We start from the raw sequence: 121896 nt of genomic DNA on the forward strand, positions 1-121896 counted from the left end.
TGGGAGAAGAAATTAAGATTTTAATGAAGCGCTATCTGGCAATTGTTTTTATTACTTGTGCTTTTTTTGTGTCCTAAGAAATCTCTGCCTACTCCTAGACCACCAAGGTTTTTTCTCGCTTTCTTCTAGAAGTTTGTTTGTTTTAGAGATAGAGTCTCACTTTGTCACCTAGGCTGGAGTACAGTGGTGCAACCATAACTCACTGCAGTCTTGAACTCCTGGGCTCAAGCAATCTTCCTGCTTTAGTCTCTTAAGTAACTGGGACTATAGGTGCACACCACCACATCTGGCTAATTAAATTCTTTTCTTTTTTTTTTTTTTTGGTAGAGACAAGGTTTCACTATGTTGCTCAGGCTGGTCTTGAACTCCTGGGCTCAAGTGATCCTCCTGCCTCAGCCTCCCAAAGCAATGGAATTACAGGCATGAGCCACTGAGCCTGGTCTTCTAGAAGTTTTGTAGGTTTAGTTTTTCCATTTAGGTCTCTGATTCATTTTAAGTTAAATTTTTGCTTATGATGTGAGGTAGGGGTCATGATTCATTTGTTCCTTCCATACAGATATGTTTCAGTCCCAGCTTCCTTTCCTCATTGAATCACCCTGGCACCTTTGTCAAAAATTAATTGATGGTATGTATGTGGATCTATTTTTGAGCTCTCTATTCTGTTTAATGATATACAGCATCATTATGCTACTTCCCACACTGTCTTGATGAATGCAGATTTACAATTCTTCTTGAAATCAACTTGCTCCAACTTTGTTCTGTTTTTCAAAATTGTTTTGGCTACTCTATAATACCTACAGCTAATATATTTAATGCTGAAAGTCTAAACACTTAAACACTTTTCTCCCTAAGGTTGGGAACAAGGCAAGAATATATGCTCTCACTACTTCTATATATTAATAACGTTGTACTGGAGGTCCTAGCCAGGACAATAAGGCAAGAAAAAGAGTGGGACAAGGCAAAGTTAAATTGTCTTTATTTGCAAATGACATGATTATGCATGTAGAAAATCCTAAGGCATTTACAATACAGCAAAACTATTAGAACCAATAATTTTATTTAGCAAGGTCAAAGGATACAAGGTCAATATATAAAAATGTATTTCTCTACACTAGCAATGAACAATTGGGAAATTAAATGTATAGAAACGTTTATGATAGCATCAAAAAATGTGAAATACTTAGGGATACGACCAGGTACAGTGGCTCACGCCTGTAATCCCAACACTTTGGGAGGTTGAGGTGGGAGGATCGCTTGAGCCCAGGGGTTCAAGACCAGCTTGGGCAGCATAGTGAGACCCCATCTCTAAAATAAAAAAAAAATACCAACAGGCTTTTTTTTTTGTAGAAATTATCAAATAGATTCTAAATTGTATATGAAAATGCAAACAAACTATTAATATTTTGAAGCAGCCTTTAACAAGTTGAGGAAGTTTCCTTCTATTCTAAACTCTTGTTAGAGTTTGTTTTTGTTTTTAACCCACGAATAGGTGTTAATTTTAATTTTTTGTTTTGAGATGGACTCTCGCTCTGTCGCCCAGGCTGGAGTGCAATGGCGCGATCTCAGCTTACTGCAACCTCCGCCTCTCGGGTTCAAGCGATTCTCCTGCCTCAGCCTCCTGAGTAGCTGAGATTACAGATGCACACCACCACACCCAGCTAATTTTGTATTTTTAGTAGGATGGGGTTTCACCATATCGGCCAGGCTGGTCTCGAACTCCTGACCTCGTGATCCACCTGCCTTGGCCTCCCAAAGTGCTGGGATTACAGGTGTGAGCCACTGCGCCTCGAGAGAAGGTGTTAATTTTATCAAGTGTTTTTTCTCATTGATTGACATGATCATGGAGTGAACCCAGATATATATTCTTTTTTTTTTCTGTGCCTATGTTTACTCAGTTAACCCAGATGTATTCTTTTTTAAAAAAAGAAACCTGAGACAAGATTCACATAACATACAATTATTTAAAAATGAACAGCCAGGCGTGGTGGCTCACGCCTGTAATCTAATCCCAGCACCTTGGGAGGCTGAGGCAGGGGGATCACTTGAGGTCAGGAGTTCGAGACCAGCCTGACTAACATGGTGAAACCCCATCTCCACTAAAAATACAAAAATTAGCCAAGAGTGGTGGTGTGCACCTGTAGTCTCAGCTACTCGGGAGGCTGAGGCAGGAAGATCGTTTGAACCTGGGAGGTGGGGGTTGCAGTGAGCTGAGATTGTACCACTGCACTCTGGTCTGGGCAATAGAGCAAGACTCCGTCTCTAAATAAATAAATATATAAATAAAATAAAAGTGAATGATTCAGCAAACACCACCTCTACCTAGTTCAAAAACATCTTTATCACCCCAAAGGAAACCTCACACACATTAAACAGTCACTCCCCATTTCTCTCTCCTCCCAGCCTCTGGCAACCTCTAATCTGCATTCTGTCTCTATGGATTTGCCTATTCTGGACTCCTCATATAAATGGGATAATTTCATATGTGGCCTTTCGTGTCTGGCTTCTTTCATTTAGCATCATGTTTTTGAGGGTCATCTGTGTTGTAGCATGTGTCAACACTTAGTTCATTTTCTTTCTTTCTTTTTTTTTTTTTTTGAGATGGAGTCTTACTCTGGCACCCATGCTGGAGTGTAGTGGTGCGATCTCAGCTCACTGCAACCTCTGCCTCCTGGGTTCAAGAGATTCTCCTGCCTCAGCCTCCTGAGTAGCTGGGATTACAGGTGTGTGTCACCATGTCTGGCTAATTTTTGTATTTTTAGTAGAGACACGGTTTCACCATGTTGGCTAGGCTGGTCTTGAACTCCTGACCTCAAGTGATCTACCCACCTTGGCCTCCCAAAGTGCTGGGATTACGGGTGTGAGCCACTGTGGCTGGGCTACTTAGTTCATTTTCATGGCTGAATACTATTCCATCACTGTAGGGGTATACCTGGTGATATGGTTTGGCTGTGTCCCCACCCAAATCTCATCTCGAAGTGTAATCCCCACATGTAGAGGGAGGGTCCTGGCGGGAGGTGATTGGATCACAGGGATGGTTCCCCCCATGCTGTTCTTGTGAGAGTGGGTGAATTCTCATGCGATCTGTTTTATTTTATTTTATTTTTTTTAATTTTTGAGGCAAGGTCTCGCTTTGTCATCCAGGTTGGAGGACAGTGGTGTGATCTCAGCTCACTGCAGCCTCAACCTGCTGGGCTCAAGCAATCCTCCTGCCTCAGCCTCACAAGTAGCTGGGACTACAGGCACACACCACCATGCCCGGTAATTTTTTTGTATTTTTTGAAGAGACAGGGTCTTGCCATGTTGCCCAGGCTGGTCTCAAACTCATGGGCTCAAGCAATCCTCTCACCCTTCCCTCAGCCTCCCAAAGTGCTGGGATTACAGGCACGAGCCACCATGCCTGGCAGAGATCTGGTTGTTTGATAAGTGTCTGGTGCTTCCCTCTTCTTGCCCTCTCTAGCCTGCCGCCATGTAAGACATGCCTTGCTTCCACTTCACCTCCCGCCATGATTGCAAGTTTCCTGAGGCCTCCCCAGCCATAGTGGAACTGTGAGTCAATGAAACCTCTTTTCTTTATAAATTACCCAGTCCCAGGTAGTATCTTTATAGCAGTGCAAGAACAGATTAATACACCAGGCTAGAGTGCGGTGGCATAGACACAGTTCACTGCAGCCTTGACCTCCTGGGCTCAAGCGATCCTCCTGCCTCAGCCTCCTGAGTAGCTGGGACTACAAGCAAATGTCACCATGCCCAGCTAATTTGTTTTAATTTTTTTGTACAGATGGTGTTTCACTATGTTGCCTAGGTTAGTCTTGAACTTCTGGGCTCAAATGATCCTCTTGCCTCAGCCTCTCAAAGTATTGGGATTACAGGCGTGAGCCCCCTCGCTCAGCCCTAGGTATATTCTTAACCACTATTCTGTGCTGTCTCCCTATATGCCAGGTGCTGTGTTTAGTTCTGCACATACAGTGGAGAAGAACAGAGAACTGGTTTTGCTCAAACTGAACCCAAGTCTCTTCTGGAACTTAGTACTCTCTGTGGCGATTACGTATGTCCATCTCAGATCACACGGGGTCTTGTGAGGTCCTGCTCATTCATCTCCATAGCTCCAGTGTCTAGCCCAGTGCTGTTAGCTGAATAGATGAGTTTAATCTGAGAAGGCTTCATGGAGGAAGCAGCTTTGAGTAGCACCTCAGAGCTAGAGGAGTTGAGCAGTTTCCTTCAGCCCACAATGATTACTAACAACAGCCACCATATATCAAGCACCTTCCTGTGCCACACGGTACGATGGGCATGTTAACCTCCCAGGGGCGTCCAGCCAGTGAGGGGCAGAGGACAACCTGAATTTGAACCCAGATCCACAGCCCTAATGACTACCTTATACTACCCCTCCAAGCCTGGTTCCAAATTAGGGGTTGGGTCTTGCTACTCTGTATTCTTAATCACCTGTTTCTCTTTTGCTAGGGACATTTGGATGGGACTAGAGAGTGACAAAATGATGGTCAATGTAGCAAAGCCCGGACTTGGGACACCTTGATGTCTTGGGAAAGACTTTTCACTGCCTCCCCTGCCAGGTGCTTCAGACTCTGGGGGACAGTGCCTTCCTCCCTGTCCTTCGAATCCTCCTTTCCTCCTTCAGCCCCCTCTTCCCCCTCCTCCTTCCTTAGCCCCTCTAGTGCATCGGGCTGTGCCGGAATCTGTGGGGAAAGGAGCAGGATTTCAGCTAAATATAAACCAGGCTGTTCCAGTTTCCAAATAGAACAAAGGAGCAGGGTGTTAAGTTGATTTTTATAAATAAAGAGAGAGGGAGTGAGAGAATATTTTTTCGAGATGTTTAATAAAATCGCCTTGGGAGAGGCAGGAAAATCACTGGGCTGCGGTGGGAGGGTTTGCAGGAGGAAGGGGAGGGGGAGGGGGAGGAGGGAGAGTGGGGGATGCTTCCTTCTTTCTGCAGGGATTCTTTTCCTTGGACCAGGGAGAGAAGGTGGTGCAGAGAGGGGTGGAGGAGAACGGGGAGGGGCATGAGTGTCCCTGGGAGGAAGAGGAGGAGGACAGGGAAGGCTTGTCATCATAATAGTTACTGCGCATTATAGAATAGTTCCTGCATATTGAGCACTTACTGTATGCCAAGTTTTATGCCAGATTACTGCATCATCTCACCAAATGCGGTCAGGATTCTCGTCACTTGGAGTTCTGTGATCTAGCACCTGCCTACCTCTCTGACCTCATCTCCTCCCTCTCTCTCCCTAGCTCACTCTACTCCCACTACTGAGGCTCCACACACCAAACTCATCCCTTCCTCAAGGTCTGTGTACCCCCTAGGTCTCACAGTCAGCTCTTTGTCATCATTCAGGTCTCAGAATAAATGTCACTTCCTTCCTGACCACCTTATGGAAAAGAGAGCCCACACCCAGGCCAGTCAGGATTACATTCCCTTGTTTCATTTTCTTCATTAAGATATCATTTCCAAAACTATTCGCTTGCTTTGTTATGTCTCCCCGCTTCCCCCGCCAAAATGAAAGCCCTGCGAAAGCAGAGACTTTGGCTGGATGTGGCGGCTCATGCCTGTGGTCCCAGCTCCTTAGCATCGCTTGAGCCCAGGAGGTTGAGGCTGCAGTGAGCTGTGATCACACCACTGTACTCCAGCCTGGGTGACAGAGCAAGACGTTGTCTCAAAAAACAAACAAACAAACCCAGAGACTTTGTCTCTCTCCTTCACTGCGGTAAGGCCAGGACCTAGGCCAGTCAGTACCTGGCACATGGTAGATACTGCTTAGTATGTATTTGCTAGACGAATGGATAAGTGAATGAAGCTCAGAGAGGTGAAGGGACTTGCCTAAGGTCACATAACTAGGAAATGACAGAATTCAGGAGGAAGCCCAAATTTGTCTGATCTCCAAATGCATGCTTTTTTTTTTTTTCTATTTTGTAAGGCTTCCGGCATGATGGAGGAGAGGATTGAAGGGGATCACTATTGAACCTTGGAATTTTGGGGGATGATCAGGCACAACCCCGGTAGTGGGTCAGTGAAGCCAAATGTTACCATCACCCTCATCCTTAAGCAATGTGTGTATCATATAAAAATGGTTCCACAGACAGATCTCCTTTGTGGGGGCTATTCCATAGTGAGAGTTTTACCCAGTGCTACTCAAGGGAGAGCTAGTCTAGGTTTTGGGGAGGTGGCAGAGGGCTTCTCACCTTAGGGACTGGAAGGGATGGCTGGAGGAAGCACATATTGTACACCTCTACCTGCCCCGCCTTGCCACTCCTTGAATCTTTACTCTTTTACCTCTGCACATAGTGGTGAGTCAGGAGTGTGTTGGGCTAAGTGGCTGCACAGGTCTCTGGGGCACCCAGTGATGTGAGTATGTCTTCCTGCTGACACCAGGTGCTGCCTCACCAGGGATATCCAAGGCATAACCTTGGACAAGTCATGTGGCTCCCTCGGTGTCTCATTGTCTTCCTGTGTAAGACAGGGCTGTTGAAGCTTGCTTGGCTATGAAGATTAGAAATGCTGTATTAGGCCAGGCATGGTGGCTCACACCTGTAATCCCAGCACTTTGGGAGGACTGCTCAAGGCCAGGGGTTTGAGACCCAGTCTGGGTATCACAGTGAGACCCTGTCTCTACAAAAATTTTTTAAAAATTAGCCGTGCATGGTAGTGCGTGCCTGTAGTTCCATCTACTTGGGAGGCTGAGGCAGGAGGATCACTTGAGCCCAGGGGTTTGAGGCGGCAGTGAGTTATGATTACACTATTGCATTCCAGCCTGGGTGATGGAGTGAGACTTAGTCTCAAAAAAAGAAAAAAAAAAAAAATTGGGAACTCAAAAAACTTCCAAGCACATGACACGGTAGATGCTCAGCAGAACAGATGGAAACTGTTCTTCTCTTACTTATTATCACCTCTCTTTGGATTATAATCTAATTGAGCACAGGGACCATCACTCCATTAATTGAGCAGCTACTGTATGCCAAGCTCTAGGCTATGCATTTTATGTGAGTTATCTCATTGAATCCTCATACTAATTCCATGAAGTAGGTACTATTATTATTGTTATCCCCATTTTATGAATGAGGAAAATTGAGCTCTCAGGGGTGAAGTATCTGGCCCAAGGTCACACAGCCAAGATGCAACAGAACTGGGCCTGAAATCCAGGCAAACCCAACTGCAGATCCTGTGCTTTCAAATATTATCCAATCCTGGCTGGGTGCAGTGGCTCATGCCTGTAATCCCAGCACTTTGGGAGGCCTGGGTGGACGGATCACTTGAGGTCAGGAGTTTCAGACCAGCCTGGCCAACATGGCGAAACCCCGTCTCTACCAAAAATACAAAGAAGCCAGGCATGGTGGCACACACCTGTAGTCCCAGCTACTTGGGAGACTGAGGCACGAGAATCTCTTGAACTCAGGAGACAGAGGCTGCAGTGAGCTGAGATCACGCCACTGCACTCCAGCCTAGGCGACAGAACAGCTACTTGGGAGACTGAGGCAGGAGAATCTCTTGAACTCAGGAGACAGAGGCTGCAGTGAGCTGAGATCACGCCACTGCACTCCAGCCTAGGCCACAGAGCGAGACTCCATCTCAAAATATATATATATATAATCCAATCCTGTGTCTCAGAACTAAGGAAGTAGTGGGGCTGTCTGGTGCTTCAGGAGTTAGAGCCTGGCATAAGCGGGGAGTAAAGAGGTCAGAAAGGGTAATGGTGACAAGAGAAGTGGAGGCCTGGCTTTGGTGAAGAGGACAAAGAGGGAGCCCAAGGTGGGGTGGGGGAGGGATGCTGCAATTCGGGGGGCTGTGGCTCTGCGCCTCTGACTCATTCGGACAGAGCAGCTTGATTCCCTGCAGCAGGAGAGGCTATTTATAACCTGCAGGTTCTAGCATCCTGTTGAGCACAGAGCCCTGCAGCTACCTGGGGCCCTTCTTCCTGGACTGTAGGGCAAGGGGAGTAAGGAGCAGGATGTCGGGGTGGAGGGTGTCTGGCGGCCAAGGACCGTGGCTGACTCTCCTTTCTCTTTGCTGTGGACTCTCCAGTGAGCACAAAATGCACATCAAGGGCCCTGTGGGTCATTCTGGGGCTGTCTAGCTTGTCATCAGCAGAGCGTCTGGCACCTAAGAGGAATGAATGAATGAATGAATGAATGAATGAATGAATGAATGAATAGAAGTAGCTTTATCTGGTCAGATCATGTCATGTCTCTGCCCCAAGCTCTTCAATGCTTCCCCATCTCCCCATCTCATTTGGAGTAAAAGTCAAAGCTCTTACAGTGACCTATGAGGCTCCTATATGACCTGGTTCCTGTTGCTCCTTTTTTGTGTGTGTGAGACAGAGCCTCACTCTATCACCCAGGCTGGAGTGCAGTGGCACTATCTCGGCTCACTGCAAACCTCACTTCCCAGGTTCAAGCGATTCTCCTGCCTCAGAATCCCGAGAAGTTGGCATTATATATGTGCGCCACCACACCGGCTACTTTTTGTATTTTTAGTAGAGACAGGGTTTCACCATGTTGGCCAGGCTGGTCTTGAACTCCTGACCTCACGTGATCCGCCCACCTCGGCCTCCTAAAGTGCTTGGGATAACAGGCGTGAGCCACTGTGCCTGGTCCCTGCCCCTTTCTTCATCCTATCTTCCTGCTCACCCACTTCACTCCCGCAGTCTCCTTGCTGTCCCTGGGAACGCACTGGGTCCATTCCTGCCTTGTGGCTCTGCTCTGCTTTCTTCTCCTGGGACACTCTTCCCCCAGATACTGGCAAGTTTTCGTCCCTCACCTCCTTCAGGTCTTTGCTCAAATGCTAACTTCTCAGGGAGGCCTTCCCTGACCACCCTACTTAAAATCACACCCATGCAATATACACTCCTTATTCCCTTTTCCAGCTTCATTTTTCTCCGTCGCATTTATTGTCATCCAGCATACTATGTATCTTACTAACTCATCTTTTTATTGTCTGGTTCCTTCTACCAGAACGTGAGCTCCAAGAGGATAGGAGTTTTTGTCTGTTTTGACTCTGCTCTCTCCATAAGGTCTAGAATAGTGCCCGGTGCATAGCTGGCACTCAAAAAAATAGGTGTTGGCTCCATGAATTCGCTGGGATTTTCACGGCCTTGCTGTGTGGCCCTGGGTAGTGAATCTCACCTCTCTGGGCCTCAGTCTGTTGAACTCACTGGCCTTCCAGTTTAGACATCCTGGGGCTCTGTCCCTTCATCCTGGCACTCAAGGGTTTTTGTTTATTTGTTTTGTTTCTCCCCACAATATCTGCTAAAAGGAGAACTGGCCAAGGCCTGGCTTGATATTTTTCTCCTAGGCTAGACTTTGAGCCAGGCACATGCCAGCACTCTTGTATCTGAGTAAGGGGCTTTGACAAGATGCATTTGTGTGACCGAACTTCTAAATGTGTTTGAGAACCTGGGTGAGACGGGACATTCTGGCAAAATGTCAGCATAGGCCCAAATTCTGTCTTTCTGTTTCTTTTTGTTTGCAGTGGAGCAAAAAGTAGAAATCTCCAAGGGCACCGCGGACCTTTTTCTAATGAATCAATGGAAACGCCCACTGATCTGGAGATGTAAGGGACGAGCCTGCTGGCTGTGATTCCCCACACCTGTAACAGGCTGTTTCCACTTCCTTAGGAGCCAGCTGTGAGAAACCCACAGCAGAACTGCCCACCTTCCAACAAGGGAAGCCTGCAGGAGAACTGCAGGCTTCAATGGGGATGCCAAGCCCATTTTTAGATCTCATCTGTTCTTAATGAGAAATGGGTCCAACCTTGCCCAGATTTCTAGAACAATCCCTGACAGGGCTTTGGAGTTTATTAGCATGTTCACACGCTATCTGGCTTAATTGCCAGATGATCTCTTGTTTTCTCTTCTTTTTATGGTGCACTCCCTGGGACTAGCATACTACCTAGCTCTGGTAGGGATCACTAGATTTTTGTTGGAAGAGTTAGTTTTCATAAGTCATGAGAGACAGGCAATATTGTCATCATTTTTTTTTTTCTTTTGAGACAGAGTCTCGCTCTGTCACCAGGCTGCAGTGCAGTGGCGCGATCTCGGCTCACTGCAAGCTCCGCCTCCTGGGTACAAGCAATTCTCCTGCCTCAGCCTCCCGAGTAGCTGGGGCCACAGGTGCACGCAACCACGCCCAGCTAATTTTTGTATTTTTAGTAGAGACGGGGTTTCACCATGTTAGCCAGGATGGTTTTGATCTCCTGACCTTGTGATCCACCCGCCTTGGCCTCCCAAAGTGCTGGGATTACAGGCATGAGCCACCGTGCCCAGCCCATTTTTTTTTTTTAAGAGGTGGGGCCTCACTCTGTCGCCCAGGCTGGAGTGCTGTGGTGTGATCATAGCTCACTGCAGCCTTGAATTCCTGGGGTCAAGAGATCTCCCACCTCAGCCTTCCAAGTAGCTGGGACTACAGGCGTGTGCCACAGTGTTTGACTATGTCATCAATTTTTTTTGGGGGACGGAGTCTCGCTCTGTTGCCCAGGCTGGAGTGCAGTGGCGTGATCTTGGCTCACTGCAACCTCCGCCTCTCTGGTTCAAGCGATTCTCCTGCCTCAGCCTCCTGAGTAGCTGGGACTACAGGCCCATGCCACCACGCCTGGCTAAATTTTTGTATTTTTTAGTAGAGACGGGGTTTCGCCGTGTTAGCCAGGATGGTCTCGATCTCCTAACCTCGTGATCCGCCCGCCTCGGCCTCCCAGAGTGCTGGGTTTACAGGCGTGAGCCACCGCGTCGGGCTTACATCATCATTTTACAGATGATGAAACTCAGGCTCAGTGATGATATGACTTGGCCCAAGGTCACACAGCCAGGACATAAATCTATGCAGGCAGCTGGCTTCGGGTTACCAGAAAAGAAGAGAAGGAACTCCGTCCCAGTGGTGGCTACAATTTGGGAAAACAAACTTTACTTGTGAATATGGGAGGACTTAAGAGAGCTTGCGCCTTTGGAATCCCAGTACTGCACTTGTGCACTTGGACAAGTTCTAAAGACAACAGGGGCCAGGCGCGGTGGCTCATGACTGCAATCCCAACACTTTGGGAGGCCAAGGCGGTTGGATCACCTGAGGTCAGGAGTTCGAGACCAGCCTGGCCAAAATGGTGAAACATCATCTGTACTAAAAATACACAAAAATTAGCTGGGCGTGGTGGCACGTGCCTGTAATTCCATCTACTTGGGAGGCTGAGGCAGGAGAATAGCTTGCAACTGGGAGGCGGAGGTTGCAGTGACCCGACATCGCGCCATTGCACTCCAGCCTGGGCGATAAGAGCGCAACTCTGTCTCAAACAAACAAACAAAAAAGACAATGGGGCCTCAGTTTTTCTATCTGTAAAATGGACACACCAATGTGTGCGTCCCTCTTACACAGAGCCTGTGGGAGTTACAGTGAGAAAATGCAGTTCAATGCCTGCCACCGGGTGGTGCTCAATACACTCCCACCCCACATTGACCTTTCAGGTGATATCTGGAACCCCCCCCCCAACCGCCGACCAGCCCCACTGCTGCACCGTTGCCTGCCCTCGCAACTTCGGGGCGGGACTGGAGAGAGCCTGCTGAATAATCGCCCTGCGCATGCGCAGCCGCCATAAGTCACGTGGCCTGACGCCACCCAAGTCGTCAAGGGCGAGGCCTCAGGAACTTTCTGTCGTCAGTGGGGACCCTTGAGACAGCTTTGTTCTCACCTCGGCTGGAGCTTGGGGTCCTTGGAACACCTGAGTGTGCACTTGAAGGGCTGAGAGAGAAGGCAAAGACCTTCCAGAACCTCAAATGAGGGTTCTTTCGACCTTCGTATGTTTTCTGTTTTGAGACAGGGTCTAGCTCTGTTGCCCAGGCTGGAGTGCAGTGGTGCGATCACAGCTCACTGCAACCTCTGCCTCCCAGGTCAAGGGATCCTCTTGCTTCAGCCTCCTGAGTAGCTGGGACCACAGGTTCGCACAATCACCCAAGCTATTTTTTTTTTTTGAGACCTAGTCTCATTTTGTCTCCCAGACTGGAGTGCAGTGACGCGATCCTGTCTCACTGCAACCTCCATCCTCCGGGTTCAAGCGATTCTCTTGCCTCAGCCTCCCTAGTAGCTGGGATTACAGGCGGCTGCCACCACGCCTGGCTAATTTTTGTATTTTGGTAGAGATGGGGTTTCACCGTGTTGCCCAGGCTGGTCTCGGGAACTCCTGAGCTCGGGCAATCCGCCTGCCTCGGCCTCCCAAAGTGCTGGGATTACAGGCATGAGCCAACACGCCCAGCCCCCCCAAGTTATTTTTAAAATTTTTTTGTAGAGAGGGGCTCTCACTTTGTTGCCCAAGCTGGTCTGGAATCCTGGCTTCAAGCGACCTGCCCGCTGTGGTCGCCCAAAGTGTTGGGATTACAGGAGGTGCTCCCAGTCACCCTTTCCATGTTTGAGGGAGGCTTTCCCAGGCCCCTGGGACCAAAGGAAACCAACCAGGGAAATGGCTGGCCTGAGGCAGGGCAGCCTTTCTGGGCAGCCCTTCCTCATCCGTTCACCCAGGTAACAAATGAGCCCTTTCCTGGTGTTCAGCACTAAAGATACCGTGACAAGGACCCAGCTGGGGAGATAGACTTTCCCTGGGAAATGGAAACTGAGTGGAAACTGAAGGGATGCATCCGAGTTAATCTGGGGGAGCTGGGAGAGAAAGAGGTTGCAGACGGACCAGGGACATTGAGGAGGGTAAAAGCTTTCAAGGGGGAATGAGCCTGGATGGTCTCGAGAACTGATGGGCGTGGGAGCAGTGGCCTTGGGAAGAATTTTGGACTTGATCCTAAGAGCAGCAGGAAGCCACTGAAGTTGGGGGATAATGTAATCTTTAGAGTCCTGCACTGAATCATTTTGCTTTTCTTTCTCATTCAGAAAAATGGATTTTGAATTCCACACCTGCCATGCTAATTTTTAAAATTTTATTTTCAGAAATAGAAAATAAGAGAACGATGGACTATGTGTTTCTTCTCAGGGTTAAATATGCTAAAAGATGCAAATTGCCTGGCATTCTATATGTGGTCTATAAATGGTAATTCCCTATCTCTCCTCTAAATTCCATTCCCCAATTTCCACCATTCCAGGAGCATTGAAGGAGATCAATCCTCCCTACAGACTAAAGAGAAATTTCATTTGAAGTACCTGGATGGATGAAAAATTTGATTGGTTCAAAAGATTAAAGGGTAATTATTTTACAAATTATTATTCAAATAGTATGCTCCCCATGAGCATACAACATATTATTTGATTTATGGAATTGCAATTTACATTCAGCTTTTTAGGAGCACATTTATTTATTTACTTAAAAAAATCGTTTTGCGACAGAGTCTTGCTCTTTCATTCAGGCTGGAGTGTAGTGACATGATCATAGCTCACGCAGCTTTGATCTCCCAGGCTCAAGCAATCCTCCCACCTCAGCCTCCCTAGTAGCTGGGACCATAGGCATGCACTACCATACCTGGATGATTTTTTATTTTTAGTAGAAATGAGGTCTCATTATGTTGTCTGAGCTGATCTCGAACTCCTGGGCCTGAGCAATCCTCCCACCTCAGCACCCCCAAAGTGCTAGGATTATAGGTGTGAGCCACTGAGCCCAGCCTAGAAGCATATTTATTTTAGAAAACAAGACTAAGTTTCAAAAAGGCAGGGGCCACGTCCATGTTTTTCCCCCACTATAAGATCACCACCTTGCTGGACATATAGTAGACTTTCAAATATCTGTTAGATAGATTTAAATACTGAAATATATTTTCTGCTACATTGAAAGTCAGGGGCCTCAATTCTAGGGTTTTCTCTTTATAGTTGTTAACATGAATTTTGATGGCATGAGAATGCTTGTTCTCTGAATTATATTTAGCTCATACAAACTCTACTGCACAATTATGTTGTAAAGGGGAATTAAGTTTTATCTTTAAGTTGTTATTATAGCCTTGGGAAAAGGTGAACATTGAGAATAACTATATGAAGTGGTAGCATATTGTATTGTTAATTTTGCTACTTTTCTTTTTCTGTCTTTTTTATTTTTTTGAGACAGAGACTCGCCCTGTTGCCCAAGCTGGAGTACAATGGCACAGTCTTGGCTCACTGCAACCTCCGCCTCCTGGGTTCAAACAATTCTCTTGCCTCAGCCTCCCGAGTAGCTGGGATTACAGACACCCGCCACCATGCCCAGCTAATGTTTGTATTTTTAGTAGAGACGGGGTTTCACCATGTTGGCCAGGCTGGTCTCGAGTTCCTGACCTCGTGATCCGCCTGCCTCAGCTTCCCAAAGTGCTGGGATTACAGACATGAGCCACTGCACCCAGCCCTACTTTTTCTTTTTAACATGGGGTAGGGCCTAGAATAGACTGTCACGTGTGAAAGGTATGTCAGGCAGGGTCTGTATAAGAAACAGATGGCACATTCAAATTAGATCATTAGAAGAATATTTAATAAATGGACTATTTACAAGGTTGAAGCAGGAAGTGGAGAAGCTATAAGGGATAGTGCGGTAGCCATGGGGCCTTTACCACTCTTAGATCTGAAGGTTGAGGGGAGGGAGAAATGACAGAACCCAGAAAGAGAGAGTTGTGTAGAGCAGGCTGCCTTGAGAAAGAGGGGTGACCTTTTATCAAAAGGCACAACCAACCTAAGGCCATCTGGCAGGAGGGAAGTGGGGAAAGAAACACTTCACCCATGCTGTCCTCCTGCCCTCCCATCTCCTGCTGCCGCTCCCATTGGCTGTACCCGCCTGGAAGCTAGAGGGCAGGAGAGTGAGCTGCTGCAGTCCATGTAGGTCAGCCCGCCAGGGCCAAGGGCAGCACGGAGAAGGGTGGAAGAGTGGATCTGGAGGGCAAATGGAAACTATCTGGTATAGGAGACTTCATTTGCATCCTGGATAAAGACTTGATATTTAAATCCTGGTATCTTAGGGAGGCTGTGAAACCTTAAGGGATGGAACTATGGCAGCAGGTTCAGGGTTCTCATTTGTTCATTCCTCAGATCTCCTGAGGATACTAGAAAAAGTATTGTGCTGGGCATTTGAGAGAAGCCCAGCAATGGCAAAGCACTCTGAGAAATCAATGCATTTTCCTTCCTGATGCATATATATATATATATTTTTTTTTTTCTGATGCATATATTTTTAAGAACACACCCCTCCTCTATCAAGAGCACTTGTTTAGAGCTCTGAATAGTGAATACAATCCCACTGGTCTCAGAACGAGACACTGCGTCCCCAGAAGCAAGAAAGTTCAGGCAAAACTCACAGGTTCTGATTTTTTATTTTTATTTTTTTGAGACAGCGTCTCATTCTGTCGCCCAGGCTGGAGTGCGGTGGTGTGATCTTGGCTCACTGCAACCTCTGCCTCTTGGGCTCAAGTGATTCTCAGGCATTGGCCTCCTAAGTAGCTGGGGTTACAGGTGTGTGCCACCACGCCCAGGTAATTTTTGTATTTTTAGTAGAGACGAGGTTTCACCGTGTTGGCCAGGCTGTCTTGAACTTCTGACCTCACATGATCCACCCACCTCGGCCTCCCAAAGTGCTGGGATTACCAGCATAAGCCATGACGCCTGGCCTCCGGCTCTGAATCTTATGGCTAGCAGCTGACAATTGTGTTCCTCACCAGGTCAGTACCCTTTAGGTTGTAGCTGGATAGACATTTTTTCAGGCCCGGGGACCAGAATAGAATGTGTGAGTGTGACTCTGGAAAGTGGACTTGCTCTTATGAATGGAGTGGATTGTGGTCTCACATTTTCTGAATCTGTGAAATCATTCCACTCTTTAATGAGGTCCTCTTAGAAGGGGAGGGAATAGATCTCCTTTAGTGACATGACTTTGACAAGCAAATCAATTCAGTCCATTTGTTTCCTCTTTGAAAACAGCAATCCTCGAGCGTTACATAATCTAATCTTCATGCCTCACTGGTTTGTTCTGTCCTCCTGAGGAATTGGCAGATGGTGCCAATGCGGAGACCCGCGCACACGCCTCGCAAGCCTCATGGTAACAGGAGAGTTGCTCACAGTGTCTGTCTCTTTGCTGTGGGGTCCCTCGCTGGCATTTGTTTCCCTGGATCGGTTGGCTCTTTAGCATCCCTCAGGCACCGCTGGCTTCTTGCCCTCGGCTCTCATTCCAAGATTAATTGGAAATGCTGAAAGCAGATAAAAAGAGAACAGAAAGTGAAGTTGAAAGGGCAGAGAATTTGCTGGATTTTTTTCTAAAAGCCCTCCTCCGTTAAAGGCCAAGCATCTTTGGAGATTTTTAGCTTCAGAATGGTGACTCCCTCCTTCAGCCTGGTCCCTGTGTACATCTTTGTTGCTGGGTTACACACAGCACAGGGACAGGGCTGGCTGTGTCAGAGCTGGGAGAGTAGAGATCTGCTTGATAAGGTCTCTGAATTTCTCCAACAGCGAGTCACATATCTGCAGAAATGATTGTTCCCCAGATAGGGCAGTTACCTGGAGTCCACCTTCAGGTCGGTGATGTCACTTATGAAGGGAAAATTATCTCAGAACTCTGTAAGGTGAGGAGCCTCCTGGCAAGGCCCTGTCAGTCAGAACCACAATGCTGAGATGTCCTAGTAAAGGTACTGCCTATACATCTTGTTTAAAAATCTGGAAGTGGCAGCGTCCAAAGGAAAGGAGTGGTGGGCAGAGTTCTAATATTTAGGACTGGAAAGTGGCTGATGTGCTCTGGTATTGCTTTTCAATTGTTAAAATATTGAAATACTTCCATACTACTGGGTAAAGAGTTGGATCTTTGAATTCCCCATGCTCCCGTCCCTCTGCTAATACTTAAAGTCTGTTGAGAGAGTCTTATTTTATTCAATTTCATGAGGAGCTCTACCTTTCCATGCAGCAATGGGAGCTTCCTTTGCTGAACCCAGTTTGCTTTCACCGTGCAGTACCAGTAGGTCTTCTTGGTGCAGGGCCAGGCACCACTCCCAGTGCCACAGATGTAACCGCGCTGCTCACAGACTGCACTGTTGGCTGACTGCTTTTGGATGGAACCTCCAGGCAATTAAAACATAGAACCCTCCTGCATGTGGCGAAAACATGCCTGGTCCTTAAAGGTCACATACACCTTTATGCTTGCTGTCACTCAGGATCCAGGTTGTATTTGCACGCAGCAGAAATGAGCTGTCTGAAGGAGAACCACAGCCCCTGCAGCATCTTCTTTTATGGCCACCCTCCCCCATGCACTGGGTCCAGGCATAGAGGACTCATTTCTATAAAAGCAATAATGGGCAGGTGTGGTGGCTCACACCTGTAATCCCAGCACTTTGGGAGGCCTAGGTGGGTGGATCACCTGAGGTCAGGAGTTCGAGACCAGCCTGGTCAACATGGCAAAACCCCGTCTCTACTACAAATATAAAAATTAGCCACCTGTGGTGGTGCGTGCCTGTGATCCCAGCTACTTGGGAGGCTGAGGCAGGAGAATTGCTTGAACCTGGGAGGCAGAGGTTGCAGTGAGCCGAGATTGTACCACTGCACTCTAGCCTGGGTGACAGAGCAAGACTCCATCACAAAACAAACAAACAAACAAAAAGAAATAATGGTTTTCTTTTTAAAAATTTGTTATTCATTCACTAAATAATATCGTGTGAGCACCTATCATGCTACTATGTTTTGGTCACTGTGCTAAGTACAGGATGTATATAAATCAGAGCTTGTCTCTGCTTTCATGGAACATATAGTTTAATGGGATGTGGGAAGACAGACCATAAAGGAGGCCATGGTGGCTGGAATGTGGTGAGGTCATCTGAACATGGGTTGCATTTCGCCTCATGGAAACTGCATAGATGTCATGGGTGGCTTCTGGTGTGTGGTCAACTTATCGAATGTATCTACCCTGTTAGAGCACTGGGGTGCATGGCACCAGTATTAAAGGTGCAAAGCATAGGGGGTGACCACCTGTTAGAGCACTGGGGTGCATGGCACCAGTATTAAAGGTGCAAAGCATAGGGGGTGACCACTTCCTGCATCCATTGAGGATCTCCGAGAGGTTGGGAACTGCTCTGGATTAGGCAAAGATAGAGGGGAATATTCTGAATGAGGAATGATGGAGATGATAGGTTCTAACATTTGGAGGTCAGGCGTGCTATTTATTTATGTATTTATGTATTTATTTATTTATTTATGACAGAGTCTCGCTCTATCGCCCAGGCTGGAATGCAGTGACAGGATATCAGCTCACTGCAACCTCTGCCTCCCGGGTTCAAGCGGTTCTTGTGCCTCAGCCTCCCGAGTAGCTGGGATTAGAGGCTCCTGCCACCACGTGTGGCAAATTTTTGTATTTTTAGTAGACATGGGTTTCACCATGTTGGTCAGGCTGGTCTCAAACTCCTGACCTCAAGTGATCCACCCACCTTGGCCTCCCAAAGTGCTGGGATTACAGGCATGAGCCACTGTGCCTGGCCAAGTGTGCTGCTGGAGTGCAATGGCGCGATCTTGGCTCTTAGCAACCTCCGCCTCCTGGGTTCAAACAATTCTCCTCCCTCAGCTTCCTGAGTAGCTGGGATTACAGGCATGCGCCACCATGCCCGGCTAATTTTGTATTTTTAGCAGAGATGGGGTTTCTCCATGTTGGTCAGGCTGGTCCCGAACTCCCGATCTCAGGTGATCTGCCCGCCTCAGCCTCCCAAAGTGCTGGGATTACAGGCGTGAACCTCCATGCCCGGCCCCAAGTGTACTGTTTTTAAAAGACGGTAACTTCTGACCCATCAGTCATCTGTAAGGGACAGGATTTCCTTCATCAATGCTTATCCCCTCCTTTGCCTCAGTAACCAAGTGAGTTCAGTCACAAAAATCATAATTCATGCCCCTAAGAAGGTCCAGTCGACCGTTGTACTTGTCAGTATTAATTATTTTTGCTCTATCTGTCCTGATGGTTTGATTTTTCTTTTTATTGAGTTATTATTTATATGCAGTGAGATGTACAGTCTTGAGTGTATAGTTCAGTTTTGACCCATACATGTATTCTTGCAACCCATATACCTTTTCATTTTTATGTTAAAAATGGAGGCCGGGTACAGTAGCTCATGACTGTAATCTCTGCACTTTGGGAGGCCGAGGTAGGAGGATCTTTTAAGCTAAGGAGTTTGAGACCAGCCTGGGCAACTGAGCGAGACCTCATCTCTACCACAAATAAAAAAAAAATTAGGCCAGGCACGGTGGCTCATGCCTGTAATCCCAGCACTTTGGGAGGCCAAGTCAGGCAGATAATGAGGTCAAGAGATCCAGACCATCCTGGCCAACATGGTGAAACCCTGTCTCTACTAAAAATACAAAAATTAGTTGGGCATGGTGGCATGTGCCTGTAGTCCCAGCTACTTGGGAGGCTGAGGCAGGAGAGTCGCTTGAATCCAGGAGGCAGAGGTTGCAGTGAGCCGAGATCGAGCCACCGCACTCCAGCCTGGCAGCAGAGTGAGACTCTGTCTCAAAAAAAAAAAAAAAAAATTTTGGTCCAGTCAACCGTTGTACTTGTCAGTATTAATTATTTTTGCTCTATCTGTCCTGATGGTTTGATTTTTCTTTTTATTGAATTATTATTTATACACAGTAAGATGTACAGTCTTAAGTGTACAGTTCAGTTTTGATCCAGGCTTTTTTTTTTTTTTTGAGACTGAGTCTTGCTGTGTCACCCAGGCTGGAGTGCAATGACACAATCTCCACTCACTGCAACCTCTGCCTCCTGGGTTCAAGTGATTCTCCTGACTCAGCCTCCCAAGTAGCTGGGACTATAGGCATGTGCCACCACACCCAGCTAATTTTTGTATTTTTAGTAGAGCCAGGATTTCACCATGTTGGCCAGGCTGGTCTCGAACTCCTGACTCAAGTGATCCACCCGCCTTGGCCTCCCAAAGTGCTGGGATTACAGGCATGGGCTGCTGCGCCTAGTCCCAGGCATAAATTCTTGTAACCCATAAAAACCCTTTTCATTTTTATTTTAAAAATCTTGGAGGCTGGACGTGGTGGCTCACACCTGTTATCCCAGCACTTTGGGAGGCTGAGGTGGGAGGACTGCTTGAGCTCAGGAGTTTGAGACCAACCTGGGCAACTGAGTGAGACTTCATCTCTACTACAAATAAAAAAATTAGGTGGGCATGCTGGCATGTACCTATAGTCCCAGCTGCTTGGGAGGCTGAGGTGGGAGGAATGCTTGAGCCTGGGAGGTCAAGTCTCCAGTGAGCTATGATGGCACCACTGCACTCCAGCCTGGGCAACTGAGTGAGATTTTGTCTTGAAAAATAAAAATCTTGACATCCTCTGAAGTGATGAACATTTGGGTCCAAGGGCAGATTACTGGAAAAGAATCCTCTATGTAGTCCACTGACCCATTACCCCCACCCTCTAAAATCTCATCCAATCCTTTCCTGAGTTTCCCAATCACACAGAGGACTTAAAACTCTAAGAACATTTTGTAATCCCAGCTTTCTGAAACATAACAGAGATATTGTCATCTGAAAACAAGGGGAGATTAAGTGCAAAATTTGATTCTGACAATAGCAGAAAGGAACAAGTTAGACAAAGAACGTCACAGAGAATGAATTCAAGCACCACCGAGTAAATGCTCCACAACCTTTTTCAAGACTCTAAACATGATATACAGTCTTGGTGAGGAAACAACAATGTTTAAAGGAGTTTGCTACAGGGACATGGCATCATCAAACTGCGATCTGTTAAATGAAAGATCCAGGTACATTTTAGGAGTTTTGCTCTTACTCTTTCTGGATGGATTCTCTTAGAAATGAGGCATAAAGACAGCTAAACACACTGTTCTCTCTGCACTGATGCAGTCCTCCCAAACCCACCTTTTCTGTTTCACTGCCCTTGTATGCTGAGATGCCTTTCCAGTGCTGCAAAACAGCTCTTTTTCTGCCTAGTTTTCACCAATGATTATACAGTCAAATAATATAACAACAGGTAATTATTTAATAATTACAATTTGTGTAACACCTAAAGGCAAATGAGAGGCTTTATGTGAAAGAGCTTTTTTTTTTTTTTTTTTTTTTGAGCTGGAGTTTCACACTATCGCCCTGGCTGGAGTGCAATGGCAAGATTTCGGCTTACTGCAACTTCCGCCTCCCAAGTTCAAGCGATTTTCCTGCCTCAGCCTCCAGAGTAGCTGGGATTACAGGCACCCGCCACCACACCCAGCTAATTTTTGTAGTTTTAGTAGAGACGGGATTTCACCATGTTTGCCAGGCTGGTCCCGAACTCCTGACCTCAGGTGATCCTCCCGCCTTGGCATCCCAAAGTGCTGGGATTACAGGCTCGAGCCACCGTGCCTGGCCATGAAAGTGCTTTTAAAGCTGTAAAGGTATATACAATCCAAAAAGATTCTTTTAAAATCGTTTTTACATGGCAGGATACTTTGAAGCAACTGGATTTCCGCTGTATCTCACAATCAGTGAGGCAAGCCATTCTCATTTTCCACATTCAGGATTTTCCATGTCTTAGTGATGGCATTTCTGGAATATTCCTGGATCTGACCCAGCCTCTGAAATTAGTCCTCATGTTCTCCCCACCAGATTTAAAGTCCATGAAGAAAGTTATAATATTCACTTGTTAACTATTCTATTCCTGAGGCCTAGCCCTTGGTGGGCATTCAGTAATTTCTGTTAAGCGAATGAACCTCATTGGTCTTGCCTTCAGTCTCCTTCCAGCCCACCTGACAATGTATTTTTTGCATTGCATTTTTGAAGCATCATTTCAAAAACACAGTTCTGGGCCAGGCGCGGTGGCTCACGCCTGTCATCCCAGCACTTTGGGAGGCCAAGGTGGGCGGATCACTTGAGGTCAGGAGATTTGAGACCAGCCTGGCCAACCTGGTGAAACACTGTCTCTACTAAAAATACAAAAAAAAAAAAAAAAAAATTAGCTGGGCTTGGTGGCGGGCACCTGTAATCCCAGCTACTCGGGAGGCTGAGGCAGGAGAATTGCTTGAACCTGGGAGGCAGAGGTTGGACCACTTCACTCCAGCCTAGGTGACAGAGTGAGACTCCATCTCAAAAACAAAAAGCAAAAACCAAAAAAAACCACAGTTCTGCTTGCATTTTGCATTGCATTTTGAAGCATCATTTCAAAAACACAGTTCTGCTTGCATCCTACACAAACTCACAAAACCTTCAAGCATTCTCCATTGCCAATAAAATAAAGTACAAACTGCTGAATGTCACACTCAAGATCTTTCATGGTCTAGTTCCAAACCACCTTTCTAGGCCCATTTCCCAGCCCTCATTTTCCCTCCCCCTTCAATCGCCAAATGATTCCCAAGCACGCCATGCAGGTTCACACTCCCAACCCTGACTTAATCTATGTCCCCTGCCTGGCATGACCTTCCTTTGGCCCTCCTTATTCATCTGATGGAATTTCACTTATTCTTCAAAAAGCAGCTCAAATGTGACATCCTCTAATGCTTTCTCTAGCTCCCCTTAGGGTTCTCCCATATAACTTAGCTCATAATCCCCTTATTACACGTTTCCCATTATAGTTTAGTTGGTTTTCTCCCCTGACCCTCTGCCTTTTTTTTTTTTGAGACAGGGTTTGGCTCTTTTGCCCAGGCTGGAGTGCAGTGGTGGGATCTTGGCTCACTGCAATCTGTGGCTCCAGGGCCCAAGCCATCTTCCCACCTGAGACTCCCAAGTAGCTGGGACTACAGGTTCATGCCAACAAGCCCGGCTAATTTTTGTATATATTTCTTTGGTAGAGATGAGGTTGCACCATGTTGCCTAGGCTAGTCTTGAACTCTTAACATCAGGCGATTCCTCCTGCCTTGGCCTCCCAAAGTGCTGGGGTTACAGGCATGAGCCATTGTGCCTGGCCCCAGTGGTGCTTTAATAATGTCAACTATCATATGCCACCCACTGCTGCAAACCCACCAGTGGCTTCCCTTCACACTTAGAGGAAACCCAAAGCCTTGACATTTTTGGCCCCTGCTTTCCTCTCCAGTTTCTGTTTTTTTTTTTTTTTTTTGAGACGGAGTTTCGCTCTGTCGCCCAGGCTGCTGGAGTGCAGTGGCGCGATCTCGGCTCACTGCAAGCTCCGCCCCCTGGGTTCACGCCATTCTCCTGCCTCAGCCTCCCGAGTATCTGGGACTATAGGCGCCCACCACAACGCCCGGCAATTTTTTTTTTTGTATATTTAGTGGAGACGGGGTTTCACCATGTTAGCCAGGATGGTCTCGATCTCCTGACCTCATGATCCACCCGCCTCGGCCTCCCAAAGTGCTGGGATTACAGGCTTGAGCCACCGTGCCCGGCCTCCTCTCCAGTTTCATCTCTCCTACTTTCCCCCTCGCTCACTCCAGCCTCCTTTATCTCCGCTTCTCCTGGAACATGCCAAGCTATTCCCTCCTCAGGGCTTTTGAACAGCCTCCCTCTGCCAGGGAAGCTCTTCTCCCAGATATATACATGACTTCCTCCTTTACTTCATTTGAGTTTCTACTCAGATATTCCCTCTGCAGAGAGGCCTTCCCTAATCACTCTCTAAAAGAGCATCCTCAGTCGGGCACAGTGGTTCATGCCTGTAATCCCAGCATTTTAGGAGGCCGAGGTGGGAAGATTGCTTGATGTCAGGAGTTTAAGACCAACCTGGCCAACATAGCAAGACCCTGTCTCTATGTAAAAATATTAAATAAATAAATAAAATAGCACCACCCGTTAAACCCTAGTCTCTTACCTGCTTTATTTCTCCCCATGGCAGAAACACCACCAGTTTGTCACCATTACTTTTCCATGCATTTATGTATTTGTTTATTTGTTGCTGAGGATAGAGACCATTTTGTTTGCTATCATATCCCTGGTACCTAGAACACTGCCTGGCAGATAACAGGCACTCAATTATTTGCTGTATGAATGGATCAATCTTTGTATCCAAGATGACTACTGCAGTGCCTGGTTGGATACATATTTGTCAAATAAGTGACCAAATTAATACATTTTACAAATGAAATGGAATCCTGGCATACATCCAGGATTATCTGGGATATGAGTGAAGGTGTTTCATCCATTTGCTTCATGGACATAATTTTTATTTATTTACTCTAGTAATCATAGGTAACATAATCAGATTCTTCAGTTTTTCAAAAACTAGTTGGTGACCGAGGTCTTGCCCAAAAATATTTAGGGCATTTCAGAAAGGTTACCAACAGTGGCACAGCAGGGATTTAGAATACCCAGCAGTCCTCTGCCTCTCATTGGCTCCTGAGGGTTTCTGATAAGGTTCTTTATCTCCTGTGATTTATATTGAATGTGCCTTTGTTTTTAATCCTGCCAAACACTGATTATTCTGAGGGCTGGAGCAGGTAAGACATTGACTGACCTCGAACTCAAAGGGTGGACTCATTACACCCTGCATATCCCACAGGACCCTGCAATGAACCGTCAGGGCTGCAACGCCCCAGGCTGCTTCAGGATTTGGGCTTTAGGAACCCGAGTGGCTTTGATATGGCAATTCAGTCCCTTAAGCGTAGCTGATCTGGGGAACAATTTGCCACACTTTCCTAGTTTACTTTAGCCTCTGGGCAGTTGCTTTCCCAGCCCATCCATTTTCCTTAATTCCTTGCCTATGGATAAGTAAAAGAGGCACACAGGGCCCAGCGCGGTGGCTCACGCCTGTAATCCCAGCATTTTGGGAGGCCAAGGCGGGCAGATCATGAGGTCAGGAGATCGAGACCATCCTGGCTAACATGGTGAGACCCCCATCTCTACTAAAAATACAAAAAATTAGCTGGGTGTGGTGGCGGGTGCCTGTAATCCCAGCTACTCGGGAGGCTGAGGCAGGAGAATCGCTTGAACCCGGGGGGCAGAGGTTGCAGTGAGCTGAGATCGTGCCACTGCACTCCAGCCTGGTGACAGAGCAAGACTCTGTAAAGAAGCAGACAGTGCAGAGAAGGATGAACTCTTGGCATGAGTGAAGTGTAATATCGGCAATCTGTTTGTGTACCCTTTTTTTTTTTTTTGAGACAGGGTCTCACTCTGTTGCCCAGGCTGGAGTGTAGTGACCCAATCTCGGCTCACTGCAACTTTCACTTCCCGGGTTCAGGTTATTCTCATGCCTACAAGTGGCTGGGATTACAGGCGCCCACCACCACGCCTGGCTAATTTTTGTATTTTTAGTAGAGACAGGGTTTCACCATGTTGGCCAGGCTGGTCTCAAACTCCTGACCTCAAGTGATACGCCGGTCTTGGCCTCCCAAAGTGCTGGGATTACAGGTGCGAGCCACTGTGACCGGCCTCGTGTATCCTTTTAATGAGGCCGAGCGGTGACCAGACTGTGGATGGCATTGGGGCCAGGGACCAGAACAGGGAGAGCCTGGGAGGAACCCCTCCAGCCCCCCGCAAAGCTCAAGCACCGGATACTAAAGAAGAATGGTAGATGGGGCCTCATGATGTGCAGGGGGAAGGGAACTGGCTTAACTGGATGGTCCCCTGTCCGAGCACTGGGCTAGGCCTTTTGTGTGCATAGTATCGTCTGCTGTTACCAAGAAATTAGTTATGCTTATCATCTGCATTTTAGAGAAGAGGAGAACAAAGCTCAGAGAGGTTGATGACACCTGCCCAAGTTACCCAGATGGTAGGTGGCAGAGCTGGGATTTGAGATTCAGATCAGGCCTGGGAGGCTCCCTGGCTGCCCACCGAGAGCAGGAATTTCTGTAGCATCTAGAAAGGCAGGAAGGTGAAAGAGGGGACAAGAGCTGGAGGGGCAGCAAATGGGTCCTACCTGAGACTTACCATCATCAGGTGCTGCCAGACCTGGCTTCTCTTCTATTCTGAGAACTGATATCCTGTGGCTGACTTACCAGGGTCGTCCTAGTCCCCCGCACTGTATTGGGAGTGGAGGCAGCCCCACACGGAGGCGCTGGGAGCCTTTCCTCCCAGCAGTCTCCTGTCACTGCATTCCGGCCCCTGCGTTTGTAGGCAGTGGTGTCACAGAGTGCCTTCATGCTCCTCGGGTCTCCGGTTCTCCCCGGACCTCTGTAGTCCTCATTGCCAAAGTTGTACCCCCTGGGGAGTGCACCCTGCCTGCATTTCTGGAGGTTCGGGCGGTTCCGGGGCTCTGCAGGAGCCTCCAGGCGTGATAAAGAGCGCTGCCGGCACTCCCGGGGTCTCGGCTTCTTTGGGGCCCATTGCCAAGCCCCTTCCCTCCTCGTGCTCCCGCTCCGCGTTGCAGCGTCCCCTTCGCCGCCAGGGGCCGCCCGGAAGCGGGGCTCCCCCAGGGCGGGGCGGGGCAAGGGGCGGGGCGCGGCGGTACCTGGGCCGCCAGGGAGCCGGGGGTGGGCTCTCCGGGGACAGCCGGCAGCGCCCCCAGATCTGCACCGCCAGCCGCCGGGAGCTCCGGGCTCCGGGCGTAGAGGCTGCGCTGTCACATGGGCGGCGGCGACGGGGCCGCATTTAAGCGGCCGGGGGACGGCGCCCGCCTCCAGCGCGTCCTCGGGCTTGGCTCCCGCCGGGAGCCCCGTTCTCTGCCCGCCGGGGGCCCCGCGCCGCGCCGCACCGCGCCGCCCCCGCCGGGCCATGCGAGCGCGGGCCCCGCCGCGATGAGCTCGCACATCGCCAAAAGCGAGTCCAAGACGTCGCTGCTGAAGGCGGCGGCGGCGGCGGCGAGCGGGGGCAGCCGGGCTCCCCGCCACGGCCCTGCCCGGGACCCGGGGCTGCCTAGCCGCCGGCTACCCGGCTCCTGCCCGGCGACACCGCAGTCGTCCGGGGACCCCAGTTCGCGGAGGCCCCTGTGCCGGCCGGCGCCGCGAGAGGAGGGCGCGCGGGGGAGCCAGCGTGGGCTCCCCCAGGCGCACTGCAGGCCCCGGGAGGCGCTGCTGGCCGCGGCGTCCCGACCTTCGCCGTCGTCGCCGCTGCCGCCGGCCCGCAGGCGGGATGGGGAGGAACGGGGACTGTCCCCGGCGCTCGGCCTCCGGGGCTCTCTGCGAGCCCCGGGCCGCGGGGACTCCGTTCCAGCCGCCGCGTCCGAGGCGGACCCGTTCCTCCACCGGCTGCGCCCCATGCTCAGCTCCGCCTTTGGCCAGGTAAGGGCCGCGCCTCCCGTCAGCGCTCCCGGGAAAGGCGCTCGGGACGCTGCCGGCCGCGGCTGCGCGTCCACAGCCTCCTCCCGCGGCCCGTGGTCCCCCACGGGTCACGCCTCGGCTCACCTCGTCCTCCCCGGGCCGGCGCCCTTGCCGGCACTCCTCCTCCCCGTGCCTGATTCAGCACCCCGTGCGCTGTCCACGCTCCGGGCCTCTTGGGGCAAGGCCCTCCCCGCTAGCCTCCCTCACACCCGCCGGAACCTGCCAGTCCTGGAAGAGAGCGACCTCTACGACCGTCCTGGAGATTTGCGGGGGTCAAGGAGGGGCGCTCCGAGCGGGTGGCGCCAAACCCACTCCTCTGGCCTCTGGCCAGTACCGCCAGGGAGCGACTCAGGAGAGCAAGCGGTTTGGAGTCTGGGGGTCAAGAGAGGTGACCTCAGAGAACACAGAATTACTTGAGGGCGAGGGACACTGGCCACTGCCTATCATGTCCCTGAAGGCCTGAGAAAAGTTAGGAGATCCAAAAATATGAGGAAAGAGAAGAGGTGTCTGAGTAGGCATGGAGGGGCATGCAGAGCTGTGGCTCAAACTGGAACTTTGGGGTGGTTTAAGGAGGCTGTCACTCTAGGGATGCCATTGGAAGGGTGAGAAAGGCCACGAAGAGGTCATCAGTGGTTCCCTCAGGCCTTTCCCTCAAGAGTCCCAGGCACCTGGGAGCCTGCCCTTTAAAAGCAGCTCCGTAGTCACAATCCAGGTCTACAGTTTGAGGCTGTGCTGCTGGGGAAACAGGCTCAGTAGAAGGAAACCTCTGAACTCCTGAGCAAAAAAGCCAGGGTTTCCCCTAGTTCGGAGTCTGTAATCAAGTCAAACTCATTGGCACAGCTTTGAGACAGTTCTGTGGCAGCCTCCGAGAGGTGTCATGCAGAGGTCTGATTAGAGCGTTTGCGTGGTTTGTAGGGAAACAGGGAGGGTTGTGCCTTTCTGTGCTGAGATCTAGCATAAAGAAGCTGTTTCAAGCTCCTGGCTTGCCACGCCGGATCAGAATTCCAAGGAGGCCCTGTGTGTTTTGCTTCAGATCTGCACATTTCTTTTCAAAATACTACTCGGCAGTGGCTGATGCTGGTGGAGGTCTGACATGAAGGCAGCCGCACATGGATTTGGGTTGCGTGGGGCTGCTGTGGTGGGGCCATAGGGCAGTGGTGTGTGGCTTTGTTCCTGCAGGGAGCCCTCGTTAGCCGAGTTAGCTGGAAACAGTTCTCTGGAGTAGAGATGTGGATGCAGAGCCGTGAGAGTTAGTGAGGCGATGTGTCAGGGGAGTTCACTGCAGTGGTTTGTGTTAATGAGGAGGTGTAGGCTGCCAGGGCACGAGTGGTCTTTGGATTGGGGCTGGGTTGCAGCAGGAATGCTGGGTTGTTGAATGGGTGATACCAATTCATTCATTTATCAATTATTTCTTGAGCATTTATTAAGGAAACCTTCAGGGGTTTCCTTAGTTCCTGTGGTTTGTTTGTTCAGACATTTGCTAGACACCAGGAAGACAACAGTGAACCAGATAGCCAGGGCCCTGGCTGTACCTAGCAGTTTGGAAGGGTAGGTCATTGGCCTAGAATCATACACTTTCTGGTTACTCAGTTTGCAGCTGATCTGACTCAGCTCCTGAAAAAAAAAAAAAAAAAAGAGTCCTTTCTTTCCTGTCTTGCAGAATTTGCCTACATGAGCCCTTTCTGAGCTCCAAGCATTGTAGCGACGTGCTTTTGTTTCTCCTTCTAATTTCTCAGTCATTAAGTGAATTCTCCTGCCCAATGTTCTGAAATGTCACCAGGGTCACCTGAGTCAGGAGGAGCTGGAAGTTCCCATCAAATATTTACTACCTCCCTGTGGAAGCTCTTGCCTCTCAGAGCTGCGGGCTTTTACTTTAAAGCCCAGCACATTCAGTTTGGGCTTCCATCTGACACCTCCAAGTCATCTACGTGAGCAACAACAGCAAACCCAGGCTGGGACTTTCGTGTCAGAGCCTCCAGTCTCCTGTGACAGAGAGGAATTAATCTTTTCTTCCCTTTTCTCCGTATTGAGATTTCTGTCCTTAGAGGCAGGGTCAGAACCAAGAGAAGGCAGATGGGGTTCTGAATACAGAAACTTTTAGTTAAGATCTGCTTAGGGAAAAACACAGCCCTGGGGAAGTATATTTTTCATGTCTCCCCAGGTTTCATTTGTTTTTAACTTAAGTGAATTGCTTAACCTCATTAAGTCTATTTCTTTTTTAAAAAATATATTTTATAATAGAGACAGGGTCTCACTATGTTGCCCGGGCAGTCTGGAAATCCTGGGCTCAAGTGATCCACCTGTTTCAGCCTCCCAAAGTGCTGGGATGACAGGCATGAGCCACCGTGCTTGGCCAAGTCTATTTCTTTACCTGCAATGTAGGGATCATCAGGGTGCTTGGGAGATTAGATGAGATACGGAGAGATAGAGCTTGGCCCAGGCCTGGCACGGAGCCCTTGCTAACTCTATCAGTGTTAGTTATTCTTCTTCTTTGTTGTTATTGTTGATTAACTACCAAGGCCTTCTTCCTTTTCATTTGTAATAGTCTCAGAGAGCCAGTGTTCAGAATCACACTGAAGGCACAAAGATGAATTCCTACCTTAAAGGAAACAGGGATGAAAACTCTCCCAGTGACCTCATAGAGCATCCTTATTGCATATGCATGGAGACAGCATGGTTTTGAGGCTAAGGTGTGGAATGGTGGCTTGGGAGATAGCAGAGATGCAAGTTCTAATCCTGGCTCTGTCACTTTCAATCTCTGTGTCCTTGGGCATGTTATTTTCTCTCTCTGGTCTTGGTTTCTTCATCCAGGAATGAGATTGACAAAAACTGCTTTGCAGTTATTAGGAGGCTTACACAAGATTAAGGATATCAAATGCCTGGCTCATAGTGAGTGCTGGATAAAGGGCAGCCTTCATTAATGTTATTGCTATTATTAATAGGGTAATTGAATGAGGGCCTGGGTAAGGTACTTTGAAAGCTGATTCTGAGCCAGGTGAGGATGGCTATTAAGGGAAGGAGCTGAATGTCAAAGGATCTTCCGTACTCCCTCTTTGTGGCCAGCTAAGGACATGCCACCCAGCTGTCTAGAGAAGATGTGATGTCAGAAATTAACTCGGCAGAGGCATGATGACATGGGGCTTTAGGTCTTGGAAGACTATTTTAAGAAACAGGCTTTCTGCTCCTTACCCTGAGCTTGAGAAGAAACATGCCTTGTGGAGGAGGCAAATGTGGATAAAACCCACAGCTCTGTCCCATCCTTCCCATTTTTTCCAGCTGTAGAAACATGTCTCCTAATACAGATAGGCTATCCCTGTTCCCATACTGCTTTGCACATAGCAGGATCACAGTATTTAATGAATGAATGAATGAGTGAATGAATGGTATCACCAGCCTCCGGACTTCAGAGGCTTCCTTAGCTCCTGTGGTTTGTTTGTTTATTTTGAGACACAGTGTCACTCTGTCGCCCAGGCTAGAGTGCAGTGGTATGATCTTGGCTCACTGCAACCTCTGCCTCCAAGATTCAAGCCATTCACGTGCTTCAGCCTCTTGAATAGCTGGAATTACAGGTGCCTGCCACCGCACCTGGCTAATTTTTGTATTGTTAGTAGAGATGGGGTTTCACCACGTTGGCCAGGCTGGTCTCGAACTCCGGACCTCAAGTGATCCACCCGCCTCAACCTCCCAAAGTGCTGGGATTACAGGAGTGAGCTACCACGCCCGGCCAGTTCCTGTGCTTGAGATGGGGAGAGAGGCCATGGTGGTTTGGGTCATGGATTTAATTGCACTAAGCCTAGGTTCCTAAGATAGGGCTGTGTCTATTCCTCACTCCTACTCCAGTCATGTGTCTCCCTCCTTCTCTCTGAGAGGGCTTGGAGCCCCTATAGGCTTTCTCTGGGGCCTGGGGAGAGGGAAAGTGAGGGTCAGCTTGTGGTTAACATCAGCCACAGGTGATAGGAGTGGCTTGGAGTCAGTTCAGTGAGAGCCTCCAGGAGGTCAGCGTTTGCCTCCAGCTGTTTTTGAGAGGCAACAATAGCACTTGAGGCCTCAGTCTAGAGCCCACTGCACAGTGGACAAAGTGTCTTCTTATCTTCACAGCTACCTGTGAAGGTTAGCATCATCAACTCCCCCCAACCCCACCACAACAATTTTAGAAATGAGGAAGGCTTGGCCAGGCATGGTGGCTCACACATGTAATCCCAGCACTTTGGGAGGCCAAGGTGGGTGGATCACTTGAGGTCAGGAGTTTGAGACCAGCCAGGCCAACACAGTGAGACCCGTCTCTACTAAAAATACAAAAATTAGCTGGGTGTGGTGGTGGGCGCCTGTAACCCCAGCTACTCGGGAGGCTGAGGCATGAGAATTGCTTGAACCCAGGAGGTGGAGGTTGCAGTGAGCTGAGATTGTGCCTCTGCACTCCAGCCTGGGTGACGGAGGAAGACTCTGTCTGGAAAAAAAAAAAAAAAAGAAATGAGGAAGGCTCAAGAGAGAGGAAATGACTTGTCCAAAGGTCATATAGTAAGTACATGGCAGGGCCAGGTGTAGTGGTTCACATCTGTAATTGCAGCACTTTGGGAGGCCAAGTCAGGAGGATTGCTTGAGCCCAAGAGTTTGAGGCTGCAGTGAACTATGATTGCACCACTGTACTCTAGCCACAGTGACAGAGTGAGACCCTGTCTCTAAAAATAAGTAAATAAGTAGGTGGCAGGACTGTGCTGAGAATTGTGGTCTGCCTGTCTCCGAAAATACCTGCCTGTTCTGTATGTGCCATGCTGCTTTGGTGGGAGGTCACATAAGTGTGTTCCCTGTTCGTCAGAAGCATCTGCAAAGCACCTCTCACGTTACAGTCCAGCTTTCCCTGAGTGTCTTAGTACCGGGCTGTCATCCAAGTTCAAAGACTGGCGATAGTTCAAATGCTGGTGATAGAATTGACCAGCGCCAAAGGCCAGCCTCCCTTCTAATCAGGAATAATCAGCAATGAGTTTATCCTTCTCATCGCTCTGATCCTATCATTCCATTCCAGCACTCAAAGTAGGGCTTCCGGAGGCCCAAGGGCTGCTGCCACAGTGGATAGAGATGGGAGGTGAGGGCATACAACATGCTTCACTCCTTATAGGAAGCCCCCACCGTTCAGCCTTTTTTGTTTTTTGTTGTGTTTTGAAGAGACAAGGTCTTGCTCTGTCACCCAGGCTGGAGTGCAGGGTACAATCATAGCTCACTGCAGCCTCAAACTCCTGGGCTCAAGTGATCCTCCTGCCCTAGCCTCATGAGTATCTATGACCAGGGGCACAGCTGCCATGCCTAGCTAATTTTAAAATTTTTAATAGAGATGGGGTCTTGCTATGTTGCCCAGGCTGGTCTTGAACTCCTGGCCTCAACTGATCCTCCCACCTCAGCCTCTTGAAGTGCTGGGATTACAGGCATAAGCCGCCATACCCAGCTGTTCAGCCCTTTTAAAATTTCCTACTGAAGGCTGAACCATCTGTCCCTCCTGCCTACCTGCCCGGCTCAAGTTAGCTTAAGTAAGCTTTAAAGCACATCGAAATCCCTGGATCCCTTGCTATCCTCAAACCTCAAGGTAGTATCAGCTCCTGCACCTGCCCCCAAAGCAGGATGGGATTTCTTCAAAGTGTGTGATTTTTCCATAGGGACCTGGTTTTGCCGGCTCCTGTCTCCTGTTTCCAAGGACAGAGGCATATCCCAAGGTCGACAAGTGGGTGCTATGCCCGGACTGGCCTGCAGGGGGCAGGAACCACCAGATTTGACTGAGTTGATGCCCTGCTGAATAAATGGATGCCACGCTTGGCCCTTTAATACCAATGCTGGGCAGGGGAAGACGGCGCTTTCTAGATGCTTGGCACAGTGCCAAGCCCTTTTCATGTATTATCTCATTAGCTCCTCACAAGAGCCCTGTGGGAGGTGCTATTAGAATCCCTATTTTATAAATGAAGAAACTGAAGCCGAGAAAGATCAACATGTCCTCTAGGCCACATGGTTACTGAGCAGCAGACAAGATTTTTTTTTTTTTTAAATAGAGATGAGGTCTCACTATGTTGTCCAGGCTGGTCTCGAACTCCTGGGCTCAATGATCCTCCCGCCTTGGCCTCCAAGGATTACAGGTGTGAGCCACCATGCCCGGCCCAGGACATGATTTGAATCCAAGTCAGCGTGACTCCTCAGTCCAAGCCTTTTTTTTTTTTTTTTTTTTTTTTTTTTGAGACGAAGCCTCACTCTGTCGCTCAGGCTGGAGTGCAATGACGCGATCTCGACTCACTGCAATCTCCGCCTCCCGGGTTCAAGGGATTCTCTTGCCTCAGCCTCTCGAGTAGCAGAGACTGCAGGCACCTGCCACCACGCCCAGCTAACTTTTGTATTTTTTTTTTTTTTTTTTTTTAGTAGAGACAGGGTTTCACCATGTTGGCCAGGCTGGCCTCGAACTCCTGACCTCAGGTGATCCACCTGCCTATGCCTCCCAAAGTGCTGGGATTACAGGCGTGAGCCACCACGCCCCGCCCCAAGCTCTTAGCCTCTACATCAGTGCTTCCCAACACTGGCTGCAGGTTAGAATTACCTGGGAGTACTAAGCAACACCAATGCCCAGTGCCCATTGGAGACAGAATTAAGTTAGAATTTCTGGGGAAGCTCCCCAGTTATGCCAGTCTACAGCCAGCATTGAGAATCTCTGCTTTATGCTGTGCTGTTTTGGCCTTTACGTATATCCACCCATTCATACCTGGACTTTAACCTGAGCTTCCCTCTGGGGTCCCTAGTGAGCACTATTGTTTCAAAGGAACCTACATATGGTCTATTTTCTAGATTTTGCCTGCAAGTCTTTCCTGATCCCCTAGACTCAGACAGATTCCCCTCATTCACATTCCCAGAGTTTTTGTGTTTTCCCTTCATAGCATTTATCTGAAATGTGATCAGATAACTGTGTCCCAGCTCTAATATCTCCTGCCCACCTGCTAGAATGTAAGCGCCCTGAAATCAGGAACTGTGTTTCTCTTATCCCCCAACAACGTTCCCAGAGCCAAGCACGGTGCCTGACATTTCTCCACTGGACAAGTGATACTTCTTTCTTCCATTTAAATAATTACTGATCCAGTAGCTATTCGGTGTCTCACACTTTCTCATGTATGCTATATAAGCAAGCTAGGAAAAGCCCCATTTTCCAGTGGCGGAAACTGAAGTTCAGGAATGGGAGGCAGCCACCCAGTCAGAAGCTGGCAGCGCTGGGCATGGTGTCTCATGTCTGTAATCCCAGCCCTTCGGGAGGCCAAGGCAGGTGGATCACCTGAGGTCAGGAGTTCAAGAGTAGCCTGTTCAACGTGGTGAAACCCCATCTCTACTAAAAATACAAAAATTAGCCAGGCATGAAGGTGTGCGTCTGTAATCCCAGCTACTCGGGAGGCTGAGCCAGGAGAATCGCTTCAACCCAGGAGGCAGAGGTTGCAGTGAGCTGAGATTGCGGCACTGCACTCCAGCCTGGGCAACAGAGCAAGACACTGTCTAAAAAAAAAAAAAAAAGAAGCTGGAAGAGCTAGACTCAACCCCAGACCTCCCCGTCCTTCCCATTCACTGGAGTCCACTGACACCTGCCTGGGCCTGCTTCCTTCATGCTGTTTCCAGGAGATACGCATCATCACCCTCTTTTCTGTTCTTTAGTCATCAATACCCGCCCCCCAGGCTCCTCCTCCTCCATCTCCCCCTCCAGAGGTTTGGCCCAAACAAGGCTGCTGAGTAACTCCCCTGATTAAAGCATTGCGTGGTTGTCAGCAGCAGCACCGGGGAGGTCAAGGAGTTATCCAGGGACCTCCTTCCCAGCTCCCTAGGAGTGAGCACCCTCTGGGCAGCGCCCCCACCCATCTTCCTAACAGGAGTTCTGAGCAGCCACCCCACACGGGAGAAAAGTTCCTGGGAAAGGAGGCTCTCCGGGCTGAAAACTGAGCTAGCGTGCAAGAATCAGCTTCGGAGGAGTTCTGCTTCCAGTCTATCTCTGGTGCCCCCTGCTGGAAAAAGCTGGGTGCAGGAAACAGGGACACTTGCACGCGGGGAATCTGGCTGGGGCTGTAGGTCTCAAACCGGACATCTGAGGCGTGAGATGAATTCATATCAAAGCCGACCCTGGAGGGACGAGGAAGAGTCAGTCATCTACAAAGCTCCAGCTGTGGGACCTCGAAGAGCGCTTCGTAAAGGGCTTCTTCTCTGCCCGGCAACCCAAGGAAGCTGGGGAGAGGTCTTTGCTGTGGATGAGGCAGGGGGCGAGGAGGAGGAGGTTCAGAGACCTTTTGCTCATGCCCTCTCTGCCTGCGCTGCCTCCCTCATGCTCCCCTCGGGGCCATCTCCTGGTTTCCTTTGGATCAGAGAAATTGCACACAGAGCAGAAGGATCTGATCTGACTGTTGGCTCATCTGCACTGCCGGCCCCCGAGCCTCGTCCCATTTCAGTGACAAGGCAAGTGTGAAAAATGGAGCATGATGGAGGCGTCACCAGACCTCCCAGGCTCTCGACTGGAGCCGCAGCTCTCAACGCAGCTGGAATTGCCAGGGGCAGTGAGTGCTTGTCCAGCTCACTGCTCTTTGGAAGGGGCATTCATCTCCCTGAGCGCTTGTGTGTGCATGCATGTGTGTGTGTGTTTGTGCGCGTGTGTGTGCATGCACGTTTGTGTGTGTGTGTGTGCGCGCGCACACACACAAGGCTGGGAGCTGTGCGGCAGGCACCCTGGCTTCGGGAACCCAAACTAGCCAGCTTCCCTTTCTGGGCCTGCTGGCCTAATTCCCAGCCGCAGCTGCCATTCTGGGCCCCCCTCCCTGAGGCCATCTCCCTGCAGATTTGGCAGCGGGGAAAGGAGGGGCCGAGAGAAGGGGAGAGAACCAGAGACAGGACTGAGCGCTAATCTGATGTAGATGATCCGGCAGCCTTCTCCAGCTTGGTTCCCCTCTGCCATCAGCTCTCCAGGTGATTTTCCCTGTGCCCTGCACTCTCCCCTTCTGCTTTCATCTCCTTAAGAAAGTGCCCAGAAAGTTAAACCCACACACAAACACACACACAATCCACCCAAAAAAAAAAAAAAAAAATCGGAGAGCAGGAGCAGGCAGACGAGTAAGAGAGCACGCGCGCAAGAGAGGGCTCACATCCGTCCTGGAGGAAGAACGGCACAGACGGAGGGAGGCTGGGGTTGGCAGAGACTGGGACGGAAGTCCCTCAGTCCCCCAGGAGCCTCCTTCATGGACCCGGGGATCCCAAGAGGGGCTGCCTCAACTTAGGATGGGCAACTGTGTCAAGTCTCCACTGAGAAATCTCTCAAGGAAGGTATGTTTTTGGAGTTTCCAAGATCTGGGGCTGGGGATTGGGGGTATCTCACCATCTGTCTCAGAGGTTGGGCACAGAAAGGGTGGCTGGAGCTTGCTACCCTTCCCAGGGGTCCTGTCCAGGGCTGCCTCCCTGCTTCTACCCCAAACACCCTCCTATTGCCGTTTTCTGTGTCCCAGGCTTTGGGCATGGGGGTCGGGGTGAAACCGTGTTTGGGAATTTGCACAAGGCTTAGGAAAGAAACTGTGTTGCTTTGGGGTTTCTGGGATGTAAAATGAAAAGGGTGGATCCTTAAGATGTCAGTGAACTTGACTGGCACCTCAGTCATTCAAGGGACTGGCCAAGTCCCTTAAAACCGGCAGAATCTGAAGACCCTTCCCAGCAGCAAGGGCAGGGACTCGTTCATATCCTTTGAGGGTCTGTGAGCCTCTCTGATGGCCTCTAAGCCTTCAGAATTGTGGATTTTGAAGTAGATCCCATTGCTACTGAAAGGAACCAAACAATAATTCTTCCCCAATAATTCTTGAGTTAAGTCAGAGTATCTCAAATAGGACCCGAGTGGTTTTAGGGCCCAGGAGTTTTTCCATTAAGAAGTAGGCTGCCCGGGTGATGTGTTGAGCAGGGGTTGCATGTAAGTCACTTTCTGTGGTGGCTTTATCACCATACACTTGGATTTGTTTTTGTTTTTGCAAAAATTCCTTTTAGAAAGAAAATGATCATCTCTAAAGCATCTTTCATGCAAGGCTGGGTTTGCACCTATAGGGTTTTGGGTTAGGTGGGCTCTGCGTATTTTTCTAGCCCTCTGTTGCCAGGCCATAGAAGAGACTCAGATATTATTTAAAGGAAGAGGGAATGATGGGGTTGTTTTCCTCCAATTCTTCCATTTTCCAGACAAGGAACTTGATTGACATTCAGAGGGAGGGGTTAAGTGACTTACCTATGGCCTCGGGTGAGCTATTGGCATCTGTATCCCCAACCCCATCCTATCTTGGTCAGTTTAACAGCCTCTCAATTTAGGACACTTTGGGCTTTTCTGCCTGTCGTCTTCCTCATTTGGCTAAGCTGCTCACATCAAATTCCTTCTAATCTTCGCTGTTCCTTGGATCCTTCCAAGGGCTTGTTGTTTCTTCCATGCACGCCTCCCCCATAATCTGGTATCTTCTTAGGGGAGTCTTCTGCATCGGAAGTGCCCTCCGCGCTGTCCCAGAGAAGCAGAAAGTGATCTGAATTAGTCCTTGTAATAGGTTCCATCCAGAGCTTGAGGAAGTGAGCTTAAGAACAAGGATTATCCTTCTGTCCCACCCATCTTCCCTTACACAACAGCGTGCTTAAGAGTCAGATTACACAGGCCTCCTCTTTCTGGCCATGTGACCTTAGACAAATTACTTAACCTCTCTGTTCCTTGATTCCCTTGTTCATCCATCAATTGGGCATACTAATATCCACCTCTTAAGGTGATTCTGGGAATGAAATAAAGTGCTGTGCACAGTGCCTGGCCTATAGTAGTCAATAAATGTTAGTATTCTTGTCATCATAACCATAATTGTTCCACTCTGGGTTTTAGAGAAGCGGGATGGAGGAGAAACAGGAAATAGGAGAGATTTTCAGTCCACAGAGTAAAAGATAAAAAAAAACTTACTGCAGTCAATTTCATGTTTCTATCATAGTATTAATAATTGCTTTTTTTTTCTAAATATCTGCAACATACCTAATGTCTGTTATCTCATTTTCTCTTTTCCGCTACATAGTTCTTTTGGCTGTTTTATAGAGAAAGAAGCTGGACTCAGAGATAGAGCCTTCCTAAGGTTACACAGTCGATAGGAAGCAGAGCTGGGATTTAAACCCTGGTCTGTGTAAAATCAGAGCTGGCATTTTATTTTTATTTTTTCCTCTATGAGAGGCTGCCTCTCTCTTTCCCCTGCTGTCAGAAATGTTATTCATAGATTTCTGGATCTGACCTTAGAAGTCGTCTAGTCCAAATTCCCGCTCAGCGCATCAGTCCCCTCCCCGCTCACCAGGCACTCCCTCATTCGGCTTCTCCTTGAAGACATTCATTCGGCAAGAGGGAGCTTTGATGTGCATACTCTTGGCCAGCTTGTGTTATTAGAAAGCTGTTAGGTCATGAGGCACACTTGCCCCTCCTGTTGCCGTGCCACACTTAGGAGACGTCGCCTTGGTGCCAGGAGAAATTGTCAGTCCATGGGTTGCTGCCCACTTGGCTTCCTGAGCGGTATCTGGGGAACTGGAAATGGTGAGAGGCAGCCTGCACCAGGCTCAGAGCTGGGCAGGACCAGGCTGTCAGGTGCCATCATTGGCCAGAGAAGAATTGCAGCCTCTGGGTCAACTTGGTGCTAGGCAGTATTATGATCAAGAGATGCAGTGGAAATTCCCCAGCTACCACTCTCCATTCTTCATGGGAGCAAATTCCTCTCCATCCTTCTCATTTCTTTCCTGATTGGCAGATGCTCCCCCACTTCCTCTGCAGCCAGAAGTAAATGCCTTCTGGCACCCAGCATCTCTTAAATTACATCACTGCCACCACCATCATCATCGCCATCATTGCCATCACTATGGCAACTCTATTTATTCACCTCCTCTTGCCATGCCCTAGCCACCATGCAGAGCACTTTATGTGTATAACTCATTACTTGTCGCAGGAATCCTGTGACTAGTCATGATCATCTCCCACAGTATGGAGAAGGAAACTGGAGCACAGAGAGGTGAAATGACCTGCCCAAGGTCACACAGCAAGCAAGTGGCAGAGCCAGAATTTGTCCCTAAGACTGTTTGAGCCCAAAGCCAGCAGGCTAAACTGCCTTTTAAAGTTGTTTTTTTGTTTTGTTTTGTTTTTTGTTTTTTTGTGTTTTTGAGATGGAGCCTCGCTCTGTTACCCAAGCTGGAGTGCAGTGGCGCATCTCGGCTCACTGAAGCTTCTGTCTCCTGGGTTCAGTGATTTTCCTGCCTCAGCTTCCCAAGTAGCTGGGATTATGGGTGCCCGCCACCACACGCGGCTAATTTTTGTATTTTTAGTACAGACGGGGTTTTGCCATGTTGGCAGGCTGGTCTTGAACTCCCAACTTCAGGTCATCCACCCGCCTCGGCCTCCCAAAGTGCTGGGATGACAGGCTTGAGCCACCACGCCCGGCCCGTCTCTTGGAGTTCTGTGCCACCTGCTACCTCCCCGCCTTCCTGGGTTATGCTATCTCTGAGCCAAGTGCAGAAGATTCAGCCAGAAACAAAAACGCTGACTCTCTGCAGACATCTCCTGAGACTGGTTCCTGGGGTTCGGCCAGTCACTGTCATCTCAGGCATGCTTTGATCCACTCTCCCAGATGGGAAGGTCTCTCTTGTTCTGCCTCGCTCTAGTCTTGCCTCACTCTAGTCTAGGTCCCGGAAGTCTGAGTGAATGAAGCCGAGGCTCTGAATCACAACTCTTTGGGATATCAAACCAGGAGAGGCTCTTGGCCTGTCTGACATCCCTCAAGTTTTGGGATCACCTAAAACAGACATTTATTGCACTCATCGAACTTGACCCTGGGACTGAGTTCCTTCACCTCCAGCCTGAGTAGCTGCTTCCGCTTTGAGGAACCAGAATACTGCACCACCCTCTCTAGGCCTGGAAGGGGCTTAGGAAGTTGGAAGGGAGTCTCGGTCTGTAGCTCCACAGGGCTTTGGGGAGAGGAAGCAGGAGAGGACACGGTGGGCAGGGGGTTGTTCTGAGTCTCAACCTGGAAGGACAGGCTGCCCCTGGGTCTTGGGATGTTCTCCTAAGCAGGGCCTTCTTTGCCCTGGAGGAATCTGACTGCAAGTAGAATGCAGTAGGATGGAAGGATAGGGTGCGCAGACCTGCACTTCTCAGACGGAGAGCCCTCAGGGTTTCAGCTCCTGTCGCTCCTTGGGAAGGTCCTACTCTAGCTAAATCCCCCCACATTGAAGGAAGGTATGTAAGCTCCAGGCCGAAGGCAGAGTGCAGGACCTGGATTCTGTAGAGACACTGGGCATCCCGGGAGGCCGGGGAGAACTGAATGTTGTGTCTGGAGGCTGCTGTTGTCCTAAGGGGAAGGTCTGTGGGCAGTGCTGACTTTTTATAGCCGCATGGGAACCTTCAGGGCGGAGGATCGGCTGGTCAGGGCCTGGGAGCACAGCTATATTAGGTAAGCAGAGAAGGCCCCTGCCTTAGCCTCTAGAGGTCCGGCACTCTGGGCCAGGCAGGGAGCCAGGGAAGGCGGGAGGGAGGAAAAGGAGAACTGGTGGATGGCAGAGAGTGTCTAGTCTTGAAATCACAAACTGGGTGGAATCCTACCTACAGATGTGCCTTGTGTGGCCCACCCGGTGCTTTAAATCAGATCTGGTTACACTGGGCTGGAGTTAAGTAGTGCTACCTCTTCAGAGGGGGCACCATCTCAGGCTAGGTGCAGTGGCTCACGCCTGTAATCCCAGCACTTTGGGAGGCTGAGGCAGGAGGATCACCTGAGATCAGGAGTTCAAGACCAGCCTGGCCAACATGGTGAAACCCCATCTCTGCTGAAAATATGGAAAAAAAAATTAGCCGGTGTGGTGGTGGGTGCCTGTAAACCGAGCTACTCGGGAGGCTGAGGCAGGAGAATCACTTGAATCCGGGAGTCAGAGGTTGCAGTGAGCCGAGATCACGCCACTGCACTCCAGCCTGGGTGACAGAGTGCACTAGCCACACACAAAAAAGGAGGGGGCATGTTTCCACTTTGCCCCAGTCCCCACCTCTCACACCCTACCTGCTTCGTTTATGTCAGCAATGGCACCTGCATGTGCAACCTCTGGTCTGGCAGACCAGCCAAGCCTGGTCTCCATGCTGCCAGCTCCGATTGCCCTCACTGCCTTCCAGCGGGGATCTGGCTGGGGTAGGACAAGTCTGTTTGGGAGCTGGGAGGAATGACTTAGCCCTGGAGATTGACTGAACTGGGAGGTTGGGAGCATTTTGGGAAAGGATGTTGTTTCATTAGGCTCTAAGTGAACACTTCCCATTGGTGAGAATAGAAGCCCCCTGCTGCTCCTGTCTCTTCATGCACTTGGGTGTGTGATTCTGTGCATATGTATGTGCCAGTGCGTGTGTGTGTGTGTGTGTGTGTGTGTGCATGTGCCACACAGAGGGCATCACATTCAGCTCTCCCCGGAACCACCATTTCCGTCAAGGATTGGAGACTCTGTCTTTTGGACCGATTTGATGCCTGTGCACGCTCAGGGCTCTCTGAACCCCGCTCCTTGACTCTCAGGGTCCCCTCTTGCGGAAAGCCCCTCCCGGGACCAGGAGCCAGGCTGGGCAGGGAGGTGACACCCTGCCTCTCTTTTGCATTTGCTTGGTGCTGGCTGAAGATGTGCCAGGAGGAACAGACCAGCTACATGGTGGTGCAGACGAGCGAGGAGGGGCTGGCGGCGGATGCCGAGCTCCCGGGACCGCTCCTGATGCTGGCCCAGAACTGCGCAGTCATGCACAACCTGCTGGGCCCTGCCTGCATTTTCCTGCGCAAGGGCTTCGCTGAGAACAGGCAGCCTGTACGTAAGTTGGCCCAGTGGAGCCCGCTGAACTTGGCTTCACAGGGCGTGAGGAGGTGCTGGGATGAAGAAGGGGTCTATACAGAGCTCACACCCCCAACTTATGAATCTGATCCCCAAAGTTTTCCACTCATGGCTACAAAGTGCTGGTGAGTCCATATCCACCAGCAAAATAATGATGATGATGATAATAATAATAATATCAGATACATTGTTTTGAGCACTTACTAGGTGAGCACTGTGCCTAGTGTGTTGGCGGATTGCCTCATTTAAGCCTCAGAGCAGCTCTAAGAGGTAGGTGCTTTTATCATCCCCATTTTACAGATGAGAAAACTGACTTGGGCTGGGCGCAGTGGCTCACGCTTGTAATCCCAGCACTTTGGGAGGCCGAGGTGGGTGGATCACTTGAGGTCAGGAGTTTGAGACCAACCTGGCCAACATGGTGAAACCCCATCTCTACTAAAATACAAAAATTAGCTGGGCGTGGTGGCGGGTGCCTGTAATCCCAGCTACTCGAGAGGCTGAGGCAGGAGAATCGCTTGAACCCAGGAGGCAGCGGTTGCAGTGAGCCAAGGTCGCGCCATGGCACTCCAGCCTGGGTGACGGAGTAAGACTCCAACTCAAAAAAGAAAGAAAGGAAGAAAACTGGCGTGCAGAGGTCACATGCTCGAGGTAACAGCTTGGTGGTGGTAGAGGTAGGATTCACACTTGGATAGTCTGACTCAAGAGTCTCTTGTGCTCCTAATGACAACTCTGTATACGTGGCACTATCCGGTAGAACTTTCTACAATGATGGAAATATTCTAAATTCCGTGCTGTCCGATACAGTAGCCACTAGCCACATGTGGCTATTGACCACTTGAAATGTGGCTAGTGCAACTAAGGAACTGAATTATGGATTTTATGTTATTCTTACTCAAATTTACATAGCCACATGTGGCTAGCGGCTAGTGAATTGGCCAGCTTTCTACAAGTAGCTAAATAGTTCAAAGAGAGGAGAGGACTAATGAGGATGTTATAGAGGTAAACATTTGTAGGTTGCATTTATTGAATGCCACATGCTAAACACTTTAATATCTTGTCTCAGTGAATGCACACTAAGGCCCTGTGAGGTGGGTACTGGTATTAACCCATTTTACAGATGAGGAGACTGTGGCTCAAACAGCAGAGTGACCTGCCTGAGGAAGTAGATCTGAGCTTCATACTCAGGTCTGTCTGCCTCTAGAGCCCAAGTGCGTCTCCCCAGCCACATGTATTGGGGAGAAAGGCGTGTTTCTGCACCCCATTCCACCTGACCCTGAGTTGCTGCACGTGATCTTCCTGGCACATTAGTGGGCATCCCTGGCTCTACTCCAGGGCAGAGAACACACATAGCTACTGCTGTGCACGGGGAGTGTGATCCAAGGACCAGCCATCAGTGCTCAGCAGACCAGCTCTGGTGGTGGGCACACTCCGTGAAGGGGCACCTGGCTTTGCTGCCTCCGGGGCTTTGGGCGTACAGGAGGAACGGAAGGGGCTGCCATGGGGTCAGCAATGCCTGTTCCTCCCGAGTCCTGCAGAACTGGGCCTTGGAGAAGTGGGAGGCTGCTTAAGGCCTGATGCGTGGGAAAGGATTTATTGGGTCTCAGTAGCTGGTCCTAGGGCGTGTGCTCTGCATGTTTGTGTACACACGTGTGCTTACTCACTCGCTTTCACAGACTGCTGGTATGACCCATTGCACAAAACATCCTTTTTGGTCACCCAGAAACATCTACGAACATATGGGTTTGTGTTGGAATGGCTGTGACCTACCCTTGAGCCAGGCACCATCACCAGCTTTTTTTTTTTTTTTTTTTTTTGAGACAGAGTCTCACTCTCTTGTCCAGGTGGAAGTGCAGTGGTGCAATCTTGGCTCACTGCAATCTCTGCCTCCCAGGCTCAAGTGATTCTCCTGCCTCAGCCTCCCGAGTAGCTGGGACTACAGGCGTGCACCACCATGCTTGGCTAACCAAAACAAGGTTTTTTTTTTTTGTAGAGACGAGGTCTCACTGTATCGCCCAGGCTGGTCTCGAACTCCTGGCTTCAAGTGATCCCCTCGCCTTGGCCTCGTAAAGTGCTAGGATTACAGGCGTAGACCACCGTGCCTGGCCCATGGCGAGCTTTTTAGGTGAACGTCCATGCAGTCATCTCAGAGACACGCCTCCCTTCGGGTGACTCCTACCCCCAGCCTGGTGGAGCTGGGAGCTTGCAGCCTGCTCCCTCCAAGCTCACACACACTCTCAACGCTGTCCTGCCACACAGAGCCACCTCTGAGCTCTTGGTCCCATGCACCTGGTTGTCCCATGAGATGTGACTCAGCAGCCCTTCCCTTTCTAGATGATCTGCAGATTTTCTGGTGTTGTCTTTTGTCCTGGGGCCAGTTTGGAGTGGCTGTCTCTACTCATCCTGGCCCCGTTGGCTGGAACGGCCTGCATGCACAGTGGAGGTGCCACACGCTCACTGTGGCATGCCTGCGTGTCTGTGTTCATGGGAGGTATGGCCATACCTGTGTGAGCCTCTTCAGGACGGGCACACCTGCCTGGTGTCCTCCCTGCCCAAAGGCAAAGAGCTGCAACATGCGGGAGGCTGGACGCTGAAGGCCACTTTTGGAGTCTACTAACCAGGTCCAGCTGGGCACCTGTATCCATTTCATGCTAGTCTGTCTCCCTCCTGGGCAGGCCCAGGGCAACTGGCAGCTCACCAACCTGAACTTCCTCCAGGTCTGCTCCTTGGAGATGTCTCTGCCATCTGTTCTGACGCCTAGATTCAGGGTTGCCTTGATTGCCCGGGAGACCTGGGCACTGCTTGAGGCTGGAAACACGTGCTTTTTGGACCCTGGCTGCAGCCAGAAGCACTGGTGGCCCCCGGGGTCCTATGTGGTGTCCTGTGATCCTGTGACAGGGGAACGTACAGGGATGGGGGTCAAATTGGAGAAGGTGGGGCAGTGCCTGCGAAGCAGTCACAGCCCCATTCTGTTGCCACGTCTCCTCCTGACTCCTCCCTGTCCTCCTACCCCCGCTTCAGGATGGCCCTGCCTTCCCTCCCCTCCTGCGCCTCTTCTGTTGTCTTGCAGCCTCTGTCGCCCTGCTCTTCCTGTTTCATTGGGTGGTGCTCTCTTCTCCCTGTTGTGACCTCCCTGGACTCTGTTTTATTTGCAGGTTTTTGCCACCAGGCAAGCTCTGTTCCCTGACTCATTCTTTTTTTGTTTTTTTTTTTTGAGACAGGGTCTCACTCTGTTGCCCAGGGTGACAGAGTGCAATGGCACCATCATAGCTCACTACAGCCTCAAACTCCTGCTGACCCATTCTTGTATCTGGAACAAGGGGCTGGAGGCGCAGAAGTTCTGTGCCCAGGCTGGTGGGGCTGGTGGCTTCTTGGGCATCTCCTGTTAGGGGCCCAGGAGCTTCTATGTCTAAGGGAGATGTGGGGCTTTCTTCTCCCCTCAAGGACCTGATCCAGGCACACCTGTGCTGCATCCTCGTCACCTCCTACCCAGTGCCTGCTGCCACGTGGATGGCCCCCAGGTTAGATATTTTGTGACTTCCAGGTCCCTTGTCGCGGCTAATAGGACATGTTCTTTTGTTTCAGGATAGATCACTGCGACCAGAGGAAATTGAAGGTAAAACTTGGCCCCTTGGGGGAAAGGACTGCCTAGCCCTCTAGGAAGGTGTGGGAAGGGAGGTTGATGGGAAGAGAGGCCCCTGGGAATGGGGCCTGGTGCAACGCGGGGTATCTTCTGTGAAACCAGCTGCTGAAGGTGTGCACAGGAGGCAAGAGAAATGCCCCAGCATCCTGGGAAGCTCCTGGGCCTCTCTTTCTGTGCCAGTGGGCCTTTGGGCTGCCTTTGCCCACAGAGGCTCTGCGGGTCCTACCTCTGACCACATCCACCTTTGCTCACTTCCCCAGAGCTTCGAGAGGCCTTCAGAGAATTCGACAAGGACAAGGATGGCTACATCAACTGCCGGGACCTGGGCAACTGCATGCGCACCATGGGCTACATGCCCACCGAGATGGAGCTCATCGAACTGTCCCAGCAGATCAACATGAACCGTGAGTCCCTCTACCAGGCATCTGCGTCCCTTCCGGTCCTCACCCTTGCCATCCTCTGCAGTCAGACAGGACTGGCTTCAAATTCCGCATCCACCTCTTTCCAGCTCTGTGATCTGGGGCCAACCACTTACCGTCTCTGAGCCTCAGTTTCCTCACCTGTAAAATGAGGGCCGAATTGGAGGAGTGGAGCCCAGAAAGTAGATTAGGGAATATCTGTAAAACAGCCCAATAGCTGGCTCACAGGAAGAACTGAACAGAGGGCTCTTGTTATTATTAAGTTTGTCTCTATCTGATGAGCAGGTCAAGGAGGGGTTGTCCATTCTGTCAGTTGTCTAGTTGGAGACAGGGAATGGGTATATCGGGGATGACCTAGCCCTTTCCTCTTTTTCCAGTGGGTGGCCATGTAGATTTTGATGACTTCGTGGAGCTAATGGGGCCTAAACTCCTGGCAGAGACAGCAGATATGATTGGTGTAAAGGAACTGCGAGATGCTTTCCGAGAGGTAACGGACAGAGGCAGGCAGGCATGGGGCGGCTATTGGAATCCTATCTGCAGTATAAATACTTCAAAAGAAGCCTGAGCCTCAAGTCCCAGATCAGGGGAGGGAGCTTGGACAGAGAAAGGTCTCTGGTAAAGGGGGGCAATGACACTGGAGAAGGAGCTCAACTTTGGGATCTGCTGCTGCCAATCGCCATGCTGGGGCGACCTCTCCTTCCTTCCTGCCTTCTCTAGTTTGACACCAATGGTGATGGGGAAATAAGCACCAGTGAGCTGCGAGAGGCTATGAGGAAGCTCCTGGGTCATCAGGTGGGACACCGAGACATAGAGGAAATTATCCGAGATGTGGACCTCAATGGGGATGGACGAGTGGACTTTGAAGGTAGGTGGGGCTTGAAAGTGGGAGAGAAGCAGCCAGCAGTGGCCATCCATGGAGCCCTCCAATTGCGTATCCATCATGCAACCATCAATCCGCCCTAATTTTCCAACCCCCAGCCCTTTCATCCTCCTATCCCTCCGTCCATGCCCCCATCTAATCCATCTCCCATCCCTTCCCCATGCATCTATTCATGCATCTGTCCATCCATCTATCCATCCTCTACCTTTCCATTCATCTGTCCATTTATCCATCCATTCATCTACCTATCTATCCATCTGTCCATCATCCATCCATCCATTTATCTACCCATCTATCCATCCATCCATCCTCTACCTATCCATCCATCTGTCCATTTATCCATTCATCCATTCATCTACCTATCTATCTATCTGTCCATCATCCATCCATCCATTTATCCATTCATCCATCCATCCATCCATTCGTCTACATATCTATCCATCCATCCATCCATCCATCCACCTATCCATCCATCTGTCCATCCGTTCATCTACCTATTCATCTATCTGTCCATCTTTCCATATCTATCTCTCCATTTTTTCATCTGTTTATCTCCTTATCTGTCCAGATGCCTATTTATCCATTCCTCCATCTCTAAGCAATCATTCCTATAGCAATTTATCCATGCATTTATCTGTCCATTAGTGCATCTATTCATTCTTCTCTACATTCACCCATGAATCTATCTATGTATTCATCTACTCATATAGATCTCTCTATGTGTTCACACTTCTATACTTCCATTCACACATTCATGTCTCTTTGTCTGCATATACTTCTACCCATACTTGCATTGACCTATCCATCTATCTGTTCAGTCATTTCCCCATCTATATCCATCTACTCATCCATTCACCCATCCCCGTGTCCATCTGCACCCATCCTTCTCTATCCATTTATCTGTCTACCCACGCATGCATCCATCCACAGTAGGTGCTTTCTGAACGTTACGTTCGTCAACTTGACACTCAGGCTCCCTAAGATCTGACCACAGCTCACCTCCTCAGCCACAACTCACAGTCCTTCATTCACACTCCACCAAAATACTTGTGATCAGTGAAGCTGCTAGGGTCCCTCTTGAATACACTGATCTTTTTGCCAGGAGGGCTTTTTTGTTGTTGTTTGTTTGTTTGTTTGTTTGTTTGAGACAAAGTCTCACTCTGTTGCCCAGGCTGGAGTGTGGTGGCAGGATCTTGGCTCACTGCAAACTGCGCCTCCCAGATTCAAGCGATTCTCCTGCCTCAGCTTCCCAAGTAGCTGGGATTACAGGCACCCACCACCATGCCCGGCTAATTTTTGTATTTTCAGTTGAGACAGGGTTTCACCATGTTGACCAGGCTAGTCTTGAACTCCTGACCTCAAGTGATCCACCCGCCTCGGCCTCCCAAAGTGCTGGGATTACAGGCGTGAGCCACTGCGCCTGGTCACCAGGAGGGCTTTTATCCTGTTCTTTTTTTTTTTTTTTTTTTTTTTTTTGAGACAAAGTCTCGCTCTTGTACCCCAGGCTGGAGTGCAATGGCACCATCTCAGCTCACTGCAACCTCTGCCTCCTGGATTCAAGCGATTCTCCTGCCTCAGCCTCCCGAATAGCTGGGATTACAGGCGCCTACCACCACGTCCAGCTAATTTTTGTATTTTCAGTAGAGATGGGATTTCACTATGTTGGCCAGGCTGGTCTGGAACTCCTGAACTCAGGTGATCCGCCCGCCTTGGCCTCCCAAAGTGCTGGGATTATAGGTGTGAGCCACTGCACCTGGCCTATCCTGTTTTTTACTTGGGCTAAGTTCTGTTAGCCCAAGGGACATTCTTCATGACTCGACAGTGGGACTCCTTCTTCTAGCACCCTTCCCTGGTTCCTCAAACTGAACTTCCTCTTTTCTGGGTTTTCACAGCACATCAGGCTCACCTGTTCTTCACACTGTCCCCTAACTGCTGGTTAGAGTTGTCTTCCCAGTTGACTCTGAACTTTGAAAGAAGAACTCTATTTTCTTAATCTCTGCATTTCTTGCATAACACAGCTAGTGCTCAGTGAAAGGTTATTTATTTATTTATTTATTTTAAGACAGGGTCTTGCTCTGTCGCCCAGGCTGGAGTGCAGTGGCGTAATCTCGGCTCGCTGCAACCTCCACCTCCCGGGTTCAAGTGATTCTTGTGGCTCAGCCTCCCGAGTAGCTGGGACTATAGGAGTGCGCCACCATGCCTGGCTAATTTTTTGTATTTTTAGTAGAGACAGGGTTTCACCATGTTGGCCAGGCTGATCTCGAACTCCTGGCCTCAAGTGATCCACCCGCCTTTGGCCTCCCAAAGTGCTGGGATTACAGTCGTGAGCCACCGCGCCCAGCCTCAAAGACTTTCTTTTTAAAGAATCAATAGTAATCATAATAGTTATAATTTACTGTACACTTATGTGCAGTCATTGTACTAAGTAGCTTTACACATATTCTTACATTTAATTCTCAGAATGACTCTACGGATTGCATTATTATAACCTCATGTTACAGATGAGGAAACTGAGGCTCAGAGAAGTAATATAACTAGCTCAAGATTGCCTGCCTACTAAGAGGCAGAGCTGGGGCACAGCCCCAGGCCTGAAATCACAGCAGAATGCAGTCTTGTGCATGACGCCATGTGAGGCACTACGGGATACAGGGAAAGGGTAAAATGTTGACTCTGCGCACCAGGAACTTGCATTCTGAGCAGAAAGACAAGATAAGCATGTGCCAGAGACCGTGAGTGTCCAGAACACAAAGGCTGGGAGGTTTTCTCTCAGGAGCAGTCGGCCTTCAAGGCCAGGGAGCGTGGATAGTTGGAGAGAAGGCTTTGTTATCACCAGATCTGGAAATCTCAGGTCTCCCTGTATCCAGGTAGCGCCCACCACAGATGACAGCCTTGCTCTTAAAAGCCTGGCATCCCCCATTCATCCTACGAGGATGCATTGCACATCTGCTGTGTGCTAAGATCTGGTCTCTGTCTCGAAGAGCTCAAGACCAGCAAGAAAACCAGAGAAAACGATAGCATAATCCATGTGTGCTGGGGGAAGCACAGGGGGCTGCTATAGAGGGGGCGCCTGTGCCAAGTTTCAGGGAGGGATTAGGGAAGACTTCCTGGAGGAGGTTATAAATAATTAGAGCCCCCCCAAAATGGGAAGAGCCACCAGGTGAGAGGGAAGGGCAGGTATTTACCCAAATGAGTTGAAAACCTATGTCCACACAAATCTGTACATAGATGCTTATAGCAGCTTTATTCATAATTGTCCAAACTTGAAAACAACCAAGGTGTCCTTTCAGTAAGTGATGGATAAATAAACGGTGGCACATCCAGACAATGGGATATTGCTCAGTGCTAAAAAGAGATGAGCTAGGCCGGGCGCTGTGGCTCATGCCTGTAATCCCAGCACTATGGGAGGCCGAGGTGGGCAGATCACTTGATGCCAGGAGTTTGAGACCAGCCTGATCAACATGGTGAAACCCTGTCTCTATTAAAAATACAAAAAAAATTAGCTGGGTGTGGTGGCGTGCACCTGTAATCCCAGCTACTTGGGAGGCCTGAGACACAGAATCACTTGAACCCGGGAGGCGGAGGTTGTAGTGAGCTGAGATGGTACTGCTGCACTCCAGCCTGGGCAACAGAGCAAGACTCTGCCTCAAAAAGAAAAAAAAAAAAAAAAGAGAGAGAGAGAGATGAGCTATCTAGTCATGAAAAGACATGGTGAAGAGGGGACACAAATGCATATTACTAAGTGAAAAGCCAATCTGAAAACACTGCATACCATATGATTTCATCTATATGACATTCTGGAAAAGGCAAAACTATGGAGACAGTAAAAAGATCAGTGGGTGCAAGGGGTTGGGGGGAGGGAGGGATGAATAGGCAGAGAAGAGAAGATTTTTAGGGCAGTGAAACTATTCTGTATGAGGCCAGGTACAGTGGCTCATGCCTGTAATCCTAGTATTTTGGGAGGCTGAGGCAGGAGGATCACTTGAGGTCAGGAGTTCGAGACCAGCCTGGGCAACATGGCGAAACCCCGTCTCTACTAAAAATACAAAAAAAATTAGCCAGGCTTGGTGGCGCATGCCTGTAGTCCCAGCTACCTGGAGAGCTGAGGTGGGAGGATCGCTTGAGCTCGGGAGGTCAAGGCTGCAGTGAGCCGAGATTGTGCCACTGTACTCCAGCCTGGGTGACAAAGTGAGACCTGTCTCAAAAATAAATAAGTAAAAATAAAAATAAAAATAAACGATTCTGTATGATACAACAGCAGAGGATGCATGTCATTATACATTTGTCCGAACCCATAGAATGTACATCGCCAAGGATGAACCCTGATGTAAACTGTGGTCTCCAGGTGATAACAGTGTGTCGGTGTAGGTTTCTCAGTTACAACAAATGCACCACTCTGTGTGGAATGTGGTTGGTGTGGGAGGCTATGCATATGCGGGGACAGGGGTTGCAGAAAAAAATCTCCATACTTTCTAATCCGTTTTGCCATAAACCTAAAATTGCCGTTAAAAAAAAAGAGAGAGAGGCCCGGCGCGGTGGCTCACGCCTGTAATCCCGGCACTTTGGGAAGCCGAGGTGGGCGGATCACAAGGTCAGGAGATCGAGACCATCCTGGCTAACACGGTGAAACCCCATCTCTATAAAAATATGAAAAATTAGTTGGACGTGGTGGCAGGCTCCTGGTCCCAGCTACTCGGGAGGCTGAGGCAGGAGAATGGCGTGAACCCGGGAGGCAGAGCTTGCAGTGAGCCAAGATCACGCCACTGCACTCCAGCCTAGGCGACAGAGCGAGACTCCGTCTCAAAAAAAAAAAGAAAAAAGAGAGAGAGAGAAGGGGCTGGGCACGGTGGCCACACCTGTAATCCCAGCACTTTGGGAGGCCAAGGCAGGAGGATTGCTAGAGCCCAGGAGTTTGACCTTACAGTGAGCTATAATCATGCCACTGCACTTCAGCCTGGGCAACAGAGGGAGACTCTGTCTCTACATTAAAAAAAAAAAAAAAAAAAAAAAAAAAAAAAAAGGAAGAAGAAGAAGGGAGGGGGGATACAGGTTGCTTTCAGAAAAGCTGAGAGGAGACCAGCCTGGCCAACATGGTGAAACCCCGTCTCTACTAAAAGTACAAAAATTAGCCAAGCGTGGTAGTGCACACCTGTAATCCCAGCTACTAGGGAGGCTGAGGCAGGAGAATCGCTTGAACCCAGGAGGTGGAGGCTTCAGTGAGCTGAGATCGCATCACCGCACTCCAGCCTGGGTGACAGAGCAAGACTCCATCTCAAAAAAAAAAAAAAAAAAAAAAAATGCTGAGAGGTGAGAGAGGGAGTGCGCCAGCTGCACTTGAGGGGCTGAAAAGATCTGTGTAGTTGGAGCACAGAGGTTGGGAGTTAGCCCGAGAGATATGGCTGGAGATGTCAGCTGGGGCCAGATCAGGGAGGGCCATGAGGCTGTGTCAGGATATTGGAGATTCTCCAGTGGAGAGCTGTGGGAGGTTTACGCAGCGGTCAGATCCGCAGATTAGAACACTCTCGCTGGCTGCTGTGTCCATGGATTGGAGAGGGCGGAATGGATGGGGGACCAGCACAGAGTTGGGGCAGTGGCAACGGGGTGGGGTCTGAAGGCAGCAACCTGGGGAGGCCTCTGGCTGCTGCTTGCTCCCCAGCTGCTCCTCTACCCTTCTAGAATTTGTCCGGATGATGTCCCGCTGAGGCCGCGAGGGCCCCTCCAGGACTGCCAAGCTCCCAAAGGCGGGGCTAAGAGGAGCTAGAGCTTGCCTCACCCGCTGTAGCCGCCGAGAGCCCAGGATGTACTGGCGGATGGGGCCTGCCTGCACCCCGGGGAGGCGCCCACCCCGGACCCCCACCCCTCCGCACTGTGAAAGACTAACTCCTGCAACTGGAAAGCGGGGGCGCCCGCCGACGAGGAGGCCACCGTGCCAAGCCGGCAGAGGTCATGCCAGGCGCCAAGGGCCATGTGCCCAGCTGCTGCTGGCTGGGTGGGCCAGGGAGCCCGCCAGCAGACCCCACACAGCATGTCCGCCCCAGGGCAAAGCCTCCCACCTTCACTCTGCGCCCGTCCCAGCTCGCCTCAGCCCTGTTATCTCAGAACCAATAAAAATATTTCCAAGAGCAACACAGCCGTGATGGTCTTTCCTCCTTGGGCCTGGTTAGATGACCCTCACGTTTCCTGAGTACCAACTGCATGCCCAGAACCTGCTGATCATTTTTGCATTCAGCATTTTTTATTTGTTTATTTATTTCGAGACGAAGTCAAATGAGGGTTCTTTTGACCTTCCTATGTTTTCTGTTTTGAGACAGGGTCTAGCTCCATCACCCAGGCTGGAGTGCAGTGGCATGATCTCAGCTCACTGTAACCTCTGCTTCCCAGGTTCAAGCGATTCTCCTGCCTCAGCCTCCCGAGTAGCTGGGATTACAGGCACCCGCCACCACGCCTGGCTAATTTTTGTATTTTTAGTAGAGATGGGGTTTCACCATGTTGGGCAGGCTGGTCTCAAACTCCTGACCTCAAGTGATCTGCCTGCCTTGGCCTCCCAAAGTGCTGGGATTCCAGGCATGAGTCTCCATGCCTGGCCAACATGCATTTATTGAGTACCTATTATGTACTCAGTGACTTCCATTCTCATCCGTGGGCCAGAACCTGGGACTGCTAAGGGAGACTGAAGAATGTAGTTAGTTATTTAGCTGGGTACTCAGCTTCCCCAAACAAAATCAGGTTCTATAAGAAGAGAAGCATCCAGCAGGGTCTGTATCACTTCTGACTTTCTGGAACTTTCATACTGGTTGGAGAGACAGGCAGGAGAGAAACACATCATATAGGATTACAAATTGTGATACTGCTATTGAGGAAAAATATAGGGACCTTTGGCAGGATATACTAAGGAGGCCTGGCCTCCTGTAGGGAGGTCAGAAAAGGCTTGCCCAGTGAAGTGATGTCAAGGGTTCTGCTCTGGAGGAAGTCCCAGTGTGTGCGGACAGACAGATATAGACACAGCTGCCACTGGCTGCGCGCCGTGGCTCACGCCTGTAATCCCAGCACTTTGGGAGGCCGAGGCGGGAGGATCACCTGAGTTCAGGAGTTCAAGACTAACCTGACCAACGTGGCCTGTCTCTACAAAAATAGAAAAATTAGCCGGGCGTGGTGGCATGCACTAGAGTCCCAGCTTCAGGAGAATCGCTTGAACCCAGGAGGTGGAGGCTGCAGTGAGCCGAGATCACGCCACTGGGTGACGGAGCGAGACTCTGTCTAAAAAAAGAAAGAAATAGCTGCCATCCTCTCTGCTGAGTGGGAAGAAGATGTGTAGCCAATAGGCCCAGGGTTTGCTTGCTGTGTGACTTAGGGCCAGTCGCATCCCCTTTCTGAAGCTCAGTTTCCTCCTGTGTAATGTGGGGATGATAAACGATGGGGTCAGTGCATAGCAAGTGCCCTCAGGGCATTGCACCGCACTGCACGGCACACCCCAGGGACTGCTATTCAGACTGCAGTGGAATCATGCAATTGAAAAGACCCATTGTAATTCATTTCTATAAGTGAAGTCTTAAAGGAGCCCAAAGGAGAAATTTGTGGGTAGAAGTTGTCGAGTCTTAGACAGGCTTGGAGCGTACTTGGGCAGGTGTGTGGGGTGGCCGGTGTACCTCAAGCCATTGGTTCCCAAATCTTAGCATACAGCAGAATTGCCTGGAGCATTTGTGAAGCCCAGACCTGGGCCACCCCCGCAGTGATTCTGATCCCATGTCTGGGGTGCAGTCCATGAATTTGCATCTCTTACAAGTTCCCAGAGGATGCTGATGCTGCCAGTCCATGGACAACAACCTGAATAGCACTGCTGTAAACCCCAGACACAAGGGAGGCTGGTGTGCCTCCAGGCAGCCAGGGGAGGCTGCGGGGTTGATGGCTGGGGGTGGGAGGTGGGCAGAGCATCCGCTGCCCGCTGTGCTGCCGCAGAGGGAGGATCGTTATTCTCAGACCTGGCAGGGAATGTGCAGGATCGTGGGCCCCAGCCAGAGGCCCGGGTAATCCTCACGTTCCCGAGGTCAGTGGGGCTGGGAGCTCCAAATTCACTCTAATAATCCAATTCTGAGACTAAGCCCTTGGCTCTGTGCCCTGCTAGGCAAGCCTGCAGCCCTGCCTGCCTCTGTACTAGCTTGGCTCCGCCCAGAGACTCCAGAGTTTCACTGTTTCAGAAACACAGTGGCCTGGGAGGGCAACCTGCGGGAAGAGGGCTTCTGTAGACATCTCTATCAGCTGGCAGGGTGAGCCCCCAGGAACACCACTCAGGATAGACTTAAGGATAAACTAGGACTTCTTTGTTCCCAGCGTGTGGCTGCCTAAAATCAAAGAAGTGGCAAGCCTGGCCAACAAGGTGAAACCCCGTCTGTACTAAAAATACAAAAATTAGCCAGGCGTAGTGGGGCATGACTGTAATCTCAGCTATTAGGGAGTCTGAGGCAAGAGAATTGCTTGAACACGGGAGGCGGAGGTTGCAGTGAGCCGAGATCACGCCACTTCACCCCAGCCTGGGTGACACAGTGAGACTCCAGTTGTGATAAAGGAAATGGAGAATGTAGCCAGGCTACTGTTCAGAGGCCCCTTAATGCTCAGGGTAAGGGGAGGCCCAGGGCAGGCCTCCTGCCTCCTCCCCTGCTGAAGCTAGGACTCCTCCCCAGTAATTTGTCTTTTTGTTGGTTTGTTCATTTTAAAATTATTTTTATTTGCTTTTGTTTTTTGTTTTGGCTCCCGCCAGGAAACGATTTTTTTTTCTTTCTCTCTTTGTTTTAGAGACAGGGTCTCACTCTGGCACCCAGGCTGGAGTGCAGTGGTGGGATCATAGCTCACTGCAGTTTTGAACTCCTGGGCTCAAGCGATCCTCCTGCCTCATCCTCCTGCATAACTAGGACTACAGATGCACACCAGCTGATTTTTAAATTTTTTTGTAGAGACAGGGTCTCAATCTGTTGTCCAGGCTGTCTTGAACTCCTGGCCTCAAGGGATCCTTCCACCTCAGCTTCCCTAAGTGCTTGGATTACAGGCGTGAGCCACAGTGCCCAGCAACTTGTCTTATATTTTGGGGTTCCTAGTATGACTGTTTGAAGAAAGGGCTCTGAGACTTTTCAAGGACTGAGATGCACTTTTCTAGCCAAGAGTTCTTTCTGCAACCCGCACCACTACCTTCCCTGCTGGGGAGCTCTGGGTGTGTCATCTTAGAAAAGCTCTTTGTCTAAGGCCGAGCGAGGTGGCTCATACCTGTAATCCTAGCACTTTGGGAGGCCGAGATGGGTGGATCACTTGAGGTCAGGAGTCTGAGACCAGCCTGGCCAACATGGTGAAACTCCGTCTCTACTAAAAATACAAAAATTAGCCAGATGTGGCGGTTCATGCCTGTAATCCCAGCTACACGGGAGGCTGAAGGACGAGAATCACTTGAACCCGGGAGGCAGAGGTTGCAGTGAGCGGAGATTGCACCACTGCACTCAGCCTGGGTGACAGAGTGAGACTTTTGTCTCAAAAACCAAAAAGAAAAGCTCTTTGTCTGAAAGCTCTTCTATTGCACCTGGATTTGCCTCCTGCTGACTCATAAAGGCCAATTTGTCTGCTCATTCATGCACACATGCACTTGATGTTTATTGAGCTCCTACTATGTGCCAGGCCCCATGCAAGACTTCCTGTCCTCAAGGAGTTCAGACTCTAGCAGGGCAAACAGATCAGAAACCAGACAAATGTAATCTAGTGGCCTAAGTGCTACATATTAGTAGTACCCACTAGGTTAGCCTAGAGCCCTGGAGGTACGTAAAAGGCACCCGATTCAATCTGGTGGGTGGGTGTGGGGAGGAATGGACAGATCTACTAGGACCTCAAGGATCAACAGTGCTTAGTTAGGAGAGGTGGGCAGGTGGGGTGGGCATGGTGGCTCATGCCTGCAATCCCAGCACTTCGGGAGGCGAAGGCGGGCGGATCACTTGAGGTCAGGAGTTCGAGACCAGCCTGGCCAAATGGTGAAACACCGTCTCTACTAAAAATACAAAAATTAGCCAGGCATGGTGGTGCACGCCTGCAATCCCAGCTACTCGGGAGGCTGAGGCAGGAGAATCACTTGGGAGGAAGAGGCTGCAGTGAGCCGAGATTGCGCCACTGCACTCCAGCCTGGGCACCAGAGCAAGAAATAGCAACCACTATTTCTGGTCTGGGAACAGCATATGCAAAGGCCCCGAGGTAAGGGAGAGTGTGGCCCTTTTGGGAAACTAAGTGGAATTTTGTCTAACTGATGTACTGGGCTGGAGAGAGGAGCAGAGAGAGGTGACGCTCAACAGGGAGGCAGGACCCCATCCCTCCGCAGACCTTGGAGTGTGGAGAGGCTCAGATGGGAACTCTGAGGGGCTGCCTTCTGGCATTAGCCAGGCCCATGGTCACAGAAACGCTGGTGCTATGAAGGGCTCACCTTTGGGGACAAATCTGTCCAGAAGATAGAAGAAAACCCAGGCAGCTGAGGGTAGCCAGGAGGCATCCCCATAGCAGTGTGGTTAAAAGCATGAGCTCTGATCAAAAAGCAGAGAGCTAGGCTGGGTGCAGTGGATTGCACCTGTAATCCCAGTGCTTTGGGAGGCTGAGGTGGGAGGATCACTTGAAGCCAGGGGTTCAAGACCAGGTTGGGCAACATAGTGAGACCTCGTCTCCACAAAAAATTTTAAAAATTAGCCAGATGTGGTCGCATGTACCTGTAGTCTCAGCTACTTGGGAGGCTGAGGTGGGAGAATTGCTTGAGCCCAGGAGTTCGAGTCTGCAGTGAGCTATGATCACGCCACTGTATTCCAGCCTGGACAACCGAGCGAGATCCCATCTCAAAGACAGACAAACAAAAATACCAGAAAGCCAGACATTAGATACCACTGATGAGAGAACACAACACCAGCCCCCGGGGGTTGCTGAAGGGATCAAATCTGAATCTGATCATGCCTTGAGATCCAGCCAGCAATTTGCAAAAAATCCAGGGGCAGAGAAACATGTTGAGCTGTACCATGAGGAGGACATCAGTTTTTGACATCCACAAACTCCAAACTGGGAAAAACAATACAGGTCAAATGGCTCATATTCTTCAAAGCAAATTACAAGAAAAAGAAAGAGATGGGCCGGGCATGGTGGCTCACGCCTGTAATCCTAGCACTTTGGGAGGCCGAAGTGGGCGGATCACCTGAGGTCGGGAGTTCGAGACCAGCCTGACCAACATGGAGAAACCCTGTCTCTACTAAAAATACAAAATTAGCCAGACGTGGTGGCACAGGCCTATAATCCCAGCTACTTGGAAGGCTGAGGCAGGAGAATTGCTTGAACCCAGGAGGCGGAGGCAGCAGTGAGTCAAGATAGCGCCATTGCACTCCAAAAAAAAAAAAAAAAAAAGTGAACTTATAGATCAAAAGAGACTAAAAAGTATCGTGTTTTAAAAAGTGGGCCTGACTAAATGATAGTATCTACGGATGTGCACTTGGGTGAAAAAAAAAAACAAAAAAAAAACACAAAGAAACCCAAGGGAGGCCGGGCGCAGTGGCTCACATCTGTAAACCCAGTACTTTGGGAGGCTGAGGTGGGTGGATCACTTGAGGTCATGAGTTCAAGACCAGCCTGGCCAACATGGCGAAAACCCGTCTCTACTAAAAACACAAAAACTAGCCAGGCATGGTGGTGTGCGCCTGCAATCTCAGCTACTCAGGAGGCTGAGGAACGAGAATAGCTTGAACCTCGGAGGCAGAAGTTACAGTGATCCGAGATCGTGCCACTGCACTCCAGCCTGCATGATGGGAGGGAGACTCCATCTCAAAAAATAAAAAACAGCCTTGATTCCTAGTCTCATGGAGATAATAGTCTAGACTCTGCTGTCCAATATGGTAGCCACTAGCCATATGGGACTATTTAAATGAATTAAAATTAAACAAAGAATTAGTTCCCCAGACATACCAGTCACATATCACCTGTTCAATAGGCACATGTGGTGTGGATAGACTACCTTCCCATCATGGCAGAATGCTCTTGTCTGGAGGGGCAGCTGACAAGTAACCTGGCCATTTATAATCCAGGTGCAGGTGTGGCTATAGGACTCCTTGTTACCTCCCTAATGTGTCTGGATCTAGGAAAGAAACTGAAAAGAATAAAACAGCTGCTTTCTTTCTTTCTTCTTCTTTTTTTTTTTTTTTTTTTTTTTTTTTTTTGAGACAGAGTTTTGCTCTTGTTGCCCAGGCTGGAGCATGATGATGTGATCTCGGCTCATCACAACCTCCGCCTCCCGGGTTGAAGCGATTCTCTTGCCTCAGCCTCCTGAGTAGCTAGGATTACAGGCATGCGCCACCACACCTGGCTAATTTTGTATTTTTAGTAAAGATGGGGTATCTCCATGTTGGTCAGGCTGGCCTTGAACTCCCGACTTCAGGTGATCCGCTTGCCTCAGCCTCCCAAAGTGTTGGGATTACAGGCATGAGCCACCGCGCCCAGTCAGCTTTATTTATTTCTGAGTATGTGTACTTTAGTCCTTTTTATTCACCATCTCACTCTGTCTTTACACCTCATTTCCAGGTGAGGAAACTTAGGTTCAGAGAAGGAATGTGACTTGCCAAGCTTACACTGACAGTGGATAGTAAAGACCCTCCTGGCATTCCTGACTCAACAATTGTGTCCTTAACACAATGTAAAAAGTCTGGGAGATGATGATATAGACAGCTAACAAGCCGAGTGCAGTGGTACACGTCTGTAATCCTAGCTACTTGGGATCAGTTAAGGCCAGGAGTTTGAGTGCAGCCTGGGCAACATAGTGAGACTCTAAGTCTGTAAGGCATTCTCTTGAAGTTTGTGGGGTTTTTTTTTTTTTTTTCCTGAGATAGAGTCTCACTCTGTTGCCCAGGCTGGAGTGCAGTGGCATGATCTCAGCTCACTGCAACCTCCGCCTCCTGGGCTCAAGCGATTCTCCTGCCTCAGCCTCCCAAGTAGCTGGTACCACAGGCGCCTGCCACCATGCCTGGCTAATTTTCGTATTTTTGGTAGAGACAAAGTTTCACCATGTTGACCAGGCTGGTCTTGAACTCCTGACCTCAAGTGATCTGCCTGCCTTGGCCTCCTAAAGTGCTGAGATTACAGGCATGAGCCACTATACCCAGCCTTCTTTTTTTTTTTTTTTTTGAGACAGAGTCTCACTCTGCTGCCCAGGCTGGAGTACAGTGGCACGATCTTGGCTCACTGAAGCCTCTGCCTCCTGGGCTCAAGTGATCCTCCCACCTCAGCCTCCCAAGTAGTTGGGACTACTGGCATGTGCCACAATGCTCAGCTATTGTTTTTATTTTTTGTAGAGATGGGAGTGGGGGGTGTCTCACGATGTTGCCCAGGCTAGTATTGAACTCCTGGGCTCAAGCTATCCACCTGCCTCAGCCTCCTGAAGTGTTGGAATTATAGGCGTGAGCCACAGCGCCCAGCTGAAGTTGCTTTCTATCGTACTCATTGCAACTCTAGGAGGCTGAAAGTTATCACCATCTCATTCACAGATGAGGAAACCAAGGTGCAGAAGGGAAATGACTTGTCCAAGGCCACCCAGAAGGGAAGGCACTTGTTTTTTCTGTTTTCTGCCTAGACAATGAGCACACTGGGCCTGGCTGGCTTCTTCGCTGTGACTCATATCCTCTTGGGGGACGTGAAGACACACCAAGTCCATTCTCCCTCCTGCGAAGTTGGGGACCCGGCCAGGTTTCTCAGTTCGAGTTGCACCCTGGGGGCCAGGACCAGCAGACACGGTGGGCTGGCTCCCCACCTCTCTGGATGGCTCTGGTCCCTCTGTGGTCTAACTCCCAGAGGCCCAAGGTGAGCAAACTTGGTCTTGGGACCAGACCACCCACCTCAGCGTTTCAGGGCTGGCAGGACTGGCTCCCACCCCTGCCTTGTGTTTGCCTTTTGAACTTTTGTTGTGAGTTTATCTTTAAGGGGGAAAAATATCCCATAAACTTAAAAATAGGCAGGACTTAATTAATAGTACGCTTTGTTCTTCTGATCCTTATCTGGACAGGAAGACACAACCCTTTTCAGTTTTATGGGTCAAGGTGAAATTGCCTCTCGGGGCTCAAACACAGCTGCTTCATCTTCCCCTTTTGAACTCTGGTTCCCTTTGGTTTTTTCTCCCTTGGGGAGAAGGGTATTTCCCACTCCTTAGCCTCAGCACTTCATCAAGGTCTTTTCTATTTATCAGATTGCCAGCGGTACCTGTTATAATTATTTCTTCATACGTAATTAATAGCTTCTGTGCACTGAGGACTTCTATGGGCCAGGCACGCTGTGAATGGCTCCTAACAGCCCCACATGGAGGTCTTCTAATTATATCCATTGTACAAGTGAGACAACTGAGGCCCAGAGAGGAGAAACGACTTTCCAAGGGCCACACAGCTCTAAGAAGTGGAGCTAGGCTTTAAATCCAGGTCTCTATGCCCCAAACACCCACGACTATGATTTACTGATCACTTAGCTACGTGCTCAATGGTCCCACAATGCTAATTTTAAAAACCACATCCTGGACAGGCGTGGTGACACATGCCTGTAATCCCAGTACTTTGGGATGCTGAGGCGGGGGGGTGGGCAGATCACTTGAGGTCAGGGGTTCGAGACCAGCCTGGCCAACATGGTGAAACCTTGTCTCTACTAAAATACAAAAAGTAGCCAGGCGTGGTGGTGTATGCCTGTAGTCGCAGCTACTTGGGAGGCTGAGGCAGGAGAATCACTTGAACTGAGGAGGCCAAGGTTGCAGTGAGATGAGATCACGCCACTGCACTCCAGCCTGGGTGACAGAGTGAGACACTATCTCCAAAAAAAAAAACAAACAAACAAAAAAAAAACTTTAATTTTTTGTTCATTTAAAATATGTTTTCCTATTTTTAACAGTCCTACAAGGTGGGCACAATTATTCTCTCCATCCCACAAATGAAGAAACTAAGGATCAAAGAGGTGAATTCATTTACCCAAAGTCACACAGTGACTAATGGCAGAGCTGTGATTTGCACCAAACTATGTTTGCTACATAGCCAGGCTCAAAGGAAAAGAAGTATATTAGATGCCAAAACATTGGATTCTGGCTGTTCATTGTGTGACTTTGGACAAATCCCTCAACTCTCTGAGCTTTAGCTTCTCATCTGCAAAAAAGGGAACATGACCTAGTTTTCCAATGTTTTGAGGTCATTAAGAGCATTGGATAAGTAGGAACCAATGATTATTGAGAAGCTGCTCTGTCAGGACCTGGGTTTGTATGCCTTATATCAGTTTTGGATGAAATTTTGGTGAATTTTGGGCTGGGCGCAGTGGCTCATGCCTGTAATCTCAGCACTTTGAGAAGCCGAGGTGGGCGGATCACCTGAGGTCGGGAGTTCAAGACCAGTATGACCAACATGGAGAAACCCCGTCTCTACTAAAAATACAAAATTACCTGGGCATGGTGGCGCATGCCTGTAATCTCAGCTACTAGGGACGCTGAGGCAGGAGAATCACTCGAACCCTGGAGGTGGAGGTTGCGGTGAGTTGAGATCGCGCCATTGCACTCCAGCCTGGGCAACAAGAGTGAAACTCTGTCTCAAAGCAAGAAAAAAAAAAAAAGAAAAAAGAAATTATGGCGAATTTTATCTTTAAAAAAATCTCTTCTGGCCAGCATGGTAGCTCATGCCTGAAATCCCAATACTTGGGGAGACTGAGGTGGGCGGATCACTGGAGGTCTGGAGTTTGAGACCAGCCTGGCCAACATGGTGAAACCCCATCTCTACTAGAAGTACATAAATTACCCAGATGTGGTGGCACATACCTGTAATCCCAGCTACTCAAGGAGGCTGGGGCAGGAGAATTGCTTGAATCCGGGAGGCAGAGGCTGCAGTGAGCAGAAATCACATCACTGCACTCCAACCTGGGCAACAGAGTAAGACTCTGTATGGGAAAAAGAAAAATTCTCTTCCACGTCGTCTGCATTTTCTACAAAAAGTGTATCTTTCTTCCACAGAGAAAAATAACTGCTGCCCATTTAAGAACTACCTATTTAGTCCTTACATCAATGTGGTGTGCGTTTCAGGAGAAAGGAGTCTCAGCAAGAAAGGAAGTGATGTGACCAGGAAGCCGCTGAGGAAGGAACTGAACCCAGCTCTGTCTGTCCCCCAAATCTTGGTTCCTGTTACTCTAACGAGGGCAAGTCCTCCATCCTGAGAGAGTGCTGGAGGATTTGCAGAAATGTTTGCAGCAAACCAGCCCCAACTGAAAGAGGTGGGAATGCAGCCGCCCCAAGTGTTTCTGGGCTCTCAGATGGGGATGACCTTCCACAGCAGGCAGGGGAAATGGGAGACTGGAGCCCAAATTCCTCATTGTCTACAGAGAAATGCCCTGGGCCCAGGGCCACCTGGGGACTGACACTCTTCTCAGCTTTCCCAGGGCTCAGACTCCATGCCTTCTGCATGGTCCATCCTGAGAGCAAACCTGGGGTTATCTGGGGACCCCTCTGGGTCAGTGCTTTTGGATATAATCCTGCCCTGGGTTCAGGCCCTCTAGCCTGACTCTGACGTTTTTGTCTTCTGCCCCCAACCCTATCAAGGCTCATGCCTGTAATCCCAGCACTTTGGGAGGCCGAGGCAGGAGGAGAGCCCAGGAGTTTGAGACCAGCCTGGGCAATATAGCAAAAGACCTCATCTCTACAAAAAAAAGAAAAAAAAATTCAGTGGGGCATGGTGGCACATGCATCTAGTCCCAGTTACTAGGGAGACTAAGATGGGAGGATCCCTTGAGCCCGGGAGGTAGAGGCTGCAGTAACCCAGGATTATGTCACTGTACTCCAGCCTGGGCAACAGAGGGAAACCCTGTCTCAAAAAAAAAAAAAAAGGACCGGGCGCAGTGGCTCACGCCTGTAATCCCAGCACTTTGGGAGGCCAAGGTGGGTGGATCACCTGAGGGCAAGAGTTTGAGACCAGCCTGGCCAACATGGTGAAACCTTGTCTCTACTAAAAATTCCAAAATTAGCTGGATGTGGTAGCACGCCTGTAGTCCCAGCTACTCGGGATGCTGAGGCTGGAGAACTGCTTGAACCCAGGATGGAGAGGTTGCAGTGAGCCGAGTTTGCGCCTGGGCAACAGAGACAGACTTTGCCTCAAAAAAAAAAAAAAAAGGCATAGATCTAGTAGCCTTCTACAGTACAAGATAGGGGTCCTACTCCTGATACCACCTCAGGTGCGCAATTTTTTTTTTTTTTTTTTGAGAGGGGTTCTTGCTCTGTCACCCAGGCTGGAGTACAGTGGTGCAATCTCAGCTCACTGCAACCTCTGCCTCCCGAGTTCAAGCGATTCTCCTGCCTCAGCCTCCCTAGTAGCTGAGACTACAGGCGCACGCCACCACGCCTGGCTAATTTTTGTATTTTTAGTAGAGACGGGGTTTCTCCATGTTGGCCAGGCTGGTCTCAAACTCCTGACCTCAGGGTAATCCGCCCGCTTTGGCCTCCCAAAGTGCTGGGATTACAAGCACGAGCCACTGTGCCTGGCCTTTTACTTCCTTTTATTCCTGCTCTAAAACTTGTCTCTGTCTTTCTCTCTCTGCCTTTTGCCCCTTAGTTGAATTCTTCTGAGGAGTCTATATATATATATATATATATTTGAGACAGAGTCTCACTCTGTCGCCCAGGCTGGAGTGCAGTGGCATGATCTTGGCTCACTGCAACCTCCGCTTCCTGGGTTCAAGCGATTCTCCTGCCTCAGCCTCCCAAGTAGCTGGGACTACAAACGCATGCTACCACGCCTGGCTAATTTTTATATTTTTGTAGAGGTGGGGTCTCGACATGTTGGCCAGGCTAGTCTTGAACTCCTGACCTCAGGTGATTCACCTGCCTTGGCCCCCCAAAGTGCTGGGATTACAGGCGTGAGCCACCACGCCCAGCCAAGAATTGAGGTGCTGTAGACTTGTACAGATTTGCGGCTACAAACAATTTTATCAAGAGTTCCTAAAAGCATATATCTGGGACCAGGTGCAGTGGCTTATGCCTGTAATACCAGCACTCTGGGAGGCCGAGGTGTGAGGACTGCTTGAGCCCAGGAGTTCGAACCAGCTTGGGCAACATCGCAAAAGACCCCATCTCTACAAAAAAATAAAAAAATTAGTGGGGCATGGTGGCACATGCCTCTAGTTCCAGTTACTTGGGTGGCTGAGGTAGGAGTATCCCTTGAGCCTGGGAGGTCGAGGCTGCAGTGACCCATGATTGTGCCACTGTACTCCAGCCTGGGCAATGGAACGAGACCCTGTCTCATAAAAAAAAAAAACAAAAAAAAAACCATAGATCTAGCAGCTTCTTACAGTACAAGGTGGGGGTACAAGTTCAGAAGGCAAGAACTCAAGAGACTTTCTTTCTTCCTTTTTTTTTTTTTTTTTTTTGAGACGGAGTTTCACTTTTGTTGCCCAGGCTGGAGTGCAATGGCACAATATCGGCTCACCACAACTTCCGTCTCCTGGGTTCAAGCGATTCTCCTGCCTCAGCTTCCTGAGTAGCTGGGATTACAGGCATGCACCACCATGCCCGGCTACTTTTGTATTTTTAGTAGAGATGTGGTTTCTACATGTTGGTCAGGCTGGTGTTGAACTCCCAACCTCAGGTGATCCACTCACCTCGGCCTTCCAAAGTGCTAGGATTACAGGCGTGAGCCACCACGCCCGGCCGAGACTTTCATTTCAGAATAGCAATCGGTTGAGTGCCTTGGCTTGTGCCAGGCATGAATCTGTCAAAAATAAAATCAGATCAAGTTAAAATTTCAGGAGTTGATTGTGCATACAAAGGAAGAGTCTGTGAATCGGGAGATTACAAGATTGGCAAGAAGTCTGAATTGACAGCAGTTGTAGCACAAGAGGAAGTATTTTGACCCTTTACATGATTGGCTGACAGGTATTTTTTCAAAGGCAAATAGAGCTGCTTAAGCTGGTTTGTCTATGGCTGATTGGTTTAATTCTGTGGAATCATGCTAATAAGGGAAGAAAACTTATTCTTGTGCTTTGTTTATGCTTAGAGTCAGCATTTTGGAAAATCAGGTGCTAAAATTTTGGTTATGTGGCTATGGTGGTTGGTCTCGGAGCATCTAAACAATTGTTTCAGCTCTTTATCAATTCTAATGACTATTATATGCATTACCACCTTCTCCTCCTCTTCTTCATGCGGTTTTATTACCTTCTTTAATCCTCACGTCTGCCCTCTGAAATAGAAACTATTCCAGGCCAGGTGCGGTTGCTCACACCTGTAATCCCGGCACTTTGGGAGGCCAAGGCGGGTGGATCACTTGAGGCCAGAAGTTCAAGACCAGGCTGGCCAACATGGAGAAACCCTGTCTCTACTAAAAATACAAAAATTAGCCAGGCATGGTGGTGCATGCCTATAATCCCAGCTACCTGGGAGGCTGAGACACGAGAATTGCTTGAACCCAGGAGGCAGAGGCTGAAGTGAGCCGAGATCATGCCACTGCACTCCAGCCTGGGCAAGAGTAAGACTCTGTCTCAAAAAATAAATAAGTAAAATAAAGTATTCCAGTCATGTGCCACATAACATTTCAGCCAATGACGAACCACATACACGATTATGGTCCTGTGAGATTATAATATTGGCTGGGTGCAGGGGCTTAGGCCTGTAATCCCAGGACTTCGGGAGGTCAAGGCGGGAGGACCGCTTGAGGCCACAAGTTAGAGGCCAGCCTGGACAACATAGTGAGAATCTGTCTCCACAATAAATAAATAAATAAATAAATAAATAAAGATTATTTTGTGTGTGTGTGTGTGTGTGTGTGTATATATATATATATATATTTTTTTTTTTTTTTTTTTTTTTGAGACAGGGTCTCACTCTGTCACCCAGGCTAGAGTGCAGTGGTGCGATCTTGGCTCACTGTAACCTCTGCCTCCCGGGTTCAAACAAGTCTCCTGCCTCCGCCTTCCGAATAGCTGGGATTACAGGTGCGCCCCACCATGCCCAGCTAATTTTTGTATTTTTAGTAGAGACAGGGTTTTTCCATGTTGGTCAGGCTGGTCTCGAACTCCTGGCCTCAAGTGATCCACCCACCTCAGCCTCCCAAAGTGCTGGAATTACAGGCATGGGCCACTAGGCTGGCCACTACTGTGTTTATACTGTATCTTTGTTTAGATACCCAAATACTTACCATTGTGTTCAACTGTCTACAGTATTCAGTAAGGTAACATGCTGTACAGGTTTGTAGTGTAGGAGCTATCAGCTATACCATATAGCCTAGGTGTATAGGAGGCTATCCCCATCTAGGTTTGTGTAAGTACACACTGTGATCTTTGCACAATGACAAAATCGCTTAATGATGCATTTTTCAGAACGCATCCCTGTCATTAAGTGACTCATGACTGTATCTCTATTTCACAATTGAGGAAACTGAAACTCAGCGAAGTACATCACTTGCCCAAGGCCACACAGTGGGTAAATGGGACTAGGCATGGGATGCAGGCAGCCTTAGATCCCATGCTCGGATCCCGTGCCCTGCCTCCAGGGTCTCAGACTTTATGTTTTACTGAAAAGACAGCCTAATTCATAAGCAGCTGGATCTCAGAAAGGGAGCCAAGCTCCTTGGTACAAAGATGGCCCAACCACGAATGGTATCTGAAGGGCTCAATAACAGGAGCCAGCCGGGTATCTTCTTCACCCTCTGGGGTGACCAAAGACACGAAGGACTGAGAGAAGGCCTTTAGAGGCCTCCCCCAAAATTTAATCCATTTTTGTGATTGTTTCTCCTGGACTAGACTGCCTTGAGGATAAAATAAACATGAGCTCCTGGTGGCAGCGCAATACCTGAGTGGTACGTGGGCTCTGCAGGCCAACTGCCTGGAGGGAGGAAGCCCCATCACCACTACTTGTGTTTCTGTTCCCCATTTGCACCACACCCCTCCTTTGAGGGTAACTGAAGCCTCTGAGTTGTCAAGATCCTTAAAAGATGACAGTTTGAGAGACAGAATAGTAGAATTAGAAACCCCAAGAGGCCAGGTGTGGTGGCTCACACCTGTAATCCCAGCACTTTGGGAGGCCGAGGCCGGCGGACCCTGAGGTCAGGAGATCGAGATCATCCTGGCCAACATGGTGAAATTCGGTCTCTAATAAAAATAAAAAAAACTAGTTGGGCGTGGTGGCACGCACCTGTAGTCCCAGCTACTAAGGAGGCTGAGGCAGCAGAATCGCCTGAACCCGGGAGGTGGAGGTTGCTGTGAGCCGAGATTGCACCACTGCACTCCAGCCTGGCGACAGAGCAAGACTCTGTCTCCAAAAAAGAGAGAGAGAAAAAAGAAACACCTTGGACAGGAAACATATCTATGGGAGGAAGTAAGGCCAGATGCCTGCAAAATAGGGGGGAAAGTGAGACCGGGAGGGAACACTTCCAAAAGTTACCCCCATGGGGTCTGAATTTGGGGCCTGGGAAGGAATTTGGGTGTATTTAGATCCACCACTGATACTCTCTATTTTGGCACCCTGTTTTGTTCCTGTATAGCACTTATCACTGTTCTAACTAAACAATTAATTTCATTATGGGTTGTGCAAAGTCTATGATTCTCATGCGGGACCCCAGGTGTGTTTTTTGTTCATGTAGCACAAAGCTAATTGCCTAAGTAGTAGGTAGGATTGGTAGATAAAATACAAGAAGTCCAGTTAAGTTTAAATTTTAATAAACAATGCATTTTTTTTTTTTTAGTATAAGTGGGTCCCATTCGCTTATCTGAAATTCAAATATAACTGGGCTTCTCCTATTTTATCTGCCAAATCTGACAACCCTGGTAGCAGGGACTTGATACATTTTTTTCCTTTTAGGGAGAATTTCTAAATCGACCAGTATTTATGGAAAATGCATAAGCGTTTTTTTTTTTTTTTTTGCCTTGACTCTGCCCTAAACTTGCGGTGCGACCCTTTGGCAACATTCAGTCCCTTTCTATGCCTCAGTTTCCCCATCGGAAAAATGGGATTTTGAACAGCGACCGAAGCGCAGGGATCGCCAGTGTGGGAGAGCGCCGGGTGAACTGTGATGGAGCAGGGAGGGACTTCGGGCCGTGCCCGTGCGGGACAACCCCGGTCTCCAATCTGGGCACCGCCGGCGGCGACTCCCGCCAGCGCCTAGGGTGCCTCGGTCCCGCCCCTACGCAGCGGAGGCCGGCCAGAGGCTGTCGCCATGGAGACGCGAGCAGCCTGGCGCCCCCTCGCTCTCAAAGCCACGCGTTTCCGCTGCGTTGGAGCCTTCTCATTGGACGGCCGTCTGGACGCTACCACCCGCCCCGAGCCCGCTAAGGGGAGGGGGCGGGGCCTTATCCTCGTGGGATTCGTTCCGTGGAGACCTGTGTCGGCGGCCTCTCTGGGAAAGCATGTGTCCTCTCCCTCACGCGGGGAAAAGGACTGCGTCTCTTAGGTCTGGAGAGTGTCCATTGCTTCTCCTACTAGAATTTATGCTCATGCTGCTCCCTGAGAAAAGAAGAGGGGGCGGGAAAGTCGGCCACGCCCCCTCCAGAGCCTATTTGGTCTCAAGAGCTAGAGCACCGGAAGTGCTGGCGACGTGTCAGTGCGCCCTACCCTAAACCTTCCCCCCCAGGCCACCTTTCCCATTCAGCTGTGGGATTCCGGGGCCGCCTGGGCGCTGCACCCGCCACTTCCGCATCGAACCGCCGCTTCAACCGAACTCACTCCCTCTGCGCGCGCTCCATCTCGTGCCCGACTGCTGGGCCGGCGCCTGGGAGAATCCACGCCCTTTCCCGCGCCTGACAACCAATGAGCGGGCGCCTCTCGGCGGGGTGGTGGGTAATTAATGAGGGCCGGGCGCTGATTGGCTGCAGCGTCGTGGCCGGGGGCAGGGCGGCGGGGTAGGTTGTTCCTGAGGTGGGAGGCGGTACCCGTGGCTGAGAAGAAGGAGGCCTGAGAGCGACATGTCCCCGGCGGCTCAGGCGGAGCGGCCCGTGGCGCTGTTTTTCTGAGTCCGGGGTGGCCTGGCAGCCGGCCGAGGACGAGGGTCGGCGGGGGCTGCCCCCGTGGTGGTGGCCGCCATGCTGGGAGCCTGGGCGGTTGAGGGAACCGCTGTGGCGCTCCTGCGACTGCTGCTGCTGCTGCTGCCGCCGGCGATCCGGGGACCCGGGCTCGGCGTGGCCGGCGTGGCCGGCGCGGCGGGGGCCGGGCTGCCCGAGAGCGTCATTTGGGCGGTCAACGCGGGCGGAGAGGCGCATGTGGACGTGCACGGGATCCACTTCCGCAAGGACCCTTTGGAAGGCCGGGTGGGCCGAGGTGAGAGTCCCCCTGCCGAGCCGCGGGATCCAGGGCCTGCTGTGCTGGGCGCAGCCGGCCGGGGGCTGCGGGCCCCGAGCCCCTTTCGACCCTGGGGCCGCGTCTCTGGAGCGAAGTTTCTCTCTGCAGCTTCTTCGGGGGCCCGCTCTGAGCTCAGGGCCTGGCACTGGCTCCAAGGTACCTAGAGTCATACAGGCAGAGAGTTGGCCAGAAGTTGGTTATATTTGGATTTCTCATCCTGCATTTTCTCAACCCCTCACTCCCATCCAAGCTGGGAGAGAAATGACGAAGGCGGCCTTTTGCCACCTCCAGGCCCCGCGGGTTGTAGGTCATGGGTGCCCCTGCTTCTCCTGTCGAGACAGTTTTTGGGAGATTCTCGTCGACCCAGGAATCGGCCGCTTTCCTTGCCCCTTCTGCAGGAGCGGGGCTTGATTCTTAGCCAGAATAGGAAGGAATCTTCGAAGAGAATGGGCCAGGAAAGTTTGATTGTAGCCTCCTCCCCCGCCCTCTTTTCGAGCGAAGAATATGTGTGCTTAAAAGTAGAATCGGCAGGCCGCCCCCAGAGGGTGGTTCTATCGAAGCCATCCTGCACGTGAGGCTGGTGGCTGTGTGTGAACTGGGTCAACCAGTGTAAGAATCCGAATGGTCTTATCAGAGAATGCTTACAACCTCCCCTAGGTGATCCTGAGAGTTCTAATTCCAGCTTAGGGGGAAAATGATTGTGACTTAACTTGTTGGGCAACAGTGGTTTTTAACGGAGCTGCTCCCTTCCCAAAGTTAGTGTGTGTCAGAATTGCCAGGGCAGCTGGTTAAAAATGCAGATTCCTAGTCCCCACTCGAAATCGATTATAGTAGATTGAGCTTTTTTGCTGGGATCCAGGTTTCTACACCAGGGGCTTGTGATGTAGGTTGCCCCGAGACCACTGTTGTGGAAGATCAGCTTTATAATCTTTGTTTCTTCTGTTGGAGGGATTGGAAAACAGGTTTCAGAAGGAAGTTCTTTGCTTCGTCTGTTGGAAGGAGATTGATACTGTATGCTGGGTTCAGAGGCTGCCAAATTGGCAGTATGCCACCTCCAGACAACCAGGAGACAGACTCACTCTTCACTTTCTCTCACTCTTTTTCTGCGATGCCCAGATTTGGCTCTTGCTTTTACTAAAATAGTTCTTCCCAAGTCGATTGCAGTGTCCTGGAGTTTGTTATATTAAGGAGTTTATTGCCTTTCACACATGTGAGGGTCTTGGGACACAGGGCTGTTTTGTGAAGTTCTATGTTTGTCTTGGAGTTTGTTGAGCCCTGGCATGTAGATCACAGTAGCCTGGGTTCAGCTGACTCAGGGCTCCAGTCTTTAGCAGCGGTAACAGCAGCCAAAGCCAGACTTTATAGCAGGAGGTCATTACTATCTCTATCCTGGACCCTTCCTCTTTCTTCACGAGTGTGGGCAGGGAGGAAAGAGCCCTTGAGGAAACTAGACAGTTTGTGGACTTTGCCTCTTGAGATAGCGGTGGTGAGGGCACTGAGCGGATGGTTTCTTTCACTTAGCAGATACCAGGCCTTACATTGGTTACATCGTCCTATTCAGTCTGTTGTGCAGAGAATAAAGCCGAGTAAGACCACACAGGTTTAGTTCCCAGATACTGCCCTTATTCAGAAATTCTGTTTTAATTTGCTAATGCAGGTGGTGTGTGTGTGTGTGTGTGTGTGTGTGTGTGTTTCTTTGGCTTGGTCAGCAGTCAGCCAAGATCTGTGTCCTTGGGTTATTGGCTCATGGTTGCAGTTCCTTGGAAGGAGTTTATTGTAGCAGGTAAAATTACATGAGACCTACCAAAGCTTGTGTGTACTGGAGTCCTATTTCGGACACTGGCCCTTGGGGCATTGTATAAATGAAGGTTCCCTGCTAAGGTTCCCCTCTCCATTCTACCAATCTGGGTAAGAATTGGAGCAGTATTAAGGCATGGATGGGGAGTGGGAGGTGGCGCTTGTCAGCTGCAGTTTGGACCAGCTTGTTGCAACATTGCACTTACCAGGTTCCTGAGAAAGGCATTTTGCTGGCTTTAGGTCGGGCTGAGATGCGCGTAAGCTTGCACTCTCAGGAGGCAGCTCTCTACTAAGGAGTCAGTCCTACCAAGGGAAGTCCAGCTGTTCACGCTGCCTTTCTTCTGGGCCTGTTTGGATAAGGGTGTGCCAGGTATTTGAAGACCCTTGCCTCGTGCAGCTATTTACACTGATTGCAGTAGGAACTGTATGCCTTATTTCTTTTCCCACCTGCCTGTGATATTGTTTCCAGCATGCTGAGAAAAGTTGATTTTATGTTGAATGAATTCAGGTATTTGTTACCAAGTTAGTCCAGATAAGGGTTTGGCCTTCTTTTGAACTTGCTGTTTCTGTGTAGTTTCTTTGTAGTTCAACATTCTTGTAATTGTGAGTGGCCCAGGGCACCTAGTGGCTTATGCTTTCAAAAGCAGTTCAGAATATTTATTGAATTTCATTTCTGCCTTGAGGATAGCTAGTGCTTACAGCCTGGGAAAGGCTTTTTCAGCCTGTGTGCTTCCACAGATGGGAGCACCACTACAGAAAGTGGTTTAGAAGCGTTCACCTTGGGGTTTTGGTATAAGGCACATTCCAGGGTTTTTATTTATTTATTGAAAATTTTTAATTTTGTTTTTTACTGTAGACACAGGGGTCTCACTGTGTTGCCCGGGCTGGTCTTGAACTTCTGTTCTCAAGTGATCTTCCCACCTTGGCCTCCCAAAGTGCTGGGATTACAGGCACGAACCATCGCGCCTGACCATGTTCCAGATTTGTAACTTGGTCATTTTGAGTTCCTCTTCACTCTGACTAGGAAAAGACCTGGTTATTTGACCTGAGGGCACAGAATTTTGCTTGAGTTTAGGGAAGGCTATTTCCTCTTCATAGAAAGATACCTGCTAAAGTCGCAGGTCCTCGAGAAACTTGCTTTACGTCTCTGAGCCTTGTTTTCCTTCTCAAAAAAACTCTCATGCTTTAGAAATTTCTGATAAGACTGTAAACTCTCCTGTCCAGAGTAGCTTAAAGTGTCTCTGTCACTTTTTTTTTCCTTGATGACCTTTTACATGGAATTAAAAATAGGGCAGAACATGGCTCCAGAGGGGAAAAAAGCTGGTTGGGGACCAGAGCCTATCAGGTTGCTAATACTGTAACCTTAAGGAATACTCTTTCCTGGGCTGCCTTCCTTTCACCTGGGGAAGGATTTGGCTTTGGGGAGGTAAGAGCTTGAAAGATGGGATGAGAGAGGAGTCACTGCTGCCTCTGATTTGCTCAAAGCCATGGGAGTTGTTTAGAATTCTCTACCTCTACTGTCACCTAACAGGCAGGTTTCATCTGCCGGCCTTCCAAGTAGTGGAAGTTCACAGGTAGAAAATTTAGGTCCCTGAATCCGTGGGTTCCCTGTCTCAGCCCATTCAGAACAATTCTTTAGGTACTGGCCTCAGTGGAGAAAGAAGTGATCCAGAAGAACAGTCTAGTGACCAGGAGATCTGAGGGTGGGGTGGGAGTGACGCCAGAGCACCAAGGGGAGCTCTACAGCTGTGTTCTCATGGAGGACAGGCTTCTGCTCATTCTGGCTTTCCCACTCTTGTGGTTCCTAGTTGCAGTTTTCCAGTTAGTTTTATTACTTCCTTTTCTTTTGATCCATTCCCTAAACTGCCTTGAGTGGAGGCATTTATTTAGTGCTTATCGTGTGCATATCCTTGCCTGGCTAGCATACCCATGTTTCTGTGTCTCTCTCCGTGTGAAGCATTGTATTGAGCTATTTATACAGATTGTTTTCTCCTTACCACAATGCTGTGGGATAGGTGGTGTCCCCATTTTATAGGTGAGAAAACAGACCTAGAGAAAACAACTTGTTCAGTGACACTTCGTGTATGTCTTTTCCTGAACCCTGTGCTGAATTTTCCAAGGAGCCTAGTTACTACATTGTCTAAAACTAAGAAAGAGCAGACATAATGTAGGCCCTTCGGCCCCCTTCCTTTTTGGTTAACTGAGTTATGCCAATTTCAGCAGCATGCTGACTGTACACTTCATTGTATTTTAGAGAAATCTGTTTCGCTGTGAATGCATAAAGGCTAAGGAGGGAAGAAAAACCCTTGTTTGCTGCTGCATCTCTTGGGACTTGGGCAAATTCAACTTTGCATGTGGCAGATCTCTTGGGAAAGCCACTTGGGTTTTAAAGGGAAATATTTTAAAGGTAATTCCAAGGTTGTTAAGTAATTTTTGTTCACATGGTTGAGTTTTCTTCACTGTGGGACTGAGACTGCCACAGATTACATTACTGTCAGTTCCTCACTTTTTCCACTTGGCAAGAAAAAAAAAAGATTCGGCCTGGTGCGGTGGCTCACGCCTATAATCCTAGCACTTTGGGTGGCTGATGTGGGCAGATCACCTGAGGTCGGAGTTGGAGACCAGCTTGGCTAACATAGTGAAAGCCCGTTTCTACTAAAAATACAAAAAATTAGCCGGGCGTGGTGATGCGTGCCTGTAATCCCAGCTACTTGGGAGGCTGAGGCAGGAGAATCGCTTGAACCTGGGAGGTGGAGGTTGCAGTGAGCTGAGATTGCGCCATTGTACTCCAGCTTGGGCAACAAGAGCGAAACTCCGTCTCCAAAAAAAAAAAAAAAAAAAAAAACAAAAAAACAATTCCCCACCCATGCACAAAATTTTCTGTGTATCCGTAAATCAAATGTAGTCGATGTTCCAGATTTGTAAGGATCACAGTCCTCATGGAAGAAGGAAATTCTTAGAGCTCAGTTGGAAGAGAAACAGCAGTCTTTCAGTCTTCATAGGTTTGTATCCTGGGACAGTGGTTTTTTGAGGCTGGAAAGGAGGGGGAGCATGTTAGCAGTACATCCTTTGTATGCATTGCTCAGCTACTCTTTGATTTCTTGAGGAGAAATAGAAAGAAAAAAGTCTGAAGACAAAAGTGCAATGAGTTTCCTCTTCCATTGTCTCATCAGTCCCTCTGATCTCGTGGCTAATGTCACTTACAGGAACTGTTAACAGTTATGTTTATTTTTTTGAGGTCTTGACCTCAGCCACAGGGTGTTTTTGTTAATCTTTTACCTTTTGCCATGTCTTCTCCCTTGTTGATGATTCAGAAGATAAAGCTCTGGGGATGACAGCCCCTGGCCTTCTCCCAAAGGATCTAGTTGCCAGATGTCTTCAGGGTCACCACGTGAGATTGGAAGGCAGTCTTGAAATCTTAATTTCATGCGGGAGGAGAGGCTACATGAGGGCTACATCTGTAGTTGGAACAGTATATTTATGGAGCACTGGAAAGCCTTACTGTGTTTATAGGATAAAGGAGTCAGGCTACTCTCTGGAGGAAACAGAACTATTTACCTCTGAGACTGAAATGTGATATCTTATATTTGCACAAAAAAGATTCGGCCTGGCGCGGTGGCTCACGCCTGTAATCCTAGCACTTTGGGAGGCCAATGCGGGTGGATCACCTGCGGTCAGGAGTTTAGTTTGTTGTGCGAGAGGAAGAAAAAAACATATATACAACTGTCTTACACCAAGGTTGGGAGAGGGCCAGGGCCCAGAGAGGTTTTCTGCTCTTCTGATACTGACCAGAGGTAAGTAACTTTTTACTTTTGTCCTCTCTCATTCCTTGTCAGTTTGTGAAATGTGAAAGGTGATTCCCCTAGGACTTGGACATCTTAGGCAGATTGTCTTGCCCTGCAGGATGCTCTAGCCTTGTGGACAGAATGGCATGGCTTCACTGCTTTGCAGGCACCTCCTTCATTGTCATTTATTCATTCAGCAAACTGTATGAGTGGCGACTATGTGCCAGGTCCCGTGCTAGGCACTGGAGGTGCAGTAGTGACTTTTTTTTTCTGCTGTTGGTTTATCTGAGTGAATGTTCAAGTAAGTAGGTGAGGTAGAGTTTTGTGAGTCTGTGGGAAGTAAGGAAATTAGCATCACACCTTTCTTTTATGAGCCTGTTTTTGTTTACAGCTTTGGAACTTTTTGAATGAAAATTATTAAAAAAACCCACAACAACTAAAGCTGGAATTTTATTTGTAAGGACAATGAAGAATGACTTTCTAAAGCAGATATCCTGTTTGTTTTAGACTCTGGGCTTTTCTGAATGAGAGAAAACATTCTTTGAACTTCATCTTGTATGGAGTTCCTGGCCATCCCCCTTGTTTTAGGAGGTTTCTCTGAAGCCCTCCCTCTTGGGGAACCAGGCAGCTGCAACACAGCACTTTCTTCTGGTAATGAGTTAGACTTGTTCTCCGTACAGTCAGGGGGAAAAAGTCATTTTAATGTGCTTTTAGAAAGTTCCGCTCTGAGGTTTATAGGGGCTGTTGGCCTGATTAGTGTTTAGTTTCTTTCATTTTACTCTTCCATAGTAATGGCTGTATGATTCCTGCCTTTGTTGGAGCTCTGTTTGGAGCCAGGTGCAGTGGGTGGCCCCTTTTATGGAGAGGGTTATTAGCATTGCCCTGGAAATGCCTCTGGCTGTTCTGGGGTCTTTGCTCTTCTTTTGTGTCTTGCCTCTGATGTGCTTTCTCTTTGTCTTTTGTCCTCAGCCTCAGACTATGGCATGAAACTGCCAATCCTGCGTTCCAACCCTGAGGACCAGATCCTGTATCAAACTGAGCGGTACAATGAGGAGACCTTTGGCTACGAAGTGCCCATCAAAGAGGAGGGGGACTACGTGCTGGTCTTGAAATTTGCAGAGGTCTACTTTGCACAGTCCCAGCAAAAGGTGAGGCCTAGTCAGGCTGCTGCTTGACCAGTAGGACATTGCTGCTCTTGGACAATCCACGATTATGGGGCTAGAGAGTGTGAGAGTCTCTCCAGAAAGGCAGAACAGATGAGCTCTAGAGAAGCATGTTCCATAGTCCACAAGGCTGCATTTGCCTTGGGGGTGAGTGACAGAAAGCAATGCCAGAATCCTTGTTTTGCCAACTAACCGATCCTGTTAAGGCCCTCCTGGCTACTTCCCTCCATGGTTTGCCGCACCTTCTTGTTTTTAGCCTTATTTTTCCTCTATCCCTTCCTGTGAATTTCCTTCTTCCTATGCTAAGCTTTTTGTTTGTATTCTTTGTTCCTTAAAGCCAATATAAGAACTCCTGGGCAGTGAAGGAACATGGCTTTGATTTGACCCGGGTTAAGGATGCTAACCACCCTGGATATCCAGACCCATCATTTCTTAAATTATTTTTGAACTTCAAGCCCAAACAGTTGCATGATGTCCAACTGCTTGAAAGGATGTAAAGCTGATGGTTTTGACATTGTTTCCTTTTCTTATCCTGGAAGGTATTTGATGTACGATTGAATGGCCACGTCGTGGTGAAGGACTTGGATATCTTTGATCGTGTTGGGCATAGCACAGCTCACGATGAAATTATACCTATGAGCATCAGAAAGGGGAAGCTGAGTGTCCAGGGGGAGGTGTCCACCTTCACAGGGAAACTCTACATTGAGTTTGTCAAGGTAATTCCCCTATTCTGCCCATTGCTGAAGAGAGTGGGTACAGGGGAAGTTGTTTGCTGCTGTGTGGGGTTGACCACTGTTTCCCTTTTCCTAGGGGTACTATGACAATCCCAAGGTCTGTGCACTCTACATCATGGCTGGGACAGTGGATGGTAGGTTGTGTTCTGACCTGCTTTTTTGACTTGAATGGAGGGATATGGTTGAGGCAGCCCTTGGGAGGTAATTGAGCCGATCACTATTTTGGAAACACTTAAAGCTAAATTGTAGGGGATTCAGAATCAGTTGGATAAGGATGAAGCATAACATGGTACTAGCCACAAGCTTTGGAGTCAGGTCTATGTATATCTTGTTGCTGCCATTTAATCAGATGTTTGTCTTGGATGGATGCTTTTAATTTCCCTATAAATTGGGATTAATAATGGTACCTGTTGGTGTACCCTGACCTTTGTAGTCGTTTGGGATCACCTAAAACTTGTCCTTACTCTGTTTGTTTGACATCTCTTTCCTAGGGGAAAAAAAGGTAAAAGGAGGAGTCCTGTAGGCTTTTGGTATGCTCTGAAAGATTCCAGCATTGCTGGACTGCACTGGGACAAAACTTCACTTATTTATGTCTCCTTATCCTTGGGATCAAGTCTTAGAGTATATTTCTTTCTCAGGGTTTAGATTCTCCTGGCTGCCAGCATCTCAGGCTGATTTTTGCAGAGAAAGCTGCGTCTTTGTGACATTTCTTCCCCATTCCACGTCTGTACCTTTCCCCAACTCAATCTTGAATGCACTGAGGATTTTATCCTGTTGTCTTGATGTCCCCCAAATGCTGATATTATGACATCTAGGAGGATGAATGTCTTACCACCAAACAGACCTGTGTTCAAGTCCCTGAGGAGGAGGCAGGACAGAGGGATAGTGTGTGCTGGGAACCCAGAACTCTCTGGGTCAACGTTTCTTCAGTTGTTGTGTGAATCAAAAGGGAATGTGGGCTTGTGGGAGGAGGAGGGATTTGAAAAGGTTAAAGTTTAGGCATTGGGTCATTGTCCCTGTCCAGTCTGGTTATCTTGGGGCTCTGTAAAAGTAGAACAGGAAGGTAAGATAGTGAACCTCCCTATGAGCATGGCTTTTTCTACTTTCTAGTTAAATCTAAAGCTTTTGCAGCACTCTGCTGTTCTGTAGACCAGAGGCTATTTCTGCTACTTCTGGTCTTTTCTCTGGACCCAGGTTCAATCACAGCAATCTCTTTATTGTGGCTTATTTGCTGCTTTTAAGGGTCTCTCTTACTTAGATGCTGTGGGTCTTAACAGTGTTTTCTTCCTTGTGTTAGATGTACCAAAGCTTCAGCCTCATCCGGGATTGGAGAAGAAAGAAGAGGAAGAAGAGGAAGAAGAATATGATGAAGGGTCTAATCTCAAAAAACAGACCAATAAGAACCGGGTGCAGTCAGGGCCCCGCACACCCAACCCCTATGCCTCGGACAACAGCAGCCTCATGTTTCCCATCCTGGTGGCCTTCGGAGTCTTCATTCCAACCCTCTTCTGCCTCTGCCGGTTGTGAGAACAAATGACTATCCTGAACAGGGTGGAGGGGTGTGGGAAAGAAACCAGCCATATTGGTTTTGGTTTCTATATTTTTCACAATGATTAATGAAAAAAAACAAAGAGAAAAAAACACACATCAATTAAAGGAGACAAAAAGAGGCAGAGCGAGTAGAGAGCAGCCCTCATTCACCACCTGGTCCCAGACCTGCTTCGGTCCTCGTCCTCTCTTTGTGGCTGGCCCCCAGCCTTCTCTTTCCTCTTGAGGATACTTAGGGTAAACTGGATCCTTCCTGCTCAAGGATCCTCATTTGTATACCTAGTGGAAAGGACTCTGAACTCAGAGGAGTCACTGTTCCTTTTTTTAGGTTAGAAATTAACAGCAGGGAAATGCCATCTTATTACCTGAGACGACCAGCACTGGGAGTTAGGTATGGTCTGAAGTTATGTCTAGATAAGACTTCAGATATCCTGGGATTGAAAGAATGTGTGTGAAGGGGTAGAATTTGTGCGGTAAAGACTTAAAAAAAAAAACTAGGGAGATTAAAAAAAAGAAAGAAAATGCTTCCTTATCTGGAAGCCTTTCTGGATTAATCCAGTGATGGTCCCACCTTTAGTGTTTGAGCTTTGTCATTGCTTGTCTCCCTGGCATGTGCCAGTTATAGACTGTACGGCATCCAAGACGTTTCGGTTATGTCGGGTCCTCAGATCGCCTCTGACTTGTTACCACAACAAATCATTTTGATTTCAGTGCCTGTTGGGGAGTTGATTTCTTCTCAGTTTTGTTTGTTTGTTTGTTTGTTTGTTTCCTTAATCTGGCTCATTTGAAATTTCTTCTCCCTCTCAACCATCCCACTAAGTTATAGCCAAGAAGGGAAGGAGACACGGGGATTTGGGGTTCTCTGCTTGAATGTCTTCTCCTTTACCACCTCACCTTGTTGGTACCTCCCTCCCTGGATCTCTGAGCCAGCAGCCAGGAGGACCTGACCCAGCAGTTCTTTACTGGCCCCTTTGTAGGGCCTTGCTGCCAGGGGGCAGGGATGCTTTCCAGCCTGCAGCAACAGAACACTTGACCTTAAAAGTCTCTTCTGGTCTTTGGATTAGAAAAGGCTTATGTTAGCATAGCTTAAGAGCAACCTCAGAGACTTGAGCCCTACTAAGTGACTGACCACTGTTTAGAGTGTCTGGTATCTGATGTTCATTTATTCCCATGTTCTTGTGTGTCACAGTTCAGCCAGTTTTGGTTTATGCCTAGAGCTACTTCAAGGAACTAGACTAATTAGCTATATAGGCCCAGCGATGCTTCTTATTGATCTTAATAGTATGCCCCTCCCTCCCCTGTCCTTTCATTTCTCTATCCAAGTAGCAGTCAGGTTCTTGGTGTGATGGGACTGAAAGAATTCCAGTCAGCCAGAGCCTTGGCAGCTCTGAAGCTAACCTTAGCATCTAAGTGTCAGTCTTGAATTCCCCGAAAAAATTTCTATAGGAAATGAAGCTTCCCTGGTCCCCTCCTTTCTGGCCATTGTCATCCATTTCCCAGTTAGGGCAACAATGAAGGAGGACCCAGCCAAGCTAGAAGGAATTTTGTGGATGGGAGACAGCAGGATTAGCTTCAGCTTGGGTTGGAGCAGTCAATATAGGATCTCAGGCCAGTCCCACTTTTCTAGAATGTGTTTAATTTTGAGTTTGCTTTATTAGATATGTTTTTTAAGAGCTCTATATATTTAAACTGCTCCTTATGTGACAAAATAGGTAGCTCTTGGGCTCATGTTCTGGGTTTTGGCTCTTTAATGATTACTCCAGGCCAGCATTTAGTCATTTGAGAATTGTAGCCTGTTGTTTTCGCTGTGACTTGGGTCTCAGTGCTAGGGTATTGAGTCAGGCAGCTGGAGGGTTGTGGCCTGAGGCTGCAGTCAGAGGTATACTTCCCATAGTGCTTCACACAGCTCCCCTGCTTCTAAAGGATAAGGTACTGTAGCCTTGGTCTTGGGGACCACCTGCCTGGGGCAGTGGACATCCTAACTAAACAGGCTTCTGGCAGTAGCTTTGGCTCCTATCCCATCAAAGTTCCCCAAAGCCCTGGGCCACTGCCTTTGGGTTAGTCAAGATGAAGGAGGAGGACTGGCTGCCTCCATTTTGCCTTGTTTGTTAGTTTGCCTGGGTCTGTCTGAGGAAGGAGGGGGTCCCGCCTTCCACCTCAACACATCCCTTCAGTGACTCAGAGTCTCAGAAGGAAACCCTGACTCCTGGGGCCATTTCCTAATGGTACTGTAAGCCAAGCAGCTTTGCTTCTGCCTCTGTTTCCAAGCCCACCCTTTTCCCCTGAGCTCAGGGTTAGGGATGGGCGCTTTCCTCTCTGGTTGTGAACGAAAGGAAGGAACATCTTTCTATGGCTAACAAAAACTAAAGGGGAAGTGAGGAAACAGGAAGAAGTATGGTGGGGGCTGGGGTAGACTCCCCTGGAGCCAAGCCTATCCAGCTAACAAGAGCTCCCTGGGGCTGGTCACAGCTGGCTCATGATGCTGAACTTGAAAGTTTTTTTTTGTTTTTGTTTTGTGGCTCCTCCAAGATATAGGTACATGAAGTTTAGGTTAAAGGGGTGGGATTCTTTATTTTTATTTTTGTATTGTATGTGTCAAGAATTACTCTGTTGTTCACCTTTTGCTTTTTGCACTGTTTGTTCCCCTATCTATATTTTGAGCTTAGTGCTAGGACTGAGAGGCTGCACCATAGGGAATGCATGGGAGATGGTGAGGGGTGCCAGTGAGGGGTGCGTGGAGGAGAGGCCTGGGCTCCTCTACTGGATCTACACTCTGTCCCAGGTTTTTAGATCCCACTGAGCCCGGCTGACTGAAAACAAGGACAGTCAGGGTGAAACTTCTTTTGCCAGAAGTGTGGCCTGAGTTGAATTTCTGGGAGGATGACGCAGATGTCTGCTGCAGAGATGGGCTGAGAGTTCTGCAGTCTAGCTCTGACTTAGGTCAGGGGCCAGTTGGTCTCTCTTTGGACATTTTTGGGTCTCACTCATGCTTACTGAAACATTGTGCCAAGAAACTCTGTGGGATCTGTGTCCCTTAAACCAGATTCACTTTTCTGAAAAGTCTCCATTGTTGAGGAGAGGCTGCTCAGTCGACACCCCGAGTTCTCATGACTGGGAAGATAGTTTTCTTCAGGTGTCAATGGCATTAGACTCCCAGGAAGACTAGCCCTGCCCACAGGGCCACCTGTTGGTTTGAGAGCGTGTTCGTGTTCTCTTGCTCTCACTGCCTAAGAGCTACTGGGATCACGTTAGCGGGCATTTAGGCTTTGATGAGAGGGCACAGTTTGAGTTAGGTTTACCTCCCCCTTTGTGTGCCTGGGAACTGTTTGGTCCAGCTTTAGAACTGTGGTTTTGACTTCCTTATCTCTTGGGAGAAGCTTCTGTTTTAAGGAATTTCTCTTCCTTCTTCTCCTGCCTCTAGCCTCTCCTGGAAAGGCCTGGATATGGTTTCTAAAATCTCAGCTGAGAACTTCAGAAAACAGCAGCAGTATTTTCCTTTTCCTAGTGCTAAAATCCCTTTCCCTAGAAATTGACTCACCTTGGGAAACCCAGGGAAAGAATCAGCAGGTTCTCTGCCCTCCCTGGGGGTTGGGGAAGGACCCACCCTGGTCAGCACAGTGCCTTTTCCTCTCCTGCTCTGAGCCAGGGTGGGGCATTCCCTCTAGATTCAGGTTTGGGCAGGGTCCTATAGTCCCTGCCATGGGGCTGCTTCCCTGTCCCTTCCCTCCCCTTTGCTGGCCTACTCTGGCATAATTCAAGTGTCTTCTTGCCTTGAGGATCCTTAGTGGCATCAAATGGCAACATGGAATATTGTCCTCCATGCCCCTCCAGAAGGACCTAGGAGAGTAGGTGAGCTTTCCAAAGTGAGAGACGAATCTTTCTTTCTTTCTTTTTTTTTTTTAAAGGGCAGGATGGGTATGCTTTGGGCTTTCTCCTTCTGTGGCCCTGGAGGAAGGAGAGACTGAGGCAAGGCAAAGTGATAGTACACTGAAGCAGAACCGGAAACACCCAGGAACTGTTCAGAAATCTCAGAAGAAATCTGCTTCTCTTCGATGGAAAGATATAATTAACGATCAAAGAGCTCTAAGAAAATTGCAAAGAAGCCTTAATGTTCAAGCTTTAGAAAGATCAGAGCAATTTTTCTCTTTCAGTCCAAACTAAGACTCTCTGTATTTAAATCTCTCTGGGGCAAGAGGGCTAGATTTCCTCATTTTATTATGAGACTAGATTGGTACCAATAGATCAGCTGCCTAGTGAGGGCAGGTTTCTTCTTTGCATCTGTGTGGCTTGCTTCCAGTCTGGCCTGTCCTTTCCAGCTGCCTTTTGTCTAGCCTGCTATGGGGGGCCAGATCATCTTGATAAGAGCAGGTGATTTGGGGACTAGCTGGGTTGGCAGGAAAAGAGCAGGATGGATCTCTTGGGACGGGTTCCCCCAGGAGTATAAACACAAGGAGCCAGGATTGTGCTGGCAGCCAGGGAAACAGTAGTGCCTGTCTGAGTTGGCAGAGAGGGCCTTGGCACCTCTTGCATCCAGGCAGTCTTGTGAGATGGGGGCACATAGCACTGGGGAAAGCAGAACTCCATTCTCACCTCTATTTTGAGCTTCAGTGCTTTATTTCAGTATGAGGAAAAACAACAACAAACTGAAGTGCGCTTTCCGTCCTTTCAAAGGACAACTGTCGGGAAGGGAGAGCCGAGTTGCGAGGTAGGAGGGGAGCACTGGCAGGGAGAGACATTCTTGACTCCTCTCTTCCCTGGTGTGTTGTGATCCAGGGAATGAAAAGAAATTTGACCCTGGATTGGTTCTCTCCTTGGACTTAAGGAATGTTACCTTTTCCTTCCACAAAGTTCTCCCAGGCAAGGACCAGCTGCCCATTCTGAGCCCAGGGCAGCCTCTTCAACCATTATTGGTCTAACCTGGCTTGTCAGGAAACCAACTCCACCCTTCCACATTGGGCCTGGCTGCTCTATTCTGTACCAAGTACTGGAGAAAAAGCATCAAGTTCTTAGCCCTTGTAGCTTCTACTCTAGTTTCCCATCCTCTCTCTGTGGAGGCCAAACCAACTCTTTGCCAGCAGCCACAACATGCATTGACAGCGGCACAGTGAGATATAACTGACAGGCTTTGAACCTAGTTGGCCGGGGAAGCTGTAGGGGTGGATAGAGCTGGCTTTCCTTCTGGGCTGTCTCCATCTGACCCTACCCCTTCCATGTCCCACCCCACTCCCACCAAAAAGTACAAAATCAGGATGTTTTTCACTGTCCATTGCTTTGTGTTTTAATAAACAATTTGCAGTGACACTCTGTGTTGGGACTGAGTTTGAACTTGATCTCAAAGCGTTGAAGTGATGGGGTGGGAAAAAGGAGACCCAGGGGTTCACTTGGCTCCAAAGAGTTCTCCTGTGACGAGGCTGGGAACTGTTGTCCATTTAGCTGTGTGTCTTTTGCTTTTCTTCTCTCTGGGATGTTTGCTTAGGGGAATCATTCTGTAAAACCCTTCCTGGTCATTTCAACTAGCAGCGCATTTAAGGACAAAAAATTTGTTTTCACTTTCACTGGAACAACTAGGCACAGACTGTCCCACTCTTAAGGCACACTGGGCCTATTGCTGCCTCTCCTCACCATTCCCTTAGCCTCTGTGATAGCCCACGGACAAGCTAAGCTAACCTAAGCCATAGGAGATTTTTCTCTGCTTGCTCCTTTTCTGGTGTTTTGTCATTGTTGATTACACATTAGGAAGAGCAGAATGCAGGAGGGATTTTTTTTCCTATAATTTATAAGCCACGTTTTACAGGTGAGGATCGTTGAGCCAGGCATGGTGGCTTACGCCTGTTATCCTAGCACTTTGGGAGGCTGAGGCCAGCAGATTGCTTGAGCCCAGGAGTTCAAGACCAGCCTGGGCAACATGGCGAAACCCTGTCTCTACTAAAAATACAAAAATTAGCCGGGCATGGTGGTGCATGCCTGTAGTCGCAGCTACTTAGGAGGCTGAGGTGGGAGGAATACTTGAGCCCAGGAGGTCAGTGCTGCAGTGAGCTGAGATTTCGCCATTGCACTCCAGCCTGGGTGACCCAGACACAGACACACACACACACACACACACACAAACACTGAAGCTCAGAAAAGTTCAGTAACATACCCCAGACTAATGTAGTAAATGGTCTGGTCAAGCCAGGGTTCAAATCCAGTCTGTTTGCCATCAAAGCCCCAAGCTCTTTAAAGCTGTAAAGATAATTACAGCTGTCCATTACTGAGTCCTTCAAATGGGCTGGGCACAATGCCCAGCATTTTACACATGTTATCTCTCTTTTATCTTCAACAAACCAGTTGCTATTCCCCTTTAAGAGATGAAGTGACTTGCACAAGGTAGCACAACCAACAAAAGGCGGAGCTGCGGTTTTAAACCAGGACTCCTGCTCTCCATCATTACCCTCTGCTGCCATCCATTTCTTCATGGTGCCAGGTGGCATGGCTCCAGAGCCTACCTGTGGGATTTCTCCGAGTGGGAATGGAGACTGCTGGCTTGCAGGGGTAGGGAGGGGTGGAGGTGGAGGAACAGGAGTTTGGCCTACCTCCCTCAGTTATCCCTTGAAGGGCAGAATTCAGTGTGCAGCCCCAAGAGTGAGGCCATTGTTGATAGAGTCTGTTCTCAGGGCCCAAACAAGCCAGGAGGCCCACAGAGCCTCTTTCTTAGGCTGAGCCCACCCATAACTGGAGTTCTTTCCTAATTCAGATTTCATTGTTACTATTTCAGGTAGCTTTGCATGAGCTGCCAAATGGGGAAGAGACCTGAAGAACTCCCGCTCTAGGGAGTTACAGGGAGGGAAATTGTCTGGCAGAAGATCTTGGGCCAAGTACCGGGGTTGGGTTGGACCACTCTGTGGGTCCAGATCTTAATCTTACTAAGGAAATCAGGCTCCCGGTTGGCTGGAGCCGGTGAGACCTTTCTCCATACTTAGTACCCCCCATCCCCCATAAAGGAAGAGAGATGAGTTTTTCTAGTACTTACTGGAAAGCTCATTGCTATTGCAGTGGTGAGGGGTCAAGGCAGAAAGGAGGCGGAGCATGGAGGTCCTGGAGCGGGCTTGCCTCTGCTCTCCAACAACCTAAGGCCACAGGCACCTTGCTGCAGCACCCTGGCCCAAGAGTCTCAGTTTTGTTTGTTCCTAACCACTTAACATCAGTACGAAATAACTCCACTTGCTTTGTCACTGCACTCTCTCACCTGGAACCATGGCTTCTCCCTGCCCCGTGTGCCTGCCCTGTGTTCCTGCCCTCAACAGAGGGAGCTTGGAGAAAGAGGCCACTTGTGTATATTGTCATAGTGACCATTCATGGGACACTCTTCCTGGCACCAGTACAGTGCTTTTTCTTGCCGTTTTGTGTCTCTTCATAACAATCCTAGGAAAGACTTGTGACTAGCCTGACTTATAAATGAAGGCACGAAGTCCTCAGGAGAGAAACGACCTGGCCAGAGTCACATAGCTGGTAATTGGCAGAGCAAAGACTGGAACCCAATGCTGTTTGACCCCAAAATCTGTGCTTTTAGTGCCATGATGTACTAGTTTTAAAGAGGAACCTTTGAGTATTGATAACTGATGAATCTATGATTACATGGAGGTTTTATTATTTCTCTGAAAAAGTAACTTTTAAGACTTGGTGATACAAAGATCTATAAATATATACAGAAATAAATTCTTAAAAAAGTGTTAGGAGTGCAAAATATGAAAAATCATTTTATTTTCTTTTTTTGAGGCTGGGTTTTGCTCTGTCACCCAGGCTGGTGTGCAGTGGCAAGATCTTGGCTCACTGCAGCCTTGACCTCCCAGGCTCAAGCAATCCTCCCACCTCGGCCTCCTGAGTAGCTGGGACTACTACAGTGTGCAGCCACCACACCCAGCTAATTTTTATACTTCTTGTAAAGACAGGATTTTGCCATGTTGCCCAGGCTGGTCTCAAACTCTTGGACTCAAGTGATCCGCCCACCTCAGCCTCCCAAAGTGCTGGGATCAGAGGTGTGAGCCACCATACCTGGCCTGAAAAATCATTTTCTTCCCGATCCCTCTAATCCCTAAAGGATAATACAGAGGACATTCTGGTGTGTATCTTTCATTTTAAATGTATTTACATATATATATGTGTATATATGTATTTACATATATATGTGTGTGTGTATATATACACACACACACACACACACACACACAGTCTTTTTAAACAAGTGGGAATATACCATACATGTCATTCTGTGCCATTTTTACTTAATATGTCTTAGAGAGTTAGTTCATATAGATGGGTCAGTACATAGAGACTTTCCTCACTCTCAAGGGCTGTACAGTATCTTATGGTTAGATTGTAATTGATTTTACCAATCCCCTGTAGATGAACATTAAGATACTGCTCATTTTTTGCCAGTACAAACTGCTGCAGTGAACATGCTTATGCATACATCTTTGTGCGTATGTGCAGGTGTTTCTTTAGGGAATTCCTTTAAGGAATTACTGGATCAAACAATATATGCATTTAAAAATTTGAAAGTACTGTCCTCCATGAGGCTATATGAATTTTTACTCACCAATCTTGTGCTGTGACTTTGGAATATGCCAGAAATCTCTTTTGGAAACAGGTAGGATATAAATAATAAATAATGCTTTTTAAAAACAGCCCTCTGGCTAGGCGCAGTAGCTCACACCTGTAATCCCAGCACTTTGGAAGGCTGAGGCAAGTGGATCACCTGAGGTCAGGAGTTCGAGATCAGCCTGGCCAACATAGTGAAACCTCGTCTCTACTAAAAATATAAAATTAGCCAGACGTGGTGGTGGGCGCCTGTAATCCCAGCTACTCGGGAGGCTGAGGCTGGAGAATCACTTGAACCTGGGAGGCAGAGGTTGCAGTAAGCCAAGATCATGCCATTGCACTCCACCCTGGCAACAGAGCAAGACTCCATCTTAAAAACAAACAAACAGCCCTCAGCCAGATAGTAGAGTGACTTGGTACTAAGGAAATTACTAGCTCTTAGTCCCAGACCACAAGGCATGCCTGCAATCCCAGCCATGGCTTGCTAATTCAGTCCATGCCATCTCTGGGGAGGCAGCAGAAAGCAGGACTGAACTTTCAGTCTTGGCAGAAAAATGCCAGCTGATGATGTCTTGCTTACCTTGGTTACACCAGCTCTGGGCCCCACCTGCCTGGCCTGATTTGAAGGCAGACTGCCTGGCTACTCTGGGACTGCCCTGGAAAACAGCCACTCTCACACCTCTTACAGGGAGGAAAACAGCCAGCTGGAGGGAGTCAGCCCCGAGCTGGGGGGAAAGGAAGGCTGGCCCTCTGCTTTTGGTGTTGGGATTACTATTTAATGCAGTAGTCCTCTATTTTCCTTCTTCCCCCAAATAAAGTGTTAGTATATGTAATTTTCAAAAGACATTTTAAAAGAGCCTTTCCCCACACCTCAAAAAATTTGAAGTGGAAAGGCAGATTGGAGGTTACACCCCTAATTTTTCCTACCCCTTTAAAAAATGAAATTATATATATTTCCTTCCCTTTCCCTTTCCTTCATTTCCTTCCTTCTTTTCTCGTTTCCTTCCTTTCCCCCCCTTCTTTCTTACAGTCTCACTCTGTCACCCCTTGAACTCCTGGCCTCAAGCAATCCTCTGGCTTTGGCCTCCCAAAGTGTTGGTATTACAGGCATAAGCCACTGTGCCCAGCCAGTCTATTCCTTTTAACCAAAATTCATAGGTAGTGCCCAGAGAGAGTACAAGCTCTGACTCATATGGCAGTATTTAATTAAAAAAAAAAAAAGCCAGGCATGGTGGCTCACGCCTGTAATCCCAGCACTTTGGGAGGCTGAGGCAGGCGGATCTCCTGAGGTCAGGAGTTCAAGGCCAGCCTGATCAACACGGTGAAACCCCATCTCTACTAAAAATACAAAAATTAGCTAGGTGTGGTGGCGGGCACCTGTAATCCCAGCTACTTGGGAGGCTGAGGCAGGAGAATCGCTTGAACCCGGGAGGCGGAGGTTGCAGTGAGCCAAGATTGTGCCACTGTACTCCAGCCTGGGCGACAGAATGAGACTCTGTCTCAAAAAAAAGAATAATAAAAATAAAAAATAAAATTAAAAAACAGGCCAGGCGCAGTGGCTCACGCATGTAATCCCAACACTTTGGGAGGCTGAGGCAGGTGGATCACAAGGTCAGAAGATCGAGACCAGCCTGTCCAACATGGTGAAACCCCGTCTCTACTAAAAATACAAAAATTAGCTGGTCATGGTGGCGCATGCCTGTGTTCTCAACTACTTGGGAGGCAGAGGCAGGAGAATCGCTTGAACCCAGGAGGCGGAGGTTGCAGTGAGCCGAGATCGTGCCACTGCACTCCAGCCTGGGTGACAGAGCGAGACCCGTCAGAAAAAAAAAAAAAAAAATTAAGTTTGAGGTTGCTTTTAAATTTTAAAAGAAAGTAAGGCAACTTTGGCATAGAGTTTGCCTTCCAGACACAGATCCAAAAGTATTTTCTTTTCTTTTCTTTTTTTTTTTTTGAGACAGAGTCTTGCTCTGTTGCCAGGCTGGAGTGCAGTGGTGCGATCTCAGCTCACTGCAACCTCCACCTCCCAGGTTCAAGCGATTCTCCTGCCTCAGCCTCCCGAGTAGCTGGGACTAAAGGAGTGTGCCACCATGCCCGGCTAATTTTTGTAGTTTTAGTAGAGACGGGGTTTCACCATATTGGTCAGGCTGGTCTCGAACTCCTGACGTTGTGATCTGTCTGCCTCGGCTTCCCAAAGTGCTGGGATTACAGCCGTAAGCCACTGCACCTGGCTGGTATTTTCTTTTTAAAAAAGTATACAAGCAGCTCATGATTATATGCTTGAGATAAAATAGTACAGAAGTAGTTCTAAATAATGTCAAAAGTGAATATATTTCCTTTAGTCTCTTCTGATACTCTCCTCCCCAGACATAATCAAAGTTAATGTCTTAATGTATATCCAGACCTCTTCCTTTACAGTTACAAATGCATATTTATATTTATGTCTATGTCTATTTTTTTTTTTTTTTGAGACAGGGTCTCACTCCCATGGCCCAGGCTAAAGTGCAGTGGTGCGATCTCAGCTCACACAGCCTCGGCTTCCTGGGCTCCGGTGATTCTCCCACCTCAGCCTCCTGAGTAGCTGGGACTACTGGCATGCACCAACACGCCCAGCTAATTTTTGTATTTTTAGTAGAGACGGGGTTTTGCCATGTTTCCCAGGCTGGTCTCGAACTCCTGGGCTCAAGCAATTTGCTCACCTTGGCCTCCCAAAGTGCTGGGATTACAGGCATGAGCCACCACACTCGGCCCACATCTAAATATTTATATACTTTTTATTTTAAATAAATGGGATTCTCGGCTGGATGCAGTAGTGCCACTGCACTCCAGCCTGGGTGACAAGAGTGAGACCCTGTCTTAAATAAATAAATATATAAATATGACTCTGTGCCTTGCTTTTTGCCCTACTTAATATATGTTTGAGATCTTTCCATACTAATATATATGTCTCATTTTTTAAAACAGCTCTATGTAACGTGAATGGATACAAATGTAATTTATTGTAATTTGTCAATATTACAAATCTCTGTGCATACATGTAGGGTAAATTCCTGGATGTGGAATTGCAGGTGAAGAGGTTACATTTGCCATCATCCCTAGAAAGAGAAAAGCCATGGTCCAGGTAACTAGTCTTGGTGCTGTGAGAACAAAGGCTCCGTAAATAAGTATATGGGAAATGGCCACATGCTAAACTACCCTCTTGGCCATTCACAATCAAGTAGCATATTAAAAGTTCTGGAAATTCTTCAGTAACCACTCTGTTGAGTGGTTTAAAAAGAGTTGTTTGCAAAAGGAAAGACTTTAATTCTTTGTACACGTTTATTAAAATCTCCCTGAACAGTTAGTTAAATGCCACCATATGCTAATCTCTCGAAGACAGTACAGCATTTGGGTAGGAATTTGGCCACACACCATGCCACCCAATTGGGCAGCTGGGGTGGGGTCAGGTTTGGACTTTGTCCAGGAACCAAGAGATGCCTGTCTTGGTGGCTTTGGTGAGAGGGACTCAGCAAGCAAGGCCTGGCAAGAACGTCAAGAGGCTCTGGGGGAGGGTTGCAATTTTACTCTAGCCTGGCTGAGAGGTGACGTCAGACCTAGCAGACACACTGCATCAATCAGGCCCAGGCCTCCAACACAGAACTGCGCAGATCTAGAATCCCCAGAGAAGGAGCCTCTCAGGGTGGAAGACGGTAGACCACATCCCCCTGTTGACCCACTTCTGGCCAATTGGTGAGGTCATGGCTAACTTCCAAAGCTCAGTGCAGATATTGCCTCTGTGAAACCTTCCGAAGCCCTCAAGCTCTTACGGCCAGGTCAGAATAAACCACTCCTGTGTGTTCTCCTAGCACCTTTGCTGCATCTCTTAGTGCAGTCAGTGAGTCTAGTTTGTCTTCCAGTTCCTACTAACTTACCTTGTGAAAAGGAAGGGTCACATAATGAATTGTGTACTTTACAGTCTTCTCTAACAAAAGTGGGAGCTCTTCGATAGTGGGATACTGTTTGGGCTCTCATTCAATCATTACTGAGCACCTACCACGTGTCAGGCATTAGCTGAACTGCTGGGAATTCAGGGGTGAGGCAGACCCAATCCCTGCCCTCACTCTTACATCTCCTGTAGCCTAGCCCAATGTCTAGCCCAGGGCCTGGCACAGTAGGGCTTACAGATGGCAATCTCATTGGAAAGTTTGTCTTGAAACTGCCTTTGCAAAACAAACACTGCTTTAACTTACCTTCTATGCTAAATATATTAATAAACATTTTCTCAAGATGCATTGTCCACTAATAGCTTAGTGTTGAAGAACAGGCCTTGGGTCAGATGGACCTGGATTCAAATCCCTGTTCCCTCCTCTTACTGCTTGAGGGACTTTGGACATGTTACCTGACTTCTCTGAACTTGAGCTTCCTGATCTGTAAAATGGAGACAGTAATACCTCACAGGGTTGTGAGGTGAGGAGCCTGCCCTATAGCAAGTGTCCTGCCATATAGCAAGTGCGCAGTAAACACTGGCCATTCTTGTTGGTGTGATTACTGGGAATTAGTTGCCATTGTGCTGTTGGGACTGGTGACAGAACTCTTGGACTGAGAATGCCGAGATGGTGCACGGAAGATTCTGTGTGCTCTTTCAGACCAGGAGGAGGATGAGGAGGAGGAAAGTTTATATGACGTAAATTCATTTGACCGTAAGATATGTATTTAAACATCGTGGACGACCTTGGGGGTCTGATGGGGAGTGGGGTTGCTGAAGCTCCAGCCGGCCCTAGGCCCTCCACCTGGCAGGAGCAAAGTTGGGGCAGTAGCCGAAGCACCGCCCCCCCGGCCCCCCAGGAGTGTGCAGTCACCTAGTTAGGCCTATCTTGGCCTGCCCATCACTCCTGGCCTGCGGTCTCCTAACCCTGTGGCAGCAGCAGCATTCCCTGAATGGATCGAAGGCTGCCATGGTGTCGTCCGCTGAATTGCTATAGGAGTCAGCCCAGGGCTGCTCATGTGCACCTCAGGTTGCTGATGGCAGCTCTAGTTATTTGGGGATGGAAGTTTGGGGAGAGTGGGCCTTGCTCCACCCTGTGCGAAAGGGAATTCCACCGGCCCGCGGGCGCCCGCCCCCGCCCCCGCCCCCGCCCCCGCCCCGCCCCGCCCCCTCCCCGCCCGGCCCCGGGCCCCGCCCCCGCTCTCCATAGTTACCGCGCTGTGGAGGCGGCGGCCATCTTGGCGGCTGAGCGATGAGCGGGTCTAACCCGAAGGCTGCGGCCGCGGCGTCGGCGGCTGGGCCCGGGGGGCTGGTGGCTGGCAAGGAGGAGAAGAAGAAGGCGGGCGGCGGCGTCCTGAACCGCCTGAAGGCGCGGCGGCAGGCGCCCCACCACGCGGCCGACGACGGCGTCGGGGCAGCGGTCACGGAGCAGGAGCTGCTGGCGCTGGACACCATCCGGCCCGAGCACGTCCTGCGCCTCAGCCGGGTCACCGAGAGTGAGTGCCGCGCGGGCCGCGCCCTCCCCTCGCTCCGTGCCCCGGCTCCCGGAGCCTTCAGCGGACCCGGCCACTTGACCAGCGCGGGGGTCCCCCCCCGACCCCCTCGGCCGGCCAGGCCGCGCTTCCCGCTGCCCCGCCGGCCGGGCTTTGCCCCCGCCACGCTCACGTAGCTCTGGTGGGGAAGGACTCTCCTGGGCTGGACCGCATTCCTGTGAGTCCGGCCACGCTAGGATGCCGTTCGGCCGGTCGGCCCCCCAGCTCTGCCGGACCTGTTTGGGTAGAGGGCCCCGTTCAGCTGAACTGGATCCTCCTGAGCCGGCCGGGGGCCGAGGTCCCCTAATAAATGGGTCCCTGGACCCTCAGCCTGGAACCCCCGGCCATCAGTGAAGTTCCCGCTCAGCCAGGCCCCCCCAGCCCTCTGGCAGGCCAGAAGCCTTACCTGCTTCCTCCGCCCCGGCCCCATGGCAGCCCTCCCCCATTGCAGCCTGCCCGGCCTCCCTCCCTCTTTGGGTCGGGAGCGTTGCCCCTTAGTGTGCAGATGGGTTCTTCCTCAAAACACATAGCCGTGGCATTTCCTGCTCATTTAAAACTGTGCCACATTAAAACAAAAATAAAGTTTCAGTTTGTGTACAGACTCCGACATGTGAATCCTGCTTTTGACATTCTCGTGAATTAAGAATGATTTCAGGGTTTCAGAAATGCGTTTCCTGCACAAAAGGCAACCATCCTAAGCTTTTTCGTTGATAGGAGGATGGGTGGGAAGAAAAATGTTGCCCAGTCCCTGCCCTGGGTGATCTCCCTTTTTCTGTTCTCTGCCAAGCCAGTCCCTGACTTGACGTCTTTTCTCTTGCTGCTGTTTTCCATGCAGGAGTGCATTCACCTAGTTAGGCCTATCTTGGCCTGCCCATCACTCCTGGCCTGCAGTCTTCTAACCCTGTGGCAGCAGCAGCATTCCCTGGATGGATCGAAGGCTGCCATGGTGTCTGCTGAGCTGCTATAGCAGGCAGCCCAGGGCTGTTCAGGTGCACCTCAGGTTGCCGATGGCAGCTCTAGTAATTTGAGGATGGAAGTTTGGGGGGAGTAGGCCTTGGTCCACCCTGTGCGAAAGGGAATTCCCATTTCCTAAAAGAGTTTTAATTTGATTCTAGATATTTGGATGCCCCCGTTTCCCAATACTGTTTGGATTGAGACTGTCCTTACCAGGCCTGAGCGTATCTTTAGACATTCTTGCTAGTTTTATTGAAACAGTGTGAAAAAGCTTCTTTTCTTCTGAACCAGTTTTCATTTGGGGCTCTGAAAGTACAGATGCTCAGCACCTGGTCTTGGTAACCTCATGCCCTCTCCTGCCATCTAAGTGAGTTAGGGTATTCTGTGCCTGGCCCTAAGCAGGATTCTCAGTGGGCACTCAGATCCTATCTGGGGGCTTGGGATTGTTGCTCATTGTCCAAACCCACCTCTGCAGCTTCTTAGAGAGAGTCTGGCAACCTCTTTGTTACTCTTCTTAACGTCTCGTTCATTCTATCCAGCAGATTATTTGAGTACCCTCTAAGAGTCCAAAGCCAATGTTAGCCTTTTTAGCAGTTACAGAATAATCAGTAGTTGTCAAGTTTGCCGTCTTACTCAAGAGACAACTTGTAAAATACGAAAACAACTAACTCAGGCAATAAAAGATCAAGTGTCAAAATGAGCTGTGGAGAAGATGCTGTCCAGAATCATCCTAGAAAGAAATCAGTGAAATTTGCTGTGATTAGAATTATTTCAATTTGCTGCTCACGTTCTAGTCACTTGGGCCTAATGTCTTCACCGGCAGATTTATCCTCTTGCCTGGATATGTATGATATGTATTGTCTACTGTATGATTTTGTGTAGCCCACAAACTAGGTTTGTACATTTTTAAGTGGTTGAAAAAAACTTTAAAATCTTGAGACACGTGGTTATGTAAAATTCATATTTCAGTGTCCATAAATACAGTTTTACTGGAATATAGCCACATTCATTCATTTGCGTATTGTCTGTGGATGCTTTTGTGGCTACAATGATAGAGTTGAGTAGTTGTGACAGAGACCATGTGGCGGCAAAGCCTAAATTATTTAGAATCTGGCTCTACAGAAAAGTTTGCTGATCTCGGCTTTCTTACACTGACAGTTGGCAAACTAGCGTTGGCAAACTCGCACTGTATTATCTGCTAAGTCAGTTTAAATGTCTTAGATTGGAATTCTATAAAAAGTTCGCCCTGTTCTGACATCCAACTTGATAGATGATGAAAGATTTTTATGTGTTTCCAAAGAAATCCACCTTTTCTATCCTAGTTTCTAAAAGTTTTGCAATTTTTCATCCAAAGCAAGTCCTTGTTCTTTTTTTTCTTTGTTGGATCCCCTAATTCTGTCCATACAACTTCTGCTGGTGATAACACATGAGAAAGTTTTTGGGAGTATTTTAAGTGTATTGTGTAGGAAAAAATCTGAGTTTGCTTCAAAACTTGAGAATTAAATAAATGGTAGTTTTGGAGGATTATCCAACAGTGTTGGTTTCTCTCTCTTCTTTTCAGATTATTTATGTAAACCCGAAGACAACATCTACAGTATTGATTTCACCCGCTTCAAAATTCGAGATTTGGAGACAGGGACAGTACTTTTTGAGATTGCCAAACCTTGCGTTTCAGGTAGGCCTCTACGTTGTGGTGACCACTAGACAGTTTGGAGCCAAAGGTCTTTGAAACTCAAATCTTTGTGTGCCGCTGCATCCTGTTTCTTGGACTCCAGTGTGTCCCACTTCTGTGACCTCTTCCCGTGGCCTGGCCTGCCAGGCATGGTATGGTGGTTTGAAGCTGCGTTCAGAGGCTGATGTTTGTTGGATGTCTATTCTGTGCTGGTCACTGTGTTCCACGTCTTTGTGCACATCAGTGTATGTAATCCTCACACCTCTTTGAGGAATTACTGTTATCTCTGTTTTACAGCGAAGGATCTGAGGCCTACAATTCCCAGGCGGCTCTTTCCTAAGGCCCTGTGCTGGTTCATCTTACCATGTTGCCTCCAGTTGGGAAAGGAATCCTTGAAATTAAACTATAATGAGGAAAACTCACCTGAGCCTGGAGCCCTCTTGGAGGGTGATAGGGAGGATCCTGGTCCAGACATGAGGCAGTTTGAGCCATCTTCTTGCTCTCTTTTACATATTGCCTTGGAGTTCCCAGACCTAGTTTGGATTTTAATCTCAACCATTTTCTGGAAGAACAGACCCAGGAACTCAACTACTTGGGGTTCCTTAAATTAGCCTCCCATAGCCGCTTCCTGTGCTTGTGATAAAGTGCCAGGGTGACCTGGACCACAGAAGCCTTTGGAGCACCTCACTGGAGGTTTAGCGCCCCCTGGAGTTAGTCATTTGTTAGAACACTGGTACAGATACCCATAGTATCAGTGTGGTTTGTAAACTTACTTTGCAGTGTTTCTCATCTGATTTGCTACTTAGAGCCTGCAAATTTGATAAGGCCCCGATTTCACCCCTACCTGGTGGTATTTATGCTATCATAATCTAATACTGACCAAGGCACCTAAAGGCTCAAGTTCATGGGTAGTTTTGTTGTTGTTTTGTGGGGTTTTTTTGTGTGTGTTGTTTGTTTTGAGACACAGTCTTGGTCTGTCACCCAGGCTGGCGTGCAGTGGCACAATCTCGGCTCACTGCAACCTCTGCCTCCTGGGTTCAAGAGCTTCCCCTGCCTCAGCCTCCCAAGTAGCTGAGATTACAGGTGCCCACCACCATGCCTAGCTAATTTTTGTATTTTTAATAGAGACAGGATTTCACCATGTTGGTCAGGCTGGTATCAGACGCCTGACCTTTGATTCACCTGCCTTGGTCTCCCAAAGTGGTGGGATTACAAGCGTGAGCCACCGCGCCTGGTTGCTCATGGGTAGTTTTTTATTGGGATGGTCAGATCAAGACCAACTAGCTTCCTGGGTCTGTGGTGTTCTCATCTCTAAGCCACATATCACAGTACCTGGGACATTGCAAGGACTCCAGGCCTACTACAGGTATGTGGATTTGGATTAGACTCAGAGTTGTCATTTCAATATAAGACGGAACTGTTTCAAGAAGGTCAGCTGAAGAGACTGTAAAGTATCTTGGTTTTCAGTCTCTCTAGTTTTTACATTTAAGGATCTTGATTCACTTGTAATATTCCCCACATTGAGGCTGGGTGCGGTGGATCACACCTGTAATTCCAGCACTTCAGGAGGCTGAGGCAGGCAGATCACTTGAGCCCCAGGAGTTTGAGACCAGCCTGGGCAACATGGCGAAACCCCATCTGTACAAAAAATACAAAAAAATTAGCCAGGCGTGGTGGCACATGCCTGTGGTCCCAGCTACTCAGGAGAATGAGGTGGAAGGATGGCTTGAGCGTGGGAGATCAAGGCTGCAGTGAGCCGTGATCACTGCATTGTACTCCAGTGAAGGTGACAGAGTGAGACCCTATCTCAAAATAAATCAATAAATATAAACAATAGAATATCCTCACACTGAATCACTACCTTTCTGCAGCACTTGTTCTGATGAATTTGAATCCCCAAGATTTGCTGTCTCTCTGAGTCACATTGTTGGAGCCAGGGTTTTAGAGTCTCTGGGGGTGAACCCCTACTCAGCCTGGTTGCCCAGTCGCTCTCGGGCTTGTCAAAAGCAGAGATGTTTGATGCTGAAAAAGTCTTCTCTTATGTTGTACCCATGTACAGCTTAGACCTGGAGAAAATATCCTCACTGGACACTGGAGGGTACTAACTCCTATTCACATTAGAATGCTTGTTCTCTGATTCTTTTTTTTTTTTTGAGGCGGAGTTTCACTCTCGTTGCCCAGGCTGGAGTGCAATGGCACAATCTCGGCTCACTGCAACCTCCGCCTCCCGGGTTCAAGCAATTCTCCTGCCTCAGCCTTCCGAGTAGCTGGGATTACAGGCATGTGCCACCACGCTGGGCTAATTTTGTATTTTTAGTAGAGACAGGGTTTCTCCATGTTGGTCAGGCTGGTCTTGAACTCCTGACCTCAGGGGATCCGCCTACCTCGGCCTCCAAAAGTGCTGGGATTACAGGCATGAGCCACCGCGCCCAGCCCTCTGATTCATTTTACAAATCTTTCATCTCCTGGGTTCAGGAATGGACTAGACCGGAGACCAGCATTAACCTTGTAGAGGCCACCACATCTGCTTCACCCTTTCCCAGGTAGTCAAAGGGTTAGGCCTGGTATGGCCTAGAAGTAAACATCAGTCAAGGAGCTATAGTATCCCAAGGCTGTAGGTCAATGTCTTCTATTTAAATAACAAAATTATTTTTAGTGGTTTATCTTTGCAGCCTGTCAGAAATTTTTATATTCGTTGAAATAACTTTCTGATAAGTGTCAACTTTTGTAGCCTCATTCTTTTAGGTTGGTGCTAGCGCTTCAACTTGGTTAACAGCAGACCTAGTCTGAATAGAATAGACCATGTCAGAGGCCCAGTTCCCAGCTTGTGTTTCAGGTTTCACCCTTAGGATATGGCATAAGCTCTCAAACTATTAAAAAAGGCTAATAGCTTAGTGTTGAAGAACAGGCCTTGAGTCAGATGGACCTGGATTCAAATCCCTGTTCCCTCCTCTTACTGCTTGAGGGACTTTGGACATGTTACCTGACTTCTCTGAACTTGAGCTTCCTGATCTGTAAAATAGAGACAGTAACACCTCGAAGGGTTGTTGTAAGGAGTCTGGACTATGGCAAGTGTCCTGCTATATAGCAAGTGCGCAGTAAGCACTGGCCATTCTTCTTGTTGGTGTGGTTACTGGGATTGGTTGCCATTGTGCTGTTGGGACTGGTGATAGAACTCTTGGATTGAGAATGTCGAGATGGTGCACTGAAGATTCTGTGTGCTCTTTCAGACCAGGAGGAGGATGAGGAGGAGGGAGGTGGAGACGTGGACATCAGCGCAGGACGTTTTGTCCGCTATCAGTTCACACCGGCATTTCTCCGCCTCCGGACAGTCGGGGCTACGTGAGTACCATTACTACCTGAGGGGAGAACATTCTGTTTGTTCACAGAGAAGAGTGTTTTCGGTTGGGTTTTGGGTTGGCTTTAGAGGAGGGAGGAGGCAAAGTCGGGCTTACAGTATTTATTTTCCAGGGTGGAGTTCACAGTGGGAGACAAACCTGTGTCAAACTTCCGGATGATCGAACGGCACTATTTCCGGGAACACTTGCTGAAAAACTTTGACTTTGATTTTGGCTTCTGCATCCCCAGCAGTAGGAACACTTGTGAACATATCTATGAGTTTCCCCAGCTTTCGGAGGATGTCAGTATGTATCCCCTGACCCTTACAGCACTCTAGATTCTGAGGGCTACAAGGAACAAACCTTGAAACCCATCTGGTCCAGCGCCCTGGCATTGTCTCGTGGCAGTGCTGACATGATGCATATCTAGTCATTTGACCTCAGGCTTCTCATTTTCTATTGCTCCTGGCGCCTGTTCCAAACTCTGACTCGGCCCGTATGGGAGCAATGAAGGGTTTGTTTGTTTGTTTTTGTTTTTGTTTTTTTCCCCTGAGACAGAGTCTTGCTCTGTCTGTTGCCCAGGCTGGAGTGCAGCAGCGCGATCTCGGCTCACTGTAACCTCTGCCTCCCAGGTTCAAGTGATTCTCCTGCCTCAGCCTCCTGAGTAGCTGGGGTTACACCACGCCTGGCTAGTTTTTGTATTTTCAGTAGAGACGGGATTTCACCATGTTGGTCAGGCTGGTCTCGAACACTTGACCTCATGATCCACTCTCCTCGGCCTCCCAAAATGCTGGGATTACAGGTGTGAGCCACCGCCCCCGGCCCTTTTGTTTTTTTCTCTTTTTTTTGAGACGGAGTCTTGCCCTATTGCCCAGGCTGGAGTGCAGTGGCGCAGTCTTGGCTCACTGCATCCTCCGTCTCCTGGGTTCAAGTGATTCTCCTGCCTCAGCCTCTCGAGTAGCTGGGATTATAGGCGCCTGCCACCATGCCTGGCTAATTTTTTGTATTTTTTGTAGAGACAGAGTTTCACCATGTTGGTCAGGCTGGTCTCGAACTCCTGACCCTGTGATCCACCTGCCTCAGCCTCCCAAAGTGCTGGGGATTACAGGTGTGAGCCACTGTGCTCAGTCTGAAGGTTTTTTTTTTTTTTCTTTTTGAGACGGAGTCTTGATCTTGTCACCCAGGCTGGAGTGCAGTGGCGCAATCTCGGCTCACTGCAAGCTCTGCCTCCTGGGTTCATGCCATTCTGCCTCAGCCTCCTGAGTAGCTGAGACTACAGGTGCCCACCACCATGCCCGGCTAATTTTTTGTATTTTTAGTAGAGACGGGGTTTCACCGTGTTAGCCAGGATAGTCCCAATCTCCTGACCTCGTGATCCGCCTGCTTCGGCCTCCCAAAGTGCTGGAATTACAGGCTTGAGCCACTGCGCCTGGCCAGTCTGAAGGTTTTAATAATACAGGCCATCCTTTTAGATGCCTCTTGTGGGAAGACAGTGCCTAAGGGAGATAAAAGGAGGCCTGTGACCATCCCTGGGACTCTGATCAGATAAAGCACCTCTCCTGTGCACTGTTAGTCATGGTTTCCCATTGTGTTTTAGTCATTGGCCCTTCACTTTTTTCTTAATCAGAGCTAGATGTGAAACTGCAGGCTAAATAGAATCAAGGCCAGAGGACTTCTTTTCCATTCCCTGCAGGATAGAGAGTTGATTGGATAAAGTGTTGAGATCGATCCAGCAGGAAGGAATGGGGCTGTTGTAGATTTTGGGGCAGGAGTGAGAAGGTGGAAATACTGTTTGAGGAAGAGTGGCCTAGACCTGGGGAGGGCACCAGAGGGAGAAGGCTGCTGCCGTGTAGCCTCGGCAAGGGAAGATGGGGACCAAACGAGAGAGAAAGAACAGCCCGTGTCAGTTTCTGCAACTTTGGCCTAGCCACCTCAGGTTCGCATCCTTTGTGAATAGTTAGGGAAAATTCAAGTCATTTATGAGGGTGTGAATGGAATCCTGTGACTAGTGATGCCTTTAGTTGCCTTCCTGGCATCACTGATTGGTCCTCTCAGAATCCCAGGTCCTTAAGAATTGTCATATTCTGAAAACCAGATAACCTTTAATCGTGTGGCAGTACAGCTCCCAGGTAAAATGAGGATTGCTGAGATGTGGGGCAGGGTGTTGACGACAGCATCTGGTTCTGACTTGAACCCCTCTTCCCAAGCTGGCTAGAATATGTAGATACTTGCAAGAAAAGATGATGTATAGTGTTATAAGTTTTACCCATGAAGCCAAATCAGCCTGGAGGGCAATATTATGCATATAAACCGAGTAGTTTTGGCATTGGTGGGTTCAAAGAACTTTAAAAAATCAGTTTCACTTTTTGAGAACTGTGGTGAGCAACAGCATTTCCTCCAGGGGACTCCACATGGCATGTAATCATTAACTCAAAACTGATCAGAGGTAGTATTATCTTTACTCTCCAGTATGGTTAAAGACTCAAAATGGCATGTAATCATTAACTCAAAACTGATCAGAGGTAGTGACTGTTAACTATCTTTACTCTCCAGTATGGTTAAAGAGGTCTGGGCAGTTGCCTGAACAAACAAGACTTTACTTTAGATCCCAAGACAAGCAGACCTATTGCTGAATCATTTGCGAGTTAATACCCAGAAGGTCTCCGGAGAAGGCTCCCTGCCCTGTGTTCCTTGCACTCATTCCAATCTAGGATTCCTTGGGTTGTCAGGGTGGTGTGTGTAGGTGGGCACAGTGAGGCTCAGATTTCTGAATTTGGAGTGGAATGTCTAGAGGTGGGCCACTGACCGGAGGCAAGGGCTGGCTTTGGTCAGCTGAGAGCACTGAGTAAATAGGTTGGTGGGGTCCATGTTGGGAAGAGGGGTGAGCACATTTCCCTGGTATCTTGGTTGAAGAATCCAGGCTGGAGATGACAGAGGAGGCCATGGTGGAGAGTTGATTGCATCCTTATGTTGAAATGGAGATCATGTTCAGCTGGGGGGCCTCTGTGGTCTCCCCAGCTGTCAAGGGCTGCCTCCCTCTGTTCTGACCTCATCGTTATTCTGGCAGAGTATACTCTGAAGCGCTGGCTTATTTTGGAGGGGATACAAAGTTTTCTCCCACCTACCCTGTGGGGCAGACTCAAACATAATTCTTTGCTTTTTTCTTCCTCCTTTGCCCGACTTGCAGTTCGTCTGATGATTGAAAATCCTTACGAGACCCGCTCTGACAGCTTCTACTTTGTTGACAACAAGCTGATAATGCACAACAAGGCTGATTATGCCTATAATGGAGGCCAGTAAGTGCTGCAGGAGTAGATAGGGGAGGTGCTTTGCCGCGGCCACAAGATCCTGGCACACGGAGATGATCGAAGCTGCAGTTTGTCAACACACATCTGGAACCTGGCCCCAGGAAGCCAAGGCTGGGGTGGCAGTTTCCTGCGCGCCAAAGGAGCTGCCAAACAGTGCTGTGTTTTCTTCCCCAGTATTTTTTCTTCCCTTTTTTTCCTGCCCTGTAGGTTGCAGAGGTACTATAGTAAAGTAAAAGGTTAGGATAAGGGTCCTGGAATCCAGATAAAAAAGTTTATTTTCCTGTAGTTCTGGCTGCCTGTTGGTTGTCTTGACGACCAGGCATAGCTGTGCCTGGTGAGAAGGCTCTGGCCAGGACCACCAGCAGGTCAGCAGCTCTTAAGGTTCCTGGGTGCTGTGGGAAGCTGAAAGGTAGGCCTCTTCCAGGTAGCTCCTCCTCTCAACTCCGGCATTGCCATCAGCGCAGTCTGCCCTCGATCTGTGTGAAGTCTTAAACCAACTGGAAGAAACTTGAAAGGGTGGGGAGGGAGGGAGGTGCCAAGAGTGGAGGCACCAAGGAATGGGTGATGCTGCCAAGCTGAAGGGTCTGCTTTGTGGAGAGGCTGCTGCTCTGTCTGACTTCCAGGGTCTCAGCCAGCCCTCCTGGGAATAGACCAAGGTTTCAGCCTGGCAGTGCCTTCTGTTCCCATTCTGGAGGACAGACAAGCTTGCTCCACATCTCCTGGCTCCTCCCTTCTGAATCTCATGAAATAGAATGAGTCAGCTCTGCTCATGGAACAGTAATATCTCTTGAGGCCAGAGCAGGTCTTGTATTTTGTTTTTTTATTTCCAGACTTCTTTCGGGGAGGTTTTATAAAATGACAGTGGTGTTCCCAGCATATGTGATATGTGGTTAGACTTCTGATAGTATTAATCCACTTCCTGGGGCTAATCTGGCTTATGTTGGGAGGATATGCTTACGAATCAGCAGCAGCTTTCTAAAGGAGAGATTTGACTTTTCTCTGCACTGCACAGCCTGGAGGATTGGCTTTTGATGGGGATTTGCCTCCGAAGCTCTTTGTACATTTCTTGTTTAGGAGGGTTTTCCTATCTACCTTTCTACTGAAGTAGTTTCTGGAACTATCCTGGTGGATCAGAGTTAAGTAATGCAGTCTGAGCCTTCAGACTGCTAGTTAGAATTGTTTTAGGTGTTCAGAAAGGGCAAAATAGGCTGATGTGGCCTGTCAGAGTGATGTGTTCTCAAAAAAGTTCACTTGCACATCTGTGGGCTGCTTTTGTCCTCAGACCCTTAGTGGACAGACTCCACAAACCCTCTGATGAGATGATTGATGTGGCTAGGGTCCAGTTAGCATCAGTAGAAGGATGTCACTAGGAAAGGCCCAGGTATCTGGTAAGTGACTGTGAGGTGTCACAGTACCTGTGACAGGAGAGTGTCCTGAAGTGCTTGGGAGAAAGGCCGTATGGGGGCCAGGAATGGAAGAGACAGTGTGTGGCCACAGAAATTCGTGTCCATCCACCACCAGTGCTGCTCCCTGTGTGGGCTCTAGGGCAAGTGGCCCCAAACCTTGGCCCAGTGCTTTATACCAGGCCAGAGTCTTGGCAATGCCACATGCTGGCAGCTTTCTCACTGAGAAGGTCCTAGCTTACCCCTGTGTGCTGGCCTTGGATTCAGCCCCGAGAGAGGGGAGAGACCATTCCTCCTGTGAAGTGGGTTCCTTATCACCAGACCGGCCACTCTCAGAACTGGCGTCCACCGTAAATCCAGGTGCCTTACATGTGGCTCTGTCCCTTATGCTGCAGGGGAAAGCTGCATTGCCATTGTTCCCACCTCCTCACTGGCAGAAAGATGCCAGTGCTGTTAGCACTGTCTCATCACCTTCTGTTTCTCATTGTGGCTCCTCAAATGGGATTTGCATGTTCCTGTCAAGCTTAACAACAATCCCTTCTCTCTTTGACAGAGGCCCAGGTGGGACAGTTTCTACTATTTGATATTTGAGTATTATCTGGGATGTGGTTCTGGAGCTGCCCAGAGCTGTGCTTAGTAGAGTGTGTCTTGGAAACATGCCCCTGGGCACACTGTATCTGCTGCATTAGTGGGCTATCTCTTATCTGCAGTGTTTGCTTTTGCTAGAAAGAGGATGTGGAGGAAGGAGGAGGTGGGCAATCTGGCTTGAGTTGTGCTGTATCCTCTTCCTTGTTAGCTTGCCTTAGTCTCACTGGAGACCATTTGCGGATAGTGCTTGGTCCATGTCCAGCAGGACAGGGCTTTGCTGCTTCTGAAAGTCTGGTGTTCTGTATCTGGTGCTGTGGGTTCCTGTGTCTAGCTGCTCAGGAAATCTTGAGAAGCATTCCACTCTGGGGTGTAAACCAGTATGAGTTTAATATTCAAGCCTTTGTACCTGAGTTGGGGAGAGAATTGCAAGGCATACTTTCTCCGAAAGTAACAGAACCAGTCAGGCTGCCATGTTATTAAGGAATCTGAACTGTTGATAGCAGTTATCTTGTGGGTGATACAATGGGAGGCGGCAAAAAAACTACCTGCATAGGGGACCCTGCCCTTTGTCAAGAGCTGGGAGCACATTTCATCAGAGTAGCAGGCCCACCTGGTGCCAGAGGGCCTGCCCCTCCTGCTTCTGTTCCTTTGCCTTACAGTCTCCTGGAGAGAGCCTCTCTTTTCCTGTACAGCCTTTGGGACAAAATGCCCTTCTAGCTTCTCCAAAGAAGATCCGAGTTTATTTCATTCTATGTTTTAAAAGGTAAAAGGACATAACAAGTGAAAGAAGTTTTGGGCTAAAGTAGGCTATGTCTCCTTATATATTAGCTCAATACTGTTTTGCAGAGAAAACATTTTTCAAGCATGTGCTTCCTGAAGACACCTCAGTCTTTGGGCCATTTGATTTCCAATACATAGGGTGGAAGAATGTGATTTGGGGCTGACCATAAACTGGAAATTTGTGAAATGGCAGTGATTGGGCAATCTTCAGTTTATTTTTTCAGTTGAAGTGGAACTCATTTCTGGAATGGATTTAATAGTCTGTGTCTAATGTACAAACTGGGTGAGTCCTGCCTTAGTGTGTCCTGCCCCACCGGTACGCTTCCAGGATACTCTTTTCCCCTCTGTAAAGTCACTTTCTTCTGATGGCCAGTGTCACTATGATGTCAGTGAGGTCTGGGGGTGAGGACAGTGTGTCCTGAAATTCACAGGACTGACTCCTCACCCCAGTGCACGAGGATTCCTGTGGTATCAGGTGCTGCTTTACCTGGTGTAGGAGCCTAATCATTGAACCATTGTGTTACTCACATTCCATGTCACAGAACATGTCAGCCTCAAGAAGGATTTGGTGGAGGTGGATTTACCACTGGTTTTACAAAGGACCGTGTAAAGTCATTGAAGTTGTGAAAGTCTATTTTTTTCCTGTAAATCTATTTTTTACAGAATATAAGAAACATCAATGACCTGATCTGTCCTTCCTCCTCCTTCCCGCTTCCCCCAAAATCACATTCCAGTTTTTACTGTCTTTGTGTCCAAAGTAAACTAGGTGACTTATTTGTATAAAATGTTATTTTGCCACATGAGACAGTAATAAAAGAAAGATTTTCACAGTATGTCTCCCTCATCCTGTCTCCTGATTGTTGGGCCGGTTGTGTTGCTGAGGGGAGCAGGGGCAGATGGGGGCTCCAGGTTTCTCTTACTTTGGCTATTATGTGGCCCTTCTGTAAGTAGTAACTAGAGTATAGCTGGCTTCTAGGGTGATTGAGGAATTGTACTGGACTTTAGGCTTAATATTTTTGCTTTATATTTTCCCAGGGTGAGTGGCTTTGTAAATTGAAAGTTTACATGCACGTTTTAAAGGTAGGGTTTTATTTTTTTTGAGATGGAGTTTCGCTCTTTTTGCCCAGGCTGGAATGTGATGGCATGATGGTGGCTCACTGCACCCTTCGCCTCCCGGGTTCAAGTGATTCTCCTGCCTCAGCCTCCCAAGTAGCTGGGATTACAAGTGCATGCCACCACGCCCGGCTGATTCTGTATTTTTGGTAGAGACAGGGTTTCCCCATGTTGGCCAGGCTGGTCTTGAACTCTTGACCTTAGGTGATCAACCCACCTCGGCCTCCCAAAGTTCTGGGATTACAGGTGTGAGCCACTGTGGCTGGCCATAAAGGTAGGCTTATTAAGAAATACTTTAACTACAGTAAAATTTACCTCAATTAAGAGTATTGATGCATTTTGACAAATGAATACTTTTATTACCCATCACAATCATGATATAGGACATTTCCATCGTACCCACTCAGAAAGTTCCTGAGTTCCTTGTGTTTGCAGCCAGGTGACTTGCCCCACTTCGCCTCTTGCAACCACTATCTTGATTCTGTCTCTATTGGAAAACTTGGATACTTTTAAAATGAAATTTGAACGTTCATATTTACAGTCACAAAAAACTCTCAAGAGTCTGCTTTAGATGCTCTGTGGCACCTGAAGCAATTATTATTGACCTTTGCTCACAAACACAACTCACTTACTTCTCGCTTTTCTCCTGCTTCCTCATCGTTTCTTCCACCCAGGGCTGGTTCCCAGGTGGGATGACTGAAAGGTGAGGAAGCCCTTAGAGCATTTGCCAATGGGAGCCATTCATTTGACTTTAAAGTACTGAGAATTTAGAGGCGTTCTTTTAAATGCATTATTTAAAAAGAAAGGTAACACATTAAGGACTTTGCTGCATCTTTTGATTCGCTTTCCTCTAGGAAGTAGTGACCGAGGTTTCCACTTTCCTCCAAGAGGAAGAGACAGAAGTTTTGGCAAATAGGTCAATGCTGGGAACAGATGCCTGCCTGGCTGAGTGCTGGGAAAGAAAGGCAGTTGGAGGGATGTGCTGGTGCCTGGGAGGGCGTGGGTGGTACCCAGGAGGCTATGGGAATCAGAATCACACTTGCACAAGAGAAGACAAGACCCTTATGGGACAAGTAAAATCAGCATAGTTTCTTGGGCGGGGCAAAGGTGTCCTGATGAGGATGCTAGGGGTCAAATATGTGGCTGGGTTCTGCCCCAATCGGGAATGAGACAGACAGTACTGAAGTGGAACAGGGGGGTAGCATCTCCACCCACCTTCACAGCCTCTGGGGAAAAGAAAGCTTTCCTTGCAGCCCAATTCCAGGGGCCTAAATATTGAGCACCAACACAAGACAGGTCCTTGAGCTTCTCGGAGAGAGTCGGGGAAGCAGATAATTTCAGATGCAAAGTGCCTTGAATAAACAGAACGAAAGATAGAGAGCCGGGGAGGGGGAGAAACGGCTTGGTGTGGTCAGGGCAGGCATCCATGAGACCTGAACGAAGAGGGGGCATTCCAGACAAAACGAACAGTGATCACAGAGGCCCCGAGTCAGGAACCAGCTAAGGGTCTTAGAGAAGAGCTGCCTCGTTAAAGCTAAGCAACAATAACCAGGGAACGGTGGGCATGGGCCCTGATAGACAAGGCAGGTCTTGGCTTTTTAAGCCATAGAATTGGATTTTAGGAGGGATGGGCCCGCCGACAAAGCCAACAAAGTTTTAACCCGAAGATCGCTATCTTATTTATGCTTTAAAAAGACCTCTCTGGCCTTTCTGCGAAGCTCTATCCTTAGCTTTCTCTTGTTAGCATTTTGATTAACGAACGTGGGCACGAACAGCCAGCTGACCGACCGCGCGCGCAGTCGAGCGTCGGTTCATCGCCTTGGGAGGGACCACTGGAGGCCCCGCCCCCTGGCCGCGAGCGCGCCTCGGCCCCGCCCCCGAGGCCCTACGGGCTTGGCGTCTGCCCCGGGTCCCGCCCCCCAGCACTCCGGAACAGCGCGCTCGCGGCGGTAGGTCGCGAAGCCTGGGACTGTGTCTGTCGCCCATGGCCGCCGCGCTGCTCGCCCGGGCCTCGGGCCCTGTCCGCAGAGGTGAGTGCGCTGGGGATCCGTACGGCGGGGCTACGGCCCGCGCCTGGCACAGCGGGCGGAGGTCCTGGCGGCCGGCTCTGTCAGAGCCGCTGGCAGGCGGAGCCCCACTCCGGGAGCGCTCACGGCCTTTGCCCCAGTTCTGCTGCTCCTTGCGCCGACCCAGCCCGGCCCTTCAAGCGTCCCTGGTTCCTGCACAGACCCCTACCCCCCGATTGACCCCAGCCACCAGCCCAGTTCCCAGTTCCCATATCTCCCTCCCTTCATTTCACCCCCACTAGAGGTTCAGGGTGCGTCCTTCTTCCGGAGCCAGGCCTGGGATTGAACCAGAGCCGCATCTGTGACCTTGGGCAAGACAGCCCCTTCTCAGCCTCGGTTGGCCCGTGTGTAAAATGTCCACAGAGAAAATCAGAGTTGTTGGGAGGATTAAATCATAGGGTATGTAAAGCACTTCGTGCCTGGCGTGTAACAGGTGTTCCACAAATGCTCGTTCTTGCTGGTTAATACAGTACCTTTCCCATCTTACGTGTCTCCAGTTGTAGCAGCCGTGACACATATAGCCACGGCTTCCTTTGCCTGGCCTGAATTACAAGGGGAACGCTACTGAGAACTGTGTTAAGCGCTGGTTAGTCTTTCTTTCGCACTCCGAGGAGCGGAATACAATTCGCCTCCACTTGTTATAGAAACGGAGGCTCACTGACGTTTAAAACCCTTGCCTAAGGTCACAGAGCTGAGGTCTTATTACTGTTGGTATTATACTGAGGACTGAAGGATGTAGTGTATGGAAATGTCTAGTGAGTGTACTAAGCATTCAGTTAGTATGGGGTTTTCAGTGGCCGCCATGGACATTTTGGGCTGACAGTTCTTTGTTGTGGGGGCTGTCCTCTGCCTTGTTGGATGTTCAGCAGGGATCCGGGACCCCTATCCACTGGGTACCAATAGCATTCCACTGCTCTAGTTGTGACAACTAAAACTGGCTCCAGACATTGCCAGATGTCCCTTGGAGGGCAAAATCCTCCCTGGTGAGTTAGTGGGTCACTAGGATTCTTGGAGACCTCCTGCCTCCTCCTTCCACTCACTTTTGCCCTTGCCGGCAGCTCTCTGTCCTAGGGCCTGGCGGCAGTTACACACCATCTACCAGTCTGTGGAACTGCCCGAGACACACCAGATGTTGCTCCAGACATGCCGGGACTTTGCCGAGAAGGAGTTGTTTCCCATTGCAGCCCAGGTGGATAAGGAACATCTCTTCCCAGCGGCTCAGGTGAGAGTGCAACCTCAGCAGCCCACGACGGTGGTCTGCCCTCTGCTACTGGATGAATGGTGGCAGTGACAGTCAGCGGCACTCGGACTCTGGTAGAGGAACCCCAAAGCAGGGCCTGGAACCCAGAAAATGCTCTGGAAGTTTCCCTTGTCCAGCCTGTGGCCAGTAGCCAGGACTTAACTTCTGGGACAACAGTAATATGTGGTGGATGGTCAGTTGCTTACTGTGCCAGCCACTGTGCTCATTCTAAATAGTGCCTTTAGGGTGTTTGGCATGCACTAGGCACTGTTCTTGAGATGGGTTATCTCATCTGTTCCTCACAACGGTCCTGTGAGGTGAAGGTACTATTCTTATTTATTTATTTTTTTGAGACGGAGTTTCACTCCTGTGGCTCAGGCTGGAGTGCAATGGTGCGACCTCGCCTCACTGCAGCCTCTGCCTCCCGAGTTCAAGTGATTCTCCTGCCTCAGACTCCCAAGTAGCTGGGATTATAGGCGTGCACTGCTCTGCCCCGCTACTTTTGTATTTTTAGTAAAGACGGGGTTTCACCATGTTGGCCAGGCTGGTCTCAAACTCCTGAATTCAGGTGATCTGCCCACCTCGGCCTCCCAAAGTGCTGGGATTACAGGTGTGAGACACCACGCCCAGCCAAAGGTAGTATTATTATATACCCCATGGACTCAGACTTGTGAACAAGTTAAATAACATACCCAAGGTCATGGAGCTCATCAGCGGCAGCCTGCTCGACCTATTTTCTTTTTTATTTACTTATTTTTTTTTGAAATGGACTCTCGCTCTGTTGCCCAGGCTGGAGGGCAGTGGCGCAATCTCAACTCACTGCACCCCTCTGCCTCCTGGGTTCAAGCGATTCTCCTGCCTCGGCCCCCAGTAGCTGGGATTACAGGCGGGCACCACCACACCCAGCTAGTTTTTGTACTTTCAGTAGAGATGGGGTTTCTCCATGTTGGGCAGGCTGGTCTCAAACTCCTGACCTTAGGCGATCTGCCCGCCTTGGCTTCCCAAAGTGCTGGGATTACAGGCGTGAGCCACCGTGCCCGGCCTGCTTGAACTGTTTTCTCCCCTGAGTTTCCCATCAGCGCGCTCCCTCCTGTGCCACTGTGTTCTTCCATTTGCATTCAGTCTGTCTGCAGCTACGCGTTGAAGATGTTACTGCCGTACACGCTGACCTAAAGATGTCCAGCACCTGGTGTAAACACTCAGTAGTAGATAGTTGTTTAATTAATGATTTGTGAAAAGTCAAACCTCTCCGGCCTCTTCTCCTTGCCTGTTTTTTTTAAAATTTTAATTTTAATTTATTTTTTATTTTTAAAAATTTTTTGAGACAGTCTTGCTCTGTCACCAGGTTGGAGTGCAGTGGCGCGATCTTGGCTCACTGCACCCTCCGCCTTCTGAGTTCAAGCAATTGTTTCCTGCCTCAGCCTCCCGAGTAGCTGGGATTACAGGCGCACACCACCATACCCGGCTAATTTTATGTATTTTAGTAGAGACGGGGTTTCACCGTGTTGCCCAGGCTGGTCTCAAACTCCTGAGCTCAGGCAATCCACCCGCCTCGGCCTCGCAAAGTGCTGGGATTACAGGCGTGAGCCACCACACCCGGCCTTAAAAATGAGTTTTAAAAGGGACTTAAAACATTGTTTTTATATGAGGGACCCACTAACCGTTTCCCAGATATGAAGGCAGCAAGTGCTGCAGGCTTGCCTTGTCTGTCACTGCTGGGAAAGGGGTCTTACAGTTTCTTACGGTTTCTCTTGGGAGTCTGGAGACCACCAGGCTCAGCCTCGTCAGTGCTGTTGCCTCTTCTCAGGGTGCAGGTCCAGGTTGCTGGGTCACAGACACTAGGAACCAAGAGTGACCATTGCAGGGGGCTCTAGGAGGCCACCCCTTGAGATAGCTCTGAAGGTCAGGCCTCTCTGTAGAAAATACTAAAATATTGGGGCTGGGATGGGGGCCTGGCTGCTGTTAGTTAATTACCATCAATTTACATAGGTCAGAAACGATGGACAAACCCGAACCCATTTTTTTCCGTTGGCTGCTTCTCTTTTTCTTTTTTTTTTTTTTTGAGATGGAGTCTCACTCTGTTCCCCAGGCTGGAGTGCAGTGGTGTGATCTTGGCTCACTGCAGCCTCTGTCTCCCAGGTTCAAGTGATTATCCTGCCTCAGCCTCCCAGGTAGCTGGGACTACAGGTGCCCGCCACCATGTCTGGCTAATTTTTATATTTTTAGTAGAGATGGGGTTTCACCATGTTGGCCAGGCTGGTCTTGAACTCCTGACCTCAGGTGACCTGGCTGCCTCAGCCTCCCAAAGTGCTGGGATTACAGGTGTGAGCCACTGCTTAATTATATTTTGGTTTTCTCCTTTTTGACTGCCTCGTCTCTTCCCTCTCCTGCCACCCCTTTTTCCTTCCCTCGGTGCTGGTCTCCCTGTCTCTTTTTCAGGAGGCCCTTTAACGAGTGCACATTACCATGGTTATTGCTTTTGTCCCCACTTTTTTTCTAGAATGTTCCTGTAGCTGGCCACAGTATGTTGCCTGAAATCTAGAGATAAATTTCAGAGTGAGAAGGCCTGGGAAACAGCCCCTGTCACCACTGATAAAATGGGGTGAGGTGACTGTGTCCAGGCTCTGGGATGGGATGGAGAAGGCTGTGCTCTTATGTGCTGCCCCAGAGCGGTGCTCCTCTCTTTTGAAATTTGCTGTCTCAACACCGGAGTGGGAGTGAGTGGAACTGCCATGTCTTTCACAGCCAGAGGTAGATGCTTTATTTTTTAAATTATTGTTGTGTGTGTGTGATGGAGTCTCACTCTGTCCCCAGGCTGGAGTACAGTGGTGTGATCTCGGCTCACTGCAGCCTTTGCCTCCTGGGTTCAAGCAATTTTCCTGCCTCAGCCTCCCAAGTAGTTGGAACTACAGGTGCGCACCACCACACCCGGCTAATTTTTGTATTTTTAGTAGAGACGGGGTTTCACCATGTTGGCCAGGCTGGTCTCGAACTCTTGACTTTGTTATCCGCCCGCCTGGGCCTCCCAAAGTTCTGGGATTACAGGCATGAGCCACCGCGCCCAGCCGGTAGATGCTGTAAAAGAAAATGCTGATGGTGAGAAAGGAGGGAAGACAGGAGCTGGGGGAAAATTGAGGGCGATGGTATATGCTAGTGAGGTCCTTTGGGTGTGGGAATTGTGAATTCCTAAAACTTTTGATTCTAGCTCATTGAGAAGTGTCGCATTAGCCAGAAGGAGGTGGCGCTGTGTAGAGAGGAGGAGGCTGGGGTTCTGTCTTGCCTCCTGGTGGCCTAGACCTGGCCACTGACACCACATACCCTTTCTGTGTGAACTCCCTCATCTGTAAGAGGAATATGGGGTCACCCTCATTCTGCTACCTGTCGGGACGTGTGACCAAGCATTTTAGGTGAGTATGAGGAACTGAACGTGCCTAGGAGAGTTTCATCCTTTTACTCTCTTTCTGGGAATTTGGGTTCCCACTGTGTTTCTGGGGATGAGATGGAGTTATGGAGCGATTGGCTCGTGCGCCATTTATTCCAGGGCTTTATACCAACAAGTTCCGGGGTGAAAAGGAGGGTGTGTCTCCGTGTCCGGGGAGATCTGAAGGTGCTTGGAGGGTGAGGCAGCTTGAGCTAGTTTAGCCTCATTCTGTTTTGCTGGTAAGCTAGAGAAAAAGGCTTTTGGTGAGGTTCATGCCTAGGCCTGACCGTGAGTCTTGGACACCTGCATATTTATTTTTGTTTTTGTTTTTTTGAGACAGGGCCTCACTGTCGCCCAGGCTGGAGTGCAGTGACACAAACACAGCTCACTGCAGCCTCGACCTCCCGGGCTCAGGGCTCAAGTGATCCTCATGCCTCACCTCCTGCAGGAGCTGGGACCACAGGTGTGCACCACCATGCCTGGCTCATTTATTTTTATTTTTATAACTTTTTGTGGAGATGGGGGTCTCGCCATGTTGATGAAGCTGGTCTCAAACGCCTGGACTCAGATGATCCTCCTACCTCCGTCTCCCAAAGTGCTGGGATTACAGGCCTGAGCTACCACACCCTCTTTTTAAAATTTTTTTAATTAAAAAATTTTCTTTTAGAAACAGGGGTATCATCATGTTGGCCAGGCTGGATTTGAACGCCTGGGCTCAAGTGATTCTCCTGCCTCAACCTCCTCCTGAGTAGCTGGAGACCTACGTATTTCTAGCACTTGGTAGAGTATTGTCCAGCAGCAGAGGTGTTCCTTAATAAAATAGTTTTTTTTTTTTTTTTGAGGCGGAGTCTCACTCTGTTGCCCAGGCTGGAGTACAGTGGCACGATCTTGGCTCACTGCAACCTCCACCTCCTGGGTACAAATGATTCTCCTGTCTCAGCCTCCCAAGTAGCTGGGATTATAGGCGCCCACCATCACGCCTGGCTAATTCTTGTATTTTTAGTAGAGACGGGGTTTTACCGTGTTGGCCAGGCTGGTCTCGAACTCCTGACCTCGTGATCTGCCCACCTTGGCCTCCCAAAGTGCTGGGATTACAGGTGTGAACCACTGCACTCAGCCTTTTTTTTTTTTTTTTTTTTTTTGAGACAGAGCCTCCCTCTGTCGCCCAGGCTGGAGTGCAGTGGTGCAATCTCAGCTCACTGCAGTGTCCGCCTCCCGGGTTCAAGTGGATTCCTCTGCCTCAGCCTCCTAAGTAGCTGGGATTATAGGCATCCACCACCACGCCCAGCTAATTTTTTGTGTTTTTAGTAGAGACGGGGTTTTACCATGTTGGCCAGGCTGGTCTCGAACTCCTGACCTCAGGTGATCCACCTGCCTCAGCTACCAAAGTGCTGGGAATGCAAGCGTGAGCCACTGCACCTGGCAAAGTACTCTGAAGTGTGGGCTAGAAAAGTGTTCTGTTCAGAGGCCACATGTGTGCTGCTGCAGGTCTGTGTCTCCAGGTCCTCTTCCTAGTGAAAAGCACTCTCTCACTTGGACTTCCCCTTCCCTAGTTGGTTCCTGCCTGCTGAAGTGGTGCCTGCTGAAATGGTGCCTATTCTGAGCAGGACCCCCGTCCCCAGGTGTGTGGCGGCCACAGAACAATCTTCTTTTTAGTGATTCTCAAAATGACACCTCCCTGGTAGCTCTGAGTTCCCATTTGTCACTGTGGATGAGTTTCCTATTGCTGCTGTAACAAATGACCACAAACCCTGTGGCTTAAAGCAATACAGATATATTCTCTGACCGTTCAAGACCAGCCTGGGCAACATAGCAAGACCCCATCTCTACCAAAAAAGAAAAAAATGGAAAAAACAAAACAAAACCATGGCAGCCACTTGATAAATGCTGTTTACCAGTTACTCAACCCGAGTCAGGAATCCAGTGTGGGTCCCACAGGGCTAAATCAAGGCATCGGCAGGACTGAGTTCCCTCTGGAGGCTCTGGGGAAATCCACTCCTGTCTTTCCCAGTTCTAGAGGCCGCCTGCATTCCTTCCCGCCAGAGTTCCTGCCTCTGCTTCCGTCGTCACCTCTCCTTCTCTGAGTCTGTGTCTGTCTTTGCCTTACAAAGACTCTGTGATGACACTGGGTGACTCTGATCATCCAGAATAACCCTCACATCTCCAGACGCTTCACTTACGTGTGCAAAGTCCCTATTGCCACGGAAGGGAACATACTCATGAGACCTGGGATTAGGATGGGGACATCTTGGGCAGTTGCTGTCATGCTGCCTTCCACACACTGGCCATCTCCTTCCCAGCTTCTCTGCCCTCTGACTGCAGCACAGCATCTGCCTGGGGGCCGCAGAGCTTGATGTGCACTTGTAGGGGTCATAGCTCAAGCCTCTCAGCACACACGTTTATGCCCCACATGTGGTACGCGTGGGAGACTCGGAGATGAGGACGCTCCGCCCCGCACTTAGAGTCTTACAAGTGAGTTTCCCATGGGAACAGTTCAAGGAAGAATCAAGTAAGCAGTTTCACAGAGGGACACACAGGTTGTCACAGAAGTGCTGCAGGCTCCTAGGTTTCCCCTCTTTTCCATATGTTATTGTCAAAGTAAGAACTAGGCTTGGTGTGGTGGCTCGTGCCTCTAATCAGCATGAGGGAGGCTGAGGCAAGAGGATCACTCGAGCCAGGAGTTCGACACCAGCTTGGGCAACATAGTGACACCCTGTCTCTAAAAAAACAATAATTTTTTTTTTTTTTTTTTTTTGAGACAGATTCTCGCTCTGTCGCCCAGGCTGGAGTGCAGTGGCGCGCTCTCGGTTCACTGCAACCTCTTCCTTCCAGGTTCAAGCAATTCTCCTGCCTCAGCCTCCCGAGTAGCTGGGATTACAGGCGCCCGCCACCATGCCTGGCTAGTTTTTATATTTTTGGTAGAGACATGGTTTCACCACGTTGGCCAGGCTGGTCTCGAACTCCTGGCTTCAAATGATCCACCCATTTTGGCCTTCCAAAGTGCTGAGATTCTTTGGGAGGCTGAGGCAGGCGCATCACTTGAGGTCAGGAGTTCGAGAACAGCCTGGCTAATGTGGTGAAGCCTGGTCTCTACCAAAAATATAAAAATTAGCCAGGTGTGGTGGCAGGCACCTGTAATCCCAGCTACTCGGGAGGCTGAGGCAGGAGAATCACTTGAACCCAGGAGGTGGAGGTTGCAGTGAGCCAAGACTGCGCCACTGCACTCCAGCCTGGGCGACAAAGTGAGACTCTGTCTCAAAAAAAAAAGAAAAAAGAAAAAGACAAACAAAGTGCTGGGATTACAGGTGTGAGTCACTGTGCGCAGTCCTTAAAAAAAAAACAAACAAAAAAAACAACTTGGCAGCCACTTGATGATAGACGCTGTTCAACAGTAACTCAGCCTGGGCCAGGTGCTGGGCTCTGCGTGTCATGTGTATTATCTCAGTCCGGCCTCAGAACAGTCCTTTGAGGTGAGTACTGTTTTGGGGACGGGGAAGGTAAAACTTTTATATTCACAGGAGTATAGAAAAACAAGAATATATTAGCAAACATTCTTATTAGTTTATGTAAGTCATGGTAGTATAAGAACATGGTTGAGGCCAGGTGCGGTGGCTCACACCTGTAATCCCAGCACTTTGGGAGGCCGAGGTGGGTGGATCACGAGGTCAGGAGTTCAAGACCAGCCTGGCCAAGATGGTGAAAACCCGTCTCTACTAAAAATACAAAAATTAGCTGGGCGTGATTGTGGGCACCTGTAATCTCAGCTACTCGGGAGGCTGAGGCAGAGAACTGCTTGAACCTGGGAGGAAGAGGTTGCAGTGAGCCGAGATCCACACTACTGCACTCCAGCCTGGGCAACAGAATGAGACTCTGTCACAAAATAAAATAAAATAAAATAAAATAACATGGTTGCAGGAATGAGATTGTATAAAAGCGCTCGTGAAAAGCAACGGTTCCCTCGCCTGTCCCCATCCCTGTCCCCGTCCCTGTCCCTGCTCTCCCAGAGATAAGTGGTTTTACTTGTTCCTTTTTGAAGTTAGGTAGATTTTGTGGTCCACATTTCCCATATTACTCACCTGAGAGTAATAATACTATTATTATTATTTTGTTTTTGGTAGAGATGGGGTCTTGCTATGTTGCCCAGACTGGTCTCGAACTCCTGGCCTCAAGCAATCCCCTCACCTTGGTCTCCCAAACTGCTGGGATTACAGGTGTGATCACTGCTCCTGGCCCACTCTTAATATGATTATTACCCAGAATTAAGAGTCCCAAGCTCTTATCCTTCATTCATTCTCTCACTGGCCTTGGGCATGTAGCAGTGAGCAAGAGCACACACAGTCTGTGCCCTCGTGGTGAAGGCAAAAGACCTTAATCCAGAGAAGCACGTTCATCCCTGAGAAATTCCAGCCGCAGAAGTGCTGCAGGAGAGGGACTGAAGGATTTGACTCAGCGAGGCTGGGGATGGCAGCCCAAAGCAGCGAGGCCTGAGCTGCGATCAGAAGGAGAGGAGGGGCGATAACCAGCTGAGGGATAGGAGGTGGCATGTGCAGAGGCCCTGTGGTGGGGAGGGTGCGTGTGTGTGGATGTGCAGAGGGGGCTGGATGAAGGTCAGTGTGGCTCACGCTGTCCTGCTCCTTACCTCTGAGTTCCCTGAAAGCATCCTGTGCCTTCTGCCTGCTCGCTGCTGTGGCTGTGGACGGAGCAGGGAGCAGGCGTGGAGGCGGGAGCAGGACAGCTTGAATGAGAAGTGCCATCATATAGACCTCAGTGGGACTGGGTCTTCAGCGTCTGGACTTGGGGATCCCTTGTGGGTGGCTGGGGTCACATGGCCTGAGTTTCTGCAGGGCACTGCCTCGGGGGCAAGAGGGTTTGGGCTTGGGGAGGGTGGGCTCGCCCCCAGCAGCTGCCCATGGCGTGCCGTCCTTCCCTGTGCCCAGGTGAAGAAGATGGGCGGGCTTGGACTTCTGGCCATGGACGTGCCTGAGGAGCTTGGCGGTGCTGGCCTCGATTACCTGGCCTATGCCATCGCCATGGAGGAGATCAGCCGCGGCTGCGCCTCCACCGGAGTCATCATGAGTGTCAACAACGTGAGCCCCCTCCCAGGCCCCTGGGACACACGGGTGGAGGGAGGCTCCTGTGAGCGGGCAGGCTCTGGCCTCGGCTCCCAGCCCTGATCTCTCTGGAGACGTCACAGGCCTTGGTCCTACTGGGTAGGCCCTGGACAGAACAGGCCCTGAGGTGCAGCCCACAGGTGGGCAGGATGCGCCTGGGCCTGGGGCCTCCAACCGCTCCCCGCTGTCCTCCTAGTCTCTCTACCTGGGGCCCATCTTGAAGTTTGGCTCCAAGGAGCAGAAGCAGAAGTGGGTCACGCCTTTCACCAGTGGTGACAAAATTGGCTGCTTTGCCCTCAGCGAACCAGGTACCTGCCCTGTCCCCTCACCTGTCCTTAGGGTGACAGGCCCAGAGGGGGAGGAGAGGAAGGTGCTAGGCCAACTGCCCACTGCTTCGGAGGCCAGAGGGGAGGCTCCCCGTGTGGTTGGTGGGGTGAGCGCTCTTGCCACCGCGGCGCTGGGAGGAAGATTGCCTTCGGGGTCCCCTGGTTTAAGACGCCAGCTCCTGCACACACCCCTCGCCCTCGGGGCCCGTCACTGAGAGCTTTGGGACCCTCATCTTTGGAGCCCGAGTCATAGGGTTTCGTGTCTGCCAGCATGGGGTGTGGAGGGAGTGAGGCTGGTGCCCTTAGGTTGTGTGGGGCGGGGCGTGCGCTGAGCCCTGGGTCTGTGCGGGCAGGGAACGGCAGCGATGCAGGAGCTGCGTCCACCACCGCCCGGGCCGAGGGCGACTCATGGGTCCTGAATGGAACCAAAGCCTGGATCACCAATGCCTGGGAGGCCTCAGCTGCTGTGGTCTTTGCCAGCACGGACAGAGCCCTGCAAAACAAGGTGGGCACCCCAGAGAGGGGTTCAGCCAGATCCTGGGCTGCTGTCATTTCTGTTTCTAGAGCCTTCTCTCCTTGGCCTGACTGGACCTATATTTGCTCTGGGGCAAGTGGGCTGTCCCTGTCCCTCCTCAGCTGCCACTGAAGCCTGCACCTTCCCCAGAAGCCGGCAGAGGGTGTCAAGGCCTGAGCTTCCGAGGGAGGTGGGGACGGGACCGGGTTGGTGTTGGGTGTGCTGGTGTGAGGGTGTGGCTGAGGGGCAGCTCTGAGAAAACCGCCCGCCTCTCCTTTCAGGGCATCAGTGCCTTCCTGGTCCCCATGCCAACGCCTGGGCTCACGTTGGGGAAGAAAGAAGACAAGCTGGGCATCCGAGGCTCATCCACGGCCAACCTCATCTTTGAGGACTGTCGCATCCCCAAGGACAGCATCCTGGGGGAGCCAGGGATGGGCTTCAAGATAGCCATGGTGAGCCCAGCAGTGGGGGTGGCACCTTGAGGCCAGGCCTGTGCCCCGGCTGGCGGGCCACTGACCAGGGCGGTCCCCACAGCAAACCCTGGACATGGGCCGCATCGGCATCGCCTCCCAGGCCCTGGGCATTGCCCAGACCGCCCTCGATTGTGCTGTGAACTACGCTGAGAATCGCATGGCCTTCGGGGCGCCCCTCACCAAGCTCCAGGTCATCCAGGTAATGGTGGTAGCTTTAGGAGCTGGGCCTAGAGGCTGGACAGCGGGCAGAGAGTGTGGCCTCCTGACTGCTCTCCGTCCTCCTCCCCCTCCCTCCTGTCCCTGGAGGGGCAGCTGCTGACCTGTGGTGTGGGGTGGGGCTATTGCAGTTCAAGTTGGCAGACATGGCCCTGGCCCTGGAGAGTGCCCGGCTGCTGACCTGGCGTGCTGCCATGCTGAAGGATAACAAGAAGCCTTTCATCAAGGTGCCCACAGGGGTCCCCGAGCCATGGCCCAGAATGTCGTGGGCCCAGGGACTGGGAGAGGTTGGGGCGGGTGTCTGCTCCTTGGCCCCGTGGGTCAGAGGTGTGGGCCTGGGGTTTACTGCCCCATGGGGAGGCTCCACAGGCCTCCCCTGCTGAGGGAGTGGGGGAGCAGGGGGTGGAGGGGTCCCCTCAAGGGAAGGCTCTGACTGTACCCCCATGTTTAGGAGGCAGCCATGGCCAAGCTGGCCGCCTCGGAGGCCGCGACCGCCATCAGCCACCAGGTGAGTGTCCACAGTGAGCTCTGAGGGGGCCAGCTGCCCCTTCTCCAGCTTTCCCCACGCCGGGGTCTTCTCCCTCCTGAGCCCCTGTTCTCATCTCAGGCCATCCAGATCCTGGGCGGCATGGGCTATGTGACAGAGATGCCAGCAGAGCGGCACTACCGCGATGCCCGCATCACCGAGATCTATGAGGGCACCAGCGAAATCCAGCGGCTGGTGATCGCCGGGCATCTGCTCAGGAGCTACCGGAGCTGAGCCCGCGGCGGACTGCCCCAGGACTGCAGGAAGGCGCGGGAGCCGGGGGCCTCCATCCCAACCCCGGCTCAGAGACTGGGCGGCCCGGCGGGGGCTCCCTGGGGACCCCAGATGGGCTCAGTGCTGCCACCCAGATCCGATCACATGGGAATGAGGCCCTCCGACCATTGGCAGCTCCGCCTCTGGGCCTTTCCGCCTCCTCACCACTGTGCCTCAAGTTCCTCATCTGAGTGGCCGTGGCTCCTGGGGGCGGGGTTGGGGGGGGGCTGAGCGACACTCAGGGACACCTCAGTTATGCTCCCGCGGGCCCTGGTGCCCTGGCATGAAGGCCCAGTGCGACAGGCCCTTGGTGGGGTCTGTCTTTTCCTTGAGGTCAGAGGTCAGGAGCAGGGCTGGGGTCAGGATGACGAGGCCTGGGGTCCTGGTGTTGGGCAGGTGGTGGGGCTGGGCCATGGAGCTGGCCCAGAGGGCCCTCAGCCCTTCGTAAAGTCTGATGAAGGCAGGGGTGGTGATTCACGCTGTGTGACTGACTGTGGGTAATAAACACAACTGTCCCCCAGTCTGTGTCCTCGCCCTCTCCTGGGTGCTCCGGGGAGGGATGGTGCTCTCTGCACAGAGTCCTGCTCTCTGACAGTCTCACCCTGTGAGTGTTGGGGGTCTTGGGGAGGGGCCTGGCCACCTGGGAGGTTCCTGAGTTCCAGCAGAGGCCAGGTTGGCCAAGGAGGCAGTTCAGGAATAGGAACTGGGTCCTGCAGGCCTCAGGGAGTGGCCCCTGGGGAGGGAGCGTGGGCCAGGCAGGGCCAGTGGGCTAGAAGGGGTTCTCTACGCAGGACCAGCCTCCAGGCAGGAGGAAGGAAGACCCCAGATTGCCAGAGTCGGGGAGCAAAGCTGTGGAGGCCTCGAGCCCCAGGTGGGAGAACACAGAACCTGGAGAAGCAGCCATTGTGCTCACTAGTGCGCTCGGGGGCGGCCCTGGCCAGCCAGTGCGGGGGCTTGCCCTGGTCCTGGTGCCTGCAGGGCTTTCTCTGGGCAAAGGTGCCCCTGAAGCCAAGGTCCAAGCTCTTAACCCTTTGGGCCAGTGTCGATCTCAGCAGCTGGAAGAGAAAACAGTGAGCAAAGAAAGATTTCAAAGGAGGTGGGGACAGCCCTCCGCCGGGCAGGCCGGTCAGAGAGTCAAACTGGCATTGCTGGGAGGTCTCTGGAGGGAAGCGGGAGGGAGACGGTGACTTTAGGAGCTGTCATCAAAGGGGCGCCCAGGAACCCTGAGCCCCTGTTGGGGATGGATTTTTTTTTTTTAGAGACAGAATCTCACTGTCACCCAGGCAGGAGTGCAGTGGCACAACCACAGCTTATCAGAACCTCAACCTCCCAGG

The 121896-nt window shown here is 49.6% G+C and overlaps 4 protein-coding genes and 1 long non-coding RNA gene across 12 annotated transcripts; 4 read left to right on the forward strand and 1 right to left on the reverse strand.

Annotated features, from left to right (window-relative positions):
• Window positions 1–26241: 26241 nt before the first annotated feature.
• Window positions 26242–52958, forward strand: CABP1 (calcium binding protein 1). Of its 4 annotated transcripts, none has more exons than XM_055358171.2 (7): window positions 26242–26992; window positions 41693–41872; window positions 45479–45509; window positions 45797–45940; window positions 46333–46442; window positions 46673–46820; window positions 52509–52958. In XM_055358171.2, exons 1-7 carry the CDS (start codon window positions 26339–26341, stop codon window positions 52532–52534), a joined length of 1293 nt encoding a protein of 430 aa, XP_055214146.1. In that variant the 5' UTR covers window positions 26242–26338; the 3' UTR covers window positions 52535–52958. The 4 variants fall into 4 exon arrangements, with proteins under 4 accessions (XP_055214146.1, XP_055214147.1, XP_004054064.1 ...); XM_004054016.5 differs by lacking the exon at window positions 26242–26992 and adding an exon at window positions 33451–36343; XM_055358172.2 differs by lacking the exon at window positions 41693–41872.
• Window positions 52959–69453: 16495 nt separating this feature from the next.
• Window positions 69454–84468, forward strand: MLEC (malectin). Of its 4 annotated transcripts, none has more exons than XM_004054019.5 (5): window positions 69454–70119; window positions 76692–76870; window positions 77425–77601; window positions 77696–77753; window positions 78917–84468. In XM_004054019.5, exons 1-5 carry the CDS (start codon window positions 69885–69887, stop codon window positions 79144–79146), a joined length of 879 nt encoding a protein of 292 aa, XP_004054067.1. In that variant the 5' UTR covers window positions 69454–69884; the 3' UTR covers window positions 79147–84468. The 4 variants fall into 4 exon arrangements, with proteins under 4 accessions (XP_004054067.1, XP_055214164.2, XP_018893911.1 ...); XM_055358189.2 differs by having other exon boundaries at window positions 69711–70296; XM_019038367.4 differs by lacking the exon at window positions 69454–70119 and adding an exon at window positions 75461–75731.
• Window positions 84466–86319, reverse strand: LOC129525891 (uncharacterized). Its single transcript, XR_008670431.1, has 3 exons — window positions 86177–86319; window positions 85307–85389; window positions 84466–84680 (listed from the first exon to the last, which is right to left on the reverse strand). It is a non-coding gene; the product is annotated as an uncharacterized lncRNA (long non-coding RNA).
• A 6575-nt stretch (window positions 86320–92894) lies between these two features.
• UNC119B (unc-119 lipid binding chaperone B) lies at window positions 92895–106116 on the forward strand. The gene is made up of 5 exons (XM_031000986.3): window positions 92895–93204; window positions 95756–95869; window positions 99097–99208; window positions 99338–99510; window positions 102392–106116. Exons 1-5 carry the CDS (start codon window positions 92961–92963, stop codon window positions 102502–102504), a joined length of 756 nt encoding a protein of 251 aa, XP_030856846.1. The 5' UTR covers window positions 92895–92960; the 3' UTR covers window positions 102505–106116.
• Window positions 106117–108252: 2136 nt separating this feature from the next.
• ACADS (acyl-CoA dehydrogenase short chain) lies at window positions 108253–121082 on the forward strand. 2 transcript variants are annotated; one of them, XM_004054020.4, is made up of 10 exons: window positions 108253–108426; window positions 109521–109684; window positions 118061–118210; window positions 118431–118542; window positions 118914–119065; window positions 119356–119526; window positions 119609–119746; window positions 119895–119990; window positions 120215–120271; window positions 120371–121082. In XM_004054020.4, the coding sequence occupies exons 1-10, from the start codon at window positions 108381–108383 to the stop codon at window positions 120521–120523; spliced, it is 1239 nt and encodes a 412-aa protein (XP_004054068.1). In that variant the 5' UTR covers window positions 108253–108380; the 3' UTR covers window positions 120524–121082. The 2 variants fall into 2 exon arrangements, with proteins under 2 accessions (XP_004054068.1, XP_004054069.1); XM_004054021.4 differs by lacking the exon at window positions 118914–119065 and adding an exon at window positions 119125–119264 and having other exon boundaries at window positions 108291–108426.
• Window positions 121083–121896: the final 814 nt, after the last annotated feature.

Source organism: Gorilla gorilla, chromosome 10 (assembly GCF_029281585.2).
Source record: "Gorilla gorilla gorilla isolate KB3781 chromosome 10, NHGRI_mGorGor1-v2.1_pri, whole genome shotgun sequence".
In the NCBI taxonomy this organism is placed as follows: domain Eukaryota; kingdom Metazoa; phylum Chordata; class Mammalia; order Primates; family Hominidae; genus Gorilla; species Gorilla gorilla.

Coding starts and splice junctions, on each gene's coding strand:
- ACADS (XM_004054020.4), top strand. CDS start 108,381: ATGGCCGCCGCGCTGCTCGCCCGGGCCTCGGGCCCTGTCCGCAGAG. Junction 109,685..118,060: donor ATCTCTTCCCAGCGGCTCAG/GTGAGAGTGCAA, acceptor CCCTGTGCCCAG/GTGAAGAAGATGGGCGGGCT. Junction 119,066..119,355: donor ACAGAGCCCTGCAAAACAAG/GTGGGCACCCCA, acceptor CTCTCCTTTCAG/GGCATCAGTGCCTTCCTGGT.
- UNC119B (XM_031000986.3), top strand. CDS start 92,961: ATGAGCGGGTCTAACCCGAAGGCTGCGGCCGCGGCGTCGGCGGCTGGG. Junction 93,205..95,755: donor CCTCAGCCGGGTCACCGAGA/GTGAGTGCCGCG, acceptor TCTTCTTTTCAG/ATTATTTATGTAAACCCGAA. Junction 95,870..99,096: donor TGCCAAACCTTGCGTTTCAG/GTAGGCCTCTAC, acceptor GTGCTCTTTCAG/ACCAGGAGGAGGATGAGGAG.
- CABP1 (XM_055358171.2), top strand. CDS start 26,339: ATGGGCGGCGGCGACGGGGCCGCATTTAAGCGGCCGGGGGACGGCGCC. Junction 26,993..41,692: donor TCAGCTCCGCCTTTGGCCAG/GTAAGGGCCGCG, acceptor TGCTGGCTGAAG/ATGTGCCAGGAGGAACAGAC. Junction 45,510..45,796: donor GCGACCAGAGGAAATTGAAG/GTAAAACTTGGC, acceptor TCACTTCCCCAG/AGCTTCGAGAGGCCTTCAGA.
- MLEC (XM_055358189.2), top strand. CDS start 69,885: ATGCTGGGAGCCTGGGCGGTTGAGGGAACCGCTGTGGCGCTCCTGCGA. Junction 70,297..76,691: donor GGCCTGGCACTGGCTCCAAG/GTACCTAGAGTC, acceptor TTTTGTCCTCAG/CCTCAGACTATGGCATGAAA. Junction 77,754..78,916: donor CATGGCTGGGACAGTGGATG/GTAGGTTGTGTT, acceptor TCCTTGTGTTAG/ATGTACCAAAGCTTCAGCCT.